The 143,035-nt window shown below is 38.3% G+C and overlaps 14 protein-coding genes and 2 pseudogenes across 19 annotated transcripts in view; 10 read left to right on the forward strand and 6 right to left on the reverse strand.

The window, feature by feature from the left end:
* Positions 1-3,378: 3,378 nt before the first annotated feature.
* LOC147858126 (calcium-dependent protein kinase 26-like) lies at positions 3,379-8,095 on the forward strand. The gene is made up of 7 exons (XM_087327318.1): positions 3,379-4,347; positions 5,182-5,325; positions 6,154-6,306; positions 6,481-6,596; positions 6,777-6,944; positions 7,317-7,541; positions 7,640-8,095. Exons 1-7 carry the CDS (start codon positions 3,591-3,593, stop codon positions 7,772-7,774), a joined length of 1,698 nt encoding a protein of 565 aa, XP_087183444.1. The 5' UTR covers positions 3,379-3,590; the 3' UTR covers positions 7,775-8,095.
* Positions 8,096-12,858: 4,763 nt separating this feature from the next.
* On the forward strand, positions 12,859-15,349 carry LOC147858127 (pentatricopeptide repeat-containing protein At3g53360, mitochondrial-like). 2 transcript variants are annotated; one of them, XM_087327906.1, is made up of 2 exons: positions 12,859-13,754; positions 13,899-15,349. In XM_087327906.1, exons 1-2 carry the CDS (start codon positions 13,106-13,108, stop codon positions 15,335-15,337), a joined length of 2,088 nt encoding a protein of 695 aa, XP_087184032.1. In that variant the 5' UTR covers positions 12,859-13,105; the 3' UTR covers positions 15,338-15,349. The 2 variants fall into 2 exon arrangements, with proteins under 2 accessions (XP_087184032.1, XP_087184033.1); XM_087327907.1 differs by having other exon boundaries at positions 13,995-15,349.
* Positions 15,350-17,465: 2,116 nt separating this feature from the next.
* On the reverse strand, positions 17,466-22,698 carry LOC147858128 (phytochrome 1-like). The gene is made up of 4 exons (XM_087326746.1): positions 20,588-22,698; positions 19,580-20,396; positions 18,979-19,272; positions 17,466-18,199 (listed from the first exon to the last, which is right to left on the reverse strand). Exons 1-4 carry the CDS (start codon positions 22,650-22,652, stop codon positions 17,986-17,988), a joined length of 3,390 nt encoding a protein of 1,129 aa, XP_087182872.1. The 5' UTR covers positions 22,653-22,698; the 3' UTR covers positions 17,466-17,985.
* A 14,087-nt stretch (positions 22,699-36,785) lies between these two features.
* On the forward strand, positions 36,786-38,363 carry LOC147858129 (uncharacterized). Its single transcript, XM_087327979.1, has 2 exons — positions 36,786-37,698; positions 38,176-38,363. The coding sequence occupies exons 1-2, from the start codon at positions 37,066-37,068 to the stop codon at positions 38,179-38,181; spliced, it is 639 nt and encodes a 212-aa protein (XP_087184105.1). The 5' UTR covers positions 36,786-37,065; the 3' UTR covers positions 38,182-38,363.
* Positions 38,364-51,106: 12,743 nt separating this feature from the next.
* On the forward strand, positions 51,107-51,882 carry LOC147858130 (Mitochondrial transcription termination factor family protein). The gene has a single exon (XM_087326941.1). It carries the CDS (start codon positions 51,127-51,129, stop codon positions 51,808-51,810), a length of 684 nt encoding a protein of 227 aa, XP_087183067.1. The 5' UTR covers positions 51,107-51,126; the 3' UTR covers positions 51,811-51,882.
* Positions 51,883-53,495: 1,613 nt separating this feature from the next.
* On the reverse strand, positions 53,496-56,821 carry LOC147858131 (pentatricopeptide repeat-containing protein At2g39620-like). The gene has a single exon (XM_087326940.1). The coding sequence runs from the start codon at positions 56,770-56,772 to the stop codon at positions 53,986-53,988; it is 2,787 nt and encodes a 928-aa protein (XP_087183066.1). The 5' UTR covers positions 56,773-56,821; the 3' UTR covers positions 53,496-53,985.
* Positions 56,822-59,587: 2,766 nt separating this feature from the next.
* LOC147858132 (fasciclin-like arabinogalactan protein 17 pseudogene) lies at positions 59,588-62,142 on the forward strand (annotated as a pseudogene). Its single transcript, XR_015530421.1, has 2 exons — positions 59,588-61,259; positions 61,733-62,142. The product of XR_015530421.1 is annotated as a fasciclin-like arabinogalactan protein 17 pseudogene (transcript).
* A 3,022-nt stretch (positions 62,143-65,164) lies between these two features.
* LOC147858133 (uncharacterized) lies at positions 65,165-70,387 on the reverse strand. Of its 2 annotated transcripts, none has more exons than XM_087326901.1 (9): positions 68,732-70,387; positions 68,237-68,303; positions 67,863-67,925; positions 67,603-67,766; positions 67,428-67,503; positions 67,284-67,340; positions 67,077-67,187; positions 66,129-66,417; positions 65,165-65,669 (listed from the first exon to the last, which is right to left on the reverse strand). In XM_087326901.1, exons 1-9 carry the CDS (start codon positions 69,913-69,915, stop codon positions 65,620-65,622), a joined length of 2,061 nt encoding a protein of 686 aa, XP_087183027.1. In that variant the 5' UTR covers positions 69,916-70,387; the 3' UTR covers positions 65,165-65,619. The 2 variants fall into 2 exon arrangements, with proteins under 2 accessions (XP_087183027.1, XP_087183028.1); XM_087326902.1 differs by having other exon boundaries at positions 67,603-67,763; positions 68,732-70,385.
* Positions 70,388-82,671: 12,284 nt separating this feature from the next.
* LOC147858134 (uncharacterized) lies at positions 82,672-91,578 on the reverse strand. The gene is made up of 13 exons (XM_087327379.1): positions 91,433-91,578; positions 89,630-89,692; positions 89,209-89,379; positions 88,871-89,005; positions 87,331-87,470; positions 87,149-87,235; positions 86,606-86,731; positions 86,379-86,531; positions 84,588-84,656; positions 84,394-84,495; positions 83,661-83,831; positions 83,377-83,456; positions 82,672-82,972 (listed from the first exon to the last, which is right to left on the reverse strand). Exons 1-13 carry the CDS (start codon positions 91,566-91,568, stop codon positions 82,915-82,917), a joined length of 1,491 nt encoding a protein of 496 aa, XP_087183505.1. The 5' UTR covers positions 91,569-91,578; the 3' UTR covers positions 82,672-82,914.
* LOC147858135 (small ribosomal subunit protein eS7 pseudogene) lies at positions 85,314-85,979 on the reverse strand (annotated as a pseudogene).
* Positions 91,579-95,029: 3,451 nt separating the features above from the next.
* Positions 95,030-98,434, forward strand: LOC147858136 (uncharacterized). Its single transcript, XM_087327989.1, has 8 exons — positions 95,030-95,258; positions 95,361-95,433; positions 95,657-95,915; positions 96,417-96,575; positions 96,781-96,975; positions 97,093-97,230; positions 97,424-97,656; positions 98,013-98,434. Exons 1-8 carry the CDS (start codon positions 95,054-95,056, stop codon positions 98,173-98,175), a joined length of 1,425 nt encoding a protein of 474 aa, XP_087184115.1. The 5' UTR covers positions 95,030-95,053; the 3' UTR covers positions 98,176-98,434.
* A 10,920-nt stretch (positions 98,435-109,354) lies between these two features.
* On the forward strand, positions 109,355-113,895 carry LOC147858137 (uncharacterized). The gene is made up of 8 exons (XM_087327905.1): positions 109,355-109,510; positions 111,686-111,770; positions 111,853-112,031; positions 112,110-112,177; positions 112,762-112,827; positions 112,964-113,048; positions 113,219-113,299; positions 113,474-113,895. The coding sequence occupies exons 1-8, from the start codon at positions 109,465-109,467 to the stop codon at positions 113,677-113,679; spliced, it is 816 nt and encodes a 271-aa protein (XP_087184031.1). The 5' UTR covers positions 109,355-109,464; the 3' UTR covers positions 113,680-113,895.
* Positions 113,896-121,775: 7,880 nt separating this feature from the next.
* LOC147858138 (eukaryotic translation initiation factor 5-like) lies at positions 121,776-123,679 on the forward strand. The gene has a single exon (XM_087326987.1). The coding sequence runs from the start codon at positions 122,045-122,047 to the stop codon at positions 123,371-123,373; it is 1,329 nt and encodes a 442-aa protein (XP_087183113.1). The 5' UTR covers positions 121,776-122,044; the 3' UTR covers positions 123,374-123,679.
* A 1,680-nt stretch (positions 123,680-125,359) lies between these two features.
* LOC147858139 (uncharacterized) lies at positions 125,360-128,001 on the forward strand. 2 transcript variants are annotated; one of them, XR_015530493.1, is made up of 8 exons: positions 125,360-125,479; positions 125,567-125,695; positions 125,864-125,903; positions 126,014-126,089; positions 126,725-126,931; positions 127,021-127,221; positions 127,384-127,821; positions 127,901-128,001. XR_015530493.1 is itself a non-coding variant. In XM_087327476.1 (7 exons), exons 1-7 carry the CDS (start codon positions 125,434-125,436, stop codon positions 127,729-127,731), a joined length of 1,047 nt encoding a protein of 348 aa, XP_087183602.1. In that variant the 5' UTR covers positions 125,360-125,433; the 3' UTR covers positions 127,732-128,001. The 2 variants fall into 2 exon arrangements, 1 of the variants encoding a protein (XP_087183602.1); XM_087327476.1 differs by having other exon boundaries at positions 127,384-128,001.
* Positions 128,002-132,898: 4,897 nt separating this feature from the next.
* Positions 132,899-139,120, forward strand: LOC147858140 (serine/arginine-rich splicing factor SR30-like). Of its 2 annotated transcripts, none has more exons than XM_087327977.1 (15): positions 132,899-133,024; positions 134,808-134,874; positions 135,042-135,553; positions 135,658-135,723; positions 135,802-135,876; positions 136,693-136,804; positions 136,903-136,949; positions 137,029-137,089; positions 137,206-137,255; positions 137,578-137,634; positions 137,712-137,875; positions 138,343-138,411; positions 138,503-138,560; positions 138,652-138,720; positions 138,812-139,120. In XM_087327977.1, the coding sequence occupies exons 3-15, from the start codon at positions 135,467-135,469 to the stop codon at positions 138,839-138,841; spliced, it is 945 nt and encodes a 314-aa protein (XP_087184103.1). In that variant the 5' UTR covers positions 132,899-133,024; positions 134,808-134,874; positions 135,042-135,466; the 3' UTR covers positions 138,842-139,120. The 2 variants fall into 2 exon arrangements, with proteins under 2 accessions (XP_087184103.1, XP_087184104.1); XM_087327978.1 differs by having other exon boundaries at positions 138,506-138,560.
* Positions 139,121-143,014: 3,894 nt separating this feature from the next.
* LOC147858141 (uncharacterized) overlaps positions 143,015-143,035 on the reverse strand; it is a 1,241-nt gene continuing 1,220 nt past the window's right edge. The window contains exon 2 of the mRNA XM_087327584.1: positions 143,015-143,035. This exon is cut by the window's right edge and continues 88 nt beyond it. The gene's annotated coding sequence lies outside the window, so the exon portion shown is untranslated.

A 143,035-nucleotide genomic window follows, 5' to 3' on the forward strand; every position in this document is an offset into this window, starting at 1 on the left:
AATCTAGTGAATGGATTGTGTTGCAATGAAAAAGGGCGTACAAATTTCTACCATAAAAAAGACATGTAAATGGTCTCTATGCAAAAGGTTGGCCAATTTTTATTTTCCAAAAACATGCCATCGAAACCGATATATAGTAGTCTTTTGGAAGATCATCATTCATGCCTTGCACATTATCATGACGAAATATGTAAATTGTAGATAGTGATGTGATGGATTTCATATATATTAGAGTCATCCTACATGTCTACCTAGAGAGGTATTAGACTTGAAAAGGGGAGCCCTTTGAGGTGTTCTAAAAATGAAAAACAACTATCCTCAACATGTGTTAAAACACGAGTTGCATAAAATATGGTGAGTCATGAATAGAGTTTTATGTAATGGATGATGAACTAGAAGGTCATGTTTCAAATGTGCTTCTTCTTGTAACAAGACATTATATACAAATGCACAATGTCAAAGAGTTGTTGTTTTTTTGCATATCTCCATGCAAAATGACTTGCAATGTTGGGACACAATTTCTGATGTTCATGGTGCTTCAATTCCTACATACCATAATAAATAGTATAAATTCTTTTACTACACACTCTTCCAAGTTAAATGCAATTGTCGTTTACATTAAATTAAGCAAATCAGTTGGGGTAGCATACTCTATTGAGCATTCATGATCCCCATCGAGTTTTAACATTTATTCTCATAGAGATTATTATGTCCTTTATAAAGGGAGTGAGTGAGTGATAAATTTGGTTCACATCAAAAGATGTGATCGATGTACATAAACCATGGTTGTTATGATTCGTAATAAGTCTATGAGATGTGATGTAAAACCAAAGTATTAGTTCTCCTAAGTGTGTATGGTCTTTATTTGTATTGTCTTTTTTTTAAAAGGTTAAGGGTTTAGTTCGCTATTTGTAAATGCATTTGTTTAACATTTTTCTAGTCCAAACCGCTAGCTATACATACGAAGAAAACATCAAACCCAAAACCTTGTGCTTGCAGTGGGCGCGATTTACCCTTTATGAAGATTTTGGGGTCTACTTGAAGTATTATGCAACTATGCTTTGCATGTTTGATGACTCTTTATTGGGATTGGATTGGCAATTCATGATGCTCATAAAATGAAAGAAAATATTTAATATAGAAGCAACGATGACTTTATAGAACCTTAATTGTATGTTGAAAATCCTTCAATACATGGGAATTCCTTTTGTTACCTCTAAACTAGACACGGTCGTATTGGCATGTTTAATAGGATTGTTTTTTTTTTCCAAAAATCTGATAGGATTGTTTGTGAAACCAAAATGCAAGATGCATTAATTATTTATATCACATTGTAGTACTCCATAAGAATAAGGGTTTTGCTCTAGGAATCGACTATGATTTACTATATTGTGACAATCATAAGTTATAAGAAGGTTGATCGTAATTTTTCTTGGTGACAACTGCAAAGACTTAGTGACTTAGTGACTTAGTTGTATGCTATGTATCTAAATTGTGTTTCACATACCCTACATTGTCTTCCTCAAACGCTGCTAAACAGAAGCATTTGGTATGATGTTGTGTTACTTAGAACTCATATTATGTAGATTTCAACGTAATATTAATAAGAGATCTTGAAAGAGGAATATACTATTCAACACGCTTAAGAAAATCGATATCATATCAATATTGATATCCTAAAAGTATTAACGAGTCAAGACGAGAACCTTTTGACTAGCAAGGCCAACAAATACCTTGTAGAATTATTTAGTTTTTTTAAGGGTGTGTGCTCATAGGAAACGGTTTGAGCACCCCTATTAGATATGAAAAAGGAAATTCATTAGTATGTATCCACTAGACCATGGCTTCTAGGTAGCATTTAGGCCACAAATTTCTTGATCCTTTAAGGAGTTCTCTTCTTTCCCACATGATGATTTCCTTTTGCAACTTGCATGCAAACTTTTTGCATTTTCCCTAAATTTCCCACCCTTTGTGCTAGCTACTATAGACAAAGAGAGACAAAAAATAAAACAATTGTTCAATTAGGTTTCATGTTTGTCTTGGAAAATCACACTAAACACATGTATTGCAGATAAATATGATAAGCTTTATAAGATCATTTAGATCAATGACAAAGTTTACTATTATACAAACTAGTTATATGTCCACATGATAGCTCTCCATATTATGGCTATCTACAATGTAATGTGTGCCTATATGTAGCCTAATTGGCTACATTAATACATACATTACTTGGATCATGACCCTATCTTGTGCAATTAACCCTATGTCAACGTCCATTCTATAACTATACATAGACAATCAATTAACTTGCTTCCTATCTATGGCCTTCAAATAAACTCAATCATGCTGATTAAGCCTATGCCTATGTCTTGAGCATAGCTATCTAGATTGTAGTACACCAATCAATGTGTACATGAGATAATGGCTCTATGTCTAAACAAATTGGCTTCTTTACGTAAATATTAATTAGCATGTAACCCCACGTTGTGTAATTTGGACATAAATCTATGTCCAAGACGAAGCTACCTAGGTAGTGCCAACCAACTTATCAGCCATGAACTAATGGGCCAATTTCCAAAGTAACCCACTCCATTAATTCAAATATTAACAATTCTACGTTTTGTACATGCCATAACCATCATGCTACCAATGGTGGACAATATTAACATCTACGAGCTAATGGGCCTATCCCATTGTCTTTGTAGACTCTATTAACATGTGGTGGGCACACACGTTACACTCATTACAAGCATTCGACATATGTGTACATACATGTACTGCACCCGCAAACAGACACAAACACAACTGACAATATATATATGGGCATGGTCAGGATTACAGTTGGAAGAGGCATCTAGCATATGGGTACATATACTAATAATTACACACTGGAGATCTATTGGCATGCATACCCGAGCAGACATGCAACATGCGATAAGATTTCCGAATGTTGCAAGCGCAACGAAGCTGAATGCATGAGAAACGTGGGGGGTAGAGGGTGGAGGTGTGGATTCTTCGAACCTACGAGATGCGCATACACACTGCTACTACTACGAAGCACTTGCAAAGTGACACTCGAGAGACATGAGGTGAGAGATCTTCGTGCGTGCATGGGTGCGTGTGCGTGTGCGACCTTCAAACACTTACACACAGTGTAATGAAAATGAGAGTTAGATAGCTAAGTCAAAAAAGCTCTCCCACACTTATTGAAGATAGCTGTTGGCAGCTCTTCCTCTCCTCTCCTCTTTTCCTTTTTCTCTTCTTCTTACACATACATACATACATACATACATACATACATATATAATAGCCTTCCAAATTAAGCTATGGAGAACAGAACCTAAAAACACAGTCTATTGTATATGTAAATAGAACCTAAAACCACAAGTCTCTGTATATATACATATACATATACATATTTATGAAGAAACCCCAATGCTACAGGAAAGAAAGATCTAGAATGCTCTGTTTCTAGTGTTGAGTAAATTTGTCTGCCTGCCTGTGTGTGTTTTTCTTTTCTTGTGTTCCCAGAATCTTGTATATCATGTTTTCCCACACATTTCCTTGATGGGTTTCCTTCACACAGAATGGGCAATACTTGCATACCCCCAAGATTGAATAGGAAAAGTTTCTTTTTCTTATTCACAGGAGACCCATACAACTACAACAAGTTCTGGAGATACTCTCCAACCGATCCAGACTTAAAATCTGAGCCAGAAATCCCACTCAAATATTCCACAATTGAATCAGAATCAGAAGTTTCAATGGCTGCATCTGATCCTCAAGCTATGAATAGAACACAAGAGGTGACATCTCAAGGTCATATACTTATAACATCCTCCGTGTTGGGCAGGAAAACAGAGAATCTCAAGGATCTATACATACTAGGGAGGAAATTGGGGCAAGGACAATTTGGTACAACTTTCCTATGTATAGAGAAAGGAACAGGGAAAGAATATGCATGTAAATCGATAGCGAAGAGGAAGTTAGTGTCGCAAGAGGATGTAGATGATGTCCGGCGAGAAATAAGGATAATGCATCATCTCTCAGGACACCCTAACGTAGTGGCCATTAAAGGTGCATATGAGGACTCATTGTCTGTCCATCTTGTGATGGAGCTTTGTGCCGGAGGTGAGCTTTTTGATCGAATCCTTCAAAAGGGTCATTACAGTGAGAGGAAGGCGGCTCACCTCATCAAGACCATTGTTGGTATTGTCGAAACTTGTCACTCTTTAGGAGTCATGCATCGCGACTTGAAGCCTGAGAATTTCCTTTTCTCAAGCAAAGGTGACAGTTCACCCCTCAAGGCCATCGATTTTGGGCTCTCAGTCTTCTTCAAGCCAGGTTTGATATGTTATTATTATTATCATTGTTGTCATGATTTTTATCATAGTCATCATAGTCATCATGATGATATAATGATAATTGGTTTCTACTTATTACCGCTAATAGATTTCATTATTAATACTAGATATCAGTCCATTTACATGTCAGTGGGCTCTGGATCATAATTGTTATCTTCGATCTCTTCTTGCCATGTGCACATGGATAATAACGTGAACTAAAAGTCATTATTAACTCTAGTGGAAGGCCCATTTGCATATGGATGGATTTTATAAACTTTACTGGGAATTATTATTAAGACTAAAGATGTTCCCATTCGCATGTCGATGGATTTGTGTAACTTCCATTCGGAGTTGTTACTAAGGTTAGAGGTAGGCTCATTTGCAGTAGATGTCTTTCTCAATGCCCTTTTATGGATAGAGATAGTGCCATTGGCATGTGCGATGATGACTTTTTTCTGTGTACCATCTAGAAGCTACGGCTGGGATACTACACCTTAGGGTTATGTAAAGGAGCTAGGTACCCTATTGTGCATGGAGTTAAAACAACACAATCCAAATGTGAATGCCACTATAGATCTTGTGTCGGTTCTATGGATATATAAGCGGTTAGATATTCGCTTGTGGCATAGACAAATATCCATGTTCAAATGCAGACAGAAGTCTATCTTTGAAGAACAGTTGAGCTGTTGAACAGTAACTAAGAAGGTCTTTGGAGAATCCACATAAAAATCATTAAAAATATGTGAGGAAGTAGAGTTATTTCTAAAGGTTACTGATATTCATTTTTATTTTTATTTTTATTTTATTTTAATATATGTTTCTCTCTTTTCAGGTGAAGTTTTTGCAGATGTTGTTGGGAGTCCATATTATGTTGCTCCTGAAGTGTTGTACAAACATTATGGACCCGCTGCAGACGTCTGGAGTGCTGGTGTGGTGCTTTACATTTTACTCAGTGGAGTCCCACCCTTTTGGGCAGGTTAGTCTAAAAAATAAATGGATATCATGAATGGCAAATAATATTCTTTTAGTCATTTAGGCACAATCAGAATCCTTCAACTGAAAATATCCGCATGCATTCTGCGAGATGATTTGTCTCTTTTTGGCCCATCTGTTAATTGAGGTTGTCACAGAAAAAGTTATATGGTATGAGTACACGTTCGTTGCACGTGACAGTACCATGTATTATTATGGTATTTTGAAAGACTTTCTATTTGATGATATGATCAAACATGGTGAGAAGAGATCCAATCACAAATTGTTTAAGCATAAAATGTACATCCCAAACTACATAATCATTCATTTCCAATGGAGTGATGAAAAAGAAAGGCAAGGAAAAAAGAAAAGAAAAGAAATTGGCACCTGTTTCGAATCATATTTATTTATGCGTTATACTGCCTTTAGATAAGATATGGGAGAAATGAAGCAAAATGATATCTCTTGTGAAGAACTCGATTTTTCTTTATTCATTTTAGAGGGTTATGCTTCCAACAACTAGAACATAAGATAGAAAATTGCTCTCAAATCTTGTAGATGCAGGCATTGCAAAAAAAAACTTCAATAATAATCTTATGTTTCTTGCTCTTCATAAACATGAAACCTGAAATGGCTATATAATAAGCCTCGGGCATTAAGATTTTTTGTAATGGTTCTATGGAACCCCATGGATCAATCAAAATGAATTTTTTTCTTAGCCAATGCATCAGTACAATCTCTTATGGCTACAATGTCAGAAGTGGAAGAATAAAAGATGCTCATTTTGGGTAAGACATTTTCTAATTTTTCCCAAGTTTGTATCTTTAACCAGAGACGGAACAACAAATCTTTGAAGAGGTTCTCAATGGAGACCTAGATTTTGAGTCAGACCCATGGCCTGACATCTCCGAGAGTGCGAAAGATTTGATCAGAAAGATGCTTGTTCGGATTCCAGAGAAACGATACACAGCATATCAAGTGTTATGTGAGAGCAAAGTCCCTATTCTATTTTACATCTTTAAAAGAAAAAGAAGAAAAAACATTGTAATAATATCTTTTACAAAAATTTGCTAGATTTTTTTGTTATTCTTTTGTGTGATTAATGACTATGTTCTATGTGGAGATTTGACACTGCTTTTCACAATGTGTCTTGGGAAAGGTCACCCTTGGATCAGAGAAGATGGTGTGGCACCAGACAAACCCATAGATTCTGCTGTCCTCTCTAGAATGAAACAATTCACAGCCATGAATAAGCTCAAAAAGATGGCTCTGAGGGTAATTCTTTTTTCATACAGTTTTCCTTTCTTCTTGCATTTACTCAACCATTTTCTGCATCACATATTTTCTCACCTTGAGTACAACCAGAACCATCTTCTGTGTTGTGTGGAAAAAACATGGACATGTGATTTGGATGAGTTGTTTTTCCCTGCTTTATAAAAACTTATATGTACACAGGTGATAGCCGAGAGATTATCGGAAGAAGAGATAGCAGGGCTGAAAGAAATGTTCAAAATGATTGACGTCGACAATAGCGGGTCGATCACGTTCGATGAGCTCAAAGATGGGCTTAGAAAACTTGGCTCTGCTCTTATGGATACTGAAATCAGAGCTCTAATGGAAGCTGTAAGACCTTATCTTCAAAATACTAGTTCATTGTTCCTTATTCTTTGATGACATTAAACACCTCTCAACTCTTTGAAACAATTATATAACTCTTAACACCTCATGGCATGATCATATATGTCAATATGCATGATCTCAAACTAGAATTATGAATAGTTGTATTAATGAATGAAACATTGAACATGATGTAAGGCAATGCTCTCGCATTGCACTTGAGCTTGGAATTGCCAGGATTTTAGGAAGACCTTAATCTTTGTCCATTGAAAGAGGCGGTTATATATTTATGATATAAAACACACAATTCCAGTTTTTTCCACTTATAAACCTTATGGTGTACTTAAAGTTTTGAATGAAATTGGTTGTGTTTTGTAGGCAGATGTAGATAACAACGGTACCTTAGATTATGGAGAGTTCATTGCAGCCACGCTTCACCTGAACAAGATTGAGCGAGAAGAGACATTATTTGCAGCTTTTTCTTATTTTGATAAGGACAGTAGTGGGTATATCACAGTCGACGAACTACAACAAGCTTGCTTGGATTACAATATGGGAGACGTGCCCATTGATGAGATCATACGGGAGGTGGATCAAGATAATGTAAACATAACTTGTTATTTTCATGTAAGAAAAATAGTTAAGAAGTGTTTATGACGGAAATCTAATGATTCTTAGCTTCCTTTTGCAAAATATTTCAGGATGGACGAATTGATTACAATGAGTTTGTCACGATGATGCGGAAAGGGAATGGTGGGGTGGGGAGGAGGACAATGCATGGTCTCAAGTCAAGTAAAAAGTGTGGTGGATTGAGGGAAGCTCTGATGATTGGTTAAAAAAAGCCAGAATGAAAATCTAAGCGATTGGGCAAGTGAGTCAGTACGGAACTGTAATGATGTGTTTAGGCTGTCTGTACCAATCAATCGGATAAAAAGTGTTCGATAGAAAGTTGGATTGAAGTATTTTTCTTTTCCATTCTCCATTTTGTATCCTTATGGGGGGAGGGGGGGGGACCTGAGTGCATCAATTTACAAAAATGATGGACTGATCATGTATGCCCTTGGAGAATGGGGATAAATGCTTTACGTCTTTGTTGTATTAAAACTTGAATATAAAAAGCTTTGTAAATATGGTGGTAAATGAATGATTTTTGACAACCCTCTGAATGGATTAATTTCTATGTAGTTTTTTTATCCAAGGTCAGATGTATATAACCAAATTTGAAGCAGAAAATTCTTAATGTGATTCAAGTAAAAATTTCTTGTATTGTTATGCCTTCGAAATCATTTCACTTGTTGAACTCACAAAGCTTCATGAATTCAAAGATCTTAAAGAATTGGGATGAATAGGATTGGTCAATCAATCGAAAGGGGTGCTAGATTAGAGTTATACTGAATCTAAGTTGATTTAGAATTGCTAATCCAAGTAATTTGTGTTTCATGAGTTTCTAAAATTTATATGGGAATGTAGTTGAAAATAAGATTATCATTTGTTAGAACTCAGACTTGCACTACATTTGTAAGGAACCAAGTTGTTATAGCGTTTATTTGATTTATAATTCAAAAGCAAAGGTTATCTATAGATCATGATCAACAAAGATATGGAGCCACAAGATATATGTCATGTTCCACATGAGCTGCTTAAAATTGAAGTAAAAAGAGACATACAAGCTAGGTGATGAAGGTAAGGAGCCTTCTTCATTTCCCTCGGCTCTAGGTAAATAACTTTGTAGTGACTTTCAAGGTAGAGATAAAACTAATTGCGTCCTTAGAGCCAAGTAATTTAACACAACCAAGCAAGAGAGAGAAATCCATGACTTAACACATGGGCAACCATGATGTACACTCATCTTATACAGTGATTGAATGAAATGAATATTATTTCGACATTTGTAAGGAACCAACTTGTTAACGTTTATTTGATTTATAATTCAAAAGCAAAGGTTATCTATAGATCATGATCAACAAAGATATGGAGCCACAAGATATATGTCATGTTCCACATGAGCTGCTTAAAATTGAAGTAAAAAGAGACATACAAGCTAGGTGATGAAGGTAAGGAGCCTTCGTCATTTCCCTCGGCTCTAGGTAAATAACTTTGTAGTGACTTTCAAGGTAGAGATAAAACTAATTGCGTCCTTAGAGCCAAGTAATTTAACACAACCAAGCAAGAGAGAGAAATCCATGACTTAACACATGGGCAACCATGATGTACACTCATCTTATATAGTGATTGAATGAAATGAATATCATTTCGACTACGATGGTGACTCCACTACGCCCATTGACAAGCGCTACCCTGCACGCTCCAACTCATCACACTTTTGTCCATAGCCTCGACAGATCCTTCAACTCCTACCTTCCCATCACACTTTTCTTTTAACTCAAGCTATTTTGCTTCAACCAAGACCTAGGTGCAATGACGAGAGCACAAACACTGAGTGACAACATGTCTGACGCACAACCACCACATCACCACACTACAATGGACGACTCCCCCGGTACCCACACACATTTCGTCATGGACCATCCAAACACAATATCCCTGCACTTCCACACCTCGAGGAGAAGAAGGCAAGTCATATCTCTCCTACCTCATGTATGTATGGAGACGAAGGTGTTGGCCTCCCCCAAGTGTGGTGCTCCATCTAATGATGAATTGTTTGTTATCCATGTAATAGCCATAAAGGAGCCATCCATGTGGACTAGTCTCTAGGTGGCTTGCCCTAGAACCCAATGTGTAGGAAGCCTTGCAAACTGTCTCATATATTACAAAGGTCGGCCATATCTGTTAGAGCTTAGTCTTAATGTAAGCATATGATAAGGAAATAATAGATAGAAAGATAAGAGAGGAGAGAGAAAGAAGGGCGTCGATCCAACTGACCACCCCCGAGTGAGGGATCGAGACGGACTCAAGCCTCGATCGGCGCTCCATACCACTGTCATGGCGTCGAGTCGTACCTAGTACTGCCGTGCTCGCGACAAAAGTTGATCATCACAAACGCATAGTCTCGACGTAGTCAATAATGTCCTACTGAGGGTAGCTCGCCCTCATATTTATAGCCTAACCTAAGGCCCTAGGCAAGTTCACACTTGGCCCTTATGGGTTGTCCCAATCCCTAGGATTAAAAGTAATCCTCCTTTCTTTACACTCTCGTTTAACCCTCACACTTTATCCACGTGTATAGAATACTACGATACAATCTTACCACGGGATATTATATGGTCATGCTCGTAACAATATCATTGACCAATGTCCCAACCAACCTATCCTTTATAGAGGGAGGGGATTGGCTAATGAGCTTTGTCGGACTTCCTAGGCCATTGCACTCCTTGTAACCAACCACTCGGCCACAAACCCCACAAAGAAAGAACTAGTTGGACCAAGGGCACATCCATCCATACATGTACGAACGTGTCTTGGACGCGAATATCAAGCATAAATGGATGACGTTGAAGCAATTGGCGTTCGCTAGTGTGACAATGCAACAAATTCATGGACTTAACCAAGGTGCCAATCGCGCATCCTCGACCACGACATGTTAAGTAGGCAATATCGTAGAAGACTTGATAGAGAACCTGGATGCAGTCTAGTTGGTCCTCCTAGAATGTCAAAGTATCCTTCCCATTGAGCCAACTCTTAAGATTAATGTCCCGGATCGACAATGCACTCAACCACATTTGTCATGGACCCACAAAGGCCATGCATCACAATCACCAATTAAACTACCATTGATTACCTTTGTTAACCCCATAGACAAACAATCCTTGGTCATTAATTTGCAAATTTTTTAGTATCAAACCGACATCTCATGTACACACATGTCCTTTAGTAATAGGGTAAACTAAAGAAAGGCTTAAGATATATAAAATATATAAATGTAAACGTATAAACATTTATACTCTTCTAAAAGGGACACAAATATAGTTACATTAATATAAAGAGAATAAAAAATTTTAATCCATTCTAGGCTTTTATACACTTTTTTATTTTAATCCATAGTGTAGTGATCCTAAGGCTTAATCTCTTGAAGCTTTTAAGTCTTAATCCCTTGGATGACTCACGGAAGTGGATTTAATTGAAGTTGATTTGATGGAGACATGGTTTGGTTAAACTTAACCCTAAGCAAAAGCAATGTTAGACACTTTCAAATTGGAAGGCAAATATCATTAATGCTCATGATTTATAAGTTGATTGCTAAAGCCTTATGAATATAATAGACACAAATTAACTAGAATGATGCACCAAATGCTTTCAACAATGTCTTCATTGTGGTATTCTACATCGCTAACATTGGGGTTTATCATCCAACAATGGTCGTCCTCTCCCTTTCTTGAGTCAGTGGGCATCCACATAAGATGGAACTATTGCGTCCCTATAGGGATTTGTATATAACACTCTCATCTCTAAAATATTTATAACTAATGGAAGGAGTTTTTTTGGGAAAACAAAAACACATTGGGATTTATCCATTAATTATGGGTTGACCCTAGTTGTTGACAACCTACATCAAAGACAAGTGGTATTTGCGCACATTTGGCTGCAATAAGACGAAGATCAATCTCTCTATGATGTCAAGGCCTCGTAGAGACAAAACCATGATTGTGTTGCATAATGAAAACTTAAATATGCTTGAGGCACTAGTTGACGATGGCCTTGACACTTACTTAGCTTGGCAAATCACCCAATGATGGTTCCCCTCTTCGAGATCTTCATTATCTGCATCACCACAACCCTAGTGACATTCTTGACCAATGATTATTTCATTGATGGGTATTAATTATGCCAATTCTTTCCAATGATCCCACATTTGCCACAAACTTGGGACCTAGAGTCACTTATGACAATGGTAATGTGAAGGAGAAAATATCAATGCATTTATGGATATGAGCTTGAAGAGGTTAATCCTAGAACGAACATCGCATTGTCATCGGTTAAAACTACGAAGTCCTTAGCGTCTTTGCTTCTATTAGTCCTACGAGGATATGTAGGGTTTGGATCCCAAATTTGATTTGTGCAAACTTCACTCGAAGGAAGACGAAATGCCAAATACAACAACATTAATATAAGATGGACACAAATTAAGTGACAACCATAAAAGAAGATTTAGATAAATTGGTCTGAGTTGGCTTCGTTGAATGTATAAAGCAGGTCATTTGGCTCAATCCATTAGTAGTGGTCCAGAAAAGAAATCATAACCTCAACGTGGCATGGATCAATACATTCTTTGCATGTAAGGCGAAAACATTTCCGGTCCGAGCCTTTGTGACCACATTGAGACTAAAAGACTTATTAAGAAACTTGGACAAAACCTAAAAGCTATTTTATTTAAAGGCATGGAATTAGGTAAGTGCTCTTTACAAAGGCCCTTGACGAAAATCTTTAGTATACCCTCCCGATTCTGTTCGTTGAGATGCAATCGTCTCCTATATATCGATAATCGAACCTTGACGATATAATTGGTCTAACAAAGGATTACATGTAATGATAATAATAAAATCTCAGAGATGTTACACTAATGTAGTAAAGTAACTCCATCATGAAACTTTTTGTTCTTAAATTCCAAGTGCCATTCCTTGAAGCCTAACCTCCACTAAACCCTAGTAAAACCCAGCCCCCTAACCTCAACTAAATCTCAGTAAAGCCAGAAACCACCACTAAATCCTAACGAAACAGATGACCTGGCCCCTAACCCTCCTTCTAAATCCTGAAATTGAAAGAACAATGACAGGCCAATGTACATAAGTGAGGTAAAATCAGACTAAAACCGTAACCCAAAAACATTAAATCCAAATCTCTAACCTAAAAAATCCAATTACATCCTAAACCCGATGACCCTAACCCTAACCCTAAATCTAGAACCCAAAATCCTGAAATCATAAGTCCTAACCTAATATCCTACCAAGCTATAAACAAACCCTAATCCTACCAAACTTTAATATCCAATCTAAAATCCTACTACACCCTCATCCCTAAGCCTAAGGCGTATGCTTTTAATTAAATAATGAGACCCAGGAAAGCAAAAATGAGTGAGGATCAATAAGCCATATTGCAGGTAAATGAAACAACCTTTAGTTTCATCACAAAATCGCAACTAGGAACGGATATCTGGCCGAAGAACTCTCCTAGATTGCAACAGTCAAGAAGGGTTTTTAAATGGATCATAAATGTCTCTCACAGCCAAGTTCAACAATGGGAGGATCTTTGAAGGTTCTCTCGATGACTCCAGATCTCTCTGTTCCCTTCTCCAATGGTGTTCTCACACATCAAACCTATCATCAGGAATGGAAATTCACCACTTGATTCTCCACAATGGGTTCATATCTGATGTATTTCTACCTAATTACCTCATTAGGTTATATACCAAATTTGGCTGTCTATATGAAGCGCATCATGTATTTAGTAAGATCTTGTATCCTAATGTATTCTCGTGGAGCGCTATTATCTCGGGCTATGCTAAACATGGCCATCATCAGAAGGCCATAAATCTTTATCATAGAATGAGAAAATCGAATGTTGAACCTGATGGGCATGCTTATGTGGCTGCCCTCACCGCTTGTACTAATGGGTTGCTCTTAGAACATGGCAAAATGATCCATTCTCATATTTTCTCTTCTACTTACAAGGTAGATTTGTATGTAAATAATACTGTTGTTGATATGTATGTGAAATGTGGGAGCATTGATGGTGCTCGTGATGCATTTATTGCGTTGCCAATGCGTGATTTGGTCACTTGGAACAGTTTGCTTGCTGGATTTGTTCAACATAAGATGTGGCAAGAAGCAATTTCACACTTTGAGGAGATGCAATCTCAAGGTATCATGCCAAACCACATGAGTCTTTCTTGTGTTTTGAAAGCATATTCACACATAGGAGATGTATTTGGAGGAATGATATGGCATGCTTATGCGATTGAACATGGGTTCCAAATTGACAATTATGTCGGGAATTCTCTTGTAGATATGTATGCCAAGTTTGAAAGCATACCTGATGCAGAAAGAGTGTTTGCCATGTTGCCAATGCGTGATATAATCACATGGAGTGCATTAATTGCAGGATATATTCATTGTGGACATTTAGAGGAGGCAATGCAACGATATGAAATGATGCAAGGAAATGGTGTAGAGCCAAACCATATCACATTTGTGAGCATCTTAAAAGCATGCACGAGAAGCATTGAAGCTTTGGACCTCGGAAGGCTTATCCATGGTGACATAATGCTCAAGGAGCATATGAGTGCTACAGTTATCGATAATGCACTTATTGAAATGTACATAAAATGTGGAAGCTTTGATGATGCATTAAGAATTTTTGAAGGTTCATTCAAGGAGGATGTGGCCATGTGGAATATGGCTATCAAAGGCTGTGTGCTTAATGGACAGAGGCATATGGCCTTTGATATGTTCAACCAACTGTTACAAGAGGGCGTGAATCCGTGTAACTTAACTTTTGTGAATATCATTACTGCATGCACAGCTGATCTAGATCTTTATCTTGTCTGGGGTAGAATTATTCATCTCCACATCATTGAGTGTGGTTTTCATCATACATCATGTGTGAGTAATAGCCTTATCAATATGTATATAAAATGTAAGAGAATCGAAGAGGCACGTAAGTTATTTGATGAAATGACAAAGCATGATTTGGTGACTTGGAACACAATGATAGGAGGTTACAATGAGTGTGGATCCGCTGATGAGGCTCTTGGACTTTTCTATCTAATGCAATACCGTGGAGTGCCTGCTAACCCAGTGACACTTGTATGCATATTAAAAGCATGCTCTGGCATCGTTGCGTTGGCAAATGGGCGAATGGTCCATGCTTACATTTCAGAGAGAAATCTCAACTTGGATTCGTATGTGGGCAGTGCCTTGATTAACTTCTATGCAAAGTGTGGGAGCTTAGAGGATGCTCAAAGAGTATTTGTTGCATTGAGTGACAGAAGTGTAGTTCTATGGAGTGCCATGATTGCAGCATTTGCACAAAGGAATAAGCATAAAGAAGCTGTGGGATGCTTTGACGAAATGAAGAAAGGTGGGGTAGAACCTGATGACATAGCGTACATCTCTCTACTATCTTCGTTCAGTCATTCAGGGATGCTATATGAGGGTGAAAATCAGTTCAAACAGATGGTAGATGAACACTTAGTTGAACCGAGTCTGAAACATTACAATTGTATGGTTGATCTCCTTGGTCGTGGAGGATATCTTGATCAAGCCGAGAAGATGCTTCGAAGCATGCCACATCCGCCAGATATGGCAAGCTGGACATCAATGTTTAGCCATTGTAGAACACATAGCAACATGGCATTAGCAGGATCTTGCTTTGCGAAGTCTTCAAATTTTGTACAACATTTAAAGAATTCTTCTATTCATCTAACTTTTCAAGGTAAAATATAGGTCCCAATAGTAGAGGATCCACATATCTCGTGCCTATTGATTGTGGGTTTGAGATTGGCCTCATATGCTATTTGGATTTGAGATTGTCCTTGTACATTGCCATTTTTTCTGGGGTTTTTTCACCTCATATTGAGGTTGTCCACTATTAAAGATCAGTTATTAAAAAGTAAACAATGAGAGAGAGAGAGTCTTCTTCATCAGCTGGAGAGATTTTAATACTATCACTCACAACAATGACCAATCAATGGAACCATCATAGTATGTTTAGACGGATTGCACTGTTGTAGGAGAGGGATTTAAGCATGGACAGTGCTTCTGAATCGTTCACCAACCCAGTAGTTCGTATTATGATGGTCAAAATAGGATGTGTTATGGAAGCAAAATAAGTAATGAAACTTTGTGATTGTGTAGCTAGTGTTTACAATCTGTGAATGATAGATGGGTTCTTGTTTCATAGCCTCTATAGAGTGCGCAAGCTTAAAGAAAATTTATTTTGCCATTTTAGCAACTAACATTTGGAGCCACCTTATCCTTGGAGATCGTGGAAAGTTTGTAAGTTTTAGGATAGTTTCAAACTCTTTCCGAGTAGATCTGATGATTCCACAGCCCCATATTTGGCATGCTCATGGAGATTGTTTCCTGCAATGTTTTGCATAATTGTGGCGTGTATGAAGGACCAACACAATTTGGAAGTTGTTAATCTCGTGCACAAAATTAATAAACTTTGTAGCTTGTGGGTTCACTTCACGCATTAAGTTAACTCCATCAACCTCCATAAGGGATTTCTTATAGACATAGCTTATCAAGCTATCAAGAGAGTTTGTTTTCATTTCATCAGCAAATTGATACAACTCAGCTTATGCCAACATTTTCACATGGCTTATGTCACAATTTGTCTCTTAACAACAATACACCTTTTAGAGAAAGACAGTTTTATTATCGTTCTCAAAGGTCAAATATGACCTATGATCAAAAGTTAAACATTTTCATGTAGTATATGTGGAGTTGAGCAGTAGTGATTCTCAATGTTAAAGAATTTTATTAATGAAGCTTGCAATTGAGAGTGCACATTTGTTGTGAGAGGAATTTGCCTTGGAAGTGGACTGGATTGACTATGTATGGAAAGAGAACTTGACTGTGGTCAAAGAAGTGTTATACTTAACTCATGATCTTGTCCAAGACAAAATATGCTATGGTCAGTGAGTCTTCTTACATGTGCCCAAACAACCCGCTTCACATTATAGAGAATATAATCTAATTGGTATGAATGCAATGATGTGAAAGCAAACAAAATGATGGGATCTATTTATTATGTATTGATGAGTGTGGTTTCCCGATTCAGAGCAGATGATTTTCAGTTTGCTGCAACATTTGTAATGTAATGTCTGAAATGTGAACCTTCACATCTTTCCCAAGTCATGATACATTGAAGTTGCTAAGTACTCCATTAATGGATAAATCTATTGACATGTCATAAAGTATAATGCATCCTAGCTTCCAAACCATTTCTTCATACCTTACATCCATCCAGGCCTCAACATTTTTCTTGTAGGCATACACTTAATAAACATTCTCGCATTACATTGACTCAATGTAATGCAAGATTGTTTATTAAGTGTATGCCTAATAAACATTCTCACTATGTTTATTAAGAATGTCATTGAGTTCAACATTCAGAGTTGATGCTTGCAATGTTATATTCCAATGTGCACTTTTGAGCATCTTAACATTTCATCCTTGGACTTTCTGATAGTCTTGAAGAAACCTTGAACCTTAACCTCTTGCTCCAATGACTCTAGCTCTCAACTAGATCACTTATACAAGCCAATATAACAAAAACTTCTTAACACCCAATAGGTCACCTTAATATGATAATACCACCAGCAGGCAAGAACATTGGTGGATGTCTTATCCTTGGGAAAGAAAATACATGTTATGTAGGAGAATGCACCGAAGTGCAACTGGAATCCATCATTCTCAATGTACACATAAAAGAAATGCTTTTAGAGCATCAACACATCTACCTAACCATCTCGGCTATTCTATATACCGTGAGACTTCAATGTCAAAATATTGTTTAATATGGTGTAATATAGGATTGAAGGATGATGCCCATTTCGATAAACAATGAATGTAAGAGGTATTTGCTTGAATAAAATATGGACAAGAAATTTATATTCTGCACCTTTCCTTTCCAATCCTAGCAATCATTGTAGTTTACCGTCCACTCCGATGAGATTTTAATAATCTGAAAGCTAGAATTACAATATATGTATTTTCCCACAAGAATAAAGCTGGCAAAGCTAGAATGATGTGGTTAAACTCGGAGTCTCTATGCAAACAATGATGTTTCTTTGTTCTGCACAAAGTCCACGAAATGACTTAACTTGAACCATCAAAAGCATGGCCCTCTTGATCATGCACATAGAAAGCCAACATATGCTTTACCATGAAACTCTATAAAGGGTACTTTTGAACCATCAATCTTGTCTTCTTCTGCAACCAACCCGAATAAGTACATCCAAACATACCGGAAACCAAGATATGTTTTAGCATGAAATTGAAGCATCAAAAAGCTTGTTCTCTTGACCGAGGACACCGAATACATCCATAACACACTTGAGAGAAATTTATGCCCCGATTATTTTTCATTCAATTTTCTCTGTTTCCACAAGAGGGAGCTCCACGGTAACAAGGAAATAGCATAGATCAGCGTCACGGATATACTTGACATCTCCATTCATCAACTTGGCAAGTTTCCTTGAAACACTTAGCCCCATTCCCTCTTGTGTTATCTCTTGGGACCCATCATACATCTGTTGGACAAGATCGTCTGGTATACCAAATCCTGGATGTGCTACCCTGCTCGCACAATACAAAATAAAAGGTTAGGCAAGTAGTTCGCAAAAGTATATACAACGGAAATAGTCACATACAATAAATTACATAATAGGGCCTTTACCAATTCCTCTCATACAATTTGATGAGCATCAATGGTCTACAAACTCTGGACCAAAAGTACAATTTCATACACAATGATATATCATTTTTTTGGTGCAATACTAATTATATTCATGATTTGTCAGTAAATGAGTCAAACTTAAGATCTAATGCATGTGAAGACATTGGACTCTGGAAGTTTCTAGATTGTTTTAGCAATGGTATCAAGACTAGACTCCTGAATATTAGAAATTCCTAGCCTACTATAAATTGAGAGTTGGGGCTACAAGCCCTCAGATTTGTGATAGCCTTCCTTGTTGTGGCTAGTATAAATTGAGAATTTGGGCTACAAGCCCTCAGTCTTGCATTAGATTTCCTTGTTGTGACTAGTATAAATAGAGATCTTGGGCCAGTCTCACTCGTGCATTGACATTGAGGTACCTAAGGTCTCTCCAGTTCTAATTCTTGTTTTGCTATCAAGTCATGTCATGTAAAAATCGTATCATTAATCGCATCTCCTATTCAATTGTTGTTATGCATGTTTCATTGGCAAGCAAATGAGTTGCGCATTCACGAATAATATAGCCTCAATTAGTTTAATACTCCAAGTGTTCTCCTCCAAGAATGTTCAGCCAACAATAAAACTTCATATGAGGTGCAGCAAGTATTCAGAAACTAACATATAAAAAGACTATATCTACCTGAACTCGAAATGAACCATGGGCGATTCGTCATCAATATTCGGCATGGTTTGTAAAACTCTGATTCCTACCCACCCATCCGATGATGATGTAAATCGTACCACAGTGGTCAGGAAGTCTGCCAAAACTTGTTGTAATCGGTACTGGTCTCCCAAAAGATGAGTGTGCTTGATCTTATCGGGCGTTTCACGAATAATTTGTAAGCCCTTTTCTCTCGACCTTATCATTCCTTGACTAATCACGGCATCCATTACTGCACCCATGGTAAACTCTTGGGCCTCTAACTCCGCATTCCTACATCAAAATCGAAGCATATCATTTTTAGGATTCTTATGAATGAATTGATAACAAATAGTTGACGTGAAAATTTTCTTCAGTGAATGCATATAAACAATCCTTCAAATTCTATACATTGAAATTACAAACATCGTGGAAAAGCAGATGATGGTATATCCTTGATCAAGTTTAATGAAATTGTCTGTGCATTCTTGTCACAAATCCTCCATAAACATCATTGAGGTCAATATGTATGCATATACATTAAAACCAAAAGTAACACTCATAATAAATTATAATAGAAAAAAATAGTGTAGATATATACCCTTGATCGAGCTTATCAAAATTATCATCATCCAAAATATTTTGCAACTGCCGCTCACATGAAGCACTTGTCTCCAATATTTGTTTCAGCTCTTCTGAAGGGTTCATACCTTCGATTAGTTTCCGAGTGAAAGTAATCCCATATAGAGGATTTCTAATTTCTTGTTTCATGTAAGCAACTTCTTTCAATCTATCCAATGCAACTTTTGCTGAATGCTTTTGCACTTGCAAAGCTTGTTGCAATTCTGGACTGGCAATATGAAGGAAGCAAAAAACACCAGTAACAGCCTCATCACTACCAGTTCTTTTATTTGCAATGAGAAGTGCTTCGACGCATTTTCCATTACGATTGAGAAAACCAAAGGGAAACCGATCTGAATCTTGACCACCCATTGCAGTATTAAGGACTATCATAAACTTGGTCATTGAATCTTGGCCTCTAAGTTTACAGCAAGCAGGACCTGATCCGAACACTTCACCAATAAGCATCCTACCAATAACATGCTCACGTTTCCAACCTGTTAGTTTCTCCATAGCTGGATTCCATTCAGAACAATATCCAAGTTCATCAGCACCAAAGATGGGAGGTATTATAGGATTTGGGCTTTGTACTATAGTCTTATAGTCGCCTTGAATGCGTGTGTACTTATCCATCACCACCTTCTGGTTTGTTACATCTTGGCCAACAAAACATACTCCTACCACATTATCTGTATAGTCCCTGCTCGAGCATGCATTTACGACCAAAATTACAGGTCCTTTTTGAGCTTGTTCACCATATGTTTTGAGCTTAATTTCAATGTTCTTCTCTTCCTCGCCTGAAAAGAGAGAGAAGGTATGAACAACCACCACAATGTAACAGAAATGAAACATATAGTTTATTATTATTAGATAGTTTAATTCCAGAGCCATTGGTGTGTGGTACAACCATGTCCTGATTGTGTTGAGTAAAATTTCTATTAGAAGGCAAGCTTGAAACAATACTGTATTATTAGATAGTTTAATTCACCTCGTAGAGCAAGATTCACCAAACTATCCACAGTTTCAACTGATTCATCAACCACCAAATCTCTCACTAGAGACTTATTCATCGCTTCTTCCACTGAAAGACCAGTCAATTCAGCTACCTTAGCATTCCACCCATTAACTGATCCAGTCGCATCAATAGCGAATATTGGCGCTGTCGCAGTCTCTATAAGCCTAACCATTTCATTTGCTACCGTGCTCAATTCATCCATTCCTTGAAGCTTAAGATCATTCAACCGTGCATGAATGGTCTTCTTTGTATCACTATCATCAATGTCCTGAAAAGATCCTCTAAGAATAAGCTGCAATGAATGGATGGCGTCCATCTCCATATCCTCCCATGGCAAGCTCTTCCTTTTGACAACCTCCAGAAAAGCCTTGAAAGAGGTTCTAGGGTGCATTTTCCTTCCATCATCTCTCTCATGAGGATCATGCCTTGCTCCACCCCATTTGATCTCCTTTGCAGTGTGAGATCTAAACCAGAACAAGAAATCCCGAGAAGTGATTTTGGCTGCCGCCATTCCACAGACAGCGTCACCAATAGCCGCTGCACCAGGATACCCTGCGTCTGCAAGGCTATCTGTACTGAGTCCAGTAGAGTCTTTGTGTACATCAAGCAACCATTCAGCAAGATCCTTGATTTGAGACTCCGTAGGTGTCACTCCCAGAAGCCATAGCTTATTTCCATAGTATAGAGCTGCACCATCACATTTCACGAGATCCATAATGCTCGGGGATTCTGAGACTATCCCAATGGGGGCATCTCGGAGCAACATATCACATAAGAGTGTTTGAGTTCTCAATATGTGTTTTTCTCTCATTTGGGCAGCAAGCTCAAGCTCCATGTTTAGTTGGAGACCGAATACTTGCATTAAGAATTCGCAAGCCGAACGAAGAGCAAAGGGAACTACTCTCGGAGTAGTATGGTGGCATACAACCAAACCCCAAAGCCTTCTCATCTTTGGGCTTGGGTTCGGCCTCTGAGTCCGACTACCACTTTCTTCATCATTATCATTCACCACAACTGCCATAACTAATGACGCAATTGTTCCCATATTAGCCATATACTGACCATGACAACTATGTGGAGCTCGCAAAGTAGAGCCTGCTAAACTTAGTGGCTGTCTTAACTCTTTATCTTGAATGATACGGACAGGTTGAGCTCGACAATCATATATCAGTCTAACCCTATTTTTCATGAAAAGAAAGCGAGAAGCTTGAGGTATATCGGTTGCAGGGTAATGCAAACCGAGATAAGGTTCTAAATCGGATCTTCTAATCTCAGCTAGAACTTCACCATGTTCATCTTCATGAAACTTATAGGCCATAACTCGATCATAACCAGTAAGAGCTCTTACCTCTTCAACCACGGAATCACAAAGAAGGTCAATATCTCCCGCAGGAAGAGCTTGTAATCGTGATATAGCTTTGGCAGCAAGGCGATGGGATTGCAAAGCTCCAGCAACTGTAGATATTGCCAAATCTGATGGTTGAAGTGGCTCCAAATCTAGAACTAACCCTACATCAATCCGATGAAGAATTGCATTAAAAGCTCGATTTGAGCTGGAGCTATGGACTATGATAGGGTTAAGCATAGACACATCTAGAGAAGAGAATGCCTTCTCTAATGCATTAACACTAGAAGGGGTGAAATGGGCTCTTAAGTCAGACCCAATCCCGAGAGGTGGAGTCTTGGCGGTGCTTCTGGATGTCACAAGTTCGAGCATTTCAGGGGCGTTCTCGCTATAAGCAATGATTCTGAAAGTTTCTTCTTCCACGGCTATGGTGGATCCAAAGGGTTGTATGAGTCCACCTCGTTGCATTCTCTGAAGGTACGCAGTGATGTCTTGTGAAGGGAGCCTCTCTTTGTCAGAGATCAGATCTTGGATGTTCTCGGTGTAGCGGAGGTAATCGAAGTCGGAGTTGCGGGTGGTTTGTTCGAAGACAGAGTGGAGCTTGGCATCGGCAGTGGTCTGGGCGGCGATGGCACGCCGGCTCTGGGTGGCTCTCAGGGGGAGGGCAGAGGAGGAGGAGGAGGAGGCTGCCATGGATTCTTCCAAGGTTCGTCCAGGGAAAGAAACAGGGGAGAAACAGGGGAGAAACAGAGCTAAAATCTGAGCAGAACCCACACACACATATACATATATGTTACATATTCTTCACTCTTTCTCTCTCTCTTTGGTTTCAAGTCAAAAAAAAACATCAGGAACAAATAAATGGATAACAATGTTTTTAGACTTTAGTAAAGGATTAATTAACAGAAGAAGAAGAAGAAGAACATATTCAAGTGTTTCTTCTTCCTATTGTTCATTTCCTATGGTTTGTTTCTTTTTTTTTTTAAAGCTCAATTTTTCCCATCGTGTGTAGTTTCCCTTCTTTTTTCTTTCCGATGATCGCTTCCCCATGTCATTCTCGTCCGTTTCTCCATTCGCCGCTGCCGATCCACCTTTGATTGTCCGAATTCTGGAACTGTAACATCCGGATGTTGTATTATTTATAACAAACGCCTTCTCGAAGACAACGATTAAGAAGGAGATGAAGGCGGAGACATAGGTGGGACTCGGAGGTGTAGGTAGGTGGAGACAAAGAAGGAGATGGAGAAACAAAGCTCCGATGCGAGGGAACCACTTCTTTGTTGGATCATTTTGTAATCCGATGAGTTGCATACTGCATATTTAATGTTTGAAAGAATCTCGTGTATAACATGTGTTCTTAGCATTATGCATTGTGGTTATCCGCATTAAGATGCCTTTCGTTCAATCTTGTTCCTAATGTTAAAGAGTTCCGTTTTTCAAAGGAGGCTTAGGGGGGAGATGAAAAAGATGTGAAGTAGGATGCTACAATTGGTCTACCACAGTAAATGTATTCACTCAGCTACTTTATGTATAACTCGTCCACATTTATTCCCATTAATTGTACTCTTTTTGTTGGATTACTTGTAATGAAAGGAACCAAAACAAATCACATACAAAACCAACACCCAAGTGCGTTTCTCACTATTTACATAATGCTTTCCTTGCGCGTGTTTGAATAATATCAAATCAAGTTGGGTCTCTCCTTTGGACACATTGTAATTGATTGTAAGGATCACCCGAGTGTTTGGGCTTTAGATGTGAACCCGCCGAATTTAGTTTTAACTTGTTTATCGCTCTACCATTCAATGTTGCTTTTTTGTACAAATGAGCTCAAAAATCACAAAGGATCAAATTCAAGCGCATGTATTCCTTAATGTCATGTTCACGTCACGATTCATAAGTATTAAGAAGTAAATGATATTTTCCTATTATGAATTCCATGTTGTAGATTATGATGTATCATCTTTGGGTGAGTCAGAGCACACTTACTTAATGGGAGTGGGTGGTAGGAGGCTCTCATGCTTGGAGCACCACATTGGACGTAGCTTAGTATATGATATTCACTTGCAAAGCTAACATTAGGCCATGAGGAACATTAGGTTATTTCCCATATATGGGAATTTTTCCAAAACTCCTTGGGTGCTTCATATAACTTTGTATCACATGTGAATCCATATCAAACTATTGTTTAGATTGTTCTCCATATTATGTGCTCAAATCTTCCTTTTACTCATTTGTGTTCAAAAGTTTGCATACATCATACTTGTTTTTCTTCATCACTTTCATGTTGTTGCTACTATAGTAGTTTATTCTTCATCCATTGCTTTATTTAACAATCAGCGACAATTTGGTTTGGTTTGGTTCGATTCGAGTGTCAAACCCGAACAGTTAATTTTTTTTGAAACTTGAACTAGAAAAGCCTCAACTTGAACTGAACCAAACCAAACCAAACCGTTTTAACCGTTAAGTTGCAGTATCACGGTTCGGTTCTAACCGAACCGTTTTCGAATATTAGCTTTATTTATTCCTTTGGATTGAGAGGACATATAATTTGACCTTGATGTTTTGAACTCCGCGCCCTTGTACTCGTGTGAATGAAACTTATATGAACAACCTTTCCTTAAATAGAATAAACACTTATTTGTTGTCACACCATCGAAGTAATGTTCAAGAATAGTGACATGGAATACAAAAGCGCAAAGTTTATTTTCATCGTATGGTATTGGGTTCTAATAGAGACCTTTTGGCAAAATTAGCAAAATCTCTCTCTCTCTCTCTCTCTCTCTCTCTCTTTGCGTGGTAAAAACACACATTAAATTAATTGTAAGCAAAACCCACTTGTTACGACTTAGTCTTCTCTACCTACCTAAGTAATGAGAGGGACATCCTATAAAGCCATTAGAAAGCCTTAATATGCACTTGAGGAAATGATCCCCACGTGCTCTAACATCCAAAAATCCCACAAAAGAACAATTTTCAACTTCTTCACATAGGCTTTCACCCCATGTCTATTATGAAACATGAAAGCATGATGTATATTCAAATTGTTTTCTAGTCCACGATATCATAAAAATCGGAACAATATCTCTAGGCCTTTTATTTGGACCATTTTAAACATACTAAACAAAAACCTATTGTCAAGGCCTCAAATAATGAGTTAAACCTTGTCAAATCTCTTATAAGTACTTCAAAGTGATATGCGCTATATGATTTAATGAACATATGTGTACTATCCTCCAATGGATTGGGGTCAAAGAAGCATGTACATGATCCTAGTCCTTGACTCTTTAAGGCTTATTATTAGAATTTTAATTAGCGCAATGTTAGAATCTTAATTAACATTAAGCAAATTTTAAGAGGAAAATAAGGAAGAAAGGACGTCAATCCACTTGACCACCCCTTAATGAAGGTGAGAGACGGGTCCAAGTCTCCCACTGGTGTCCCACACCACCATGTACAAACATGGATCGTACCTTGGGTTTGGAGGAGGAGGCACACGTGTATGAAGCTAGAGCTTTGCAACCCTATTAGAGTCTCTATCTCAAAACAATAAAGAAAAGAGATGCTCCTTCGTGAAGGTAGTTAGCCTTCTTATATAGACTCAAACCCTAGGCCCTTGTGTGTGTTTCCCAATTGGTTGTTTTTATTTATTAAAAGTAGCAAGGTGATGAAACACTCTAAAGTTATTTGACTCCCATCATAGAATTGAGATAACTCAATCATCACCCTTCATCCTTACAAATTAGCCCATGACTACTATTACGGTTATGCTCATAACACTTATCCTAATGGGTCAATAGGAGCTCACCAAACATGACTCTCCATATGAATGCCTTTGCATGAAATGTTAAATGAGAATGGCAACCACGTTGCAATATTTGTCATCACCTTGCATTTGACTTACATACATTCCACATCTTTTCTGTGTTAAGTGATAACCAAGATACCATTGCATGATGATATGTTATATTCGTAATGACATGTAACATGTAGTGTACCATCCTTTAACTGCCAATCCACCCAAGGCGCACCATTTGTTTTCATTGGTAAAGATCCATGTAGCAAGGATATATTTTGTAATTTCTCCCATAATTGAGCATCTTCAAATTACGGCAAACTTTGAGATTCATTATCAACCACATCCCCCAAGTTTACAACCCCAGTCGAAATTAATGATTGAATTGAGATCTCATCTTCACTTTTCCATACCAATGCAACGATTAAGAAGAATTCTTGAACATCAAGAGGTGCTACTCTTTCACATGTTACATGTAATGTAATATGTTTAGTCTCATTCGTCATATTTGACCTTCACAAGCAATAATAAAATTTATCTATCTATTTATCTCTCAATAAAAATACATACTTATATTAATAAACATGTTTTGAAAACATTAAAATGGTACCACAACATAGTGTTGTCATCGTTACATAGGTCGTGGGACAAATTGAATCACCAATAAGCAAAACCGAACACTCCATCAAGGACATAATTCTAACTTGCTCATAAACAAAATTTCCACATTAATACTCCCTTTAAATTTTGTAGATATGCACTAATTATGTGTCTACCATAAAATACAAAAGCATTGTGCATATCCCGATTATGACACAATCCCCAATATCTCAAAAAAAAGAAGGAAAACAATATACAATGTCTTTGATCTTAGGTCAGGTTGCATGAATTGTGCAAACACCCTCTATCTTGGTGTCAAATAACAATGTAACGCGAAATTTCACAAGCAACTGAACATTATATGAAATAATGAGCATTATCTTCCACTTGAACAATGCAAAAGAAATGTAACGTAAAATTTGACGAGCAATGGAACACGATGAAACAATGAGTATTATTTTCCCCTTGAAAAGTGCAAAACAAGCAACTGCATGTTGCTAATCCACACGTCTCTTTTTTTCTTTTCTTTTTTAAGGAAGATACACCTTAGTATATTACTTGAAAAGTCTACATAAGAAAAACAGAAGGAGACATTTCATCTCACTTCTTTTTGTAAGATACAAAAGCTAGTGCATCTGATGATACAGATGATGTCATATATGAACAAGTAGAACCATAGTATGAACCATACGTACCATACGTACATTCGCTTTCGCGAATGATTGAACCATTCGCGTAAGAAAAACACCTTCAAAGAATGATAAATACCAGACTTTTGGATTATCTATTTATTATGAGGTAAATAAGCCTAAAAAATGGAAAAAAACATTAAAAAAATGGGAAAAAAACACAAGAATGTTTGAATAACATTCGCATTCGTTTTCCAACGTAGGAAAACGAATGTTATGCTAGATGAACACGAATTTTACATATTATGAGTAGAACAATACTTACTATCCACTATCCAACATAAACGAAGGTATGGCATAAATCCACTTTGGACCAGCAGTTGTCTCTGAAAATAATTGGAGTCCTTGCCATCGTTTCTTAAAGGCCACTTGCCATTGCCACAAAACATCATCCGAACCCTACAAATCATCATATTGGCCATGAAGTGTGTGAACAAACAACATCCAAAATTCAATAAGCATAGTGTTGAGCTATATATGGGCATTGTTAAAAACAGAATCACATCTCGCTTTCCATATTATCCAAAGAGCCAATGACGTAATTGTACGCCAAATGACCAGATTTTTAATTATGAACCGTGAAATAGAAGAAGGAAACGAGGTGAGAGAGGTGTCCATAAGAAAAATGAAAAACATGAGAAGCATGCATACTTTCATACCTCATAACCTCTCCATGAAGGAAACCCCACAATACCTCTCTTTTTAATCCACACCTCTCTTTAGTGCTAGTCCCAAAGGTAAACCCCCAATCAATACTCTCAAAATGAAGACCTTTGATACAAGTTGTAATTTAGAATGCTGACTAAGTTTCAGTATTTGTAATCATCCATAATCAAAGTTACAACATTCCATTTTTGTTTAACCTTAGATTGTAGCCACTGAAGAGACTCAATCATTCTCTTTCTCTCTTGTAATCTGCTACCTAACAATAAGATAGTTGCAAGAGTCCCATGTGCATTATTAGACCGTGAGGTCGAAACAAGGAGTGCAGACGGTACACAATTTGCGGGTGTGAGTATGTAAGAGGGAGATTGAAAGTTAGAGAAAAGGTTTAGGGTTTAGGGTTAAGGATTTAAAGTTTGAGTTTAGGGTTTAGGATTTGTTGACTGCGAGGTCGAAACAAGGAGTGCAGACGGTTAGCAATAGGCGGTGGGAGTATGTATGAGGGAGAGTAAGAATTATAGAATATAAGATGAGAGAGAGAGAGAGATAGGCTAAAAATTACTTTTTTTCATTATAGCGCAATTGTCCCATGTGCACTCCAAAATAAGTAGGAAGTTGAACCAGTTGAGCAAATGTAAACTATCATTTGTTGGTAGGGTCCTTATCGCAAACCAAGTGATTCTTACCACCATGTGGCACTCAATCTCATGTTGGATTATGGACCCTGCATGTTTGCAACGCAATTAAGGCTGCCATCAAGGGCTTTTATATGGTCAGGTTAGGACAACCCAATGGTGGCCGCCTGAGTGTCATGTTGCTGGTTAACGCAACCGCATGACAAAGGGGACTTGGCCCCTTAACGCAAAGCCGAGCATTGCTAGCCAAAATAGTGGTTTGGTGCTAGGTCCTACCAGGTAAGGAGTGTTGGAAGGTACTCCTTTGTAACTGGTTGCATACATGGACTCCCAAGTTCGGTAGGCCTTGTCTTAACTCCTTGAACTAGTGTTGCACGAACAGAGTCCCACCCAAGATGATGTGTCATTCGGAGGATGGGGTAACAAACTCCATCTTGCGGGCGTGGGGTCACATGCAACAACATTTGGTCAAGCACACCCCGGAGACACTAATCAAATGGACTAGACAACCAAATATTTTTGGAATCCTCCTCAGGTGCAAACAAGTGACAACATAATGTTAGGGCAACTTAAGGGCCTAATGTGGGGAAAGCTAGCATAGATAGGGCTCCATTCTATAAGTGATTGGAGACACATGGTGGCTCCAGGGGAGCACAGGAGGACCCATTCCCTCCCCTCAAGGGAGCTATGAAAATGATAGTAGAGGTAGTTGACAGGGTTCAAGTGGGGGATGCGAGAGAAGATACATGGTTCGGTCTCTTTGATGAGGTTGAAACAATTAATTTATTGAAGGGCTTGAGTAGATCTGGAGGAGCTACATTATTTGGGGAGAGCTAGAACAAGGGCACTTGGCACCCAATTTGAGTGGTGGCACAAGTTGGTAACAACTAGAAGACGGACCCTGATGTTGCTACGGTGGAACCCCACTGGAAGTTGGGGGTCTATGGTTGTCGCCCCCTCACGGAACTAGAATGGGACCCAATGGGTTTTAGATGGAAACACGGTGGCAAACTACACCACTTCTTTGATTACAACACTAAATTGGGTCGAGCTATACAATTGCAATTGGACGGTCCCCTATGCAATGGTTGGCGGAAATTAGGCATCCTTGACGAGGTGCTCAGTACCTTTTGGAAAGGTCTCTGGCATCTCCAAGTGCCTGAGAAGTTCAAGCTATTTTGGTTGCAAATAAACCATAACGTGGTCTTTGTTGGCGAATGGCTTAGTAGGTAAATGTGATGGCCTGATAGCTTGCTCACTATTTTCTTCACCTATTGAGATTTGAGACACTGGTTGTGGGATTGCCCTCAAGCTCGCAAGGTATGGGACAGAGTGACTCGCCTCCTAGCCACATGAGAAGTGGAAGGAATAACATCGTGGAGCACAACGGCTTGGATCGATCTCTCGGTTGATTGTTGGATGGATGCCTTCAATGCAAATAATTGGTGCAACTATGAATGCACAAGAGGTAAACTCGTCAAGACCCAATTTGAGGGAGGCTTGAAGAGCGCCTCCCCTCGGTTCGTGGAGATTGGATGTTGATCGCAAGCTTCACCCTGTGGTCTGTATGGAAAGCACATTGCCTAAAGGTCTTCCAAGATTTGGTACGTCCCCAAAGGAATTGATCATGGATATATGGTTCACGATTATCAGTTGCCTACGAGGGTAGTTGGACGAGGTTTGCGGCCACTCCAATAACGTGGTCGCTGCTTGTTTGCGCTTCTAGCAAAAATGGTGGAACATACCGATGATGACGCAAGGAGGAAACAACCCGCGGTGGAACTACTAGCCCCCATGTTGGTTGTTTCCTACTCACCTCCCACCCTCCCTTTGTTGTAGGCCATAGGATTCGGCTTGTACTGGTAGGTGACGCATGGCACTAATTTATAGCTATAGGTACCTACTTACATTAAGTAATCAATTTGAAAGGATATGTACGTAGTCTCATATTCTTGAATTCGGTAGGAGGGTGATTCACCGATTTATGTATAAGCCCCACCTTGTATAGTCTTATGTAATAATCTCTCTTAACTAATGGGAAAGTAGCTTCTTTTTGAAAAAAAAGGATAGTTGCAAGATATAACAAAGTGTCTCTCTTTATCTCCTCTTAACTTTTTATGTCAAGGCACTACTTATTATTTATAGAAAAACAACACAACAATACAAAAACATCTTGGTGACTTTACTACAATAGTGAGGATCATTATAACAAGATAAACCCCCTCAAACATTGTGAGAAACTCTCTCTCTTTCTAAAATCTAACCACCATTGAAAAAGAAGATAATTGTTATACATGGTAATGCAAGATATTTTCACATCATTATGTAGGAATGGACAACATGTGCATAAACACATCCATTACCAACATACGATGGACATGTATATTTCATTATTATTTTGGCCATATCTTTTGATGATTGTATGCTATTGTTTTTTTTTTCCAAAAAAGAACTCCTTCCATTAGTTGGGTGAAAGCATGTGAATGGAAACACTATTATAGTTAACATGTAGCTAAATGACCATAACTAAGTAGTTTTTTAGGGAAAAGTACTAGGATACCCTTGGAAGTTCGTCTATTTACCAGAATGCCCCTGGAAGTTCCAAATTTACCAAACTACCCCTATGTCCAAAAAATTACACTTTATAAAGTAATTATACACTCAAATCTACAAGCCCTATTTACCAAAGATGGAAGAAATGGACCCGAACTAGCCCTATTTACCAAATATTTGAGTGTATAATTACTTTATAAAGTGTATTTTTTTGGACATAGGGGTTGTTTGGTAAATTTGGAACTTCCAGGGACATTCTGGTAAATAGACGAACTTCTAGGGGTATCCTAGTACTTTTCCCTTTTTTTATAGCTAATTTTTAGTGGGAAAATCTTAAAGATACATATAATTTATTATGAGGATAAGAATATTACCATTTATGGTCCACATTTTAGCTAGTCTTTATTTGAGATCACATTCTAATAATCCCTAAAATTTTACAGATGAGAGTATTATATACAAATCCCTGTAGGGACACAATAGTTTCATCTTATGTGGATGCCCACGGATTCAAGAAAGGGAGAGGATGACCATTGTTGGATAAAGGCTAGTCGTTGTCTTTCAACCCCATCGGAGTCGCCCTTAAGGCCATCATATTGACTCTTTAGAGTGGCTACAACTTCACTCCATATCTTTTGCATTAACATTATTGGATGCGCGGTTTGGTTGGAGAAGACCCGTCGACAATAATGGATTACAATATATGTTTTAGGATATTATCAACTACATGAATTTGATAGAAACACTTTATCACCATTGCATCCTTTTACCATATTACGTCACAATGTGAATGGCACAATTTTGCATGCAAACTAGTCTTTATTGTATACAAATTAAAGTGTCGGTTCGTATTTGGACACCTAGGGAGTTGATGTGGTCTCTTTTGAGCCTTGTTCTCGATCTAGGCATTTCCATTAGTCATTTTAAAGCTTCCTTAAAATATTTTCAATTGGGTTGAACACGGTGCTGATAATAAATTGAGAGATGAATTATGGCACCACAAAGAAATAGTGGACAATGGCACTATAGAATGGATAGTTTGTAAGTATGATGACCACTTAACCTTGCACTAGTAGTACTTGACGCAATTGTCATTAACTAATGTAAATAACAATGGACTACGTGGGCATCCTAGATAAACAAAATGTGTGTGAGCAACATCTAATGTAAAACCACCATTGATCATTACTTTAGAAATGATATTTTTCTCTAATAAATATTATAGTTTGTAAGTATGACGATCACTTAACTTTGCATTAATAGTAGTTGACACAATTGTCGTTAACTAATGTAAATAGCAATGGATTAATTCGGCATCCTAGATCAACAAAACGTGTGTGGGCAATGTCTGATGTAAAACCACCATTGATCATTGCTTTAGAAATGATATTTTTCTCTAATAAAAAATATAAGGTGGGCGTGGTCCAAGGCCCATTGTATGAATTAACCTTAGAATTAAGGACCAATTGGCATGATTATAAGCGTTGTCCATATCTAACTACACTATAATCAATTCATATATGTCAAGCATTATCCATAATTGTTTGAACATTAAGTACATTACGTAAAATACTTTTGTAATATTTTGGCCAAGACCTTTGTCAATTCTTTATACAAACCCCGTTAAAGAAACAACCCTCCATTGATGAAATGACTTGAATAATAGTAGGCCTAATTTGATAAGATCAACTTCCAAAGCTTGGGCATATGACAAGAATTCCAACAATATTTGAACATCAAAGTTAGGGTCCCCTTTAAAGTGTTCGAATACCACTACAAAACTTCATTTGTCAAGCCATTCCAATTAAGGTTCTTACAACTAGGAATTAAATGACTTAAAATTGTGACTAGCTCATCCTCTCTCAAATTAACATCCAACTCATGACTAAAGGGGTCCTACACAATACATTCAACCATATCATAAAACTCATGATGTGCTTTAATCTTCTCGTTAGTTATAAACAAATACAAACCAAGAAACCCTTGATGTAATTAATATGTTACGTAGTGCAATTATTGTACTCAAATTCACTAAAAAGCCATTCCCTTGCTTCACGTGTACCACATTAGATCGAGCATGTACATGATGTAGTGAATGAAAAACAAATTAGATCAATAAACCCCTGAGTTGTCACCTTTTAGCATAATGATAGCTTTGACATTGTGATTGAGAAATAATGACTTGCAATTAATATGTACACCTAGAGAGACTTGTGAGAATTGTTGATAAAAAACCTTGTCAATTAAGCATTAGCTAATTAATACATTCTGTGATGAACAACTTAGTACACTTCCTTGCTATCTGCTTCTTGTGAAATGTTCAACAAATGTTTCTCCATGATAGAATAGAAATAAGGTTGAAGCAAGAGGGAAGAGTTGCATGGTAATATGGGTTATCCAAGCAAGGGTTCATGCCAATTGAATGATTGCAAACTTCTAAACAAATAGGGAAGAGGTATGACCTGAATCATTTGAATACAACAAAGTTTTCTCTCACTCTATCTTCGTAACCCTAAACCCTTTTACATGTATTTTGTGAAATTGTTATATTTTTGTCTCATCGGTCATATCTAACCTCCGAAGCCAATAATAAAATCTCTCATGCAGTGTCTTACCTCACCTCTTATGCATTACATAAATATTTATTTTATTATTTGTTGTATATGAAATACACTACCTTGTTCTTTAGTTGATTACATTGTCGTTATAGACCATACCCTCCTTGATATCCACCCTTATGTTCCCAAATTGATCTCCTCACCACGCCAAGCCGCCCCCCCCCCATACCGTGCTAGCCAACCAAGGAATTGTCCCTCTAATTATAGGATGTACGTCTAGAAGAGTTCTTTTGGTGCTAGAAATAGATGCAATCATCACAAGGGGCCAAACAACTCATACCTTGGTGTGTTGCACTTCCAAACAGAGAGAATACACCAAAACAATGAAGACAAGTGCTTAGAATTATGGATGAAACCTTCAACATCACCAAAACCATGGAGAAATATCACCAATGGGTTCGATTAGTAGATGCTAATCTGTAAGAATACAAGGAGTGGGTAGTTCAACGACTTCTTGTTAACATGTGTGTCAAACAATGCATTGAAGATCAATTGAGCTCACAAAGGAACAACTCCAAACAATGAGTTCCACCTTTGAGAAATGAAGGGTTGCCTTGTCATAGAAAACTAATAAGTGGCTAATGCCTATACGCATGCTACCAATTTAGAAGCAAAATGCAATGTGATAGTCAACTTATGACTACACTTCAAAGTCCAATTGACTCTTGGAGCCAAGAACATTCTGGGCCTCAAGAAGTGGCAATACGTTCTAGTTTGGGCAATGGACGTGGTCCAAGGTCATGGTTTTTAAACATTATCCACCAAACAATACTATACTTGAAATAGAATCATGCAATCATCAATGACGCCATACAATAATGTAATACCACATCTTTCTACATGAAACTCACCCAAACAAGGGTGTGGCCATCACCTCGAAAAGGTGTGCCATGGAAGCTATGGATCCAAACCTTCTCTATGTCAACCACGAGAATTTTCATGTGGACGGTAAAGTTGTCTACTTCCTAAGAATAGACAAGACATCTAAAATTCATTCTAAGCTTGATATAGTCACATTGAGCTTTTAGTGGCCACCTTGTTTGAAACTATTGCTCTGAAACATATTGGATAATTTAGACCTATATTAAAATGGAGCCACTATATTCTAGGCATATGTGTTCTACAATTGTCAATACGATGTGTGCTTTTGCCATCTCTATGCCAACCCTTTGTTGATTAGCAACCAAAAATGCTTCAAGGACCATTTCTCTCTTCTCCACAAGATGTACCATTCCCCATGTCTAAGCCAATGCGATTGATTGTGTTATCATACCTAGATGATCCACAATAAAAGACGCATATCGATGACATCGTTGTACGACCACCACCAACATTTGACATCAAAACACGAATATTGTATTACTTACATGATTTTTTTTTCCAATATGCACAAAACAAAAATGGTTCGAGTGAAACGAAATAGTGGAAACAAACTATTGTCTTGACTCTTCTATATAATAGCTTCACGATTCCCTATTGAATTCTTAATCATGCTCTATTGTGCATAAAAAAATGATATTCTCGGTCCTCACATATTTTAAGTTTGAAAAACATCTCAAATTCAGCTCATGTGGGATGCTTTCTTCAACCTTCAAATAATGTGAGTGAATCATACGCCTAACTTTGGGCAACAAAACTTACATTATGAGATATTATTAGAAAAAGTTGTGAATAACACCTTCACATGACCATGCTCAACTTGTGAAAATGACACAAACCACATAGGGAGAAGACAATATTAACCTACCTCTATTATAAGTCTTGAGCGTAACCTTGGACCATAGCGTCAATAGTGACATGTCTTGTGAATACTTAAAACTCCACCACTTATGTTACATCTGACATGATCATAAGATAAACATTGGCACACCTTCACTTAGTGTGGCCAAGTAGTAGGTGACATGACACAATATGGTTGTACACCATCACCACCTTTGTATACGAGCCAAAGAAGAATGTAAAGAGATAGAGTGAACCTAGAATATAACTCTTCGTCTTTTCCATTGTTAGCAGTATATCACGATTCCTAATTAGATCAAGAAAAGTCAAGTTTTTAAGCTCAACTTTCTTGTACTTTTGCTTCATTATTAATCTACATTGGTTCTCTAAGTTGTCTTGTTTCTTCCTTATTACTCATTCAAAGTATGTAGGAAGCAAGTACAAATTATTGTGTTATGTTATGCAAGTTTGCAAGTGTGTTGTTGCCACCTTTGTGCCAACTCTTTGTCAACTAGCAACCACCTATGTCCCAAGGATCGATTCCCTCTTTTACATGGGATGTACCATTCGTCATGTTTGAGCCAATGTGATCAATTGTGATATCCAATAGGACATCAAAATGTTCCTCGGTGAAAGAAGTGTGTCAACGACATCATAGTACAACTACCACCAACACGCGACGTTAAAACTTGAGTCTTGTATCACGTTTATGATGTTCGTTTCCTATGTGTGTGAAATAATAATGGTTTCGAGTGAAGTAAAATATGTGAAACCAACAATTGTCTTGACTCTTCTATTTTATAGTATCATTCCATATTGAATTCTTAGTAATGCTCTATTGCAAATAAAAAAATGATACTCTCTCTCCTCATGTATTTAAATTTGAAAAACATCTAGACTTCCCCTTATGTGTATTGCTTTCTTCCACCTTCAAATAGTGTGCGTGAATCATACGCCTAGCGTTGGGTAACAAAGCTTTCCTTATAGGATACTATAAAAAAGGAAGTTGTAAATAACATCTTTACATGATCATGCTTGACTTTTGAAAAAGACAGAATGCGCAATCCATCAAGACTCAAGTCTTTACACAAATAAAAAGGCGAATTACATGTTCTTTTAATCAAACATATGTCCCACCGCTGAATAATGTCCATGACGCGACATGTCTTAGACGTAAATGTCACTCCCATCTCCCTCTCCTTGTTTGTCTGTTCTATATAAACACAACCTTTAGTCTGTTATACAACCACCCACTATTGAATAATATATAGTTGCTAGGAGGTCAGTAACGACCATTATATCCATCCCCTACTCCTAGGTTACTCTTTCCATCACACTTATTATTATCCTTACATGTCGTGTCATTGATATTTGGTCTCGAGACCGAGAGGGCGCATGTGTATATATATATATTATATATACATATATTCGTAGCAGGTGATAGAGAAGAGAAAGGTCTTGGAATGAAAGCACTAGGTTAGGTTATTTTATGGGAACACATTAAAAGAAGAAGTGGTGGTGGTGGGGGGGGGGGGGGGGACATATCCATAAATAAAAGAAAAGGAAGAAGAAAAGGAAGAAGAAGAAGAAGGGAAGGAGGAGGGGCATTTTGGGGAATAATGAGAACTGAGGGGCATTTCAGATAAATATGTAAACGAAGAAGAAGCAGCAGCAGAAGAAGCCGCCGCCGCCGCCGACGAAGGAATCAGAGAAATCAGAGGAAGGATCAGAGGAAGAAGGCAGACGAAGGATCAGAGGAAGGTACCTTAAGCTGTATCAGAAGAAGGCAGGAAGAAATTTGCATCATCAAGAAGAAGAAGAAGAAGAGCAGCGATGGCGATGGCGATGGTGGCAACTGAGATATCTGGCCGGAATCCACGAAGGCTTTGTGCACTCCAAGGATGCGAGAGAGCCATTGCCGAATCTGTCTCGTCCTCAGGTTCATCTCACCTTGCCTGTGGTCAATTCCATCATTTCCTTCTCATGGCTTCTCGCTTTGATCCTTCATCGCCTCCTCCACACGCGCCTCTCTTAGATCGGAACAGTCATGGCTTATGTGGTCTCTCTTCCTGTTCTAACCCTCTAGATCCTCTCCCCAGATATGGAGGAGGAGGAGGCCACTTCTGTTGTAGAAGCCATCACCTCGCTTGGCTCTCCGATTTCTGCAGACACAGAATCTCTGCACGACAGATGTGTAAGCTTCAAGGTTGCGCTCGGCATGTCTTTGTTGAAGAAGTGAGCGAAGAAGGAGGAGAAAATCTAATCTCTGATAAAGGAGGAGATGAAAAAAATAGTGGAGATGCACCGGCATGGTCACGACCTAAACCCCGTGGCCGCGTTCATGAGTTCTGTGGATGGAGACATCGCCAGGATTATACCATGCTTCAAGCTTATTCATTACGGGAACAACAATCCCCACCCCTTCATAAGGATGGAGACCATCCTTCTTCTTCTTCTTTGATCAAGGTATTTCCTTTTCTCTGCAGTACGCAGGCCCTTTCTTCCCTGGCTCAAGGTGTCTTGACTCTTATGTGGTCAGTTATCTGATCGGAATTGGATTGGTAGTTTTTCTTGCAAGGTTCGTGGTGGTTTTTCTACCATTTCGTTTTCAGTGAAGCTTCCTGTGCACTGGCCTGTTGGTATTGATTGATCCACCGTTTCTTTAGTGATCATGTAGTATATTTTACCCTCTTTTTTAAAAATCCCTAGTGTAGTGAGCTTTCGTCATGTATGGATGAATGTTTTAGGGTTTTTTGGCATTGTGGTATTCATCAATTCATAATGAATTCTGAGGTTTTAGGGTTCTGCTGGCATTGTGGTATTCATCAATTCATAATGAATTCTGAGGTTTTAGGGTTCTGCTGGCTGTGTAATATGTTAGAGTCTATTATAAAGTTTTTGAGGATTACGCTGACTAAAAATTTGATCTGTTATGGCTTCTAGGGTTGACAGTCCATGGAAGCTTGTGTATGAGGGCATGAAGCTCAGTGATCTGCAGATGCTTTTTTAACAATTTGGCACAATATTGAGCTGAGAACTTCAGGCTGGAAAATGCAACATTCTGGCCTGAAGATTTATAGATCATTTGTATGCATACATGCATTATTACATAATAATTTACATACACATACATTCCCTGTTAAAAGCAAATTTGGACCCTAAAAGCTCCCAAGGATATGTAGAATGCTTTGCTTCCCATATTCATCAGGGTTTAGGGTTCAGCACCATGACTAGTTTGAAACCTGGATAGTACATGCCAGGATAATACACAGAGAAACCAAGGAGGGGGGGGGTGTGTTCCTAGGCTCTAGGCTAAGGCATGATGGATTGGCCAAAATAACTCAAATAGGGATGCCGCCCCCCCGATGGTTCATGCCTCAAATTTGATGCGTTCTGTATGAATAAAATGTTTTTTTCGCCGAAACCTGGTCAGGGTGAAATGTTTGTCGAATGCCTCTAGAGCCTCTAATCATTTTGAGGCCACCATTATCCTTTGGTTCTATCCTTAAAAATGTCTGCCAAAAATTATACAAATGAATGAACACAACTGCCACCTCTTTCATCACAGTACAATTACCTAATGAATGAAATGCGAATGCCAGAATAGCAGAAATGAAAGTTTTATTTTCATTTTTCGGACATGCTGTAAAAGCGGGCATTGCGCGGTGGGTTTACTCGCTCGTGTGTTTTGGAAAACGGTGGGTTTATTCGCCCGTGTGTTTTGGAAAACGGTTATTGCTATTTCACCTCTCTGCCATACACAATTTCTAAACATATACCTTTGCAAAATACAAACACAATGTGCATTGATAGCAACGATAAAAAGATTTTTTTTTACCTGCTAGTAAACGGACTTTCTTGGCCAATTTACTTTTGAGTTTGCGAATGCTTGAGAAAATCAAATGACTAAAAAGTGATGCACATTGTAATGCACATGATTGGTCAAATGTTTGTAGGTTTGATATGAGAACATTTTGTTCACGAGCTTAGTTTATATGTTCATTCATGTTATGTCTTCATATTTGTGAATGCAACATTTCTTTATGTGTAGGAAACCATCTTGCATTAATTCTTGGTTTGAATGATTGATTTACGATTCTGCAAAGGAAGAATAATGTAAAATCAATTTTATTTGTGAATCCACTTGCACCACCTTTTTTTCTTGAAGACCCATCATGGAAGGTTCGGCCAAATATTTAATGGTCCAATTCTTTTAGAGCAATGCTCAAGCATTTTGTGGTTAACCCCACATATGACTATAGTTATTGTGCTATTGATTTGAAATGCTTTAGGTTGATGACAAGGGCAAAGTTGTTTAGTACAAGCATACATGGATAAAGTAATAGAGGCCACATTAGCTCATGGACAATTGACGACCATTCAATTGGTCGTCCCAAACACGATAGAATTAGCATCAAGACTACCCTAGGTTCTACACTCATATTTGTCCTTAGTGTTATTTGTGTCAAGAGCTCCCCATTCACATATAGAATATGTATGACTATATTCGTAATGGTGTGGTGCCAAACCTCAATGTATGTTATGATGCATTTCTTTCACAGTATGAAACACGGGGAAGTCGTCATGCCAACTAACATGGGTAATTAGTGTATTTCTTTTCTTTGGACTTGCCTTCATGAACTATTTAAAGTGTATCATCAAAGCAAAAGCAAGATTCACTTTGTCGATGATTCAATTTCAACCGGCTAATCTTGTTCATCTCTCATGGCATTCCGTCCCATTTAACACAATGCTAGGATCCATTGCCCCCATGAATTGATGTATTTTATTTATACTGCTAGAATCTAGATTGATGTCTGCAATGATATCAAGTGGTATTCATTTCTTATCATGAGGTCACAAGTGTATTGTCTAGTGAAAGAATGAATTAGTTCTAGACAACCATAGATTACGATTGCAGTTATCTACAACACCTACGAAGTGCGCCAATTAGAGTGGTTGCTAAAACTGGAAAGAAATGGATGTGCGATCCTTATCCTTCAATTGCTCATATGTGTGATATGTTGTGGTTATACGCAAAAGACCTTGTTGCAAAATTAACATGGGATTCGGGGGGTTGATTTTGGTCACATTCCTTGGTGGAACAGACCATAAAGGTTCCCTTCTTTTAGTACTCAGTGAAACTTGAAAGATCATTACTGCTCTCTCGGAATGCAACGATACAAGCAACTCAGAAACATTGGACCACCTAGGAGGTCTCAACTTTGCATTTGAAAACCTATTGGAGATGGATTTGGTCATTTAAGGGGCCAACTAAATTTATTCTCTTCAGATGGCTCTTAGTGCATACAACATTACCAATTGGTCATTCATTGAAATGGAATGTAATACCCAATCTTCGACAATGTGGCTTTTGCCATGAAGCTCAGGAGACTGCCAAGCATGTCCTTTGGTATTGTCCCTTGGCTCAACAAGTATGGAATAAAGCCCTTTCGTTATTCTTAACAATCAATGTCGACTGGCTATTTTCATGGGGATCAGTGATGTGGGGAATGTTACATTCTAACTTGATGTTGTATGAGGCAGATGATGTTCAAGAGGCAATGATGGTACATAATAGAAGATTGATATTAGTTAGCCCCTTTCAACACCCTCGAAAGCAGGCGTGATCTATCAGGGTTTGGAAAACAATGACTACGATAACATTATGGGAATTATGGAAATGTTGACGCAACCAACTTTATGATGCGACAGATCAATGTCTCTCAAGTGTCTTGCTTGAGATGTGGGAAAACTTGTTGATAGTAATCCGTGGGCCAATATGACAATATGCATGGTTCCCTAGAGACTGTGAATAAGAGAAGGAAAAAGATTCCTCACTTATGGAAAAAGTTGCCCCTGTTTATAGAGTCAACTCAAGGGCCTCGATGCCACTACCGTTGTCGTGAAGAAAACCGTCCCTTAGCGCAATCGGTGTATAGCGCGCGTGAACCGGCTCTTCACGCGTGCGCGCCCTTTAATGTATATAATAGGGAATTAAGTACATAGGCATATCCGGGGGTAGTTAGATTCGGTAGGTAGGAAGTAAATGAGGGAGACGGCTCCCTTCCTGAAGCTATAAAGGAGAGGGAGACACGGGGAGAAAGGGATCGCGCATTAAGGAGGACGAAGTGCTGTCGGACCGTAACCGAACGCTTCTCCTCTGTTCGTTCTCCATCGCTCTTCTCTGCAGGGTTTCGGGAGGCTCGCACTGCTTCGAGGAACGCCCGTGTGCTTCCGGCAACACCTCCACCCTTTTCTCCTTTCGTGCGTAGACGAACAAGCATCGGCATCTGTTCGCCGGCCTGTTTGGTTGTAACCGCTTGCGTGCTTTGTTGTGTATTTGATATTCGTTAATATACAAACACTTGTGTCTCCCTGTCTCTATGTCCATTCGCGTCTTCTGTGTTGACGGGCCGTGCCACCTGTGTTTCTTTGCTCATACGTGACCGGGCGTCTCTCTCTTTCCCTTTCCCCTTCTATCACCTGCTCTTCGGTTCAAGACCCCGGTGGTACCACCTCGTTTCTCCACGCACGCGCGTAGCAACGTGACATATTTGGTGAACCCGACGTGAACAAGGCGGCAGAGGAGCAGAAGATGAGGGGGTCGGATCTTGCAAAGGCCATGGCTTCGGCCGTGGACCGGATAGTGATCGCGCGCGAGGGCACCGGTGCCCTTGACAGGGCTATTGAGGCGATCGTCGGTATGATCGACCGGTTCAGTGGAAAGGATGCCACGAGTTATTTGGCGTCCTACCGGGCGGAGATGTTGATGAGGGATATTCCGGAAGAGAGGCATCTTGCCGGATTCCCTCGAGTGGCGATGCCGGGCATCCATGCGGAGGTGCTCGAGATCCGGGCGGAGAGCCGAACCTGGGAGGAGTTCGAAGGACGGCTCCTGGAGAAATACGGGCTGGATGACGCGCTTCGACTTTCGAAGTGGGGCTTCATGGAGTGGGTGGAGTCCCCCAACAAAGGAAGAAATGCGTCGGTACTCCTCCGGGAGTTTGAGGAACGCTTTGCGCGCCTTTCGGCGCTCGATCGGACCGTCCTGGACACAAGTCGTGTCCTACTGTTTGTCAAATCGGTTGACGCACGGGATCGGGGGCAAGTTGGCTCCTTACTGGAAACCGAAGACGGGCTGACGGCCGACTGGGCCGCGGTAAAAAGAGTCTGCGGCCGTTTTGACAAACGGTGGGAGTGGGCTGATACAGGGGCGACCAAGGCGGGACCTGTCGCAGCAAGGAAGCTCGAACCGAGACCCAGGAGTGGCTCGAAACTGGTTCGTCTTCGACCGGCGTGATTAGAGGCTCGTCCGGGGGAACAGCTCTGGAGGAGTTGACACGAGCGGTAAAGGATCTCCAGATCGCCCAGGCTCGGAGGGAAGGCGGCGATCAGGCTCGTGACCAACGGCCTCCAGCAGGGAGTAGGTGCATGTGGTGCGACGAGGTCGGCCACATTCGGAAAGACTGCGGGGACTTTATGGAGGCTTTGAGAAGCCGGGTAGTGTACCTGTGGGAAGGTCGGGTGCACGCCAACGATACCCGGAGGGCCCTGAACCGAAACGATGGGCGAGGAGGAATGAAAAGGCTGATGGAAGAGGCGGCAGCCCGGCACGCGGAGACCGTCCACTACTCAGCGTCAGCCGGTATTCGGGTCGGAGGCAGTGAGGCTCGGAAGGCGAGCAAAGCCGAGTTCTGGCCGACGGTGCTGGAAGGCCTCGCCGGTGCCCGACTAAAGAGAGACGAGGTGGACCGCACGGAGAAGCGGGTCCAAGAGGTAACCGGGTGGAGTGACCCGGTCGAAGAAAAGACGGGTTTCGTCAAAGCAGCTTGCCAGAACTACGAGGCTTTGGTTGAAGACAAACGGGTAGGTAAAACCGGAGGGGCCGGACCCTCACAGAGATACGAAACCCGATTCGGGTCGAAACGGAACGAGGCCGGTGAGTCCAGTGCCCGGGATAACCACAAGAAGGGCGGATACCGTTTGGGCACGGAGATCGAAAGGACCACGGACCTACGAAAGGTCCTGGAAGAACGAATCCTCGACAGCAAAGTAGAACTGTCGTTGCGGGAGGTGCTCGGAATCGCCAAGAAGGAGTTCCACGACTCCATCGTAGACTTGGTGAAGAGGAAGAGGCTGTCGACGGAGGCAGAACCGGAAAGGCCGGCGGAGGTGCGGACGACGCACATAGAGGACATGGCGTTGGAAGACGAGTGGGCGGAGAGCCACTATTCGAGGCCACACTGGGCCCGAGCGACCACGGAAACCCCAATGAAGATCGGAGATGTTCAGGAACCGGTGGTGGCGTTGGTGGACCACGGTTCGGAAATAAACCTGATGTCCATGGACTTCTACAAGAAGGGGAAATGGCCGATCAACACCAAGCACGGGTGGAAGATACGGGCAACGACGTGCGCCACCGAGGAACTACACGGGGCCTGCCCAAACGTGCGAGTCAAGATCGGCGAAGTCGAGATAGACCAGCACTTCTTTGTGCAGGAGACGTCCTCGCACCCGGTCATACTGGGAGAACCGTACATTACGGCAACGCGAATGGAGACCAAGGTGCTGGACAAGGGGCGGCTTACGCGAGGGTCAAGAGTCAGGACGAGCATCATTCGGTCCAGTTCGTGATGATGCGACCGAACCACGAGCGAAACCGCGAGTCCCTCGGTGGCGAGAACCGAGAGGATTTTTAGAGAGGACTGTCAAGGCGTGGGGTCGCGACAGTCCGGACACTCCGGGAAAACCCCACAAATGTACGATAGAGGCGAAACCGAAGAAACCTTATACCATAAGTAGGAAGTTTTGTCTCTCTGACAACAGAGGGTGTACGATAGTCGGCGTCGTAGGCCGAGAAAAGACAAGGGCGGAAGAGCGACTTCGGGCGTGCGGAGTTCTCGGGCCCAGCGAGGAAATCAACGGAGCCGTGGAGGCGGTCTCCTTCGACGATACCTTGGGAATACTGCGAGAGGTGGTCGGAGAGGGCCTTAAAGAGGACTGGACGATACCGGTTTGTTCAGAAGAGATGTACGAAGTCATCGCGGACTTCAGTCGAGGGCTCGAGTCGGATCGGACGGCACGGGTTAACACGAAGTACAAGATTGTGGACCGGAAGGTAAGGCCAGTCGCGGCACCCTTACCGGAGGGCAGTGAGTTGCGAATCAAGGGGGTCGCATCGGACCCCAGTTTACAAGATCCGGCCTGCATAGGGCACGCCTTCACCGACAGAACGCTACGGGAGCTCAAAATCGGTGGGGGCGGGTTCCTACTGCCGGCGGAAGAAGACCGGTTTCGGAGAATGCTCGGAAGGCACGAGAAAGCCTTCGCATTCTCACCGGAGGAGATCGGGTGCGTAGACCCGACAATCGTGAAGCCGATGGTGATATTCACGGTAGCGCATGTGCCGTGGAATCTCAAGCCAATTTCCGTACCGAGAGTTCACATCCCGGAGCTGATGGAGCTATTGAGGCAGAAAGTCGATATGGGCATCCTCGAACCGTTGAGTGCCCCGTACTCGAACCGGTGGTTTACCGTACCGAAGAAGAACGGGACGTTGCGCTTCATTCAAGACCTGCAACCGGTCAACAGAGTGACCATTCGGAATGCAGGAATTGGACCAACGATAGACGAGTTCGCGGAGGCCTTCGCCGGAAGGTCGATCTACTCGGTCGGTGATCTGTACTCGGGGTACGACCAGTTCCAACTAGCTGTAGAGAGTAGAGACATTACAACGATGCGGACTCCTCTCGGCCTAGTGCGGATGTGTACCCTGCCACAAGGAGGGACGAACTCGGTGGCCCACATGGTGAATGCGATGAACAAGGTGCTGAGGGATTGTATCCCGGACATCACCATGCCATTCTTGGACGACATCCCGATCAAGGGATGTCCGGTAGAGAAAAAGGACGAAACAATCGGACCGGACGGATGCCGGAAATTCGTGGCGACACACATTGACGACTGCGAGAGGGTGCTGTAGAGGCTAGACGGCGCGAGGCTCACCTTCTTCGAGGAGAAATCGGCCTTCGGGCAATCGGAGATCATGGTCGTCAGACATCTATGCGGACCGTATGGCCGGAAACCGTCTCTGGCTAAGGTGGAAGCCATCTCCGCTATGAAGCCCGACTATAACTCGGTCACAGAAGTACGGAGGTTCTTGGGAGCATGCGCGTTCTACCACATATGGATCCCGCATTACGCCCACGTTGCCGAACCGCTATACGGGTTGCTGAAAAAGGGGCGAAGATTCGAGTGGCGAGACGAGCATACGGAGTCGGTCTGGAAGATGAAGGAGGCTCTTGTTGCACCTTCGGCACTCCGGAAGGCTGTCTACGAGAAAGCCACTCCCATCTACATAACGGTAGATACAAGTCCGACCGGGATCGGATGGGTGGTCAACCAAGAAGATGAGGACGACATTCGGTTCCCAATCTGGTTCGGTGCGAAGGTCCTCAGCGAGCGGCAGCGAGGATACGCCCAGGTTAAACGCGAACTCTAGGGTATCATTTCGGCAGTGAAGGCCGATAAAGACTATCTGATCGGGACAGAGGTGATTATTGAGACGGACTACCTGCCGATTCTCGGCATGGTTTCCGGATGCGCAACCCCGGACCTGGTAATGCTCAGGTGGATAGCGTACATCAAGTCCTTGGATCCGGAAATACGACACATTTCCGGGAAAGACAACGCCATGGCCGACATGCTTTCGAGGGCGCGATTCGACGACGAGGGCGACATGGTTTCGGAGGACGAGGAAGTCGGCGTGGACTTCTTCAAGGCGGCTTACGTAACAACCGAGGGGGGGAGCACTCCGGCGCTTAACGGTTTAAAGGAGAGCAAGTACGACGGGGAGTGGCTGCAGATTGGGGGATTCTTGAGGACGATGACGCCGGACGCGTCATGGACAAAGGAAGAGGCCAACCGGATCCGGAAGAAAGCGTACCGATTCTTTCTCCGGGACAGATACTTGTGGAAGCACCCGAAGAAGAGAAACGACATCCCGCTCCGAGTAGTGGCGATGAAGGAGGAACAGGAGGAGTTACTGAAGGCCTACCACGACAGCCCCTGGGTTGGACACCGTGGAACGTGGGCCACGTTCGAGAAACTAAAGGGGAAGTACTGGTGGCCGGGACTGTACCGGGACGTGCATCGGATCGTGACGACTTGTGAGAGCTGTCAGATACACTCCATAGTCCGACATCGGGACGAGCTTCACCCTACATACCCTCCGGCCAACCACTTCAAATGGATGGTAGATTTGGTGACGATGCCGATGGGCGTAGGGCAGATGCGATATTTGGTGCTGGCCCGGGAGGACCTAACGAACCAGGTGGAAGGTCGAGCCCTGTAGAACAAAACAACCGCGGCCGTGTGTCGGTTCCTGATCGAGGACGTGATATGCCGGTACGGGTGCGTCGGAAAGATCGTGGCTGACCGCGGGGAGTTGGACGCCAAAGAGGCCGAGGAGCTGTTCGACCGGTTAGGGGTCAAGCTCTCGCTCACCACAACGTACAATCCGGAGGCGAACGGGAAGGTGGAGCACGGGCACGGACCGATCGTCAAAGCGCTAGTCCGGGCGTGCGAAGGACAGGTCGGGAACTGGCCACGACTATTACCCTATGCCTTGTGGGCGAACCGGACAACGCACAGTTCGGTAACCGGGTTCATGCCGTCAGAGCTCATGTTCGGACAGAAGCCGATCATGTCGATGGAACGAACGATCTCCTCTTGGGCGACAGTAGACTGGAGAGACGAGATGAGTCGGGATGAACTACTAGCGGCACGTATCCGGCAGCTCGAGCGGAGGCCAGAGGATGTGGAACAAGCGACGGAGAGACTTCGGACGGCGAGGATGAGGAACAAAGCCCGGTTCGACCGAACGCACCGGCTCCGACCAAAGAAAATCGAGGAAGGCGACTGGGTGGTAGTCTACGACAACAGCCTTGATAACCAGCACCGGACAACGCGGAAGTTTGCAAAGCGGTGGTTCGGGCCTTACGTGGTAATGAGCGCCAACGACAATGGGACGTATCACCTGGCGGAACTCGACGGTACGAGGATGGCGATACCGGTGGCGGGGAAGCGGATCAAAGCGTTCAAGAAGCGCCACAACGGCGAACCGGACCTAAGAGGCCTGGACAGCGACGACGAACAGTCTGAAACGGTTGACGAACCGATGGACGAAGAACCGGAACTCGGGCCGGTTTTCTCCAACCAGAACACAATTTTGGCGCATACCGGTGGATGCGCGGTGAGGTGGGGGCAGATGTCGTGGAGAAAACCGTCCCTTAGCGCAATCGGTGTATAGCGCGCGTGAACCGCCTCTTCACGCGTGCGCGCCCTTTAATGTATATAATAGGGAATTAAGTACATAGGCATATCCGGGGGTAGTTAGATTCGGTAGGTAGGAAGTAAATGAGGGAGACGGCTCCCTTCCTGAAGCTATAAAGGAGAGGGAGACGCGGGGAGAAAGGGATCGCGCATTAAGGAGGACGAAGTGCTGTCAGACCGTAACCGAACGCTTCTCCTCTGTTCGTTCTCCATCGCTCTTCTCTGCAGGGTTTCGAGAGGCTCGCGCAGCTTCGAGGAACGCCCGTGTGCTTCCGGCAACACCTCCACCCTTTTCTCCTTTCGTGCGTAGACGAACAAGCATCGGCATCTGTTCGCCGGCCTGTTTGGTTGTAACCGCTTGCGTGCTTTGTTGTGTATTTGATATTCGTTAATATACAAACACTTGTGTCTCCCTGTCTCTATGTCCATTCGCGTCTTCTGTGTTGACGGGCCGTGCCACCTGTGTTTCTTTGCTCATACGTGACCGGGCGTCTCTCTCTTTCCCTTTCCCCTTCTATCACCTGCTCTTCGGTTCAAGACCCCGGTGGTCCCGCCTCATTTCTCCACGCACGCGCGTAGCAACGCGACACCGTTTTCCATGAACCCTTTCTTGAATATCGGTAAATCATGGCAATGTGCAACAAAAAATTCTAACACCTTCTACAAAGTCCTATCTTTGGTCTTAGGATTACTGTACATCATTGTACATAAAAAATTGTAAGCTAATCGAAAAAAAAGGAGAATTCAACGAGTCTAGTCATGTATTCCTATCATGTTGGATGTAGGTGGTGATGTTAAGAGGACGTCAGCTAAGAACATGAGTTAAGATGGACGAGGCGGTTGCGGCATATAGGAATGGAGACGATTTTGGCGGTAATCTCTGAGATGGTTGATGCAGACAATGAAGCACATTTTTTAGTTTAGATAAGGATGAGTGATGATGTTGGCGTGGGTTGAAGCAAATTTTCATGAGGAGAGGTAGAGAGTACACTCATGTTGTTTTTGTAGGTACAAGATTTTGGTGATAATCAGCGATAGCGAGATGGTTGATGTGGACTTGAGGAAGTTGATTTTCTGTTTTTTTATCAGGATGAGTGATGATGTGTGTGTGTGGGGGAGTTGAAGCACATTATCATGAGGAGGTGAGGAAAAGTTTTTTTAACTCATTTGTTGTTGACAGTATAGGATTTTGGTGGTAATCGGCAAGATGGCGAGACTATTGATGTAAGACGATTTTTGTTGTAATCTCCGAGATGGTTGATGTGGACAATGAAACATATTTTTTAGTTTAGATAAGGATGAGTGATGATGTTGGTGGGGGTTGAAGCATATTTTCATGAGGAGAGGTAGAGCGTACACTCATGTTGTTTTTGTAGGTACAAGATTTTGGTGATAAATGGTGACAGCGAGATGGTTGATGTGGAGTTGAGGAATGATTTTCGGTTTTTTGATCAGGATAAGTGATGGTGGTTTGGGGTGAAGCATATTATCATGAGGAGGTGAGGAAAAGTTTTTTAGAGTCATTTGTTGTTGTTAGTACAGGATTTTGGTGGCACACTATCATAAGGAGGTGAGGAAAAGTTTTTTTAACTCATTTGTTGTTGACAATATAGGATTTTGGTGGTAATCGGCAAGATGGCGAGACTATTGATGTAAGACGATTTTTGTTGTAATCTCCGAGATGGTTGATGTGGACAATGAAACATATTTTTTAGTTTAGATAAGGATGAGTGATGATGTTGGTGGGGGTTGAAGCATATTTTCATGAGGAGAGGTAGAGCGTACACTCATGTTGTTTTTGTAGGTACAAGATTTTGGTGATAAATGGTGACAGCGAGATGGTTGATGTGGAGTTGAGGAATGATTTTCGGTTTTTTGATCAGGATAAGTGATGGTGGTTTGGGGTGAAGCATATTATCATGAGGAGGTGAGGAAAAGTTTTTTAGAGTCATTTGTTGTTGTTAGTACAGGATTTTGGTGGTAATCGGCGAGATGGCGAGATGATCGGTGAGATGGTTGATTTGGACTGAATGAAGCAGATTTTATGTTTCTCATAAGGATGAGTGATGATGGTGTTGGGGATTGACGCATATTTCCACGAGAAGAGGTAATTGTTTTTGGTGATAATCAGCGAGAGTATTTTCTCGATGGTCATGGAGATGAAGATGGTGAGTTTCAACATGGGAGACGATAGTTATGGACTAAGCAAGGCGGCCCACCGCGTTTTATTCCAAGGTGGATAATATGTTGAAGGAAAACAAAGGAAAATTGTTCTCATTAGGGAACTAGAGGACATGCTCACATCCGAACGGAGGATAAACTACTATGTTCATTACATGAATTTGAAGGTAATGGCAAGATGGTTGATGTGGAAAGATGAAGCATACTTCTTTAGTTTTTGATAAGGGTGAGTGTTGCATGCTCAAAGATGGGTAATTGGGACAAAGGTCAAGGAGATTGCTAAAGATGGGTACAAAAGAGATCGATCTCTTGGTAATGCTTTGACAGACATGTACACAAAATGTGCCTCACTTATGCTATCACGACTTGTATTGAGGATCTACAAAGTCGAGATGGGATATTTATGTAGGTGTCCTTCAAAAGTGAGATGTAGTGGCATGCAATATACTTATAATAGGGTATGTAGAGCATGGACCTACTTTGTGGATATCTTGAGTATGGTATGTTGGTATGGTTATGTTGAAGATCTTCAGTACATACATGCCAAACCAAATGCAAACAAAGGGTTGGAATTGTTTTGTATGTTGTACCTAATATGCCTTTTTAAAAACTAATGGAAGTATATTTTGTTTAAAAAAAAAAACAAAAACAAAAATTGTAAGCTTGTAGCCTTCTAGGTAGACAAGCTCAAGTTGTAGCCTTCGGGTGTTTTTCCTTAATACTAAAGAAAATCTTTGAAGGAAAAAAAAAAAGAATGACTTAGTTTTTTCTATCCTTAACAACACCATCCATAGCCAAATGGGTCTTCAAATGGGCTTCTCATGTGGTCTAGTTAAGTACATTCAATATGCTCAACACTTTTGAGTGATAACAACAAAATGGCATAACCCAATTTCGTTTGGGCCGATATATGCAAACCAATATCATGCACGCAATTGATGGATGACTTTTCTTGGATGGCGACTCTAGTATATTGTTAGGGAGCACATCCGATCTACTCTATGTGTCGAGTGATGGCTGGGCAGGATGACATATTCGACGCAAAAGTATAGTAACTGGACGATACATTGTCCAGAGGATGAGATGGACGGAGGGTCGATGGACAAACGGACAGACGTGACGGATGGTCAGTCGGATGGGAGTATGTGGAGTCTGGACAGGTGTCCGTGGGACGGGTGTATTTGGACAGATGGACGATGATCGGGTGGTCGAACAGATAGACACTCAGGTTGTCGGACATATGGCCGGATGGGCGGGCGGCCGAACAGATGGACAAAGTGGCTTCCATTTTCCTCATTCAATTCATTTAATTCAAATTTTACTCAAGCCTCTCAATTTTGTGAACCTCAGAAGAGAGAGAGAGAGAGAGAGAAGCACATGGCCACCATAGCTTCTTCTTCTCTTTCTCTTTCTCCTTCTCCTTCTTCTTCTCCTTCTCATCGCCATGCCTCCTTTCATCCCACAGAACGGAGGATTTCCTCTTCTTCTTCTTCTTCTTTTCAGTCACTCCTCCCCCTTCTTCATTCATCAACGCTCAGATCAAGTAAGCCTCCTAATTGCAACCACACCCATTTCATCGCCAGAGCTTCCGCCAAGAAGCAAGAACTTCCTTCCCTGACTGAACAGCTCTCCTCTAATCCCCACGACGAGATGAAATGGAAAGAAGCTCGGATCCCTCTGCTAAACCTAGGTCTGAGCGAATCCGACGCGGATCTGGCTATGGCGAAATCCTTTGGATGGGCTTCTTCTCCTTACTGGGGAGAAGAGAAGACGAAATCTATGCCTGATTCACATATAATTCAGAAAACTGTCTCTTTTCTGCAGAGTTTAGGTCTCTCTGATGAGGACTTGGTCGTGTTCCTGAAGAAGTTTCCTGAAGCTCTTGGCTGTAAAGTGGAGGATGAGATGGAGAAGAATGTAAAGATACTAGAGAAAGAATGGGGTATCTCTGGAAACACTCTGAAGAACCTGCTTCGAAGAAACCCTAAATCTTTGGGCTATAATGTGGATTGTAAAGGAGACTGTATAGCTCAGTGTACTCGATGTTGGGTCAGATTCTGAGGCATTCTTGATAACTGACAGTAATTCTTGTATTTTTTATGTCTTTTACAAAAGATTGTTTGGATATGGCAATCTGTATAGTAAAGGTAAAAGCTTGTAAGGTAATAGGTTGTGATATTTGGATATGGCAATCTGTATGTTAAAGACAAACTTGTAAGATAATAGGTTGTGATATTTTGATATGGGATTCTGTATAATAAGTATAGAAACTTGCAAGATAAGAGATTGTGATATTTGGACATGGCGATCTGTATGATACATTACATGAGATAACAGAGTGTTTTATTTGGATATGGCAATCTACATGATGGAAATCCATACGGTAAAGACAACAGTTTATAATGTAAGAGATCGTGATATCTGGATATGGCAATCAGTATTGTCAAGGGAGACTGTATAAGTCAGCCTAATCATGTTGGGGGAAGATTCTGAGGTTGGTCTTATAGATTTTTTCAATTTCTGTTGTCTTTTACAAAATATTTATTTGGAATATATTTATGGTATTCTGTGCATATAATGTATACATGGTGTTCGTTTACCAATTTATTCTTGTCTCTTTGGAAATTGAGAGAGGTTTTATCCATCAGACAGCCCATGTGGGTATATGGAAGAATCTATATAGTTAAGAGAAACAGCCAAATCTCGTGCATGAAAATTCTCTCCAATTTGGTAACTGTCACATGTTATCATATTGGATAAACTCTCTTTATGAGTCTCATCTTCATCTTCTTTTTTGAATTATCTTCTTTTCTAAGTCTGGCACAGCAGTGATATTTGCTCTTTGCAATTACATGGAGGGGTTTTCATCAACCCAGATGTAAATTTCTTGGGAATTACCATTAAAGAAGGTTAGACATTTTGAAGATTTGTTAGATGACTTTAGATCTTTAAGAGGAGAAGGTTCAGATTTTATGTCTCTGTAAATTTTGGAACTGTGGATACATCTCTACCTAGACATAGCAATAATCTTTGCAGGTTATTTCCACTTCAGCAATAAAATCCATTGAAAAATCTGATAAGATTCCACAAAGGGTGCAAGATTGGAGGATCAATCCACATGGAAAACATTATTAATTACTGGATGTGTTAAATTGATTTTGGAAACCCTTGGACATGGCAATAACACATAGTACAGAATTAAGCCAAGTTGCTGAAAGGAACTCTACAATTTCAGTACATGTTGTACTTTTAAATATATCAGAGGTAAATTATTACTATGTAGCTAGAGTCTAGGAATGTACTGTATAATATTAACAGCAAAAGAACCTGTATTGGCATAAACCAAATACTTTTTCTTTGACTAAACTGGAAGTGGTTAAATCTATCGCATACTATCTAAGCGCAAATCAATGGGTAATGATAAAAGAGAGTAAATTATTAAAGTAAGATATCTAGCAGCTGTTGCTTTAATGTTCGGATAGCGTCGTTCAAAGGCACCCCTATACCCTCATGTGAGATGCATTTAGTTTGGTCAGATCAAGAAGCCATATATAGTCGATGTCAAACGACGAGTTTGCGAAAATAAATGTTCATCAGCAAGCATTGGATTGGTTTCCCTCAAAACCCGATCTGTTGCATGTGGTTATCTAATTAATGAATGCTGTCCCTGGTCAATAATCTACAACTGCAACATTGGATATCCCACTTGATGTAACTAAATATTGACAAGGGAGACTTGCAGGATACGGGCAAACAGCACAGTGAATATTTTGTGGAAGATCAGATTTAGAGCATTCAATACTCTACAACTGATCCAAATCAATCTCATAGAATAATGAAACCAAAGGCATCGGCCAGATCATTCTACTTCATTTTGATTATCAATGACAATCACCCAATTTCACTCCTAACAATAAGGAGGCATTAACATTTCACTGGAAGTGTATCAAACTCTCCGGGCTAATTTCCATGCCGACAAGTGAATGTTGTATCTGTTTACCTCATGAAGAGAATACTCAAGATGCATTAGTCATTAATCAAATTTGACAAGTTGATTTTCTTCATCACGTTCTGGCTTTGTTAAAGTATTTGTTCCAAGATTTCTATTGCCATATATTTTACAACTTGTGAGAATCCTTTTGGAGAGATTGCTCAAGATGCATGCCTCATCAGTCAAATTCTACAAGTCGGGGAGACCAGTTGACTTTACTACACGTGAGAGCATATCAATCATCATCATGTTCCGGCTTCATTAAAGCATTGTGTTCCAAGATATGTATTGCCATATATCTTACAACTTGTGAGCAGGGACGTCCATATGATAAAGTCTGGAAATGAAGGCATTGTTTGTATAAGATCGTCAGCCTCCTTGAGGCAACCAGTGCGACCAAGAAGATCAATCATACAACTATATAACTCGAGAGTTAATGGTGAAGGTACATCATTTCCTGTTACACCTTCAAAGAAATTCAAGGCATCCTCGAGAATACCAGCATGTGTGCAAGCTGAGAGCATGTTGATAAAACTTGCACCCTCTGGCTTCTTATTATGGCCAGAGTTGTGCATATCTTTAAAGCATTGTTGAGCTAATTTAGAAGAGTTCCCATCACGAGATAATCCAGAAACTATAGAAGCCCACGAGATCACATCAACACCAGGAAGATTATCAAATACTTTTCGAGCATCAAGAAAGTTGCCACACTTTCCATAAACGTTAACAAGCGTGTTACCAATGGCCCTATCGGGTTTGAGCTCATTTCTCACTATCTGGTCATGTATAAATCTAATCAACCAAACCATTCCAGTACTGCCACATGCTTTTAGGATACTAATGTACAACACATTATTTGGTTTTGGACCGTCCTTTTGCATCATTTCGAAAAGCTTCAATGCATGCATACTCTCACCATTCGCAACATATCCTTCGATCATTGCACCCCATGACACCAAATCTTTTTTATGAAACAAATCAAAACTTTTCCTTGCATCAGTTAAAGAACCACACTTGGCATACATGTCTATTATAGAATTTCCGAGAACTACATCCATGTTGATTCCGGCTTGAATAATTGTATCACAGATCAATCTTCCCTGCCAGATATTCCTTCTGGTTCCACATGCTTGGAGTATATTCGAGCATACAACCTTATCTACCATAACACCTTCTTCTTGCATTTGTTTGAAGCACTGAAAGGCCTTGAAAGTATCACCGTGTGTCACATAACCTGCAATCATTGCACCCCATGATGTGGAATCTCGGTTAGATAGATTCATAAACACGACATTGGCATCTCTGAGGTGTCCATACTTGGCATACATATCAATAATACAAGAATCCACAACAACATTGAGTTCGTATCCACTTCTAATAGCATGATCATGAATCCACCTCCCTTGTTCTAAGGCATTTAGACTAGCACATGCTTTGAGGGTGCACGATAAAACATAGTCAGTTGGTTGAATTCCCCTCCTTTGCATCTCTTCAAAAAGCTTAAGAGCTGACAAACCATCTCCTTGATATACATATCCTGCCATCATTGCTCCCCACGAAACAACATCTAGTGAATTTTGAAATGTTTCAAACACATACTTGGCTGACTTAATGCTTCCACATTTTGCATAAAGGATGAGAAGAGAGCTTCCTGCTGCTTCATCTAGTTCAAACCCATGTTTAATGATATGATAGTGAATCAGCATGGCCTTATCCAAACACTCCACTCCCAAACCTTGGCATGCTTTCAAAAGATGCATAAATGTAGTTGATTTGCTTGGTAAGATGCCCTCTTCTTGCATTTCGTCATAGAGGTCCAAAGCCGAGATAAAATGCCCATGTTGAACATACAGATCAATAAGATAATCCCATGATGGAAAATCATGAGATGACCACATATGGAACACTCTATGTGCCTCATTTAAGGATCCCGCTTTGCAATAAATGTAAACCAGTGTATTGTACATACAAGGATTCAACTGAAGTTCAAGGGCATTTATTTGACATTCTAAGATCCTACCATGTTCTATATCTTCTAAAACATTGCACGCCTCTAGAAGGCACTCAAATATGATTGTATTTGGGATCAAACCACATATTTTCATGTTCTCAAAGAGCTGAAAAGCATTGAGACATTGTTGATGTATAATGTACCCATGCATCATCGTCCCCCAAGTCACAATATCTCGCATTTCCAAACGATCAAACGTTGCTCGTGCTTCATGGATGCTTTCACACTTTACATACATGTCCACAAGGGTGCTTCCAATGACAAAATCAGATTGAAGACCACTTCTTTCAATTTTATCATGTACAACTTTGCCATGGTTAAGATCTTTTATGCTACCACATGCTTTAAGAACAGATGAAAAGACAACTATGTTAGGTTTTAAGAAGTTGTGGCCTTGCATTTTATTAAAAAGCTCAAGAGCGATAATGCCATCTTCCTCTGCATATGCTGCAACCATGGTGCCCCATGTCACTACGTCTTGTTTTTCCATGTTATTAAAGACATTATTTGCTTCTCTCACGCTACCACATTTAGCATACATATCAACAAGGGTGCTTTCCATGACCATACTTTCCTTCAATCCACTTCTAATGATTAAATCATGCATGAATCTCCCTTGTTTCAACGCACGCACATTCACACATACTTTCAAAATGCAAGAGAATGTGACATTATCTGATTTAGCTCCTCTACTCTGCATCTCAATGAACAAATCCATAGCTTTCTCGTCTCCTCCGAGCCTCACGTGAGCTGAGATGATGATATTCCATGTGAACACAGATGGATATGGAACCATCCTGAAGGATTGGAGTGATTCAGACAAGCTTTTGCACAGCGCAAAGAGGTGGATGAGATGATCTGCTAAGATGCTATGTGTGTAGAGTCCATAACTCAACATGAGGAGATGAAGCCTCCTCCCTGCTTGGATGTCCTTCCTCTTCAATGCAACCTTCAACAGAGACAGACCAAAATCTTTTGAGAGAGAAACTCCATTAAACCTGGCATGTTTGGTGATTGACATAACTCTGCAGTGAGGATTGACATGACTAGAAAGCTTAGGATGCTCAAATGAGACTCTAATTGAAATTTCCATTGGCTAATAATAATAATAATTATGGGGAAGTCCCTTCATTCTTAGTGTCAAGTAAAGAGACCGAATGCCGGACTCTCGAGAGGTCTTGTCCGAGATTTGCCCGCCTTCTTGTAATTCAATTCTAATAACATGTCTCGAACCCTCCAACACTTGGACGAGGTAATGTGCTAGGTCACATAAGGCATTTTCCTAAAACTTGTGTATTAAGAAGGCCACATCGTAAGAATCCACCTCCAATGAAGGCCTTGTAGAAATCTCATTAGAGTCCAAGAGTTCCATCGACTTGATCGGTCTGAATCATCCCAAGGCATCTTCGATGCTTAGGATGGGTCTAACAAACCATACATCAGTTGATCCATTCACTCAAGGCGTGTTCTCAACATGTAACTAAGTGGCTAAGGCATGTGCGAAGAAATAATAAGAGACCTAACATGTGGTATTATGGTTACGCATTGAATCGTTCACCCCTAGATAACTCTTCTTCTCTCGTTTGTATGACTCACACCAACACCTTACCTTGTAAGGTCAATTGTTGCCTAATCTTTCAGCATTTCAAGGAAGTTGCAACGAAACCTATCAATTTGACGAACTTTCACCATTGCTCTTGAAAATCCAAAGTTTTTGACACCACTCCTGTAAAAGTGGCTAGTCACATAGCCAATATTGGTCATCAATTATAGCACATGAATGTGAGATGGAGCTACACACTAACATTTTCTTGCACTTTTTAAGCCTTTTATACTTCTTCTAGAAGAATCTTTAACCATGACATAGCCATTGTTTGTCGTTGAAAGATGTTTAATGACTCATATTCAATTAACACCAATTAATCTAATTGCAAATGCTTTCCTCTGTCACTTTTGAAGGTACGTCACAATAATTGTTCCATTCTCTTGCACTTCACGTTTCTTCTAGTCAAACCCAATTTTTGCAACACCTCCTCATGGACATCTCTTTGAAGACTCATCTTTTACATGTGAGATGATGGATGAGTTTCACCTCCATTATCACTGCCAACAAAGACACAAAATTAAAAAGTTAATGTTCAAATAATATATTAAACGACATGTTATAATTAAATGATGCTCAAGGATTAATATACAATAAGAAGAGGCACGCCTAAGGCAACTTCAAAAACCAAATGAGAACATGACTTAGGTTTATGTATAATAGGAGAGAACGAAGAGGGTTCCAAGGAATGGTTAGATTGTTGTCTCATAAATAATGTTTAACGCAAATTAATTATTTCAACTCTATCCATTTCATGTATAAATACACAATTGGCGATAATTTAACTTCCTCAAATTGTTATCTTCTTCAAAGGTAACAACCTATAAGTAGGCATTCTAATCCCCTCATAGTGCACATGTGGACTCTATCCATTTCATGTATAAATACACAATTGGTGATAATTTAACTTCCTAAAATCGTTATCTTCTTCAAAGGTCACTACCTATAAGTTGGCGTCCTAATCCTCTCATACTGCACATGTGGATAGCCTCTAAAAAGGGTCGATTGTTATTGAAATTTAGGCATGGGATCACAGGTGATGGTAATTGTTTGTATGCACCATACCTTTTTGTGTAAATACTAATCATTGAGCAAAATGAAACTTAATTTTAAAGAGCACGAGCATATAATCATCCTCTTTGAAGCAAGAATTGGACACAAATGACACTAATGCATGACCTTGAAGGAACCAAACTGAGTGGTGAGTGGCAAAAAAAGTTGCTACTGTGTGGAATGTGTAGTTTTGTACAAGCTTAAGTGGGACCAAATAATCTAGCTCAAACAAGTCTAGCATATACTGAGAAATGGGATTCACAGTTTTTGTACACTTTCATAATTCAATGCAACAAAGGTAGATTAGTATTCTGAATGGAAGTTTCTCGGGCCAATATGTATGTAGAGGTGTTTGTCACCGAAAGTCAATAAGAGCCCAAAGGTTTTCCGCAAGGCCTGAGCCCAATCAACATGTCCTTCAATGACGAAATAGTAAGAAAATGATGCTACAGGGTGTCCAAGAGAGCTTGGTGAAGTAGGGAATGCTTACCAAATAATGAGTTGACCAACTTGTAAGTTGTAACCCCCCCCCCCCCTCTCTATTTTCTCGTAACCAATGAGTTGTTGTGCAACAACCTTGTAACTCTCTAGGTGGGTCCGGCATTCCATCCCGCAAAAAATACCTCAGCAACAACTCTCGGCCAGGCCAGTAAATGGTCACCATTAGAGAGGTCCACCTTGGACAAACTTTGGGTACAAATGTTGTTATTACAAAGGATCCCTCCCCCTAAAGTTCTGAGCTATACATAAAACCCATCCATACCTACACTTTTCTGGCAGTTTAAAAATCCAAAGGGTCTCAAGGCCAAAATCAATTGGTTTTTTTTTCCGGGGGGGGGGGCGGATGCCGGAAATCTATGGACATTATTTCTGACAAATTTTCCTATGGACATTATGTATTCTTGACAAACTTTTTCCGGTTGATTTGAGAGTAAGTACTGTAGTGACAAAAAGTGATCATTTCATCATCACCTCCGTCGGATCTGTCTATCTAAAATCAGATTAATATTATTTTGAACGTGCACAGACATTCTTTGATCTTTATCTCTCTCTCCCTGCATTCCGGCTATGGCGTTGGTGAAGGAATCAAAGCAGCACATCTCTCCCACTCTCCCTCGCCTTCTTCTTATTCTCCATTCTCTCTCTCATCCTTCTAGTCTAGTACACACAAGAAGAAGAAGCAGCCATGGCAGCAGCAACCTCTCTTCTACCAGGCTCCTACTTCTTCTTCATCGCCACCATTACTCTTCTTTCTTTTCCTGTCGCCATAGCTTCTTCTTCGTCGCCGCCGGCCCCTCCTTCTCCAATTCACTCTGACTCAATCCTCTTAGCTTTCCTCGAATCTCCCTTCTCAGAGCTCGCCGAGCTCTCAGAAGAAGCTTCCTTCTTGCAAACCCTTGAGCAGATATTAGTCGCAGCCTCATCATCATCATCATCATCATCCGATTCATCTTATTCCGCTGCTTCCTCTAGTAACTCCATTACTATCTTTGCCCCCCACAATTCTTTCTTTGACCACCCCGGGATTGATCCAGACTTCCGCCAATTCCTGCTGGAGCCACGAAACCTCGGATCGCTAAAGAATCTCCTCAGCTTTCATGTCCTTCCCCATGACAGGATCACGTCTTCGCGATGGGCCTGCCAGTCCTTCCAAACGCTCTCAGAAGACGACGCGCGGCTCCATCTCTCCTTCGCAGACAGAAGGAGGTGCCACAGCAACGACAACAACTACAACATAATGGAGCAGCAAGAAAATGTGAAGCAGCATTCAGATTGGGGGAGGAGGATGATGGCTGGGTGGAGCTCTGTGATCTCTCCTGATGCAGAGATTCGCAGGGACGGTGTGATCCACGGGATCGATCGCCTCCTAATCCCCACGTCTGTGCAGGGGGCGTTCAATGAATGGAAAGGAAGGAGGCCCAGGCCAAGGATCCCTGCAGCGATCCTACCTGAAGGATCCCCAACCCTGCCACAAATCCAGAAGAGGAGCAGCAGCCTGAATCAACCCAGCAAGAAGAACAGAAAAGAGACTCGGCTCTTATACAAATCTACCCTCTCCAATTCAGCAGGGAAAATAGGATCATATGCAGCACCATCAGGATCCGGATTGGAACCTTCCGGTTATTACGCGCCGCAATCCGGTCCCGCGCCGCCATTCGGTTCCCCGGCGCCATCCGGTCCCGAGCCGCCATTCGGCTCCCCGACTCCATCCAGCCCCGAGCCGCCATTCGGTTCCCCGTCGCCATACGCTCATTTCATATCGTCCTCCCCGGCCCCGTCCCCCGGCCCCGCCTCGGCCTCCCCCTTGGACGGCCAATCCTCCATCTCCGACTTCATCTCCACCCTCACCTCCTTCGGCGGGTACCGCGAGATCGCGGACCTCCTCGTGAACCTCACCTCCCTCGCCCCCGACCTCGCGACCCTCGTCGACGAGGGCTACCGCATCACCGTCCTCGCCCCGCACGACGACGCCATGGCCCAACTCACCCCCCATGACCTCTCCGCCCCTAACGCCCCCGACCTCCTCCTGTTCTATCACATCATCCCCGAGTACCAGACGGAGGAGTCCTTGTACAATGCCGTGCAGCGCTTCGGCCGCGTCTCGTACCCGACACTTCGGAATCCTCATCGACTCATCGCTCACGAGGAAGACGGCACCGTCGTGTTCGGGGACGGAAACCACAAGGCCCATCTCATTGACAACGACATCTTCGCCGATGGTCGCATATCCGTCCAAGGAGTGGACAAAGTGCTCTCGCCTCCTGGTGTTGGTCACAGGAGTCTCATTGCATACGACGATGATGACGACAACAACACCACCTGACAATCCCCTCTCACTAATAACAATCAAGGTTGGTAAATGCTCTAACAAGTCTTAGACTCTTTTCTTTTGGGGCACTTTTGTTTCACATATATAACTCATTAGGACTCTTGGCATTAGAATGAGCTTCTCTAGGCAAGCCACCCAAGTTGAGTCGCTTACATAATTTTATAATGTTGAAATAGTGCATGGCAACATGAGGATAGGAAATATATAAATAATCACATGTGTCCCTTACATCATTTTATTTGAGAGAAAATAAAAATACCCCAATACCTGTAACGTTTTGTATGTACACCAAAGTACCTCTAAATTTACAAAAAATATCAAAATACATTTGTATAGTTTGCATAGTTCTAGCCTCTAGGAGTAATTTTGTCGTTTTTGTAAACATAAGGGTATTTTGGTAGTTATGCAACATGTTTAAGCTATTTTCCTTTGAAGTCATCTCTGTTTGTAATGTATCTCTTGCCATTTTACACAATCGTGGACTTGGTTTTGCAGGTTGGATTCATTATATTCTTTCTTCACCTCCTCTGGTATTGCTCAATCTCTACATGCGAGTAATTATATTTAGATAAACATTTGGTTATTTGTATTGTAAGAAAATAATATGTTAGTACACAATCATTTTGGCACATATTGGAGTGTTTTTGTGCATGTGCAAGTTTTTTTCCATTACTTGCAAACGTTCTATAGCCATTGGGAAGATGGGCCATCAAGAATTCTAGCATTTGTCCTATTGTGAGTCCCCCCCCCCTCCACCGGTTTTTTCATTTTTCTTCTCTTGGAAGAATTGTAGGTAAAAAAGAGTTCATCCTTCTTTACTTCTATTGATTTTGTGGAAAGGACATCTAAAACTTTAAATAGAAAAGTATAAATGAACAAGGACACGTGTTCCATTTACGACTTCCCGTCCTTGTGCAATGTTGTCATCATTGAGACGCAATCTTCCAATGTAGGATTCGCGGCCATCCACGCACCCAAGGCCTCTAAATATGTCAAATGACATGTAATTATTGAAAAACTTTTACTCGTCAACATGGACATAAGAAAAATACGCTCCTTTTTTGTACGGAAGTAACTTTGTAAAATGTCCCTCAAAAGCATAACAATACACGCTAAAACTTTTTAAGGGTAATGATACATGCATAGTTATGTAATGAGTTATCAATGACAACATAGACTAAAATGAAGGTTGTAACTAGTTGACATCATGATTTTGACATAATTTGTAGCATATAAAAAACATACATGATATTAGAGAAGAGCATATGTCTTGAGCACTTTATTCTTTCGTTAGACTTGAGTAGTAACTTCTATGTTTTAAGTTCTAAATCAATGGGAAAAGGTGGAAGGACCAATATATGAACAAGCAAAAGTTTGAGAGCGACCGATTCCGATTTATGAAACGAGGCCTAGGCCATGGCAAGGATCAAACTTGGGGTTTGTCAACTTTCCATGGAGATAGAGAGATGGAGGAAGATATCAAATCAATTCCAAAACATAAATGAAAATGGGAAAACAAGAACAAGCACAGGAAACATGGTAATGAATAAGGAAACATAGAAGGATCAAGAAATACATCAAAAAACAAATATATATATATATATATATAGAGAGAGAGAGAGAGAGAGAGAAGACCAAATTGATTAGAATGGGCATGAAATGATGCTTTTCATCTTCAATCTAATTGAATGCCCTGATTATGATTGATTATAGTCTAAGATGCATGTTTGTTCATCACACCAAAACACTTAATGACATTTAGGTTTTCTAAAAGGGCATAGACATATTAGGGATAAGTTATAGCTTTCCTCAATATGATGTTCAACACAAATTCGGATGACGGATCACAAGAGCTTGATTAGACATTGGTTGACAATAGTTTTGCCAAAATATCTACAAATGATGATACCCATTAGATTATTACTAGGAGACATGTCGATGGAAAAAATAGTTATAAAAGTGTGAGGATTCCGAGAGCCTATATTGTTGGCATTGCGTGATTGAGGTAGATTGGTAATCTCAATTAATATTGAGACAAGGTATCCATTTGGAGGATTATGGTTGGGGTCTTGGCTTTGGGCGATGCCTTACGCCAAAGAGAATTTGTTAATGGAATGTGTTTCTTTTGCTCCGTGAAAGTCGAGAAAGTAGGCATCGTGTTGTTTCCTGTCCGACATCAAGAATGATTTAGAAGGTAATCAATGTAGTGAGTGGAGATAGTAGGCATCATGTTGATTTAGAAGGTAATCAATGCAGTGTGGATGTCTCTAACTGGAGAAGTAAGATATCAACGCAATTGGTTTTTGCACTAGGAGTATAAGAAACGTGTTTACTTTTGATTCACATGTTGGAGAGAACAAATATGTTGTAACGTTAAAAGGATTCGTTTTGTGATAATCTTCATAGTTGGAAAAGTTGAGGAAACTATGACATGTCGGTGACCAATTTTGTAGAGATAATGTGGACCAAATGCTATGAAAGCCTGTAAAGATATGAAGAGTATAAGAAATTGGATCATTATCAACAATATAATGTTGCTCAATGATTATATGTTGTGGCATACGCATACAAATATCACCTTTCTATAATATAAGGTAATTTGTGTAGTTAACATCACTATTTTTTCGCGATGGATTACGTGTGGAGCTTATGGCTAATGTTTACATTTGTTTTTTAATTATACAAGCTATGAGAAACATATACATGACACTTTTTTGTATAACACTATGTGGATTTAGGAAAATGTCCTATATTTCGTGCTTATAAGTTATGTACAATTAATTGAATTTTTAAAATTCCAATGGAGGGGCCAATTAGAAATTTCCCATTCTAATGAGACAAAAATGCTTTCAAGATACACGTCCCCATGAAACTGTAGATTGCACGTCAAATTCTAAGATTGTTTGGCATACTTCTTCATGAGGAAATTGCTTTTGCATTCTAAACCGATGACCATGCAAGTCAAAGACTGGAACTTTTGAATTTTGAATTTTGAATTTGATAGACCTCCTTGAATAAGTCATCATCTCAATACAATGATTAGACCACTTTAATGGGAATCATAAGTTTTCTGGCTTATTATAAGATAGAGAAATTTAAAGTTAACTGAGAAGTAAGGATTTGTAACTAAATCAGATCATTTTCTATACCATAAACTTCATCACTACATGAAATTTTACTTTGTTGAGTTGCGCGGTGAGAATCCCACATATCTGCTCATTGAGCCCCAATGATTACAATGACATTCTATCTCCATCACTATATGGTTGTACCTCGTCGATGAAGCTCATTTCTCTGTTAATAGCAATGTCCTTTCTCAAACACTATGAGGAACTCGTGTTTATAATTTCCACAACCACAATTTTATATTGTGCATTGTGTATCTTTTCCATTATGCATCCAATACTACTTTGTGACATTTCTTGCTCTAGACATTCACTTCTCTTACGTGAGAGCACAACAATGTTACAGGAGATTACAATTTCCACAACCACAATTTTACATGTTCATAATCTCCTATAATAGTGTGCAATGTTTTTGTAAATATGACTTTGTCTCATTACATTGAATGTGTATGTGTTTCATGTGCATAAGCTCATATGTATGTGTATCTTCTCAACTTCCTTACATGTACTTGCATAGGTGTGGATATATGTACATATGCATACTCATTCCTTTGGGACTCGTAACATAATTTTTGTATTCAACCATTATCCAACGGCTCAGAAACACTCCAACGGAGCTTCCATGGAATTCCATCGTACGAATAACTCTTAACTGATTTCTACTGCTACATTGCTTGGGAATAAATGTTAATTGAAATAACAATTCATTGGAATTCACTGCTTATTCCCACTTATATTGTGTCATACATCTAATATCTGGAAATATTCCTGTATGTTAATAGGTCAATTACATTAATACCTCTGGTGAAACATGGTTCCTGATATGAACATTTATTTGAGAACATTGAACTAGGATAGTTCATAATAACCTGGCTAATTATGTTCAATGATGAATATCATGTTATTTAAATTCATACAATTTCTCATCATTTGGTTCATTACTACCCTCTACAGAACCCGGAGTAGCACCATAACCCGGCTTTTGGTTCACATAACTAGCCGAAAGCTCATGTGCCAACAGCAATCAAATTTTCAATGCCCCCAAAGCCTATGATTCCAAAGAATAGGACACCTCAAGTATGTTAGGGTGAATAATATACACTCAGACTTGTTACCCATGTTTCTCATATTGTTACTGCCACCAGAAATTTGGAAATGTCATGTAAGCAGTGACACAGGGCTGAGCAGAATGGCAAACGTGTGCTGAAATGAGTGGACCCCAGTTTTCCATGACAAATATGCTTTACCGGAGGTTTCTCAAAAGCTTATGGGCAAAACATTGCCTAAATTTAGCATCATCTTTGTATCTACAAAGAAAAAAAGAAATGGTGATCAATATGTAAGATTATGTGAATTGACACTAGTCAAAAGAAGTTGTATTGTCGTGCACATAATGATGGGGGCATAGGCCTGTTGAAATACTAAATTTAACACGGCATTTAAATAGCTGCAAGGATAAGAATTGGTGCAGCCAAGCGTACGCGTTATAGATTTGAGAAAAAATCGCAAAGTCAAAATATTCACAGTTAATCATCAATGCTCAGAGAAAGAAACGTTTGCCCCCTTTCATTGCATGTGCTTTTATGACACTCGGTGAATCATGTTATTATACTTCCAAAAAGACATGGCATATAATTACACAGCAGCCCTTCTTCGAAAGTAACCATGTGTTGGTCGCCATACAAGTGAAGTAAATAGACGGGTAGTTACTTCCACCTCAAGGTATATATGTATATATTTTTATGTGTACAGAGAGAGAGATATACCACCATCAAAGCCATTTCCATTGAAGTGATGGGAAGGTGAAGAATCTCCACATGCCCTAAAAGAATTCGGCGATTGTGCTCGTTCATGAGGGGAAAGTGGCGATTGCGGGATGCTCATGTCAGAAGCAAATGCATTTGCGACAAATGGATGTTGTAATAGCTCAGCGGCAGTTGGCCGATCTCGAGGATCCAATTTCAAACAACTGCAAATGAAATCCTTTCCTTCGGGACTAAGATGTTCAGGCATCGGAGGTACTTCACCATTTTTTACCTTGAAGACAAACCCCATCTGTGGAAGGCATTAAAAAAAACCAGTTTTTAGATATAACTAATTCTCAGCAAATGTGAAGCAGACAAGAAATAATATCAGCAACTAACATCATTACGGAAAAAAAGAAGCAAGAGAAAGCTAATAAGTGATAAGAAAACGTGAAATGAAAAACCAAGAGGAATGATAGCATCAGAGATTATGTTCGTTCCATATAGCAAGCAGTCAGAGATAGGTTCGTGAAAAAAAGCCAGAAATCAAAAGGCACTAAAGACAAAAAGCAACAAGCAAAATCTCTAAGAAAATGAAATATTTTCCCTCAGGCATCATCGGTCGTTCGCCATTTTTCACCTTGAAGATAAAGCCCACTGTGAGAGGCACCAAGGAAAATGCTACTTTTTTAGCTATACACAATTTCCGGAAAATATGATGCAAAAAAACAGCACAAAAAGTGTGAAACAAATTAGAGGAGAAAAAACTCAAAACTTAACATCTTTGCGGAAAAAAAGAAGCAAGAGAAAGTTAAATGTCATAAGAATGTGAAATCAAAAAGTGAAGAGAAAAAATCTGGATATTGAAAGGACTGCGGTGGAAAAGAAACAAGAAAAATCTCATAAGAAAATAGCATGGCATGAAGCTGAAAAAAACATCATTATATCATTCAGTTTATCAACCCATACCCCTTCCAAATTACTCCAAGGAGGTTTTCCATCAGCCATCTCAAATACAGTACAGCCCAGACTCCATATATCAGCAGGAAAGCTGTATGCATTTCGATTTGCTGTCATTACCTGCAATTTATCAGGAAACGATTTTTAGCACTATGCATGCTGAAATAAACATAAACACGAAGAGGCTATGTTGCCATTCCAAAAACTCTCACACACCTCTGGTGCCATATACAACGGTGACCCTTTAACTGAGGAGGTTAAAGTATCGCCTATCTGAGACCCAAATAAAAAGAAAGTTTAGCAAGAGATTGATCTTCATCTTTTTTCCCACCAAAAAGAACAAGCAAGTATATAAATTACCTGCTTTGCTATACCAAAATCAGAGAGCTTAACCCGACCATTTACATCAACCAGGATATTTGAACACTTGATATCCCTGTTTTAAAACAGAAAAAAAAACGCTCCGTTAAGGAGAAATAAACTAAATCATAAATACATTATCTCAAATATCATGATAACGAAAACTTCATCTCACCTGTGGATAGTAGCCTTTGCATGTAAGTAGTCAAGTCCACATAATATTTGCCATGTGTATCTCCTTATCGTCTTATCTTCGAATCGGTTGTACTTTTTCAAATTAGTATCCAATGATCCCATCCTGACCAGTTCTAGAAAAATACATAAATGCCCATCTTCCTGCTTGAGAACCACATAGGAACACACAAAAGTACTTTTACTCGTGCTAAGCAGGTGATATTTACATAGAAAAGGATCAAGAAAATTGATGGTACTCACAATAGAACTACCATAATAGCGAACGATGTTCGGATGCTCAAGCTTGCTAAGAACATCCACTTCCTGTCAACAGAGAGGTGCAACAATTAAAGATAACATTGAAACTGTGTACGAAATCCATAATTCGAATAGAAATGAACTACACGTTATGAACATAGCACAGGAAATGATCGTGTGGGGAGGAAACTCAAGCTTTCCATGTGTGTTCTATTAAGTAGTGATATTTACTAGGTTAATTATCTGACTCTAATCCTATCAAAAGTAATGATTACCTGGGTGGTGAGAAAGACCCTAGCCTTGTAAATACTTACCACTAGTTAATAATTTTTATTAGGTTAAATTTGAAGCAAACGAAATTCCAATCATAACACTACCTGCTGGATTTCGGGTGATGTATCCTCATTTCTGCTCACCTTGACAGCAAAAAAACTCCCATCATCCCTGTTCAATAGAATCGTCATTGTTTTAAACATATAAAAATATCATCACATAATATATATATATATATGAATTATTAATACAAAGGTGACAATAAGGAATATATAGATATTTAATTGTCATCATTTCGGTATATTTAAATTCATCACCGCATTATATAAGGCTACTTGCAGATCTAAACAAGATTGTAGTCATTTTTTATTTATGCATATATACGGTGGTTGGAATACTTAAACATATTATGACATGATTTGAAATACTTAAATATATTAAATATAGCTGAAAACAAAACCAGGCAAAAGACTAATACAGATTTGATACTTCCATAGAAAATGATACACACGCAATGTACATAAACACATGTATATGTAATATGTGTACGTTGGTACAGGCACACATAATAGTAAAGACAAGGATAAGAGGTTACTTACAGATTCAATCCTTCATAAACTGTGCCGAAGCTTCCATGCCCTAGTATTTTCCCCATCTTCCATTGCTCAGGAACAAGGGATTTAGGGCCCATCCATGACTGAAAAGAAGGATCTTTTCTTGGCGAATAAAATAAAGAGGAAGAAGAAAGGTTGAACCTTGGTATTATTGGAGGGGCAGAATGTGTTCGGCTGTTGATATGCATCGGTGCCCATTGTGAAAGACATGCAGAATTCTTCTCTTTATGGTTTATCTTCACGCTATTGTTACTACAATGATGCATAGATTTTAATGGTGACATAATGGGAGGTTGTGGCAGAGGATGAGCCATGGCTGGAGCAATTTTCGCATCCTCTCGCGACAAGACTCGTTTTGGATAACTCTGAGCAATTGTCATATCATCTTTCAATGTGATTCTTTGTTTCGAGTCACTCTTTTGAACAAGTGCCATATCATCTCCTGATATTATTGTGTTCCCATCACTCTTGCGTGCCGGACGGTAGTACCGGGGTAGGGGCAACGGGAACATATTTGCATGATTGGAACTAGCAGCTTTTTCTTTACTAAGATAATGATCAATATCTCCATTATAGTTTATGCCGCTATGATTATCATGTTGTTGAGGTTTTCCACCAACTAGCTTTTTATTCTGGTCTATTTCGTGCTTACCACTTTCTTCAAGATATGAATATGCCAATTGCTGCTGATCCGTATTGCATTGATGCATAGAATGAGATGGTGAAGATGACCACCTACTAGATTTTTCTTGCTCTAGTGATGGTCTAGGGTTAGGATTTTGGGTTGGAAAACGAGTAAGTTGATAAATTGGAGACAATGGAGGATGAAAAGGGGATACCTGTGGTGAATTTCCTTCTTCACTTTCTTCTCCTTCTTCTTCTTCTTCTTCTTCTTCTTCTTCTTGGATGGATCTCTCTTCTGCATATCCATCGATATCATCGAAATCATCACCATGGTTGTTGAATGGTCTGTCTAGCAATTCATTGATCTGTAGATAATCTTGTTGACTCACGGGTCCTAGGCGTTCCATGACCTTAGCTCGGCTATGGAAGTAAGATGGACCTTGATATATTCCATCAGAAGCAGGATGCACACAGTGCTGCTGGGATGGATTCTTCTTCTTATGTTTCAGATTGTTCTTACTGTCAAAAAGTCTGAAGAAGAGCATGATCGAGGAGAAGCCCTAGTTAACAAAAGCACTGGTGGAGTCGGGTATAGAGCTAGGGCTTGATTTTTCTAATTGGTGACACAGGATGAGAGTTTAGGGTTAGGGTTAGTATTAAACTTTCTCCCTGGTGTACACGAAGAGGTTTCAGGGATTATTAATGATGATACATACATACAAGGAGAAATTTTTTTTAGTGGCTGAGCAAAAGTTTTCGTCACTGATGATACAGGAAGAGACTTTAGGGTTAGGGCTAGAGAGAGAGAGAGAGAGAGAGAGAGAGAGATGGTTAAGCGGAAACTTGAAAAAAGGAGTAGAGTTTCTTGAAAGAATGACAGAAGACGGAAGGGGTTTCAAGGTTAGGGCTAGTGGATTTCTTTCCAAAGAATACACACGAAAAAGGGGGGATAATATTAGGGTTAGGGTCTTTGCTTTGAGATACAGAGGATTTCTTCCCTTTGTGGTGACAGGCAGGGCGAGATTGAAGTTGGGGAAGGGGAAGGGGAAGGGGAAGGGGTTAGGGTTAGGGTTAGGGCTCTGGTTAGGGTTAGGGTTAGGGTTAGGGTTAGGGCTCTGGTTAGGGTTAGGGTTAGGGGATTCTTCCTTTTAGGAGAGAGGGGGGGGATTTAGGGTTAGGGAGAGGCATGGGGATATGTAGGGAGGGGGCGGGGCGTAAGACACAGGGAGAGAGAGAGAGAGAGTGAGTGAGTGATCTCTATGCGTGTGTCTCTTCGTGAAAAGCAGAGAGTGAGTTGAGTATGTATGTATGTATGTATGTATGTATGTATGTATGTATGGTTATGGTATGGTTATGGTATGGTATGGTATGGCATGGTAATGGTATGTAGCAGAGAAACCGTGTTTTTGTTGTCTCTGTACCAACTACACATACATAACAACATAAGACGACTGAACCAAAAGAAAAGAAAAGAAAAGAAAAGAAAAGAAAAGGGGCTTCTCTTCCTCCGCCGCCGCCGGCAAAACAGAGTACAAAAAAGGGCGGAGGCCGATCCCATCCTGTGCCACCCGACCGACCGCGAATCCCCCTGCCTGCCTCTTTCCGGGCGGGTGGCCGGCCATCCCCGCCTCGCCCGGCCATATAAGCAAACAATACACACACACACACACACAAAACTCGCTCGCTCGCTCGCCCCCCCCCCCCCCCCTTCCCGATCAACCTCTCGCGTATTTGTGATCTACTGCCAGGTCGAATCTTTCGCTATCGGCGCCCAAAAACAAAACAAAAACACACAAAAGGTTATTGTCCCCACCCGCTATTCTCGTCTATCTATCACCGATGGTCCCTGATTATGGAGTGTAAACAAACGGGGGGATATGTAGATGCATATTGATTTATGATCACCAAGAATGTGATCGTAATATTTACGATGTATGCGAATCCTAGTTCTCACCGTCCCGGATGACCAAACAATATATGTATGTCTAGGTGACACTAGAGTCTTTTATTTTAGCATAGAATTTTGTACAATTGCCAATGCCAATGCTTCACTATTACATTTCAATTCAAACTTCATACGTATGGAATGCATAGCTCTTATTACGTATGCATCTAATGAGAGTCCCTGCTACCATACATTCTAGCCAGCTTGATATTCATTTGATGTATATGTTGATAGAGTGACATATGAATGTTGCAATTCACACATCTCTACGATTGTTCATATCCCTCTCTACTCTCTATTTCACTTTCGACTCGCATGCTTCACCCTCCCTCTATGCCATTCGCTAAAATAATGATTCACATGCTTGATTTTAGAAAAAAATTGTGACGAGGAATGTGAGTTGAAGGTGAACTACAAAGAGCATTTTAACAATCACCATGGATTGTCACTAAATTAAATTAATGAGACTACCAATTTTAACAAGGGTAAATTTGATGAAATCAATAGTAACATGCATAATATTGATATTACCCTCGTAGGGAGATATATTTAATATAATGTGGAAAGTTGGTGATGCATCAATGTTATAAAGAAAACATTATTCACCAAGGATCTAGTGTATTGTATCCCATCTTCCAGAATCCAAACCATATCTTCGTGCTTTGCATCAGTTTGAAACACAATAGTCCTTATGTGTCATTTGAACTCATTTACTTAATTTTTGTGCAAGTTTAGGAAGTCGATATCGACATGCTCACAAGCTCGTCGGGAAGTGATACTGTCTCAAGAAGTAGGATCATGTTTGCAAATTGTAGAATGAATTGGAAAAACTTTGTAAGTACACATTTCGGACACAGAGATGCCATCACAACATAGATACACATTAATGACATTCATTAGGAAAAACCAATATTTGATTTCTCCTCAATTGCACATATTGTCAAATATATTATTAGCCCTCTTTACCGCTTCCTAAGAATGGTGGTTACCACTTACTATCCATAGATATAAGAACAAAAATTTACAACGTCAAAAAATTGTAATGGAATAACATATGTACATGTGAGTGAGTGAATGTGTGCGTAAGCTTACGTATGTATATAAGTGAGTGAATCAAACAAGCTTCAAGAGCCACCCAACTAATTTATCATAGAAATATGAGATGACAATTAACAATCGACAACGGTTCGGTTCGGTTTCAATGGTTTGAAACCGTGGTTTAAACAATTTTATTTTTATTTTAAAATTTTAAAAAAATTGTTTCTAAACAATCTTTTCATTTTTAGACCTTATTCTCACATTTTTAGAATATCTTTAAAATTTTAAAATAATGAACCCTAAATTTTGACCTAAGTTGAAAACCAAAACTGAACCACGAAACTGCAATTTTAACAGTTTCGTGGTTCGGGTTTCAAAATTTTTTAACGGTTTGGTTTTGACCCTCTCAAACCAAACCAACCCGTTGCCGATTGTTAACGACAATCGTGGATAGTTGTTGACCAATACATTCTAGATCATCTTGTTCCTCTATATATAGGGTCATCGAATGACTGCGGGGGATTCAAAATTCACACTACTGCCTAAGTGGAAATGCCACCATCTTTTCTTTAGGCTTGTACAACTTAGTTTGAAAAGTTGACTATCTACATAAAAAGTTATTGTCTTTATTTAGCTACTACACCAAACATAGTTTGAAAAGTTGTCTAGCTATTGAGGTCACATTGTTGATCGGTTATGAGGAAAACAACTTTATAATGTGAATAAATCTCTTATAAAGACCATGTACCAAGTTCCAACCTTAAGAATTCATGAATCATGATTTCATGTATTCACATATCCTTTTTCAACTCCATCATTAATCACCCCTCAATCCCCTTATTCCCTTCTATAATCTCATATTTAATCACTATGAATGCAATACTATTCCAAGCATATCTCTCTCCCTCCCCCCCCCCCCTCTCTCACACACACACACACACACACACACACACATTGGAATATTACATTACAAATATTAACCCTCCAATGTTGGCCCCAATACAAGTGAAAATGCTAGAACATACCCAATCACATCTCCCTTAACACTTCTTTGAACTCACTCACACAAGCTAGGTGTCGAGGTAGCATCATGGCATCATCACCCACTTTATATGAAGGTAAGTAAGGTATACAATGAAAACCTAGTGAAGGATGAATATCACTTACATATCATATGCTCATGTATAAGGTAATTTGTGAGAAATATGGTGATTTGTTAGATGGGCATGATAATGTATGTAAGTGTCATACTCAAATGACCACCAAGAAGGGTGAGCATGTATGTGCATGCATTATTTTCACATAGAGATTTTTTTACTATAGAGTGGTAACCACCATTCTTAGGAAATAGTTACATACAACAAGATGTGTTAATTTGGTTCCATAGGTCAAAATCGGTCTCATCACATATGATAAAGCATCCATTACATTATATTCTCTCTCTCTCTCTCTCTCTCTCTCTCTCTCTCTCTCTCTCTCTCTCTCTCTCTCTCTCTCTCTCTCTCTCTCTCTCTCTCTCTCTCTCTCTCTCTCACACACACACACACACACACTCCCTCTTAGGTCATACATAAAACACACTCGAAATCAATGAAAGAATCTCTATAAACTAGATGAAACTAGTCTATCATAGTTCACAGGTGAAGGAGTAATGTAGTCCCAACATGATATGTTTAGAAAGGCTTTTAGATTAACATATAACATATAGTCCTCCTGTGTGAAACCTATGCAAAAATATGCCTACATGGGAGAAGATGGATATATATCGGAGAATTGTGTGCAACCTAATCATGTTTTGACAATCTCACCAATAACTATATGTATTTTAGTTCTTTTCACAATAAATTTTTATCTTTTTACAACAAAAATGAAGTCACCTTCTTACTTGGTTCAACAACCCTCTCACCATCATCACGATAACATCGTCCTCAAGGTTTATCGTGTGTTATGATTATCTCTAAGAGCTTGTATTCCAGAACCCTCACATGATGGGATGTGGGGAGTTATATGATAGGAAACTGTCACAAGCAGTTCTAAATTGGCAGTCAGGCAAGGAACTCCTAAATACCGAAAAAGTCATCGACAATACTCTTTTGCAATATTGTCATCATGCACCGTAGTCTTATGTTCTTGCAAACACCATATGGGTTTGTAGCCATGACCCAATAGTTGTTGTGATTTGGTGTTGTGAGCCAATTGGTGGTGGTTTACCATTGAGCCTATGCGTGGACACAATGAACTTATTGGCTATAACTATTTGGTTTTCTTACCTTTATGCACATAGGTAGCCCTTACGTTGCTAATATAGTATTGGTTTCACAACACAATGGTCACACATGGATTGGTCGATAATGAAGTATCCATACTAATCTATACAAAATACCAATGTTATAATCCATTGCAAATTGTTTCCAACTACAAAATCAACTTAGTATGACATCATGGGGAAATAGTAACACTTTCCCAAGTAGTTTCCCCGAGTCTTTTATGTATCTCATCCTTGTTTTTTGAAAATATTCACTTGCCTCGATATTCTTGATTTTTAATAGTTCTAACTTGATCTATCAAAGCTTACCAATGCTCTTACGAAGCTTAATTACATGTAAATCTAGATCTTGTGGTGAATTATGAGATTCCTTGAGCTTGAATCTTTATCCTCTTCTAATTAATTGATTTCCACCTCGATTTTGGGCCCACGTCCATGCGCACTAATTTAGTTACTTGATTGAGTCTTTGATATAATTTCATCCGTGTTTTTCAAAAACATTCACTCACCCCAATAAATTGGACTTTTTACAGTTCAACTTGATCTATCAAAACATTGGCATCCTCAAATATTTTTATGAAGTTTAATTACGCGTCATATTGGATTCTCGTCGTGAAATGTAAGACTCATTGAGCTTGCAACGTTTATCATGTTTATCCTCTGCTAAGTAATCTATGTCCACCTCGTTTCTAGGTTTGTAACCATTTAGATTTTTTATGTTTTGAGCAATTTTATAATGTTGATTTTGTAGCGATTTTGTTCATTTAATAACATCTTTGGCTATTTATTTGCAAAAATAAGTGAGAATAAGATAAAAAGAAGATTTTAGGTTTGATAGTTTTCTTGGTCGCCGCCGCCAATATCCATGCAATGTCTTCACTTGTTTTATGACTTCAAGGTCTCGCGATTCTCCCTCCCTTTCTCTCTTTCTAACTCAGTAAAAGGATTTCTTATTTTTCTTATTTGAATATCCTTATCCATGGAAATGGTCTATGTGACTCACTTGTTCTCTTTCTCACCTCTCTTACTAATCCTTGGGACAATCATGCGAAACTTTGCTAATGTTGCTTTAAGAGGCATATTATTTTCAGCTATCAAATTAAGATGGTTTGTAAAGCCACATATTTAGATCAAATAAAATATTGGGCATGGTCTCAAGCGCAAAATGTTAGAAGTTGTTATAATGAATGCAACAATAATTGAGGTTTGAACAACCATCTCAAAACAATGTCATCTTTATAGCCACACCATCATGGTAGCTTCCAAATCTGTAAGCAACAACAATGGGTCAATCCATGTTGAATGTCCACTTATATTCTGCATAAACATACAAAAGTTAAATGATCATTGTGCTTTACGATGTAATGGTTCGATTGGGCTTGTTTAAGTAGATATTGAAATAAGAGCAAGAGCCATAAAGCATGTCTATCTATTCCTTTGCATTTTTAGGGGAATGGTTATATCGGATGGTTGCATAAGAAGTCACGACATATAGATAATACCAAAGGTAAATAATAATTTGAGTAGCAAAGTTCATTTGGATGGGTGGATGTGTTTTGGTTGTGGCCAATGAGGAGATCTTGGTATCCTCCCTTGTTAAATGCTACATTTGTCCATGAAAGTGGATATCGTTTTACACCTTCAGTCTATTGGTCATTGTTGCATTCAATCATTTAGGTTCAAGAGTGAAGTTGTAAAGTAGTTTTCAAGAGTATGTCCATGTCTCAAACTAAAAATATGAAGTTTTTCTTTTAGCTTAACCCCTCGATATGTCATGTAAGCTAGAAAAAAAAAATCCTATAATGTTGTATGACAATTAAGAGGTCAATGACACGGACACAAGTCATTAAACTAGTGGGGCTTAATCCATAATCAATGCTGGAATAAGATGGTTTGCAACGCGAGCATTAGTGATAGAAAAATCAAAACAACAACTTAAAACCATATATCATGCCTTGCTATGTATATACTCTCTCTAGAATAACATATTCCCGAAGATTATTTTATAAAATCCATCCTAGTTTCAAGGCGTTCGTCAAGTAACACCTTCGAATGAAGAACGGTATCATAATTTGACTTTTAGTCAAGTTGTATCTTGACAATCACACACACACACACCCATGACAGTTTTTAACTTTAAATGCCCTTCATTTTTTCACTTCTTAGATTAGAAACAACATTCATTTAGGAACAATAATAGATATATAGCTATGCTAAAAATGAAACATCATCCCAAAATATATACATATGTTAAAATGAGTATGAATAATGACCTAATGGGAAGACAATTCAATACTGTTGATTTGACAATCCTTCATACTTAGCCATGTATTTAAGCCCTATCAATGAAGACTACAATGTGTTATGGAGCTTCTTTGATTTGCATTTATGGCATTTTGTTATGAAATCCAACTTTCACATCTAAGTGTACTTGAGAAATCACTGAAGGCACTTGTTGAGTCTTGTTTTGCACGGGAAACATAGTTGCCCATAATTTCTTCTACCAAACACTCTCCATGCCTTGTTTATAGTACATCCATAATAATGGAGCAATTGCATTTTACATGCAAAGGGGCCAAGATGACTCGTACCTTGGAGTATTTCCCTTCCTACACTCAATATTGAGTCCTAATGGGTCCCCTTCCTCACAATGGGCTAGCCAAGGGACCGGGGGTGCCATTAAGCAATGGCAAAGACCACATCATACTTCAACACATAAAAGCATTTACCACTGGACTCCATGAAATCGTGGAAGCCTTGAAGTCTTCGTTAAGTTAAACTAAAATTAACACATACATAATCACTACACCAATTAAGATAATTTGCTTGTCTTAATCGATAAGAAACACAAGGCATGGCAATTAAATTGACAATTGTTAAAATAGAAGTATGTATATCTCAATTAATCACGTGGCAAGACCACACGGAGGAAAGTAGTTATTCATAGATACAAGGGAGAGAGAATGGGAACCAAAATGTAACCCCATAAATGGGACACTCAAAACCCTTTTGACATGCAAGCTCTTGCACTTTCAAACAAGTTGGAAACCCTAAAAGGGTCTCTTTCACATTCCAATCTCAACCTATAAAACGTGGTTTCAGACAAATATAATATGTCTATATTTCTTCTATATATTTGACCTATGACCAATATTCTAGATTGGAAATATTAAGCCTTACAAAGTTGGTAAACAAAAGACTATGACATTATTTCCCTTAACAAAGCCTAAATTAGGCACTTTTACTCACTCTTTAGCATAATGTCACCATGAACTAAATATTTTCATTGCATTAAAAAGAGGTAAGTCATTGAAGCAAGCATTTTAGTGCAGAGAATCAAGCCCTTCCTAGGAGATATCATCCAGTCCAATCAAACCGGTTTCATGGAGCATCGTTCTATTATGGACAACGTGATTTTGTTTTGGGAGGCTGTTGCAACGGCGAAGGAGACCAATCAAAACTTAGCCTGTCTGATGCTCGACTTCAAGAAAGCCTATGATTGAGTGCAATGGTCTTTCTTGGAAGAAGTGATGAAGGTCATTGAGGTACCTTTGGAGTGGAGATGTGCTGCCCAAGCCTTATATAGGAATGGCTCGAGTAAGGTGTTGATTGCAGGGAGGAAAGGAGCTCGAATCTTTCTAACTCGATCCATCAAGTAGGGTTGTCCTCTTGCCCCCTTTCTTTTCCTTTTTATTACTGAAGCAATGTCTGCCCTTTTTAACAATCAAGGGGCAAATCTTCATGGTCTTTCGATCCCTAATTCAAGGAAGTCCCTGTTGGACTCGGAGTTCGTGGATGATATGATGTTATACCTCCAAGGAAATGAAGCGAATCTTGAGAGGGCACCGAGTGCTATTGAGCTCTTTTGCAAGGCATCGGGAGCATCCATCAATTGGAAGAAGTCCAAGGGTTTTTGGATCAGCTTGGAGTCCAAGCCTGTTTGGAAGCTAAATGCTGAATTCAAATGGATTGCAAACGGGGAAGCCACTAGGTATATGGGAACGTGGATTGGGGTAGATATCGACAAAGGAATTTAGTTGCAACAAATTCAAAGCAAAATCTGTGACAAAATTCGCAACTGGTCAGGGATGAACTTATCATTGGCTGGCAAGATCATAGTAGCTAACCATGTGCTCTTGTCTACGTTATGGCATGTAGTTTCAGTGTGGATGTTTGACAAGCAAGCTATTCGTAATGTTAAAGCGTGTATTAGGGGATTCCTTTGGGCTGGGATGAGGAAAGACAACGCGGCAACCAAAGTATCATGGTCTACATTGGTTCTTCCCAAGAGTAAGGGGGGTTTAGCATTGATTGACCTTGGATTGCAGAGTCAGGCATTGTTATGTAAGGTATTGGTAAGGAGCTTGCTACCTGGTAACGAGTTATGGAAAACATTGATACATAATAAGAGCATTGTCTGGAGTCCAAGACTGGGTGGGCATTGGGCTCGGTTTGGGGTTGAGGTTCATGTATCGAGCGCAACAATCACTTGGTTGGCCATTGAATCGGCCTCGTGGTTTCAAGGGTGGAATGGAAACAGTCCTTCTTTAAAGGTGATGCAAGGATCTGTGCAACCAGTGCAAGGAGGTTTATTCTTCTTACAGGAACGCTGCGTGGACATATGGGTATTAGTGGTCGGCCTTACGGTCTGGCAAGTGTGGGTATCTAGGTGTAGGGAGACCTTCGCAGGTAAACGAACCCCACCGGCTGAGAATCTAATGATGATCTGGTTCAATCCTATTTCTACGTTGCGAGGTGAGTTTGAAAGTCTTCAAGGGCCATCTAACGCAAGTGAAGAAGCGAGAGCTCGTTTCTTGTTGAAATGGAGCGGTTCGTCAATGCTACATATAATGGATGGTAAAGTGAAGTGGAATTATCAACCACCACGGTGGTTGTTCCCTCCAAGTGTACCTAACATCTAGATGGGTGCTGCCATGAGGAGCGAATGGAGGACATCTATGCTGAATTCTGCTGGTATGAGGCTCACATGGAGAATATGCGTCGAGTAACGCTATACACATCGAATGATGTGGTGCTTTGGAGTTGTTTTTTTGTTGTTTCATCTACACATATTGTTTTCCTTTGACATGCAAGATGTCTTATAAGATATGAGTTGTAAATTATCCTTTGTACATTGCTTAACTAATGGAAGTAGTTTTTTTTTGGGAAAAAAAAAATGTGCCCACATAAAATCCTTAGTTTAATGCATTCCTCAAATTGAACAAAGCATGAAATATTGGGGGGATTCATGTACTATTTGTATATGTATCAAGACTACTTTGTTCCATTTTTGAACTGATATGGCCTTAAAAATGCATGAATAAATTTGAGGAAGTTAAGCTCAATAGTGCAAACAATACAAATCAAGTTCAATACTTTCTTCTTTTTTTCCAAAAAAAGATACGACATTAGTATTAGAAAACATGTAAGGCTATACGTACAAGATATACCACAAATCCCCCTTTTTTAAAATCCTAACCATCGGCTTAAATAAATACTTTCGTGCAGAGTAAAACCACTCCACCTTATCAAAAAGCCATCTATAAAATATACCTATGTCCCAAATGGCATGAAACTCCAATCGCTTAAGCTCCATTTGTTGCGTATTACCGTTTATACTATCCAACAAACCTTTGAGATTATGCACAATCTTTGTCCAAATCCCATAAATTATTTGGACATGTCTTTTTTTTTTCCAAAAAAAAGAACTCCTTCCATTAGTTATAAAATTTTACAAATGTGATTATTATGTACAAATCCCTGTAGGGACGTGATAGTTCCATCTCATGTGGATGCCCACTGACTCAAGAAAGGGAGAGGACGACCATTGTTGGATGAAGGCTATTCGTTGTCTTTCAACTCCATCGGAGCCGCCCTTGAGGCCATCATATTGGCTCTTTAGAGTGGCTACAATTTCACTCCATATCTCTTGCAATAGTAACATTGTTAGATGCGCGGTTTGGTTGGAGAAGACCTGTCTACACCGTTGTTTCCATCGAATCCGAAATTAGGCTGGTCTTTCAGTCACATTTTGAAATACCTTCAGACATCGAGTCTTCGAAATATACCAATTTGTAAATTGTAATACCGCTTACCACTTCCCAAATTTGAGGTTTATCAATCTCTTTTTGTGGATTCAAAGGTATCAAAAATTTCCCCATCAAACCATGTCTGATCACAATAGCATCTGCAACCTCCTCTTGTTCATATACCATAGGTTTATCTTGTACCACCGCCCATGATACCGCTCCCCATGTATACACTACTCGAGGATATACCGATATTAATAATGCTATGATGCGTTTCCATAATGTCCATATCAAAACCACAACTCCACAAACAATGCTCAAGTCCAATACTTTGCAACTGCATATTCAAACTATTCATCTTGGATCATACATTTGCTTGCTTACAAAATGAAATCAATCACTATGTATCCTAAGTTCTATTGTGCTAATCAATAAGTTTTTTTATTTTCTTACTATCAAGAATTGGAATTGAAGGCATTATTAGACGAATATGGACCATAATATCACCACGAGATAACCATGTAACCCCATTAAACCGGAGAGGTAGATTAGCCTCTAGATCCATGACTTTTTAAAAGTTCATAAATGCATTGTAGCATTTTGTGGAACTTTTCAACTAAGAGTGGACTTTTTTTATTAGCCAACCTTTTCCACCAATAATAGCTCCTCCTATGTTTTACATAAACCTTTAACAACCAAAGCTTCACTAAAAGCTAGAAAATGAATTCTAAGAACATTTGGACTCTGTTATTGCATGTGTCCCACTACACCACATTTGCATTAGCACCATCTATTGTCATTGTCATGCTATTTCTTTCACACAAACCTTTTTCATTAAGAACTTTCTCAATGCATCAAATATTATGGTTCCTTTCAAATATGGTAATTGTAATGAACCCATGAAAAAATATAATTCTTGGAACCAAGTCCATTGCATTTTAAATATATCCTATAGATTGTAATTTCCATTTCTAATGTCTTGTATCAATATTGTCATACACTGAGTGAAAAGGTGACTTCCTCATGCATCTTTATTGTGTTTCCCTATTTGATAGACATTGTCCACAAAGCCATATGCCATATGGTGATTAATGTGGTGCATACTCTTTAGGATTTGACATTAGTGCCTATCCAAACAAATAATTTTGCCATGTATATGTCCCAAATATGTTTAATTGTTTCTCCATCTAACATGCCATTTACAAAATCAAATCAAGTTGAATTGTAACATATTGATGGCCATTACCCAATGCATCAAACATTGAAGTACTTCTTTACCACAAAAAATATGCAAGAATTTTTTATTTTCCATTCTGTCTAAATCCTTACATAATTTACTATCATTAACTTCCCATTTAATCGTAGCATTTTTGGATTGCAAAAGTTACATGTTTGCAAGGTTTTGAGGGATCATTACATTCTCAATTAAGTCCCATGCTACATCCTACTGGATCAATGTCATCTTGAAAATCATTACCTTATTGCAATATCTACAAACAAGGCACCTTCATTTGATAAGTGGATAGCAGTGATTGTCTTTTGCTTCTTGGGAACCATATACCAAATTTGTTTTACTCCAAACAAACATGAACATAAATCTTAGAGATGTGTTTAAAATTAAGCAACAACAATTGCAAAAAGATTTTCTACCACAAATCACTAATGATGACCAAAAACGAAAGATTTTAATGCTCAGTATAGCAAAGACAAATATATATCATGGTTTTTACATTTGTTTTTATGCCAGCATCAGCAAGACGAGATACAAATTAATTCATCAGTCTTTGGTATAAAGGTTGTGCAGGAGTGATAAATTTGCCAGGAAATTAGCCATCATATACTAATGTCTGCATGCTCACAACTAAGGTTCCTTTGAACCCAGCTATGATGGAAAGGCTGTCCTAGCCATTGAACAGTGACACAAGTTCGACCAATATCAGATCATCAATGAGGTCCTAGTCCTTGATTTATGAATGTAAAAGACCTTTCAATATCAGACTATCAATGATGTCCAAGTCATATGAAATGTAAAAGATTCTCTTCAGGATAATGAGCTCATTGTTAAATGTTGGTTTCATAATGTAGAAACATAGAACATTATGATTTAAAAACGGTAGAATTGACATTCACCATTTACACGAGGGTATTTTCAAAATTACCCCTTTTTTCTATCCCAAATTTTGAATATCTTGAAAATAAGATTAATAAAAAAAGATGTGTGGGTTTAACTTCTTTCTGTTGCATGGAAAGCATGCTTCGTAGTCAGTTAGCACTTGTCTTCAGATTTATCAGCATAAAACCTTTTCCCTGCCTCAACTGCCTCCCTGCAAACAAGAAAACAATGTCTGGACTCGATGTCCTTTGTAGTGATTTATATCTCAATAGATAACACTCTCCATCCACCTCTATCTCTCCCCAGAAAAAGTGAGACATTTGTATATGCCTGTTTTGTCACATAACACAATCTAGCTTTAAATAAATTCTAATATATATCACGGAGAGATGGGACACTGTAGTACCTTATTCTGTCCTGTACTAAAATGAACTCATGTAGCACTTCAAGATGCATAATATTGTTCTCATACCCCCAAAAATCAATCATTATGAACCCAAAGAACCACGGGAATTCAAATAAGGCTGGGACAACCTTTTAAAATTGTGATATATACAATCATTTCAGAGGATTTCAGATATACATATATAAACTCGTTCATATGAGTAATCAAACCTGAAAGCATCAACAAGTTCCTTATTATTTGGGTCAAGCTTTACACCCTCATAGAATGCATTTGCTGCTTCCTCATATTTCTGCATCAGACAACATACCAAGGGGACAATAATAAGGAAACTCCTGAACGTCCTAAAAATTTAAATGGTTGGGGAAAGTTTAGGTTAGCTATCAAGATTTCATAATATTTAGCGAAATGCTCCCAAAAAACCTTCAAAGGTACCCATGTGCATATTATGATTATCTCATACAGCACCACTGAATTAAGAGAAAAAAATGCAAACCTGCAAAAGACGAAGGGCAGACCCTTCTCTATAGCATCCTTTTGCCCAGTCGGGACGAATCTGCCTTACCAACTTGGCATCAGTAAGTGCAAATTCAAGTTGCCCAGTTCTCATCCAGCATAGGCTCCGATTAGATAAAATAATTGCATTGTGTGGATCCAAATCTAGCGCCTGTCAAAAAATAATCGCATTATTCAATTGTGTTATGTATGCATTATGTGATTATGCACACATGCAATGCTCTGATGACAGGCATCTGGTCATCGAAAGAAACTTGGGTGATATTTCATAGTTTTCCCCCAAAGAAAACGAAAAGATTTGAACATTTATACTCCATGGCATGGACATATATGCTGGCACTGAACTGCCATTCTTGAAATCAAGTCATGTAGCTCAAGCTACAAAAATGCATTGTTCTCAAAATAAGGAAGAGTGCATTTAGTACTCAGTGTCACAATGGTACATTTCACACAATGTTTGAATACCCGTTCTGCATGTTATCAACACACATGCTAGCACAGAAGCAATATTCTTTGATATTAGCAACATATTCAAGCTAGAATAACAGTGTTCTGGAAAGTGTGAAACATGCATTTGAAATATCAAAAACCATATAATTAGGAAAAAGCACCCTTCCCTAAAAGTTGACATCAGCAATCCTTTCATTCCTTTGCCTCCCAGTAATCATTGCAATATAGGCCTGGAAATTTAAAGCTACATATTGTGTGCTCACCTGTGTATATGCATCCACAGCAGCCATATAATTCTTGTTTTTAAACGCTTCATCACCACGGGTTTTGGCTTGCAAAGACTTCTCCTTTAATTCTGCAGATACCTTGCAGGAAAAAACAGAAGGCTTCGTTTGTCTCCCAGGACCTCTTTCACATTGATCAAAATAATTTCCATTAAGAAGGAAAGACAACTTACCTCAATTGGAACAAACTTGTCATCAGTCTTAACTCCTTTATCCTCTTCTTTTGCATGGCTGAGGTTTGCCTAGTACCAAAGTATGTACATGTGAGTTTCACTCAATTATACCAGTTTTGGTATTCACAATTCAACAAACTCAGAGAATTATATACCAGTTTTGATTTCCACTCTACCCCCCCTTTTCACTTCTTACCCCTCTCATACCCCCCATCACTTTTTCAAAGATCCCTATAAAATCTTTTCCTACCCACCACTATACATCACCCTCCCTAACTCCCACATCACACATTTTCAAATAACCCCATAAAATCTTTTACACCCCCACCAAATCCATCACTCCCCCTGAACTCCCACACCATAAAATTTGAAACCTCTCTCTCTCTCTCTCTCTCTCTCTCTCTATTATCCCTTTTATTCCCTATATAAACCTCTCAAATTCTAAATGGTCATGTGCACTGATGAGCTCCTTAGGAGCGAAACTAGTTTGCCACATCGACCATTTCTTTGTATTACCTTTTAAGTTTCTTAATATAAATTAGTTTTTAGTATAACCTCTTTGTATAACCTCTCTCTCTCACTCTCTCTAAACTTTGTACATGTAACATATGTATCTCCTCTCTCTCTCTCTCTCTCTCTCTCTCTCTCTCTCTCTCTCTCTCTCTCTCTCTCTCTCTCTCTTGAAGCAATAAGATCCCTAATGAATATATTTGCATGCTGCTCATATTTGCCTCACTTCTAGAAATAGATTGCAGAAAAAAGGATGTCTCTAATGTATCCTTACAGAGGACAAACGTACACACGATGACTCCATCGATACCTTCAACTCCTACAAAATGAATTTTACACCATAAAGTGCAAAAAAAACTGAAAGCTCAAAAACTATGATAAAATGTCTTTAAGCAGCATCTTGTACAGGGTACTCAAACACTACTTCTTTTCCAGTTAGCTTCTTATAGGCAACACCAAAAGTCTCTAACTTATACTCAGTATTGTTCCTCTCCTTCGGGTCCAAATATACTCGCATTATGCATGAACCATCCAGACGGAAACGAACTCTTTTTCCCACAATCTCTGCTGGATAGACTAAATCTTCAAGAATAGCCTCATGAACAGATGTTAATGTACGGCTTCTGGGACGAGCAGTAGCAGTTCCCTTCTTGGGAGGCCTCATAATGCACCTTGTCGCGATGAAAATTTCTTCTCAAGTTCGCAGACAAGACGGTTGTGAATTTTTTTGAATGATTTCCTTAGTCTGTATGGCACATGGATTATGACAGCCTTCCTGCTTCCAGAGATATCTATTTGCTTTGCAGAATTGATGAATAGATCCTTTAGGTCACTTCTTAGCTCCTGGTTAGTGTTCTCAAGATCAAAGAGAGCCTGTGCAAAAGAGCAGTTACATTACCCCCTGGCATGATGCCCTAAACCCTGGCATCAGAGCAGTTACATTACCCCCTGATGTTGAGGATGGGTTATTTGTTCCATCCTACTCAGCATGCCTTAGCCTAACTCACAGCCAACAATATGTTCTTACACAATAAGACCCATTTCAGTGTTTAAACTGGTATCCTGCCAATACGCCATGTTAATCTTAGCAATTCCTCACACAGGAGTCCTTAAAACATTAATACTTTGATTACTGTAGGTTACATCTAAGCTAACTCTTAGAAACCTTCAGGATCCTTTTATGCTAACGCAAGATACAAGTTAGAAAACAACACTGAAGGAATGGCATGAAAATGTAGATGGTGCAAAGTCACAAGAAACTGAAGCAATAAGTTAACCAACCTGCTCATGTGCTATTAGTTTCTGTGCATATGACAAGATTCCCTTACAAGACCAATCAGCAACTCGTGGATCCACTGTTGTCACTGGCAGCAAAGCATTCACACAATCATGGCTACCTTTCATGGCAGCCACCATCACAGGTTTCTCACCATCCTGTAGGATTGCAATACGGTTATTCTTCATTGCACGAAGCATGTCATTAGATATAATTGCATTGCATGTGTTACCTCATCAACAGCATTCGGGTCGGCGCCTGCATTTAAGAGGCTTATGACAATCTTTTCATTTCCACTGTCTGCAGCAATATGAAGTGGAGTTACACCACCTACAGTCACATTCACATTTCCTCCTTTCTGCATATGACCATTCAGGAGATAACAACAATGAAAGTTATGGTGATTGGAAGTAATGTATAAAAGGTGAGTCAATGCACATTCAAGGAGTAGTAGGTAAGATGTACAAGTATATATGATAAAGTACACTAATAAAATTGTCTCCTAATGATATAAAAATAAGATAGGCAATCTAATTAATGAAATTGGATTCCTGTGCATGAATTATTGCATGCCTGTTCTTCCTCCTATGTGAATTTGATACTGACTTTCAATCATTTGATTACTAGGCAATTCCATAGTTTCCTCAATACTTTGTATATTATATGCTCATGTGCACGGCTTTATTGAAAATAAGAATGTCAAAATTTTATCAAATCACCAGCTAGAAAAAGTTCCATCAAGGCATTTCTTCTACAAAGGACAAAACAAAAGCACCTCAATAAGCAGATCCAGAATCTTAGATGCTCCCGCTGCTGCTGCACTGACAAGGGCAGTCACATCATCATCTGATGATGCATTTGGCTGCAGGAACATAGTACCTTTTTTATCATAAAATAACAAAACAAACAAAAAAACCGTGCCCTAAATAAAAAAGGATTGTTTTATGTTGCACTTACATCAGCTCCGTGTTCTAACAAATGTTTCACAACTTCATATTTTTCATTACCAGCTGCCCATATTAATGGAGATCCTGCATGGCTTGAGATGTCCACATTGACTCCCTTCTCCAACAGTGATCTTACAATGTCAACAGAGCCTATTAAATTTTAAACACAGAATATATAGGACAAGATTGAATCCATTTCCTTATCAACCCTCTTTTTTATATTGAAAACAGGGATTGTATCAATGTAACAATCAGCGTTCCTAGACACTTCAAACAATAATTGAATTGCAACCAGTAATTGCACTATATGAAGAAATGATGTGGCAATTCCACAAACTGCAGAGACAGCCATTTGCAAACTTCAACAGTTTAACCACAGAGTTTAGTGCCATTCATGAATCCTCTGTAAAGAGCGCCATCTTTTCCTTGGCTAAAAACCATAACAGTTCTCAACTATGAATAAAAACTCAGTCCAAAATAAAGAAATGTTTTCACATAGTCAAAACGCTCTCAGTGACGTTTTCACAGGCACTTTCAGGACAAAGGTGAAGCTAGTTAAACACATTCATATTATTTTCTCAGTTCCCAGGAATATCTGTGGTAATTGCTTTCCAAAGCCACAGACAGAAAAACTAAACACAACCTCATGTAGCATGCACACTTTACTCTACGAAGTGCAGTTCTTTTCTTTTGTGTGCACTATCACCAACCATTGAGCTAATCATGCGTAAATGCAATAAGATAACTCATCAATGCGGTTGCGAGCACATTAAATAAAACAAAATATATAAATAGAAATTGTCAACCTGAATGAAACAAAATGCAATCATACAAGCATGGGTTGAACTTACTAACTAAAATCAGATTTAGTGAATATTTTAAAAATGGTTAACCACCTATTGAGTGAATAAACATACTATACAAGCACCGCATATCAAGATAAACGAGTTAGCTAAATGCTACAAAGAAGGTAGATCATGTTGTGCTTTTGGAAAGGAGGAAAAATATTTGGCCTTCTCATATAAAACTTTTCGATCAATCACAATAGAAAGAGTAGGATTTAGATATTCAATTCATACCATCATAAAGTTCTTGTGAAAGTAACACATGGGTACCAGAAAGAAATAGACATTCAATAACCATAATACACCTGAAAAATCTATGAATCAACCAAATCAATGGTTTATGTAACCGTATATCTGCGTTAGAATCGGATAGACGTATCAAATCTGCAATTATTGATCCTGGCTATTTTCGCAAGGTAATTTCTATGTTAATTAACCAGTGTACCCTCATTACATTAGCATACTCTTACTTTACTTGTATCATAAGACATAAGCTGCACAGTAATATACTGAAATTCAATGGGCAACTTGTGCATGTAAGTGAAGTATGCCCCTCACAATCCAATGCCAAAACAACTCCAACAAAAAATACCATAATTGAACTCCAACAGTCAGTAAAATACCATAATTGAAAATTCTAGAATGTGAAACAATGATATAAATCATTCGTACAAAATGTGGATGTCAATGAGGACAGAACCATACCAGCTGCTGCTGCATGATGCAAAGCTGTCGCATCTAGTTCATTCCCCCTTATCTCTGGATTTGCCCCATGATCAAGGAGGCATAATGATGCTTGAAGATGTCCATGTCTTGCAGCATGGATGAGAGGAGTTTCCCCTATGCAAATTAGATAGTTTTAGCAAATTACTGATTGAATTGTGGAGCAATGGACATGATTTGGTTACTAGAAAAAGAAATGTGGGTTCAAATAAGGAGAAATTTTGATATTAAGTTTTTATTTATGGCAAACCTTACATACAATGCACCTTTTATAATTCAAATTTCATCACAAAAAATCCGAATAAATCAAGCTTGCTCACCATCATTGTCACATACATCCACAGGATATTTCAAAACTTTCAAGAGATAGCTACACAATGTGTCTTTCCCATTTTGAGCAGCAAAATGCAAACAGCCACGTCCATTGGCATCCTTTACATCTATAACAACCTTGGCAATGCCTTGTTCCTCATTAAATGATTGTGCAGCTTCTGCAAAAAGCAAGTAGTCCACCCTCCTTCAAATAAATGGATGATTTATCACATTTTCTTTAAGGATAAAATAGAGTCAAACAAATCCTATGATATAGAATCTTGAAGGCAATATATTCTCTGTCCAATCATCCTGACATTTTCTCGTCTAGAAATATATAGAACAATTGTACGTTGTATAAGAATTGCATACACAGTATCCACATCTTCTTGCAATAACAATCTTGTAAAATCATGGGTTTATGCATACCTTGCAAAGCAGTAATATCTCCTTCACGAGCTGCAATTAAAAGCTTATTAACCTTCTCCCTGGCTGTACAAAAAAAGTACGAGGGAAAGATAATGAAGACAAGAATATAATGTCTAGTCATAAAATACAAGTAAAAAGAACAAGTCCTGGTTAGGTTTCCCCAATGCTTCTTTGTTATTGATACAAACGGATGTTATAGTATTATGACGTCAATTTTCAGAAAAAACTAGTATGCAGTTAATTTGGGACACTTAGTTGAATGCACTCAAAGCACTTAGTTAATTTGAAAACGAACAAAGCACTCAACTTCAATCAAAATCTTACCAGAGCTTATAAACAAGAACCCAACAATTTCTAATACCTGGCTAACTCTTGGATATGAATTAACAAACCACCATAGAATTAGCTAATATAGTCAAATGTTTATACATGGTCAGTTCCTTAGCCCTGTCAGAGAATGAAGTGTAGAACCCATTTGTAATGGCTTCCATGAAAACTTCCTTGCTTTTACAAAGACGAGAGATAAATTTTTGCTTCATGTCAGCATGAGAAAAATTATCTCAACATTCATAAATATCAGTTAGGATCTGAATTTTCCTTCCTTTCTCTCACTTGAGAATGTACGCTAGAAACTGGATATTGAGTTTTAATATACTGCTTTATCACATTGTGTACGACATTTTAGACATCCCCACTGATATAGTCCATTGCATATAGCTTTCGAGCTTGCCTTACTAGAATTCTTAAACTTAAAATGTGTAAACATGATGGTCTAGTGTAATATTTGCACCTATGTAACCTTTGCAGTGGGTCTGATATTTAGTTAATTTAAAAGAGTCCTTCATATGTTTCGTTTGAGATCAAGCATACCGGTAGTTTCATTTTTGCTTCTCAAAATATGGCTTTACAAACCACTCAATTCTTCATCTATTTTGTTTAAGATCCTGGGGGATCCAAGGTATGAAGTAGAAAATTTCCAGAAATTAGCTCAAAGATTAAACTGTGATCTCTATCATCAAAAAATGTTCTGGTTTCTATGTATTTAGGAATCACTGTCCGTGACCCAAGGGTTGTTGAAAAGAAATGCCATTTCCCTTAAGCCAAGACTAACAAACATGAAAAATTAAGAATATCTAGAAAACAGCTAGAAGATTAAACCAGGATCTCAATCATCCATAGAATGTCGTGGTTTTTTTATGTCTTTACATATAACTTTGCATGATAAAAGGTTTGTTGAAAAGCAATATCATTTCCCTTAACCATATCTACAAAAGTTGCGAATAGAAAATCTCTACGAAATAGTTAAAAGATAAACCATGATGTTAACAATCTAAAAAATGTTGTGGTTATGGCGGTTTTGCCTTTGTGAATTGCTTTTCACTACGATTTTTGTTGAGAAACGATAGCACTTACCTTAACCAAGTTACCAAAGCTATAAAGTAGAAAATATCTAGGAAATGATGATAAAAACATGAAGAACCATCAGTTTTACGATGTTAGATCATACACTAAACTGATCAGAAACAACGTTTTCAAGAATCCCATTCCAGCATGAGAAGAAGCGAAATTTTCGTTTCCTCCGAACTGTATAAAACACGTACTTCTGAGTCTGTTAATTTGACAAGCAGGACTTGTAGAAATACAATGAACGGAGAAACATCGCAAGCGTAAGTTACATTCTTTTGACTCCCTTTACTCGACAAAAAAGAAATGTCGAGCTACACCTCAGAGGATAACTAACTCACACTGCGTGGAGGAAGAGAAAGAAGAAGAAGAAGAAGAAGAAGAAGACGAGAGGATTACCTGCAAATGCGGAAGCTGCATCAGCTTGCTTCTTCATGAAGGCAATTAAACTGTATCCGGGGGGTTTCTTAATGCTGCTGAGGTTTAATGGGGACCTTCTTTTACCGACAGGAGAACGAAGGAGAAATACATACATACATACATACATACATTATACTGTTACATACATACATACATACATACGTATACTGTATACATATGTATGTATACGTATTACAGTACATACACACGAGGGTTTGTGTTTCATTGATACGCTCATCTCTTCTTCTTCTTCTTCTTCTTGGATGGACCCTAGAGAGCGTTGTCGGCCGCTACTTTCTCGCTATCGTTATCTCGCCACATGATTCCATCCCGACATACCCAACGAGCTCACAATTTGTTTCTTATAGCAATCAGTCTGTAACATGGCTGTGAGTATATATCCCCGAAAAAACGTCTTCCATATTGGGATGTCGTGGCGATCAACTATCAGGCTCTTCGTTCGGCCTGTCCATGTTGTACCAAAGTAAAGAGCGGAACCGATTGACACTCCATAAATGCCTTGGATTTATGTTTGATGCGTCTTGCGTAACTATTATCCTAGGGTATAAGTATACATCCAAATATGGCACACCCTAGTGGATCCTCCTTGTTGTTGTATCATTAGTTCTAAGAAAAACGAATGAACTTACTTCTTCATCAGCCTATTATTTAAGTTGAAATAGCATATGTAAGTATGCCATTTACGACCAAACCAAGAGCATTTTCAACTAGCAAATGGTTAGCTCACAACTTGTGGACAGTTGACCAACATGACCTTATAGCAAACAATGTAATTTGCACTCACTCAAATGCTTCTAAAACTAGCATGACGTTTTTTGGTTGAATTAGATATTCAACCAAGCAAAACACTATTAGAAATCCATATCATCCCCGACCATGAGTAAAGTAGGTGGACTCTCGGCAAGAAAATCACTTCGCAATAGTTTGAAGTGGATTTGAATGTGGTTTGGCTTCTTGACAAGCATAACATTGAGCTTGTTTGACACATCACAATTTGGCATGACTATTAGTGTGGCTATATTCTTGACTACAATGGTCTACTCAATCCTACTTGCTCAAATAAAGAAAGTTGGTCAAAATACTCAAGTACGATAAAAATAAGCATGGCTTTGATGGGGGGCACAATATGCACATCAACAAGTCCACAAGCTCACATTTGTCCCTATAAGAGGATTTTCATGTTGTGATCGATTGATGAAATACAAATAGTTTGTTCTATATAAATCAAGCCCATCTCTTATATATAGGTCATCTTTGATTGATAGTTGATTTAGTCTTAGTATTATTTGTAGCTTTATTATTATATAATCATCCCTTGCTTTACTAATATATTACAATCATAATTAATGTTGTGCATATTCTCTTTGTCCCTCTCAATGAAAAAACACAAATATATTGATGAATGCATGTGAAAAACACTACAATGATACCACAAGTGAGCAATATTACCGCTACATGGGTAGTGGGACATGTAAAGTCATCAATAGGCAAGACAAACACCCCACCAAGGAAATATCTTTGTATCTCTATCTCTATCTCACGAATATCACAAAAGTCAAGAATATGCCTTCTCATTGACTGCCCAAACAAGCTTGGAACATATGATGCAAGGCACAACAAATTTATGAAATGGTTTAAGAGATGGGGAATGAAAGATCTATTGGAGCTCTCATGTGATGCTATGAAGTATCGAGTGATCATCAAGGATAGATTACTAGAAGCACGAAGGAGTAAGTTGCAAGATGCTAAAATGTCAAATTTGGAATATTGCACTGCAAATATTAACTCCCAATGTTATCACTAACTACGTGGGTGTCTCTTGGTGAAAATAAACAATTATATTAATAAATGCTAAAGTGTCTCCATCTCTTATATTTGTGAACCCGTGTAAATCGTGCAAACACCCATTGTTTATGTGTCAATAACACCGTGATAAATCTTGCTGAATTTGAGAAATGTGACTCCAAATTTGACAAGCAATCAAAGATTGAGTACTATCTTCTATTTGAACAATGCAAAAGAAGCCATTGCCCGTTGCTAGTCCACATCACTTTAGAGCTAATCCTAAAGGTTAATCAAAACCCTCCAAATTAAGACCTTTGCAACAAGTGGCAATTTAGAATGCCAACTACATTTTAAGATTTGCCACCATCCATTATCAGAGTTATGTATTTTCACTCCATACATATCTTCTTAATTTACTCTCACTCTCTCCCTCTCTCAAATAATGATTTTCATTACGAAAGAAAAAAGCGGCACCATGACTAACTTACAACAATGTATGGAACTCTTATAGGGATCTAAACACTATTGCTACAACTACAACTACAACTACTACTACCACCACCACCACCACTACTAAGTGAATTCCACCGTATACACCACATATGATGACATGTCACTTTGCAAAGTTAGTTCTCTTCATGGACATATATAATTTACCTCTCTCACCACACACACACACACACATAAACAAACAAACAAACAAACAAACACATAATGCACAAGCATAGCATACTTATCTCCATTGCGTAAAAATGCTTTGATCGTTGATCGAGCGACACATTTACAAAGTGTACATACATACATACATAATGCCGCAAGTATGTATGTATGTATGTATAAATTTCAAGGAGAAGACCAAGGAACGAATGAATACTTTTGCACACACACACACACACCACACACACGTACTGTAGATGTCTCTTCCAAAAAACGACAACTTCACATTTTTCTTCGCAATATCTGCCAAAAAAAAAAAATCCCATCATCGCTGACACAATTTTCTGTTTTGTTTTTAATTTTTGTTTTATTTTTTTATACCCCGAATCCGGGGAAAAGTAAAGAAAATAAAACAAACAATACATTATGTATACAACCCTCCATTATCCGAATAGAGCTCGTATTTGTTTTTACATATTTGTTTCTTTCTGTTAAATCATCGCTACAAATGCTCTGGTTTCGCTTAATTACTCTGAAAAGCGCACCATAAAAACCCTCCGGGGGGGGGGGGGGGGGGGGAATGAGTTAACCATCGCCCACAATCTCTATTTCCATTGATTGATCCCAATGGTCATTGTCCATTAATCCTTGATAATGACCTCGATTTAAGTCGTCGCCCCCCAAATCCTCTGTTTCTGCTTGATTACTCCAAACGCATCATTAACCTTCTCTCATAGCCCAGTTAATCATTTCCCACTGTCTCTGGTTGTGCTTAATTACTCTAAAATAATATTGTCATTTGAATCGATCGCCCATATATCTCTATTTCCGATTAATCTACACTGCAAAAAACATCATAGAAACCTTCAATAAAAGGGCTCCACTAATCATCACCTAAAGATCTCTCCTTGCGCTTCAGTAACCCTAAAAACATCCTTTGCCACCGATTTAGGGGTCCAAAAATATCCTTTTTAAATTCTTATTTTTTTTGTATCGCGATTTCAATCCAGTTTAATAAAAGATCAGGAGGTCTGTTTATATATCTCTCGCTAGATTGGGCAGAAAGACGATAAATAAAATAAAAACCAAAACTAGAAACATTTTGCTGGGTGAAGCAAATCATCGACCAAAAAACTGATGGCATCAACGTCAAATTATTATCAGTGTACTCCAGAGTACATGATTAAAAAGAGCAATGGAATGAAGGTAGGGTACAGTGTGGATGATGGATTGATAGATGGCCTCCGATCCGATCTTGACCCTCGCCTGCCCCTCCTCCAAGACGTCCATCTCCGCGACAAAGTCGTGCTTATCCGTGTGGATCATAACGTGGTTAAACAAGGTTTTAATTCTTAATCCCTCCCCTCTTTACCTCCATTGTTTCTGTAATTCCTTTGGCTCAAATGGCATGCCCTCTGATTCATCCAATTCGTCGGAAATGCAGGAAAAATTCTGGACCAATATCGGATCGATGTCACATTGGCAACATTGTATAACATCGTCGAACGTGGTGGCAGGTGAAATAATAATAATATTCCTGATCAATTGGCTCCGATTGAAGCTATCCATTGATCAACCTTAAAATTCCGGCAATGGATTAACTGCTAATCCAACCTGAAATTTTTGCATCTCAAATGAGGCTATTAAAAAAAATTCAAACTAATCACAAGCTAATTGTATAATAATAACCCAAACTAACATGCATGTACTGACCATGATGTGGTTGATCTCCATGACTAGGCCTATCATCATGACCCACATTGGGAGGCCTTATGACAAGAAGACCGGGAGGATCACGATAAAAGACGATGATTCGGTGGACGCAGTTGTAGCGTATTTGCAACATAAGCTGAGGATCAAGTTCGTGGTGCCACAATTCCATGTGGGTGGGCCTGGCCAAGGTATCCATGACATTGACACCTCCATCAACTGGCTTATTCAAGACCTCCGGAGCCGCAAGATCGGCGGCATCTACCTCCCCAACACTCGATGGTTCGAGGTATATACATACATATTGACCCACTATTTACCATGAATACCCATTACTCTAGAATTACAATTTTTTTTGTTTTCTGCTAATATTGTCCTACAAATCATCAAACCTGCAACATTTTTATGTATGGTTTCTTTGCATTCCTGAGGCTGGGATTGTCCATTGCTGCATTTTTTTGTTTCGTCGTGAATTTAAACAGAAAGCGATTTGTTTTGTCCTAACGTTCACTAGGATTGTCGAATGCCACATTTTGTTTCGAATCGGACGGAATAATGCCGCTTGTTCAAAAACTTCGCTAGGATCATCGGCCAATGTCTTGTTTGTATTGATGGAACAATATATCTTACAAGAGAATGGCGTAAAGTTCATTAATCGGATCATCGATACTACACCTGATTTCTTGCATGAACACAAAGCATTGGATGTAATATTGAGCATAATAATACTATAGGCACTATCATTATAATAATGTCTTCAAAGTTAAAATGGTTTTTTTTTCTATACTAGGGGGAGGAAGACAAAGGACAAAAAATGCAAAGGCTCGTGGTTCAGCTAGCTGGTTTGGCCGATGTGTATGTGAATGATGCATTTGGGTCATGGCAGTCACATGCTTCCACATACCATATTGCAAAGTTGTTGCCATCCTATGCAGGATTGTGCATGCAAGTATGTTAGTAGGGACTCATATTGTGACTTATGTAAATTTTGGGTAAAGCTTGATATTTTGACATGGTGACAAAATAATGGGGTACCTATCCCATGTATTCTCTTCATGGGGAGTCCCTTGTCCAAATCAAACTGCCATGTTATTGGTCTTTACTCTTGAAGCAACTTCAAGGTGTTGTATAATAAAACTTCATTTTTTTTCCAGGATGAGCTTTGCCATGTTAAGTTAGTGTTGAACCCAACTAGACCTTTCGTTGCCGTGGTTGCTGGCTCAAAATATGACACAAAGATTGGGCCTTTGACTGAAATTTACAAGAAAGTTGATAAACTTATATTGGGCGGTGTGATCTATAACACTTATCTTTGTGCTAAGTATGGAATAAAGATCAAAGGGGTCGAGGTATTGTATATATATTGATGTGTAGTTTTAATATTAAAGTTTCTTGAAATTTTCATCAAATTCTCTGAGTTCACTTCAATATTTGCACGTTACTAATTTTGGTTGAATGTGTTTTAGCAATCCGAAATAGACCTTGCAAGAGGATTAGTGGAACAAGATGCAATTGACAAGAAGATAATAGAACCACCATTTCTCGTAGAATCTGACACTTTGGTTGGGCGTAAGGAGGGCCAATTTAGGGTGATTGTCGCAAAGGTACATTTAAGATCATTTTCATTCTTATATGAAATAAATGCTTGTTTTTTTTATATCATTGTCCACTCACTAAGTTAATTATGTTTTGAATACCCAAACTCTATTAGCTTATAGGATAAGAACCCAAGGCACTAACTATAGAGTATTAATTAATGATATGATATGGAAATTGTAAATTTTCCCTTGACTTTAGGACTTTGCCCAAGGAAAGGAATATAACTACGTGGTCGATGTGGATCCCAAATCTTTTGAAGTTGATCCTTGTAAGGAGGCATTAGCTTCAGCCAAGACCATATTTGTAAATGCTGTTATGGGTCTCATGCCCCATTTTTGGCATGGAACAAGTAAGATGGATGAAGTTATCGATCAAAATGTATTAGCTCAAAAGTTTTTTGGAGGTGGAGACACTCTTCAAGAATTTAAGAGGTATACCATAATCTCTCTCTCTCTCTCAAGACGTTAGTATATCTTTCTTTCTTTCTCTCTGATGTGGTATTTACAAGTCTTGTATGTACGTATACGTTATTCATCAAACAATATTGTTTCCTTATTATTCATTGAACTTAACTCCTAACGCTTTGTTATAGTTGTTTTTGTTGTTAGCTTTAGCACATTTTTTCAATAAACTTTCTATGTATGAAATTGCAATGCAATAGTCTCTGGATGATTTAGATGCAAGCATAAGTTCTTGTTTGCATGCATACATAATCTTGATTTCTATGATTGCGATTTTAAATTTGAGTTAGACTTTAATGTAATTTGATTTGGATGTTTGCACACAGTTTACATCCAAAGCTCTATCATGAAGCCTTGCATAGCTCCAAGTACTATTTATTCACTGGTGGCGGCACTGTGTTGAAAGTGATTGAGGAAGGTGATCCATACGGCTTGGAGACAGTGAATGCTCTCATCCAAAACAATTTATCCTTTGAACAATCCCATTAGAAGATTGAAGTTCCAATGTATGCAGGTTCCATGGATTAGGAAATAAGATAAGTGTGTAAAAAGAATGTATCTTCCCATTCTTGCCAAATATATGATAAATGGGATTTCACCATGCCAAATAAGTGTATTCATGTCTTGATTCATGACTTGAATGGAATATGTTGTTACTACACATCCACCTTGTAACCAAGCTAGTGTAGTTATGCATTTGATGCATCACTCAATGGCATATGTTGTTACTATACGTATCCACCATTTTACAAAGAGAGTCCATATAATAAATATCATCTCCATATATTCATTGGTAACTAGCATATGACCTTAAATTATTTCATGTTGTTTTGGAACGTTACCGAGGTATGAAATGTGCTTTGTGTGCAATGAGCAGCATGATTGGTTGTTTGTGCATTTTTGGAACTAGACAAAATGAAGAAGCAAAAACATACATTTATAGAGGAAAGAAAAGGCAAAAAAACAAACATGAACGAACTAATTTATCTAGGAGTATTTAAGTACTCTCTCTCTCTCTCTCCCTCTCTCCCTCTCTCCCTCTCTCTCTACTTACTCTCTCTCTCTCTCTCTCACACACACACGTGTGTGTGCATGTGTGATGCACATGAACTAAATATAGTAGCTAAGTGCACTTCGTTGCATGAGAGAAATGTTGAAATGTAGTACCTATATTTGCTACCTCTTATCCATACTATATTACCATTTAGCAAATTATAGGACGGAACACTATTACTCTTCAAGTATTTTTTAGAAACTCCTTCACGTAAATTATATTACTGCTTTCTCAAGAATTTTCTAGCTCCTTTACTAGATAATCAACTTGTATTGTAATGCTCTAGGAATATTGGCGAAGATGAACATTATTAGGGGTATAGTCTAGTATCCCAAGCACAGACTTGTTATGATAAGATGCATAAGAACTTGAGCTACAACATTTGCAAAACTATCAGGACAAGGGTGACGCGTTCTAAAATGTTAGTTTCCTAATGTTTTGATGGTCATATTCGTAAATTCTCATGCATGAAAAATTTCTTCAACAATAAACACAAACGCTTAATATGATCCCGTCTATCTATTTCATTGATGTCTAATTAGTTGAGTGAATAAATCAAAACCAATGTTTTCCATTTGAATCCCAATAGGCATGCCTAGAAAGATGTCCCCCTGAAGTGTTCGTCTTGTTCATCAAACTCATGAGAAAGGACTAGTACTAAAATTTGAGAGTTGTTGAAGTTTTTTTTTCTAAACAACATATCCTTCCATTAGTTTTAAAATGGCCTATCAGCTACAAAATACAAAAAAGATGGAAAGGACGTGACTATCCTTCCGAAGCCCGTCTTATGTATGACAATTCTCAAGGTTCCAAAAATCCAATGTGTTGGAGTAGGGAGCATGTACGTACAACGGGTTCAAGAAGTTAAATAATTCTCTCGCCAAGGCATCTCTTACAAGTATGTTGGGCTCAAATTCAACTCTTGGCTTTATATAGCTCGTGTCCCCCTAATAATTGGTCGGTTTGTCACTATCCAATAATATTACATTAGTTTGGAAACATATGTTTGACCTTGTTTTGTCACTATGTTATTGTTTAAGTTAAATAAAATTGTCTTCTTGTGATAATATCGAATGAATCTTGACTATGGCTAATGACAACTTATTTATGTGGTAATGATAGTTTGACTTAGCATTTCCTCCTCATCCAGCAACTAAATATCCCGATTCCCAACTTAAGTGGTGAATGTTTCTTCTCCAATTTATTTTTCTTAAGTACACATGTAGGTTATGGTATCATTGATTGTAGTGTTTGCCGTTTCATGATGTTATGTCCTCATTTCTCATGTATTCCTAATCACATGATCCAACAAGTTGAAGATGTGTGCATTCGAGTATGATTACCACGTGGAAGATAAGCATTAGCTACAAACAAAAAGCACTTTCATGGGTTGCAATTTCCCCCTGTTCATATCTAGCCAATACGATTCCATGTAACCCTACATCAAAAATTTGATAAACTTGGAAAGGATGAGGAATCGTGTCCCATTATGCATGTTATTACATATGAAAAGAAACTATGTTGATATTGATGGCATCATGACTCACATTATGTAACACAATTTTTGTTTGATATCAAGCAATGATCAAGACAAACATTGGACTTGCCCCCTAACTAAATATTGGTCTCACTATTGAGTTAATAGCCAACATTATATGTTTTAACAACTCTTTGGACAATGGTCGTGCCCCATACTACCATGTAGTAAGAACACCCCACATGTACATACATAGAGTGCTTCTATTAGTCGTCTGACAAACTTCTACCATGAACCTACTGCCTATAATTATAAAGGGATCAAGGATCAAACTACCATGTAATTTAATCAGTGTTGAGAAATATAAGGACAATCAAAGTTGAGAACGCAATTGTGTGTAAACAAGTAGATAAAGCATAACATAGGACTCAGTACAACATGAGAGAATGATGCAGAAACAATATCGTCATCTACCCTTTATCTCCTTTACATAAGAGGACTCGAAGAAGACAAAGAAAATGGATCAAATAATTTATGATTAATCAATTTAGCATTGGGTCATTCTTCACTTTTAATTGGAGTAGAGCACTTAGATATTCCCTTGCAATTACGAGAGTTATGCTCCTAAGTATATGTTGTTAGCCTTGACTAGTCTTCTCATGCCATGTTGTACTTATCTATTAATCGAAGAGGTTTCATTCTAATCATTGTTGTCATTGAATCATGATTCTTTATGTGGACAATGACATCATTGACTATGACAAGAACAACAACCAATGGTTGACAAAGAAGAAAAGGTGGTCACTCAACAACTTATACGGGGGACGAGCCTTATTACTATGGCACCTTATCATCATACCTCCAACTACGTGTGTTTCACATAGAATCTTGATCTACAATTATGAGGTTTTCACATTAAGTAAGGTGCTACTATATGTGTCAACCCACATTGCCACAGATATAGCTCACATGCAATGTGAACTTTGTGTCTATATTCATGAGCTTCGAGTGTTGAATTCATCTTGCCCATGCGTGTAGATCTTTATTTGATGACATATATTGTCTTTACTATTAGTTAGTTGCACGATAAGTTGTTTGTTCCAACCCATTAATTTTTGCCTCTATTAATCCAACAATACAATACTATCTAACCTCATATTGTGCCATGTCCACATGTGGGCAATAATATATTTTCTCTTTTTATTGTATTTTGGTGCCAATAACACCATATTATGTGGTGGACATAGAATAATGATATGTCATTGTTGATGATGTTAAATAAATATTTGAGAGAGAAGGGGAAGAGAAACACAGAGGGAGGGAGGAGATCGAGTATCCTTATTTGTTTGGAGGTTATTCCATTGAATACATCAATGCCATGTATCACAATGCATTATTATTTTTGGGCTACTCCTTTAGGCTTTACATATCACACAACTTATTCTCTACATACTACATAGGTTATGCAAATGGGAGGACACCACAAGTACTGTTAAAACGTTTCAATTTTTTTTTTCTCCATAAAACATATGCTCCCTTGGTATTAATAAAAGGCCAGAGGCAATATACAAATAGTATATAATATTGTTTCATCTCCACAAGTATATATTATGAAAGACAAGACCAAATATAACCTTTGCTACAGCAAGATAGGAGACCACATATAAAGGTGAAAACGTTTCAATTTTTCATAGATAGTCATCAACACAATATCATTAACTAGTCAATACGAATAAAATATGCAACAATGAATGGAGATGGCGGCCTGTTGGAAATGTTTGAAGTCAATTGTGTGTTAAGATTCAAATCTCAAAGCAGTGCATACACAGATCCATTGAAGGATTATGAGCTCAAAAGCATATGCTAGAATCTATAACTTAAGATGTGTTGTGACCACAAACTTCACCACACATAAATCTTCCCTAAATGCTTTATAATCCGATGAAAATATAAAGTCATTCTTTCTTATTTTTGTAATAAATGGGAACAAGAAGTGTTGAAACCCTCTAATATCTTTACGAATAAAGAGTCTCTCAAGTCTCAACCTCAACTCTTTATTGTCTTCTCTTCTTTCGTTGATATATGTCAAATTCTATATTGTTGTCTTTTTCTTCTTGTAGATGTAAATGGTCGTTAATCGAGATGATGTTTTTCTAGTTCTAGACTATTCTTATTTATTTTCCGTTTTCTCAACGATGTGCTAGGTATAGGTAGCATGAGTATCGCATTGGGATGCCCCACCTTTAAGCTATTTAACATGGCAATGGCCATATCATTGAATGATGACATGTACCAAATTTGTTAGGCTATACGCTCATGTGAAAAACATCTATTAAATTTCCACATAATCTGCAATCTAGAACTCACGAGAAACAATGGACCAATCTTGTTTCCAGGCAGAAACCTTACATATACTATGCACAAACAATGAAAACATTGGTATATTGATGACATCAAAGCTAACAAGTCATTAGGCATTGCGACGTGCTCACAAATCTCATCAAAACTACCCCGCGATTTTGATCAATCAACATTTGTGTATTAGACTCATTGACCAGAAAAACACTCGTGATTTGGGTGTCTTGACTAAAAAAAAGGTTTGCGCCTTTTCAATGTATGTTGGACATCGCCTTGATGCATGATCGTAATGGAATTGAGCGCACAAATAGACACATATTATAGGCTATATACGTGCACACATGGACGGACGACAATGTTGCTCATGAGTTTCGCGTACACGATAGGAGAGTAAAAGAAGCATTAATGAAGTAAAAAAGTATAGCAATGGTAAAGTATTGAATCTTGATACAACTAAAATATGATACAACTACTACTCTGTTTGTTTTAACTCAGGCAATAGTTATGGGTTAGAGAGAGGATGCTTATGAAGGGGTTAGAGAGAGGATGCTTCTGAAGGGGGGCTAGAGAGAGGATACTTATGAGGGGGTTAGAGAGAGGATGCCACCATCGAATTTTATGGAAACATGAGGGTTTCGAAGCTGAAGAAGCCATCGATCGAGTTTTATGAGAACATGAGGGTTTCAAAGCAGAAGATGCCATCAAATTGAGGAGCCAGAATCACCGTTGGTTTGGGACGCCCTTGATTCTTGGTGCTATCTGGAAGTCTAGAGCTCGGCAAGGCCTTGTGTTTAGGGTTATCGCTGCGAGCAGAAGTTGGAGGAGGAGGAGATGATGATGATGGAGAAACAGAAGCAGAAGCAGAAGATGGTGATGATGATGATGATGAAAAAAGTGTCTTGCCTTGTATGATCTCCATGGTGGATGTGGCGAAGGCCCCAAAGCTTGCCATCACTGTGTGGGTAAAGAAGTGTTATGTATGTGAATGTTTATGCTGGATGTAATCTTGATTTGTGTTTAGAAGCTGGAATTTGTCGATGCAACAACTGAAGGTTCTTTTTCTCGATGTTTGTTGTGGTTTGTCCTGAGAGCCGAGAGACAACAACAACAACAACAACAACAGGGGGATGATGAATTCTGAGGAAGCTTGAAGGTGAAGATGAAGAAGAAGATGAAGAAGAAGATGCAGAAGATGATGATGATGATGATGGAGAAAGAGGTCAAGGGTGCCTGTGCTATTTATATGGATGCCTTCTTGCGTTTTTCGTGGGGGTCAGACTCTGGCTTGATCTGTTGCTTTTTTGCGTTTTTGCTCTTTTTTTTTGCGTTTTGGGCCACCGCCACATCCTACAGCGTTTTCTTCTTCTTCTTCTTCTTTTCCGAGTCTCTTTGACCTATTCACCCCCCCAAATCCTTATCCATTCCCTTTTGACGTGTCTTTTTTACTCACTTTCTCCCTCCCCACTTCCTTGGCCCTTTGACCCACCCATTTGACCTATTCCCATCCATCCCTTTATTGACCTTGACCTTTAGTTTTTCTCTTGCTTCGTCATTCTTGAATCGTTGCTTGCCACAAGACATCCTCAGTTTGACCCAGGTTTCTTGCGTCCATATTCTTCAAGCCATTTGTTGTTTCTCTCTGTGCAATTAGTTTGGATTTGACATGCCCGTGCACCATAGCCAAAATGGATTCTATGTTCATCACCCAAGTTTCGTTTCCATGGGTTAATTGATTGCTGAGATTCGTAATTATCAACTCTAGTGATGTATGAAGGAAATAATCACCACTAACTCATGGGGTTTGACAAAATTGAATTTCATACGTCGATGACTCTAGAATGTTATATGTTGTTTTACATCACATCGTCTTATAATGTAGTAATTCTTAATATATAATCACACTTATTCAACATAAATTATAGGGGAAATGCATAGCTTGTAATTCATACACCATTTCTCTATGAGTCAAAAATTTACTTTAAAAATGAAAAATTAAACTCAAGACTTTGTGGGAAAGATGTAAAATACATATTGTGATTTCTCAATTATGTTTTATGAGGATGCAAAATCATTCCAAACAATAGTACTGTGAGGACCTAGGTAGTGAGGCTCTATGTCAAATATGATGCGATCATGCTCATGTGCGTGTGGACAGGTGTCAATGTACAATCCATGGAAGCCTACATGTGTTTGGTGTGTTGCCATCTAATGAGTTGCCATCTTTAGGCACCCAACATGGGGATATGTTATGTATTAGGTTGTTGGGAGATTGAAACTCGACATATCCTTCTTGTTTTTTTCGCTTTCCTCTTCATCTTCAAAGTCTAATATTGTGAATGGGAATATACATTAGATTGTTATTGTGATTATAATTTGTGAACATGAATGATTAGGATGTGGCATTTTTGGATTTCTTACAAAGTATCGTTCACATTCATTTGATGTGGTACGCTACTATGAATCTAAGACATTATTAACTTCTTTACACTTGTCTAATTGGTTATTAATCTGAGTATGTGTGATTATAAGGGATGTGCAAAAACTTATCTCGTGAATTACAAGGAATCATGGTCGAACAATAAAGAAAACTATACTAGTGCTCCAAAATTAAATGGTCATTGTTCTCTATGAGCTTCAATGGAATTATTAATAAAAATTCAATAACTATTTATGAATGATATTGTAACAATGAAATAGTCGTTATGTTAATCACTTCCTCTTGAAAGATGTTAAATAGACACGAGGGACAAAATCAATGTCACACAACACAAAATCACTAGTAAGAGAGGGCAACATTAAATTATAAAATGTTAAAGGTAACCATTATATTGTTCATATATATATATATACAATTGACACTAAAAACTCGAGCAATTGGTGGAGGATGTAATAACTGGGATAGAGTATCCAATCAAACCACAACGTGTAGTGAGTTGTGTGTCTATGCCATCTGGCACTCCCACATACTCTTGTGCCATTTGGATCCATTCACATATCCGTTCTCGTTCCACCTCTGATAAGTTGTCTGCAAGCAATTGAATGAATTCTAAAATGTTATTGCAACAAACCTGTGATGGTTGTGAGTTGAGGTCGAGAATGTAGCGCCAACATGTTAAGACACTCTCTAATAAAATGGTGCAATTCGCCCTATTGCCTTCCACCATTGGCCACATCATTGTTATATTCCATGTTAATAATAGCATCATTGACCATGTTATGATGTTTGGACGGACAAAATTGTTGCATTTATTGTCCAACTTCATTATGTTCCTGTATTACTACTCATTTTAAGCCTAAAGTTTCTCAAAGGTTGCAAAACCAAACTTATCATAAACACACTTAATTGAAATCTATTTAAGGGATTCTAATGAATCATCATGTAACTCTTTAAGGACGCAAAATGAAACTCATATTGCAATAGATGAAATACAAGGTTCAACTCCATATAATCGAAACTATTTTTGGATTCAAGGTTTATAGAAATGCCAAAGTTGTCAATAACTATATGTATATAGAACCTTAGTTTTGTAGATCATTTCAACAACTAATTAGGAGACACTCAAGGGATATATTTAAGAAGAAAACATTATGGTTTTGAATGGTGCAAATCTTCATGCAAAAACTTGATTGATGCAAAGCTCCATGAAAATGTAAACTTTATGGTCGTTATTTTCATGTGAATGCTTACCTTTGGTGCCAAATAGTGGTTGGTTATTACTCCTTGAGAATCACCGGAGCATGGAATCTAAACCTTTCCAATGAGAATATGTTCCATTCCCAGTTATGCAATATGTTTGTATATATACACTTGTGAGTGTGTATGTATCCTTGATCTATCTTTGTCCACGTTGCCCATTTTTTGTGGCATAATATATCATGTAAATTGATAAATCTCGATATCACTATATTTGTTGCACTTAACTACCATCTATCATGTTGTCAACCTAGATGTAAATTCCAAACTCCAAACAACACATTGCAAGTTCATCAAATATTGTAATAAAATTTTGTGTGTATTTCATATTACATACAAATCACTTCTCTATTTGAAATATCGGGCCTTACTACATTTCTCTTATATGTAACCACTCTTGTTGCGAACTTTCGGGCATTTATATATTTGAACTACATACAATAATTTTTATGTACCCTATATTTCTCATATATTGTTTTTTTAAAGATGTTTGGGGTCATTATATTTTTAGTTACTCATCATCATAGTTATTAACTTTGGAATTGTGAATATGTCACCTTGGATACATGAAATCTCCCTTTTTAGTTGCTCGCGCCATTATCCAAGGTATGATTTGTGTGTATTATTCAAGAGATCATCAAGATGCCTCGTCAACACTTTGCATTCAATCTTTAAAGTTTGCTTGCTCTCTAAGTGTTGTGAATAGGAGTGAAGCATGATGGTAAAAAACCGTCACTATTTGATTCCAAGTCATATGGTGTCCGTTTGCACAACCATGGATATTACTCCATTGATTAAATGCTTAGGGTTTACATATATCCACAAGATTGATTGGGACAACAAATCATATTGTGTTCAATGTAGAACAACTATTATCTTAATGCCAATTGACACTAAAAACAATCACGTTGTGTTAATTTACATTCTCCCTAGATACTACCTATTAGGCCCAAGTATTGTTCCCCAAATTGAAGCTCAAAAGCTTGGCTACAAGTCATATACATCCCATACTACAATTAGTGGAGTGTAGTGCAAATTTGTTATGACTCTACAATTGCATGTTGAATTTATGGCACATCCTTACAAAACCATACTCCTCAGATGATCTACCCAATTCTAATAGGGTGGGGGAAAATACATTAAAAATGTACAATACAACCTTATAAACCCACATTCATTGGTTACCATGACATCATCTCCTCCTTGAGCATTGACTTTAGCAACAATGAATTTGTTGGTTTCCAAGTGACTTTAAAGTTTATACTAATGTCAACCTTCTCGTGATATTAGATTCCAATTTTGGCATATTGAACTCTTTGAATCCAATACCTATTGGACTTCATACTTGTTGCTTCAAGTAGTTTACTTTTCAATGGCAATTTGTGATGCAAAAAGGGGGGTTACTACTGAGAGCATGGGGAATTATGGTTGGCATGAACCCACATGTGCTATGGTTCTCTTTCTTTGTGGCTATGCTTGTTTGTTCATAGTGTACGGTGTGCAATTAACTTATTGTATATTTGCTCAAGCTTGCATACACATTTCTTTCAAGGGTACTCGAGCTTTGGTGAGACATATGGTGGGTGTTCATTTAACATGTGAGTATGAGTTACCAGAGACCATGTTTATGCTCACAACTACAAGGTATTCTAAAGGCAAATTTGATACGTTGCCTTTCTATAGTGTACTAGGGTTGTTTTGCGAATGTTTCCTTCAATAGAACCTTGAATATTACATTATGGCATACAATTTTGGAAGACTAAATAGTTTCAAAGACTTGGTGACAATACAATCTACATACAAAGACCTTAATAATTATGTGTCAAACCCCAATGAGGTGACAAAAACCACTAGAAGCATAGTTTTATAAATTTCCCATACATACATACATACATACATACGTACATACATACATACATACATACATACATACATACGTACATACATACATACATACATACATACGTACATACATACATACATACATACATACATACATACATACATACATACATACATACATACATACACACATACATACACACATACACACCGTGGTGTCTAACTACTACCAAATATTAAAGAGGCCAAGTGAGGGAATCGCGGAGAGGGACGGTGCAGGTCGCACCGCTGATGGCGCGTTCGATCTCCACCGTCAAAGATGGATGTGGAATAGGCGCGAAAAAGCGCGCCACGTAAAAAGGGAGCCCGGCTCATACAAAATGGAGCCCGACTCATTAAAGAAGGGCTCCACTTTGTGAAAGGGAGCCCTTCTCATTCATGTTCAGGGAAGTATAAAAACCCATTCAGGCAAAATGGAGCCCGACTCATTAAAGAATGGCTCCATTTTGTCAAAAGGGAGCCCTTCTCATTCATGTTCAAGGAAGTATAAAAACCCATTTTCTGTCATTTTCTGTCATTTTCTGTCATTCGTGGGTTTGAGGGTTTAGGGTTTTTGAGCGAGGCGCACCACCTGTCTGCGAGCACTCGTTGCAAACATCTCCGGTGAGGCACTGCGAGCACCTGCAGTCCAGAGGTAGGCATCATATTCCTTCTATTAGGTTTTGGTTTTTATTAGGTATCATATTCTTTCTATTAGGTTTAGGGTTGCTTCTAATAGGTACCATAAATGTGTGTATGATTAAATACATGCATGTGTGTATGAGGGCTCCCTTTCGCAGAGTCGGGCTCCTTTTGACAGAGTCGGGCTCCTTCTTACTGATGTGGTCTAACAGCGGGGCTCCTTCTGACAGAGTTGGGCTCCCTCTTGTAGAGGCTGTCTGACAACGGGGCTCCTTTTGACAGAGTCGGGCTCCCTTTCGTAGAGTCGGGCTCCTTTTCACAGAGTCGGGCTCCTTGTGACAGACGTTGTCAGCTTTTTATCCATCTTGGACGGTGGAGATCGAACGCGCCAACAACGGTGCGACCTGCACCGTCCCTCTCCGCGATTCCCTCACTCGCCCTCTTTAATATTTGGTAGCAGTTAGTCACGAGCCATACACACACACATACATACATACATACATACATACATACATACATACACAGTTACACTACCACAGTCTACTACTATCACATTTTTAGAGGGGTGAGAGAGAGTCTGTGACTGCGTGACAGAGCAGACAGAGTGAGAGCGAGAAAGAAATGGCCAGTTTGCGATCGTAAGAGCTGCTCACAGAGAAGACAAGAGGAAACATGATCGGCTCTACCCTTCTACGTCGGCTTCAGATTCATCCTTTGCGTAAGTACAGAGCGAACCCCTAACGTCTGTGTGCTTCTTCGAATGGTTTTCGAAATGTCCTATCCTCGATAATAGAGATTGCATCCAGCATGTAATGGAATGTTCGTCACCAAGATGTTGATCACAACATGGAATTGTTATTTGCATTGATCTACGTGTATTTAGGGCTTTTCAATTTGATCTATGTGAAACGAATGTTTTTAAAATCAATATCTGTAGATCTAAAGTATGATTTTTAAATTCATCCATGTAAAACGACAGTTTTTAAATGTTTGAGTAGACTCAAAATTCAACAATGAACATGAAGTTAAATACTGATCAGTGTGACCGTCTGATGTTATATGAATTGATTAATGTAAAAATAAGAGTTTTTTAATTTCATAAACCTTCAATATTCAACAATAAAGAAGAAGTTAAGCATGAATGTGGCGTTTCTAAACCTATGCTCTTAATATAATAGGACCTACATTTTATATTTTGATTGATTGTGTAAGACAGTGTAACTTGGGTGTTTTAACTGTCAGATATCATCAATGTTCAACATCAGAGATGGAATTAAGAACGAAAATTTCTCTACCCAATGTTCACGTATGATTTTTTATAGTTATATGCACTGATATCTTTTTTATTTCAAATTACCTGAGCAAGCACGATGCATTGATGTGGCAAATGCAAGGTCATTCATGCTTCAGGAGAGACAAAATAGAAAGTTTTTTTAAGACTGATTGATTTAATGAGATAAATCTGCAATGCAAGGTGATTCATGCTTCAGGAATATCTCCATAAGATTTCATAAACAACTTAGATATGCAGATAATAATTGTTGTATCAGTATGAAATCACAAGGACACGAAAAAGTGTTTCAGTCTCCATTCATATTGGAAAAGAATGCACCATTTCATTATTACAAAAGATGAACCTCAAAAGGACAGTGGCGTTACCTGGTACATCGTTGGATCTGACACCCCCATATTTCCTAGAAACTTAAGTTTATTAATTCTTTACATATACACTAGAGGGATGTTTATTTCATTTATCAAGAATAAGAGGACAGATCTCAAGAATCAAAAGCATGACTGCATCATCTCAGCATATTATTTGATCTCAAATCTACGTAGTTCATGAAAAAAGTATTAGTTAAATGCAACATTTGTTGATAGACATTTATCTCAAAGGGGAGACTCCATTAGCATGTAATTTGATCTCACACCCCCATAGTTTTTAGAAACTTAAGCTTGGATATTTTTGGTTTAATTACAAGGTCAACATAACTTCACTGTTCAGCAGATAGATAGATCTGTATAATGTCGTTGAAGGCCAAATATGGCCACTTAGACCCAAAAGAGCTTGCAACAACATGCCTCGATGTGGGTACAAGAGGTTTCTCCTCTTCTGTGAGGATGAGTTGGTAGGAAAATTAGAAGATGTGTCATGACCCAGAGTAGTGGTAGTGTCTAGAGGGGTGGCTGACATTGGTTTTCTGAAAAACCCATAAATGATTGATCCACAGACGGCCTATTGGTGCACACTATTCTCATCTTCCAGGGTACATATAATTTTGTGATGGAATAAGCTCTTTTGTGATCCAAACCTTTGTGAAATATTGTGCTATTTTCTCTTAACTTTACAGATGATGTGACCACTAAGAATATGCTTTTCTGATTGAGTGTGGATTGATGCACCTCGTTTTGTTGTATTAAGTTCTGTGTGAAATAGCTTTATTGAGGAAGACAAGGGCTTCATAGAAGTTGTCAATCTGCACAGTTGAGGCCTTGATGCCATGACTTTTTTGAGATTCCATTAGACTTACACCAAGCTGGTCTTGCGAAGTCAGGACTGTGAATCGTGATATTCTTTTATAGGGCTCCTACTTCTTCTTCTTCATGCTCTCTCTGTCCTTGCTATTACTGATGCCTTTGGAGATTACTTGCACAAAGATGTGAGAGCATTGCCTAGTAATACTTCATTTAATGATAACTATTACTTTAGTTTGGGTTATTTCATTCTGGTTGGAATGAAAATGGGGACAAAACTCTGGAATGGATAACTTATTTTCAAGTTCATGCATACATCGATCCAATTTTGCGTACATGTCAAAATGTGTTCAAGAAGACCAGCACTAAAGTTTAATCTTAATCTTGACCAGTGGAATAAAGGCTATTCGTTCATTTCCAGGGAATAAACACATGCAAGCATTTCAACACCTGAAGGGGTCAGATAGAGGTGTTCTTAGAAATAATCTAATTGATGGGAACATAAGGTTTCATCAGTGAATATACTTCTTTATTTTCTGAATTGATTTATATACCTGCCATAGTAAATTAATGTTCATTTTGTGACAGTGAACGGCATTTCCATTCTGGGAAATCTGGAATGATTGGCACAACAGTATTGTGTGTTCGTAAAGGACCAACAGTGATCATTATAGCAGATGGACAAGTAACTCTTGGATCGGAAATTGTAAAGCCAAATGTGAGGAAAGTAAGGAGAATTGGGGAGGATGTTATCGGTGGATTTGCAGGTTAAACAGACTCCTTTTTGTAATCGAATTTTTCTATAAACATTATCTTCATCTTGGTATTTGTTGGAACCACTGTAGGAGCCACGGCAGATGCGTTTACGCTGTTTGAGAGGCTGGAAAGCCAACTTGAGGAGCATTCAGGTTTAGCATGCATGCAACAGAGTATTTAATATGGGCTCAATGTGATTGAACAACTTCTTTCCTTTGGGCATTCATGTTTCATGTGGGGATAACACCGATGGAAATATATGTATATGGGCAAATTCCAATTTTAATTTACCTTACTTTCCTAAAACTGGCCCAACTTTCCCCTCACACCACAAAAGAGAGAAGAAAGGGATGCATTGACCATGTAATTGAGAAAAAGGGATTGGATGATAAATATGATTGCTCAACAGGGCTTGCTGAAGGCATATTTGAGCAAGTAATGAAACTTAGGAGCATTTGAGGAAATAAAGAAAGGCATATTTGGGAGTTTTTCATTTTATATATAAACACAAACCCAGACACACATATATTGTATTGATGTAAGTAAAAATAAAAAATTAGATAGTATGCTCATAACAAATTTTTTCGTTTTCTTGCATAATAACAGGGCAGGTATTTCTGTCAGAGAGCTTCCAAGATCTGCATGGTCTTTCCTGTTGACTGTTGTTTATTTGTACATTCCACCACACTTATTTTCTTATGATCATGTGCATGAGAGAAATCTGTTCTTTTTCATCTCTAGCTTACTCGTGCGGCTGTGGAGCTAGCTAAACAATGGAGAACGGACAAGTTTCTACGGCGGCTAGATGTAAGCACTGTCACTAGAGTTTTCTTCAAGGTTTGGGTTGTGGAAAGTGGTTCGTAAAGGTCATGTTATAGGAGAAACTGTTTGATCATGATCTCAAATTTTGTACTTTGTCTGACCTTCTTTGTACCTTCAATAGGCTGTAATGGTTGTCGCAGACGCAGAGATTTCACTCACTATAACAGGAAATGGTGATGTTTTAGAACCACACGACGGTCTTGTTGGTGAGGAACTTTTATATATAAAAGTCATAAGGAAGCACCAATCTGAGAATTATGTGGCCAATATGAATGCACTATAATCTTGTATCTTATGTAGCAAAGTAGATATACTTCTCTCTCAAAACTAAAAGTTTCCTTTCAAGTGCTATCTAAAACTTAGTTTTGGGCTTCAGCAATTGGGTCAGGTGGACCTTATGCCATTGCCGCGGCAAGAGCATTGATAGACATCCCGAACATGGATGCAGAAACAATTGGTGAGCTAAAGATTGTGCTGTGAGGAATAGCGTTTCTTGTACAATTAATATAAACTTGTATTTTTATTTTTTAAGGAAGTCTGTATTGTACAGTTTGAGTATTTCAAAAAAGAAAAAGCTTATTGTTAGTATTGTACATAATATATCTTAAACCAAAATTTGGGACTTGGGCAGCTCTAAAAGCCATGAAGATTGCAGCTGATAGCTGCATCTATACCAACCATAACTTCACAATGGAGAAAATTGAAGCCTCAACCTGTCCAATCTCACAGGCGGATGATCAGTCTCACAAAACAGATAGTCATTCACAAAATTCACAGGATGACTCTGTTTCAAGTAGTAGCTCAACTGACAATAGGAGTGAAAAGAATAAGTCTTAAGATTTTGCGCTAAATTTTCCATTGTAGCTTCTGGCTTCATTGTCATGTAGAATTAATGAGAATGCAATTACAGTGGTACACATCCTCAGCAACTAATTTGCATTTCATCAATCCAAGGTTGTAGATTGGTATATTATACTATCAAGCAATGTCGTTTCAATTCTATCTAATGAAGCTCTAGGGAGACATCCTTTTAATGAGAAGAATTTGGGCTCACTTTTTTGTAGGTTTTCGGTTTTAATTATTAGGTATGTGAAAACTGAAATGTGCTACCCCAGATTTAGGGAGTAGAAATGGTAGTAACTAAAGCAATTGAATCATGTTAACAATTTCTGATGTTGTAGTACTACACTCTCTTCTCTAAGCTTATTCCTGTATATATGGGAGATGTTATGCAAGGTGATTTTGTCCAGTTAACTGTCAGAAGTCTAATTTAAAAAATGACAAACTTTTTAAACCTTAAAGCTGTCATTGTCATTGTAGTTCTTTTGTATATCTTTCTTTATATAAAAATATACTCCATCTTGCACTTTAATGGTAATTTGCAATATGATACATTAATAAGTGGCTTATTTATTGTAACTTGTTTCTTTTAAAAGTAGTTGGAATTGCGAATTAGTTACTTCATCCATGTAAGCAAGTGAAACTTGATCAATTATATATATGATGTTTTGCAGAATTGCCCAATGTGTTGATTAATTACTTGTTTGCATCAACTTCACATCACCCCTATGAAAGCCCAATGATAAAGCTATGTGCAATCACATCTTATATATTGATCTAAGGTAACTTAGCATCCTAAGGTCTTTGCCATTATATATGATATGGTCCAATGTCTGTTCAACAAACAATGAATATATCATTTGTAAAAAAAATTCTACATTGGAATTTTAAAGAGTGAGAGTAATCTTAATAATGTCATCACAATACTCATGTTGAGTCTTATATATTGATGTAAGGTAACTTAGCATCCTAAGTTCTTTTCCATTAGATGGGATATGATCCAATGTTTGCTATGCAAACAAATGAATGTGATCATTTGTAAAAATATTCTAAATTAGATGTTGTAAAATGATTTGGTGCTAGACCAATGGCTTTGTTTTTGTCTTCCTCTGTTCATTTAGTTCTTCTTTTATAACATTTTTCTTTTTTTCTTTAAAAAAAAAATGTTGCCCATTAGTTAGGAAGAAATATAGGATGTACCATATGTACAAGAGCCAAGCCTCATATAGAGCACCGTGGCTTCGATTAACTCTAAAAAAACATGAAGCCTAGAGTGATCCTTCTTAGGGGAGAAAACCGAGGGTCTTCTATTATAAGATTTTGTTGTATTGTCTACACTTCTTTAGTTGTAAAACCTATCATAAAGCTCAACATTTGGAGGAATCACTCTCTTCTTCTTCTTCCAAAATGAAGCTACTTTCCCATTAGTTAGGAAGGATTATTACAAAGAGACTGTACAAGGAGGCTTTTACATAGATTGGGGAATCTCCCTCCGATCAAGTTCAAGAAAATGAGACTAGTTACATCGCCTTTCGGACTGACTACTTAATGTAAGTACTTGTACATTTGGAGGGATCACTCTAATTTCCCACCTTCAACACATTTGCCAATTTAATTTCATATATTGTTCTACCAATTTGTAGGGTGCCCACCTACTCCTCCTCAATTGAGAAGGATCCATATGCATTCCTTGGTTAAATGTCTAAGTCTATATGGTGCCCACACGCACGCGCGCGTGTGTGTATCCATGCATGCTGCAACTATTGGATTGATAACTATTGATCATGGTTATGATAGTTTCATATTTTCTAGTGCCATCCTAACAAGAAAAGGAGGTATTATGGTCATATGCATCAAAATACTTCATTTTAATTTCAACGAAAGCTAGAAAAATATAATGATTGCAAAATGAGATTAAATGTATGAATGAAATCTCCCTCTTACGATAGTGTCATTGTATTCCGAAAATAAAAGAGTTTGCATGGATTCATATTAGGGTCTACTCAATCTTCATAATTAGAAGATGATGTTTTAGTGACATCCACTAAATGGTTTAAAGGAAGCTTATACGTGGAATGAATTTAGTGATACATCCATGTATGTTGGAGAGAAATTGCCAATGCCTAATGTAGCAATCAAATGTTTTAATCATTATAGAAGCGATGAACCTACACGAAAGGAAATCAATCCAAGTACTCCACAAATGCAAACTCGAAATGAATATGAAGATATGAAGAGAGAACATAAAAGAGGTAGAGGAAGGTTAATAACAAGGCCCAATCAAACAACCTTTAATGTTGCATACACGAGTCATTAAAATGTTTTAATTATTTGAATCATGTAGCACTCTATGAGAGGTGAGAGAATTGTGATATGGTATGTGATAGTGGTTGTTGCAGTAATGTCTTTAAAATTAAATATTATTTCAATGATTTACATGTGCCAAAAATGTGAGAACATGTTGCTACAAGTTGAATACACAACACACCAACAATATAACAATGAACTTAATATTGTGCCACAGATACTTGAACAATGTGACAAGGTAACATTTACTTCAAAAGGTTGGTATTGAGGAAGCTTGAATCTCAAGCTATGTTTACTACTCTTGAAAATAAAACCATTGCCTAAATCCAATTCGATATTTAGCTTAAGAGAATTGCACAAATCAATGGTCAAAAGTTTAAGTGAGTTAGAAGTAAGAATCTAGTGTGCGGGCCACTAGAATTTAAGAGCGGTTAACTTACTCATTTGTTTGAAGTGTGTCAATTTGAAAACAAATTAAAAATATATATGAGAATATCGTACATGTAGATGTATATGGGGGTCTCCATGAGACAACTCTCCCTCTAATGGATATTATGTAACATTTATAGGTAGTTTTTTAAGAAATATATGGTATATTCTATGTATTTTGCTAGTTTTCAGAACCTCGAAAACAAGGTTCAAATGAGAGTAATCGATGAGAGCAAATAAAGGAGGAGGATATTTGTTTCATGTCGATATAACCTACAACAAAGTGGGGTTGCAAAAAGAAAGAGCAATCATATAGCATACGTAGCTTGAGCTATGCTATATGAAATGAATGTACCATTATAGTCTTGGGTTGATGCAATAGAGACTTTCATGTATATTATGAACAATGAAGTATCATAGATTAAGCGTACAATCAATAGCGCCAGTAGAAACGTGGAGTGAGTGAACACCAAATATGTCACATGTAAAGATATTTGGACAATTAGGACCAATGTCCTGAAAATGTATCTTTGTCACTATGTTGAACAAAAAGATTATAGGTGTTATAATCTAGTATAAAAGGAGATGTGATATTTGACGAGTTGATTCAATGGTATGGAAAGTCTAGCTTCTCTCGGATTGAAAGGATTGAAGAAAATGAGTAACACAAGGATAATAAAGATAGGGATAAGCCCCCAATATCTATTATTACACCCGATGAATAAGTAAATATGTTCCCAAAGAGACACTGAAGCATGATAACAAAAAGCTAAAGTAAACCAAAAACCAAAAAGAGGTTCAACTATTTAGAAGTTTCATAGCCTCTTTATTATAGGGAACCATCACAAGATCTTACATATTTTATGTTGTGAATGTTTTAGCATAACCTATACAATCATCTACATATATGCACCTCGATGCAATAAGAAAAAGTATTGCGATATCTCAAGGGGACAAAAAAGCAAAGTTAATTTTATGAGTATTAGAAAGATTTAATACTTAAAGGTTACGACAATGCAAGATTTTCAGCTTCAAGAAGTGATTGAAGAACCACATCATGATATATGTTTCCACTAAACACGAAAGTTATTTCTCATAGTTTAGAACACAACCAATAAGGACACTTTCCTCTATAGAAGCATGTAGGGCTCTAGTTAAAACAACTTGTGAACCAATATGACTTTAAAAAGCTACTAAAATATGTACATATAGACCATTCACTTATAAGTTTATATGGTGACAATAAGTCAAGCATTTACCTAGCCAACAATTTAGTATTTCATACTAAGACAAAACACATAGAAATCCACTATTATAACGTCAAAGAGAATGTTTTGAAGAGTGAAATTGATATAAACCATGACAAGACATATTTACAAATTGATAGGATGTTCACAAAGCTCCTTGTCGAAAAAAAGGTTTGGTAAGTTCGAAGATTTACTCAACACGAGAGAAATCATATAAGGACATGGATGCAGAGAGTTGGAAATATAAGGTCATTGATATACTAAACTCCAATATGTTAAGTTTCATGCTCTCTATTTGGAATAACTTTTGAATGAAGCTTTAGAGGGGTATATTTATAAGCAATTATGTAATGTTAAAACCTAGATTTAACTTAATCTATAGGTGAGGAAAAAGAAGAGGTAGGTAGTCACACAATGGTGATGATGCATAGCCACCTCTAGTGGTGGCTTAATAGTATGAAAGGTTCAAAGTCTAAAGATTTCAAAATATGTTTTTGTGGTGTTCATTGTTGAAATTTTGTAATGCGGACACAAACTAGTAGGAATGAAATATTAGTTATAAGCAATAACTATTAACATATAGAAAATAATGGATAAGGTGCTTAACCACACCAACACCTTTGAGCACATGACAAGAAACGAATATATAATACCATTACTATCCTATACCACACGAATAGTATCTTGTGTTATACCATGGAAGTTGAGATAAACATATCCAAAAAAGAGAATTTTGAATTACCAATCAGGTCTCAAAAGTGTCTCAAAATGCTAGTCCCCTTTATATAAAGGGTGCTAGTCACCATGTACAAGAGGGTGGCTAGTCCCCTTTATATAATAATCCAAATCATTAGGCTCCCATATTGCCACATGTCGCATATCCAGATAGGTATGTACCAAGTCATCAGACTTAACCTTTAGAATTGGTCCTTGAAGTTATGCTTATATCATTAGGTCACTAACGTCATCTCTTTGCTTCAATTGGGCACACAATAACCTACAAGATGATGCAAACATGATAAAAAAAAGGATGGTTGTGTAAAAGATGGGGATCAAATGGTGCATGATGAAAGCTAAATTGGAATTTTATGTAATTCGCAATTAATTATAACTGAATTCCAAGAAAAATAGTGTTTTGTTTTAATCTCCCAATATATCCTCGGACTCGATCTTTGGTTACTTACACAACATGTGTCAATCATTAGCTTGTTTTTCAACAAGTAGCCATTCATTCCATCTATAATCAAAGGAAACTTCATGGCCCGAAGAGAGAGAGAGAGAGAGAGAGAGAGAGAGAGAGAGAGAGAGAGATTAACGTCTTCTAAGACCAAATTTGGCCCATGAGACAATTGGTTTACAACAAAAATGGGGTATTTACCCATTTATCGAAAGTTTAGAAAAAAGAAAAAAGAACTTAAGCTAAAGAGTTATAGTAAAAAAAACATGTTCTATAAGAAAATGGCTTTATACTAGGTCTAGTTTCATTTCCATCTAAGTCTCTTGAAAAGACGCGGGAGGTCAAAGGGTTTCGATGTGGATGTGGCCCGTTGGTCCCAATGTAAGAGGTACCCCAACCATAGCTTCTAAGCGGCGTAGCTCACGTTTCCTTATCTTCTTAATTGTTTCTACTTCCACGTCGAGTTGCTTCGAAGCCCGACATCCGAGGGCGTTTGGTTGTTCTTTGCATTTCTACTTCATCAAGAGAGAGGCCCAAGTGGTGTAGGTGTAATTGTTCCCGAAAAATTACATTAGTTACATGTACATGTTGGGTGAGAGAGAGAGAGAGAGAGTGTGTGGTGTGTGTCGGGTGCGGGGTCTAGGTCTAGCCGAGATCGAGTCGCCCTCTCTTCCACACTGCTATCGGTGTCATTCCGAGGGAAGGTTCCGAGAGATAGATAGATAGATCGAGAGATAGAGCCTGTGTCCTGTCCTGCCCTGTCCTGTCTTCCCGTGTGAAACCGAAAGTCGGTTTTAAAAGAAGAAAGTAAGATGGCAGGCTGCAGCCCAATCTGTTTCCACCTCCGTGTACATTCTTTCTGTCTTGTTTCCTGTGTTTAAATTAGGGTTTGAACCAGTCCCTTCCATATACATACATACATATATATATTCTGCTTCTCATCAATCGTCTCTCCTCGCCTGCCCGCCCGCCCGCCAGACACCAGGTACACTTCCTTAACCCTTTGTTCTAATGATTCTAAATTCATTCGGTTTCCCTGCTTCCCTTCCCTTCTTTGTTTCGTTTTGTTTACTTCTCGTGATCCATGGGTTTGCTTTTCAGCGATATATAGCTTGCTTCACGTGTTTGTTTTTTTCTTGCTCCTCTCTGTATTGTATATGCATATGATCTAGGTCTATCATGCGCTTGCTTCTATCCGGATGTCTATATGATCCAGAGCTTGCTTCTGATGATTCTGGACCATTATCTCCTTTCTTGGTGTGGATCTCTTGATTTTTGACGGACTTGATGTTTCTTCTAAAAAACTTGCTTCTTTTTTCTCCGTTTTTTGGATGGCCTGTAATGCTTCTTTGCTTTTCTTTTCAGAATTGTTTTCTTTCACAAAAGCCTTTTCTTCTTTATTTTTGCTGTAAAACTCCGTTTTGATGGAAGCAGTCATGTATGCTGTCCTGTTCTACATCTTTTTGCTTATAATTCTTTAGAGATTCAACGACTGTTACTAGAAGCAATCCTGTATTGTACCTGTTCAACTAGTATTGCTTATAATTCAATGCATTCACATTAGTGGGAATTAGAGTCTTTGAAACATTTGTAAGCAACCTTATGCACCTAAGCATTTAAAGATTTTAAAATATAACTCATGCTTTTCAGTGCTGCAAATCACTAAGAAATTTGAAAGTTTTTAGAATTTATCTGATGATTAGTCTCGTGACCATTTAAAAGATTCAGTCAGTCTCACGTTTAAACATGAGGTTGAAGTTTTCATATCCTGAAGGAATTCTATCATTGTTTTGAATCTTCAGTACGATGATAGTGGCACACCTCAAAGAAAGTGTTATCTCCAATTTTATATCAAGAAAAATACTGGGGTAATTTCAGTGTCAGAGATTTTGATAATTGTTCAAAGTGGAATTGATCTTAGATAAAGAAGGAAATTAGGAGCTTTTCACATCACAGATGTTTTGAGAAGTGGCTTGTTAGCATACGAGGCTATAACTAATAAAAAATTCTAAAACGCACCACTAAGTATAGTATTCATATTGCTTGTTGTGATGGTATGATCTGAATCCTCTTTGGCTATGTTGTAAAGATTAGCTTACTAGACATAACCTATTTCCGTGAAAAAGATGTTGCGAACATTATTGAACATTCAATAATGCGAGCAGGATTTGATATGCCAGGAAAATATCTCTTTGGGGTTTTTAAATGGACACTAGTATTTGATACAAAGTGAATTTTCCGAGGCGGATTGGAAACTTGAATCATATATCTTGCTATGGAATAGAGGGGAGTTCTTGACTCCTACCTCTAGTGATAGGATATGTCGTGGAGAAGTGAGCATCTTGTTCTTGTAGAAAGATAGTTACTATAAATAGAAGATTTGTTTTATGGAAAGGAAATATTCTTGTATCTTTTAAAACATGGGAATGAGCCAGATGATGTGTTGAAGTAAACTCATTTGTTAAATCCTGATCTTCTAAGAGACGAGGTTTTCAGGATTCTATGGTTGCTTATATTCCTGACTGCAGTTATCTAGATAAAGAGGGATGGTTAGGATGTCCTAGTGATGTACGGTATAATAAATTGATTCATTCAATCCAGTAGATAACTTTATAACTGACGCTTGACAATGGCTTAATAAGTGTTAGCCTACATTCCAGAGGTGTACCTCTAATTAACTCTTAACAATGTCTTTCACTTACTTTAGGGTCTGTTTGATTATCACTTTGTACTTTATAACAATGCTTGGACTTTGCCACAATGCATTTGGCTTCCTGACAATGTATCTAGATATGCATTCATGACACAAGTGGTTTTATCTGACTGCAAGTTAAGATCAATGATTTAGTCCATACATTGCAAATTAATTCCCATGTTTGCCAAATCTTTCTGTCATTGTATAAATAGTTGCACTGGTTATCTATGACGTGTGTGCTAATTCTTTCTATATTGGCAGCGCTTCTGTCAAATCCTTGGAGGTATTCATTGTCATGTGCAAAGATCCATATAAGTTCTGTATGCAGCCATTGAGTCTAAGTCTGAAGGGTGAAGTGTCTCCTTCGACATATCCAGTTTCGTACCATTACAGCTGGAGCACATTTCATCGTTGGTCTGGAGGACAAGGTCTTCTTCTTCTTCTAGATAAAGGACCTTTTTGACTATATTTTGAAAGATTATCTGACTATTAGTGAGGTATTTCAAGATGGCTCTTCTGAACATTGGGGCTAGCAATCGTGATGATGCCTTCTATAGATATAAAATGCCCAGAATGATTACAAAGGTTGAAGGCCGTGGCAATGGTATTAAGACCAATATTGTAAACATGGTTGATATTGCCAAAGCCTTGGCTCGGCCTCCTGCTTACATAACAAAATTTTTTGGGTGTGAGCTTGGTGCACAATCCAGATTTGAGGAGAAAACTGGCACTGCTATTGTTAATGGATCACATGAGACTGTGAAACTTTCTGGTCTCCTTGAAATATTTATCAAAAAATATGTGCAATGTTATGGATGTGGAAATCCAGAGACGGAGATATTGATCTCGAAAAGCCAGATGATATCTCTCAAATGTGCTGCGTGTGGATTTGTATCTGATGTTGACATGAGAGATAAACTGACGACATTTATTCTGAAGAATCCTCCAGAGCAGAAGAAAAAGGATAAGAAAGGTATGAGGAGAGCTGAAAAGGAGCGATTAAAAGAAGGAGAAGCAATGGACGAAGAGATTAAGAAAGGGAAGAAAGAGGCAAAACCCAAAAAGAATTCTGATGGGAATAATGGTCATGTATCTAAGAAAGTTTCTGATCGTGATGTGGAAGAAAATTCCCCTGCCTCTAGCCAGAAGGATGATAGTGAAGAAGAGGCTGAAGCTGGTGAAGATGTTCAATGGCAAACTGATACTTCAGCCTCTGCTGCTCAGCAACGAATGAAAGAGCAACTTACTGCTGCTACTAGTGAGCTAGTTATGCTAGACAATGCAATTGTCAATGGTAACGATGAAAAGAAACCTAAAGCAACAATGAAGAAAATCACGGGTGGTGATGTAGCTAATCCTCCCCTACCAACAAAGGTTCCTGATGTGTATAAAGGGCTTGTAGAAGAATTTAAGAAGTGTTTAGATGATGGTGTGATTGTGAAACAACTTGTTGAGCGTGTCCATTCTATTCAATCCCAGGATTCTGATAACGAAACCATGAAGGCCTATTTTGAAGCTTTGTTTCAAGGGACTTCCCGTGGTTTAGCCAAAGAAATCCATAGGAAGAAACTGTTCTTATCTCAAGCTGTGACAACTGATCATGCTCAAGGACTTTTACTTGGAGCTGTTGAGGCATTCTGCTCTTCTGGATCTGTGGAGCTTCAGAAGGAAATTCCTTTAGTTTTGAAAATGCTTTATGATCTTGATATCATAGAAGAGGATGCAATAGTTGCTTGGTATGATGATAATACTATTTCGAGTGGCTTTTCAGTGAAGAAGTTTGCAAAACCATTTGTCGAGTGGCTTCAAAGCGCTGAATCTGAGGAAGATGAGTAAAAATTGGAGGTGTTCTACTTTGTTTCATGAAGGTATTATGTGTGAAGTATATGTCTATAGCTTTTCAAGGGTTGCATTCTCTTTATGGGTGGTTGACAAGGACATGATATTCCACTATTTCCATGCTCTTGTTTCCTGTACTTAATGTCCCAACTTATTTGAGTGTATTTTTCCTTTCAAAATATAGAACTTATAAGATTTTATATGGAGTTAATTTAAGACTCTTTCCAATTTGTGAAGCTAAATCAGAATTGCTCCTCTGATTTGTAGTTTCATATAATATACTGCCTTTTTTCTAATGATTAACTTGCAGTTCTCTACTTGTAGCTCTGTTTGATGTATGTCTTTGAGGCCATTGTTGGAGGGTTATATACATATTTGTGGCTCCACCTGATGAGAGATCAGTATCTTTGCTGTTTGTCATGGTAGAACGTTTGTAAAGATTTCGGCTGAATGTTTTTGACAGTTTTCATCAGTTTGACATGTTAGAAAGCTGAGAAATTCAATGCCATATCTTACAACTAAATGAGGTGCTCTAGAGATTATATAGAGTTTGGTTGATTTAAAAAATATCTAGAAATGAAATATATATTTTGCTATATGTACAACAAAAGTTTGAAAAAGTTTGAAATGGGTCTTCCAAAATGAGGTGAATCATGTGATAGGAATGTGCTCTTATTGAGTTTTATTTATTTATTTATATTTTAACATTAAAGTAATAGGATGTTTTGATGCTGTGAACAAATAGATTGTGGTTAATATACTATTAAGATTCGGAGCTTGTACTAGAATCGCTGAAGTGATGCTTTCTTTTATTCAGCCAATCAAAATTCACATTCTTCATTCAGTAGTAATGAAATTTGTTCATAATAATAGTTCATAAATTCTTATAATAAATTTCCAATCCTCGATACCCTCTTTATTCAATGGTAATGCAATCAAGACATCATATGTAGTATATGAAAAGACTTGGACTTATCCCAGGCCATTTGAATTCATTGCAAATAGATTGTCATTCGAAATTTTTACGTTTGACAAAGTTTGATACACCATTTGACAACTTCTAAATTTTTTTTATGTTTTGGTTTGTCATCATGTGTAAGTTTTGTGGCAATTGTAGCTTTTGTGTTTGCATTCGAACCACATAATCGTAACACAATATGCAATTAAGTGCATACTAATGTGATAGCCAATGCCATACTTGATTTCCTCTAACTGCATTTCCAACAATGCTATTGCTAGTCTCCTCTCAATGATGAAGAATAGACAACTCATAGCAACCAAACCCATATATGGGGATGTTGTTTGCTCACTATGAAGTCCAATACTCCTCTAAAATCATTGTGATACTCTATGTTCACATGATTGGCAATCAATGTTTTTGTGCACCATGATGATGAAGCCCCACAATTCGGGGAAGCTAACAACTATCTCAAGGTTTGGAGTGTGGCAACACACCTGTTGAATAGCTCGATTATTACTAATGTCCATATTTTTGTCTTACAATGGGCAAGGTCACGCATCGAGCAAACTCGTTGAGATACGAGTGGGTCAGCATTGAGACGGAGCGTTTCTTTCCCAACGTGATTGCACACGTATGAGAGGAAGGCAGATAAAACAGAGGGCATGTCCCCTACCCGACAAGGGAAACGCTAACAAACACATGTTCGGGTGATGACAACAACAGAAGGCGAGGATAGTTTCCGGAACCCTAGAGACCCGGGCTCAAGTTCCGACAACAGAAGCTTTATGGTCTCATAGGTCATATTTGATCTCGACAATGAATAGAATCTATCTATATATATATATATCACTCCTTCCTTTGTGAGACCATAATCGTTCTGATTCGTTGATCGGAAGAGTTGAAAGAGTGTGGGATTTCATTCGTTTATCATTTGGAAAACGAAGGCTTGTTGTTTATTTATTATGCTCAGTTCTTTTGTTTGTTATTTATAAACAAAAGGTTTAGTTGTTTTATATACCAGTTCCATTGTTTGTTATCATTTCCATTTGAAGCTTCATCATCTTCTTCAAGCTTTCGATCTTCTCAGCGGACAGCGATGGTGGATGCGCAGAGAGCTCTCCTCGATGAATTGATGGGAACAGGTACTCTCTCTCTCTCTCTCTCTCTCTCTCTCTCTCTCTGTCTTGCTTATCATTCCATTTTCGTTCTCTCTCCTGCCTCTCTGGCAGCCAGAAACCTCACAAATGAAGAGAAGAAAGGATACAGGGAGATTAAATGGGATGATAGAGATGTCTGTGGATGTTTTCTTGCTCGATTTTGTCCTCACGATCTGTTTGTCAACACCAAGAGCAATTTAGGTAAGCGATGCTCTTGCGAAAAGTGATAGTTTTGAATCTCGTCGGTCAAATCTGATTTTTTGTACGCTTTATGTTTATGCTGTTTGTATATATGTATGTATGTATGCGTATATGAGAGAAGACATTTCATTTTACCTTACACTGTTTTTAAATTTTTTGTTTGTTCAGGTCCTTGTCCAAAGATTCATGATACTAAACTTAAAGAAAGGTAAATACTTTTATATGCATCGAATTTGATTGTTATCAATACTGCAGGACTATTTTCCCTTTGTATTTCTTTGCTTTTTGATTTAATAAGAATTAATTGAGTTTTTGTAGTTTTGAGAAGTCAAGCAGACATGATTCATATATGCCTCGATTTGAAGCGGAGCTTGCGCAATTTTGTGATAAATTGGTATGTGTTTGTGTATATTTTGCATATATTAAAGGAAGTGGATTAAAAATTCTTCAGCAGATTCTGTGAGCATGGTTTTCAATTGAATTAATTGTGAACTATTTTCTTATTTTTAACGTTTTCAGTCAATGTTATCTCGTAAACGTTTTCACAGATGTCAAAAAATTATTATTTCAACCTGAACTTAATTAATTGAAATTTCTGAAGTTATTATTTGTCAAATGAAGTGATTTCTATGAATGACAGTTATGTGCTGAGTAAAATGGTCTAAATTGTCTCGTTACCAATTTCAAAGCTTACCTTTGGAAGTGCAGTCATCAATGCAGTTAATTTAGAACAAATGGGATCTTTATATCCATGTTAAAATTCTAGAATACTCCTTTATGATAATACTACACAGAAACAACAATCTAACTGAGTCAAAACTCAATTACAAGAGTCTTGTTTTAGAAAGCTGTCTGCTTACTTCAATTCTTCTCGTTTCTCGTTCAGATGAGTTAATTCTGATATGGTTTACCTAATTTTACTCAAAATTAATTTGCAATTGTGTACTTTAGGATAATACATTGTAATAATTTTGCAGTGTCTCAATGTTACTTGAAATGAAGCCATTATATTATAATTGTGAATTCTAGGTGCAAGATCTTGACAGAAAACTCAGAAGAGGGCGGGAAAGGATTACTCATACTCACGATCAGGAGGCTCCTCCAATGATGCCAATGTCTACAGAGAAGTCTGAACAGCTTTCTATCATAGAAGAGAAGATGACAAAACTTCTTCAACAAATTGAAAGCCTTGGAGAAGAAGGCAAAGTGGATGAGGCGCAAGCCCTAATGAAGAAGGTTAGAAACCTTGGTTAAGTAGATCTGGGTTTGTAGTTTGTTTTCACTTCTCTTTATTAATACTCATTGGCTCCGTTCTTGGAATCAAGGTTGAATTATTAACTGCTGAGAAGAATGCTCTGCTTCAGCAATTGACATTTGCACCAGTACAAGAGAAAAAGATGGCCCTTTGTGAGGTTTGTGGTTCTTTTCTGGTGGCAAATGATGCTGCAGAGAGGACACAGTCGCATGTTACTGGAAAGCAACATCTGGGATACACCAAGGTTCGGGAATATGTTGCTGAATATAAGGTATTGCAGTTGCCTTTTATACAGATGAGTTAGTGAAGAAAAGATAAGTAATTGTTTGCTTACATGATTGTACTTCTTACATGTGGATCTATTACAGAAATGAATTATCTTTCGATAGTGGTGGAATGAAGGTTTCTTGCTGACATATGAAATTTTTTGTAGGAAAAGAAAGAAAAGATTAGGGAAGAGGAAAGGCTTGCCAAAGCAAAGGATGATGAAGAAAAAAAGCGAAAACAGAGAGAGATGGAGAATTCCAAGGACAATGAAAGGGGCATGTCAAGAGAGTGTCAATCAAGGGATAAGGATTCATATGGTCAGAGATCCAGAGAAAGAGATTATAATCGTTATGGAAGGGATAAGTATAGAGATAGGAATGGAGCAAGAGATAGGGACCATCAGCAGGATAATAGAAGGGAGAGAGATTATGGAAGGAATCGATCTCGTACTCCGCCAAGGTCTAGTTCAGAGCATAAGACTGTCACAGTCACTGGAGCATCTGGTCTAAGATAATTGAAATAAAGATCAGCCTTTCTTCACTTTGTCATGGAGAGGCCATGTAGCTTTGTTTCCTTAATTAGCCCTCCATCGGTTCAAGAGAAGGTACTTGAATTCCCAAGATCTATAGGCTAGTCAAATGTCAAACAGTTTTCTTTCTTTGAAGGTATTTTGCTATCTTCAGGTTGGACCCTGCCCTTCACCCAGAACTCACATTTTTTGGGCGGTTTGGTAACATCATTCTATTGTGGATTATGTGAATGTTATATGATCTTTTCATTGGCATTGGAAATGATAGCTATCTTGATACACAGGACCAAATGACAATGTCGTATTTGGGTATAAGCTCTATTGACCAAGAACTATTGTGACATTGGGTAGAACTAAGTGTAGAGGATCGTTGCGGTAAGGACATTTATCAGGTTAGTATGTATGTAATCTTATATATTATATATTATGCTACCCATGTGCTCATGAATAGTTAGTTCCATGTATGTGCATTTCATGCAACTAGATTCAAGAAAAGGTTAGTGATATATTTAATATTTAATTAGATTTGAAGATTGAGGATTTTTATTGAACATGAAAGTCAGATTCTAGGAACCTACTTCGATTTTTCTGTCTTTCAAATGGAGCACAAGAAAATTGAAGTAATGTATTTTTTTTCTTAACAAAAGTTTTTATTGGATGTGTGTATAAGCATGCTGCACCTAGAGCTGAGTTCATAATGGGTTGAATTCATCTGACAATGTATATGTAACTATTACAACGTTCTCGAGCACAGTAATGTCAAGCTCATAAACACAAAAATGCATTGCAATTAGTTTGTTAACTAATGAAATCATTAACATGGCATTTTGGCATATCTCGCTCATTACAAGTCCATAAGTGTAACCCCCCCCCCCCCCCCCCCCCCGCCCCCCCTTCGTCCTATAGCTTGTCTTCCAATAAAATGTATTAAGGAATTTCTTTCACAAAGTTAGTGCCTTACCAACATGTTCCAGGACATAGAATTTTTACTGTTTGCTATTTGATTTTGGTAAATGACTTTATATTCTCTTTTATGATGACATTGAACATGTTCTCATTATACCAGAAATGTTTGGGTTCTCCTACGTGCTTACATTGACATTTTGACAGTCGAAACTGTGCAGTTTTATCGTGAACATAGGCTATCTATTGAGCACAAATTAGGTGTAAGTGGTATTTTCATAGTATACAAAGATTTAGGTATGGAACTAATTTGCATTACTTCCACGGGAATATTTAAGAAGGTCAATGTCAAGTGGTTGGCACTTGAGGAATGCATCTTGTATGTTGTGCTACATGGAATCTGGTATATAAATATCTATGCATGGAACTAATCTCTATTGTTTATGTGTGAGTGTAACAAAGGCCATGTCAAATTGTTGGGCACTTCAGGAATCTGTATGTCTTGCATGTGCTCTCCTACATGGAATCCAAATATAGAATGATCGATGAATAATGTCTTGTATGGGGAACTTAAGGGTGATCAATGTATTAATACTTGTGCAGAGATAGTTTTGGGGCATATTGAGACGGTTCATCACTGACTTCTTCAATGCAGAGATAGTTTTGCTCAAGTAGGTAGGATTTAAGGTAAATGTAACAATGTTGATGTTGTGAAGTCATTTCTTATGAACAAAATTACATGTACATGATCCCAAACTTCAAATTTAATACGTTTTTATGATGAGCTATGTCTAATTCAGGCAACACCAAATTGTTGATGTTGTAATGCTGTTTCTTATGATGAATTTGTTGATGTACATGATCTCAAACTTGAAATCTGAAAAGGTTTTACAATGAGCGTTCATTACTTTGCTGTATAAGCATAGGAATACAGAGAAATGCTCGTTTTCTTCAGGTATTATTCCACCTATTTGGTTGTGCACTATACAATTGAGAGCCTGTATGCGAACTCAATTGTATTGTTGCTATATGCCACATAGAAGTGGTCGATACCAATGATATTGTCCAAGCCCATTTGCAAATGATGCTTAACTATCTATCCTTCCATAAAGATCTTGTTTGGTTTAGTCTAACCAGATTGTTTTTAATAGTAAAAGTCTTATATTGAAATTACAAAATGGTTGTTTTATCATGGATCAAACCTTTACATAGGAGTTCCAATTGTATTTAGATGTATCACATATTACGTGTAGGGATAGGTCTACTTAAGGCTACCAAGAGCATGAATGAGATTCACATTGTGAATAATTGGTTAGCCAACTAAGGTTATAGGTATTTGCAAATCATGCATTCCAAATTATCCCATTTTATAAAGGGAAATTCAAAAACTACTTTTAAACCAAGTAGCTATCCAGTGTTTGAAGTTAACTAATTATAGCTGAGCTCTTGGGACCAAGAGACATGCTTCAAGTACAACTAAACCAAGGCAAAGTGCAAGACATGTATTGCTGGTTTTTGCAATGCGTGTAGTTAATGGCCTGAGTAGATCAATTTGATTGAGGATATGCAATTTTGGTCTTGCTTGAATGACAATTCCATTGTACATGTTGCAAGAATGTCTTAACAAACTATACTTATTTGAGGTGCTCATGATCTTCTTGATAAATGGGGTAATATACCAAGGCACTCTCAAAAGCTAACTTTAACTTTACTCACACTAACTAGAGATCAAACCAAGATGAGCAATTTGTGTTCTTTGGGGTTGCCTAAATGGTTAACCAACATTAATATTAGTAAAAGTGTGCAAAACTTTTGCCATGAATGTATACACCTAGCATCCCTCTAATACATGGTGATTGATGCATCAAACTTTCGCTACGAATGTAAAAACCTACGACCCCTCTAAAACATGGTGATTGACACATCAAACTTTTAGCATGAATCTATTGCCTAACATCCCTCTAAAACATGGTGATTGATGTGTCAAACTTTTGTCATGAATTGGTTGAAGTATAAAAATGTAGGTATAGAGGTGGTCAAACATCACTCATGTCTTCCTTAGGCCCATAAGCTCACCAATAATGTGTGAAGGTGTCATTCATAAACGAGCAAACAAATGTTGAGAAAATGGGAGAATAAGAGAATATGATTGCATGGATCCCATAGATATGGGCCATATCACCACCAAATCATGGCCATAATCACTCACTACCTTTTAAGCCACTCAAGGAATCCTAAGTAGTCAACATACTTTGATAATTGCCTTGTTCAACAAACCAAATAAAACCACATCATGTCCCTTCAACACTTATCTCCAAGTACTTCTAAGTGTGTTACACGGGCAAGCTTTTGGGAATGCATTCAAAACTTATGAAGGAAACTTTCATGCATGGCTTGGAAAGGGGGGAGGGGGTGGTAAGGGGCCTATCTATGTCAACCAAGAGCATGTTGATATTAATGAAAAGTAGCACTTGGTCATGTTCATTGCTAATTGAATTTTCATATACTAGTGGGTACCAACTTCCAAGATAGATTGCTATGGTCATTGTTGCAAAAGAAAAGCGCATTGAAGAGACGTGATAATGCATTTGAATAGTTGTATAACATCCTATCGAAATGCTCACTTGCACAATAAAAGCCGATGATTGTAAACCATGACCTTCATCATGACATAATATTTATCCACTTCATGTTTGTTAACTTGTCTCATTATCATTATCAACTGCAAAGACACTTTAGTAGTAAAATCATTTTCATGGATCCTTAAGAACCTAGAGTTTTTCCTTTTTACATATTTATAATATAGACTATTTCAACCACTAGTACACGTTATCCTTCTAGTGTGATGAACCAAGAATCAATCATCGTTGTTCCACCCATGGTGGAGGTTAATATACATTTTCTCTCTCTTTGGGCTGGACCATCAAATCACGCACTCTCTCTCTCTCTCTCTCTCTCTAAGATTGAGCATTGCACCAATATCAATGCCTAGTAAGGGAGAATGAGATACAATTTTAACATCTGAAAGAAAGGAAGAAATAAAAGCATGAATGTTTAAACTCCAAGCAAAGACAATGTGGACACAAATTAACAAAGAAAACAAAATTGAGAAAAAAATTCATAGACAAAGTGATGTAACAATATGGGTTTAGGGATATACATACATTATGGGATAACATATGCAATATCAAGGTTTGAAACACAAAACAATAAATGTGAGAAAATGTTAACAAAGGAGAAAAGTAGATGTCCAATGGCAATGTGGTACATTCAATTGTAATGATCAATGAACTCTTGAAATCGGCAAGTCGCATACCACCAATAGATGAAACGCACCATGGATCAAGCATTTAATAAGGTTTTCCAATAGATTGGCTCATGAATTGGATTCAACCAATCCACAAGGAGATACACATAAGTTTAAGTAAACCTTTGATCCACAAGGGTGACATGCTCCATTCGAGAGGGCATTGTTCAACATGTCGTAGAAGTGAAGTGTAAATTCTATGGAAAGTCATCCTAGCGGGCACTAGACATGTTGCCATTGTCCACACATGTCAAACACCACATAATGTGTGCATACCGTTACTAGGAATTTCAAACTTCTTCTTTGAATGGAAGTAATCTGTGGATTGCGTGTGTCGGGGGTGTGTCTAATTATCGATCGAGGCAATGCAGACAAAACACATGCGCGCGCGCGCGCACACACACACACACACACACACACACACACAGACTTATGATGCGAGGTTATCATGAACGTCGGAGGTGACCGCAAAATGTCTTCATTTCGTTTATATGAGGATATCGAGAACATTCAAAAAAGCTTTTCATTTACACACACACACACACACACACACACACAGACTTATGATGCGAGGTTATCATGAACGTCGGAGGTGACCGCAAAATGTCTTCATTTCGTTTATATGAGGATATCGAGAACATTCAAAAAAGCTTTTCATTTACACACACACACACACACACACACACACACACACACACACACACACAGACTTATGATGCGAGGTTATCATGAACGTCCGAGGTGACTGCAAAATGTCTTCATTTCGTTTATATGAGGATATCGAGAACATTCAAAAAAGCTTTTCATTTTACCGCAATGTGTCTTCGTTTCGTTTACGAGGGTATGAAATGAAGAACATTCAAAAAAGCTTTACATTTTACCAGACCACACACACACAATTGGGCACTGTATTTTGAACAGCTCATAACTTTGCGAGACGGAGAAACCCTAATGTGCCCGATGTTCTTGAACACGCAGAGAGTGTAAGCAGAAGGACGAGGACGTGGTGGTAGGGCAGGCAACGCTTGCGTGCGATAAGATCGATCGACCGATCCAAGCTATACACAGGTTCTCTCCTTGATAAAAATCCATCTCATTTGTCTGTTTGACAAGCCTTCGCTTGCTCCGGAGAAAATCGCGTCTTGTCATCGAGTATTCTTTTTTTTTTTTCCCTGTTTTGTTTGAGCGGCTCTTATGGAATGTGTTGTCAATTCAGTGTTTTGCTTCCTTCCTTCACGTAGATCTGTGCAACTACACATGGATCTTAACCTCGTAGTTGGCCTTTCGCTTCTGTGGTTTCACGAGAGAGACTTCTTGATTTCCGTACTCTTCATTTCGAAAGGACGCTGATGCAATAATGCAGTGTCTGTAAGAAAAACCCGAGCTTAGTGCAATTTTACATTGTTAAAATTTGCGGTCACTCCTAAAACCTAGGCTTGAGGGTTTGAATAAGGATCCTGCAACCTAAATAAGGTTCTACGAAAGTTTTAAAAGAAATTGCCTCTCAACAACTGTTGAAAATTATGTTGTGGTCACATCTTAATTTTACTGTTCTGTTTTGGATTCTGAACTCATGGATCTGAGAAAAAGCTACGACCTTACTGAAATCCTCTAAGAGAAAACCTCCACAATCTTGAATTTTTTCCCTTCCACAATGATCATAAATGACGTTTTTTGACTCTTTGCTAAAATTATTTTCTTTCTCTTTGTGATAATTCTTTTCTATACGATTTTGCTCCATTTATGAGTCATTTTAACCATTGACTAAACAGGAGCATCTATTTTTGTGAACACTGACTCATGGTATTCTACATAGTAAGTGAGATGAACATAATATTATTGTTGATGGATAGCTGATTGAAGCTTTCACAGATGAACACTTTATGTACAATTCAACATGGTCCCTTTTTCCTCTTTAATTTGGAAATATTATCTAATCGTATCTATAAATTTACACCATGATTGTTAGTGACATGACCGTCACTTCATTGATGATGTATAGGTCAGTAGAGCACTTACTTTTCCCTCCCTCTTGAACTTTTTCCAAGAATGTATTTGATAGCTATTTCTCTTGCATCATAACCGGAAGTAATGTGTCAATGACATTGTTGACAATGAGTAAATTTAAACAGGAGCTCTTGTGATGTCTCCTCCTTCTTCCTCTTTATTGATCTCACAAGTTAGGTATGAAGTTGTGTCACAGTATCAAATTGTAACGAATTTAAGCGCATGTAAAGTATGCAATGAAGGCATGGTAGAGGATGAATGTCACTTGCTCTTCACATGCTCGGCATATAGTGCAATTCGTTCAAGATATGATGACATATTAAGAGGGAGTGATAACTTAAGTGCCATACTTAAGACACCACCTAGAAGTTTGAGCTCATATGTGTATGCCTTATTCACGCATAGAGACGTTGTGCTTCAATGTATGAATACCCCTTTTTAGGAAGGAGACGCATATCAGGAACACATGTATACTCTGGTCCCATAGGTCAAAATTGGCCTTTTTATGGATGATAAAAAATCCTAATTCTAATTCCAGGTGGTTTTAAAGAGACATTTTTCCGATCAAACTAATATGCATTTATGGTATTATTGCATTTTGATATGTAGAGGGATGACACCATGATTGTAAGTGACATGACTGGCCGTAACATTATTGATGATGGGTATATATATGAATGGAACCCGGATGGAGGAGCTCCTCTGATGTCAGTTGCCTATTTTTTCTCCGATTTAGTTGGATTTATAAAGTCATTTTGATATTGAAGCTTCTTTATGCTTGTTGTTAGTTTAGCTTGGACCATGATTGTAAGTGAATTATCATAACATTATTGTTGATGGATAGATTAATGGAGCTTGGACAGAGGAGCTCTTCACATGCAATAGTATGGTCATATCTAGGAGCAAAACTGGTCAATTTTGTACCTTGTCCCCTTTTTTCCATCATAAGTTGGATTTAAAGAAACATTTATCAGAATGAAGTTAATATGAACTCATGATATTAATGCATTTTGATAGCTAGTTTGGCTTGCATCATAATTGTAAATGGCATGACCATAAGATTATTGTTTATGGATAGATGAATGGAGCTTGGACAGAGGAGCTCTTCACATGCAGTAGTATGGTAGTTGGGAATGAGGGGAGAAAGCGTGTTCGTGTGCAATTTATGAGTATTATGTGTGGACTTTGGAACCATGTTTAGGAGATGGATGGAGGGAGATAAATGGGTTAAGTTTGATAAGTTGCATCTAATGGCAGAGAAGAAAGCATGGAAGCTCCACTCAATTCAAATAAAATCCTCTTGGTTTGACTCATAGCATCCAATCTCTAGCCCAAATATGAATTCAAGACCACCTCTGTACTCTTTTATCTGTGGTTGATTGACTGGCTATTGTTAGTCTTGGAAGAGGGTATGATAATGAATCTATACTATTGTAATGATAGTTCAATTTTACAAGTGCAGTGTGGTGACTAAGGTCGAAATTCAGCACGTGAAGTGCAGCTATGAGCCATCGGTCAAGTCGGACAATTTATGTGGGAAATCTTCCTGGGGATATCCGTGAAGAAGAGGTTGAGGACCTCTTTCACAAGGTTAGTGTAGATATTATGCAGCAATGATTTCACATCCTCCACTGATTGTCTTCTGAAGGCTAAAAGTTGGGCTAATTCTTTTGCTTCCTAATGTGGCTTTGCAGTATGGACCTATTGTTGATATTGATATGAAGCAGCCACCTCGTCCTCCGGGCTATTGCTTTGTTGAGGTGAAGTATCAAAACTTGATTTTTGGTGAGTTATAACACATGTCTGAGAGTTGACTCATGATCGTTGAATTTCTGTAGTTTGAAGATGAGCAAGATGCAGAAGATGCAATAAGAGGTCGTGATGGATATAGCTTTGACGGACATCACATAAGGGTATGTTGTAGAAATGGGAAGCTTGATGCTATCGGTATTTTGAAGGAATTGTGAATTTATGCTGGTAAAGGTGTATCTCCAATTTGAGGATCTTTGTAGTTACTTTCATGAGTGTCTGTCTTTACATCTGTTGCTCAAATATTTGGTATATAATGATGTGATGAACATTTTTGCATCGTATTTATAAGCTTCATAGTTATAATTAATGTCTAATAATAACTTTTCAGAAAAGTGATTAAACCAAAGTTATCTTTTTATCCACTTCTTTTTGTGCAGAAAAGGGTGTCTTTGCCATTTGAGGGTCTTCATATAGTTTTTATCTTGTATATTCCATAGGACCCCAATGTTTTTAATGGGTCACTCATTATATCATGTATGGTAAAATTAGGGAATCTGAATGTGACTGTTGGACAATGTAGCTGTAAGGCAGGCTAATTCCATGAACACATTATAATTGTTTTGTTGCATTTAGTTCTTGGTTCTCTCTCTCTCTCTCTCTCTCTCTTTCTGTCTTTCAAGAATCGTTATGAGTTGTAATTTCACCTAATGCATTAATATCATTATTATGTATCTTCAGGAAAGCTAAAGCTTTTATTTTTCCAGTTTGGATAATGTGAAGATACTTATATTCGTAATCATTATTTGTCTGTCTCTTAGGCAAACGTTTGCCTCTTGTAGATGTTTATCTATCTTTATTTCTCTCTAAATTCATAAGCCCAGTATTCTGCTTTTGCAAAATTTTATTTTTGTCTGCACATTGTAGTGTATTGTTGTGAATCACAGTGACTCGCATGATTTAATTTTCTTTACATGTAGGTTGAATTGGCGCATGGAGGTCGAGGCCCATCTTCTTCTTCTGATCGGAACAGTAACCATAGTTATACAGGTGGAAGAGTGGGTGGCGTGTCAAGACGGTCAGATTTTCGGGGTAAGCAATTCATGCGCAAGCTTATTGTTATGTTATTGTATTGCACTTTATTTCCCTTTGATCTAAAACTTATCTGACGTATGATTATTTAAATGTAGTTGTTGTAACTGGGTTGCCACCATCAGCTTCTTGGCAGGATCTCAAGGTTTAATGGATATTTTTTTGTTTTGTCTGTACTTCTTGTCACTTCCTTGCTTTATTGCATTGTTATTGTGGCTGTGTAGGATCATATGCGCCGGGCTGGTGGCGAGGTTTGTTTTGCTCAGGTTTTTCGGGATGGACGAGGTGAGCATTTGTATCTGACTTTATTTGTATTATGGTCTTTAAAACTTTCTGTTTGGTTTTTTACAAATCTGCAATTGATTTATTCTGTGCATGGCTAACATTGTGTCTTATTTTAGGACTTGTGGGCATAGTAGATTATACGAATTATGATGATATGAAACATGCGGTATGGATAACTCAAACTTGAGAAGTACATTGTTATATTTATATAGTTCTGTGTTTGTCAAAATCTGAGGGCAACAAAGCGTGAACTCCTTGATTTTGGTTCGTCATGTTATGGCGGTCCTGATGTTCTAAGTGGCTGAACATATTAATGCTATGCATATCTTGCCTATGCTTAAAGAGAGAAGGAAATTCGTTTGTTTCTAAATACTGAGCATATTAATGATCTGCATAGAGATTATGGCTTATACTCTTAACTATGGTTGTATGGGTCTGTTCAATTTGAGTCCATGAGCAGTAAATCGATTGGATATATGTCTATGCAGATACGGAAATTGGATGACTCAGAGTTTAGGAATCCTTTTGCCAAAGGATATATAAGGGTAAGTCTGAGGAATCCACCAAACTTTATTTTATTTGATTATCTTGAAGAAACCAGTCTTAACAACCTTGGCTGCAGGTAAAAGAAGATAGAAGTAAGGGAAAGAGAAGTCGAAGCCGTAGTCGTAGCCGTAGCCGTGGTCATAGGAGTCGAAGCCCCACAAGGAGCCGTAGCCGGAGCTTGAGCCGCAGTGCTAGCCGCAGCCGCAGCCGCAGTGCTAGCTATGATAGAAGTCCCCGCAGGTGAGAATGTTCATTTTTATTTTTATTTTCCTTTTGTTATAAATGATTTGGAAAAACTATGGAATACCCTAAGTTTTCTTCATTTCCTGGGTATTCCAGAGTTTTTTTTCAAATCTTCTCAATTGTTGTGTATGATTGCTAGTCTTTGAGAACCTTTAAGACACTACATGCATGTAAGCTTTGGGTAAGTTCAGATGATGTATTAGAATTATGTTTATGGAGAACAGTGAACACAACATACCCAACTGTTTTTATATTTACCAGAAGATCCTTAAGTTTCCAAAAATGACTAGAATACACTTTGTAGAAATAATTTGAAGGACATTTTGGTAATTCTGGGAATACCTGGGTAGTCTGGTAAATACCAAACAAGTTATGGTACTCCAGTGTATTTCACCTGATATTATGATTGAGTACTTTACACACTGTTGTGCTGAACCTCTTGTTTTCTTGTTTTCTTTGTAAAGCCGTAAGGCTCCCAGAAGTAGATCAAGATCCAGGTCAAGGTCACGTTCAAAATCCAGAACTCCTTCACGGTTTGTTTTGCTAGCATACCGATTATTCCGATTCAGGGTTTGGCAAACTTTGTCTGTATATGTTATGACTGTGGAATGCTATTTGCTGCAGTAGACAAAGCCAGAGTCCTAGTCCTACCCGGGTTAAATCAAGGTCCCCTTCTAGTTCGGTAAGTATGATCTAGTTCGGTAAGTATGATGTAAACTTTAAATTCATATGACCTTGACAACCTAATGTACTCCGTCATCTTATTCAAGCAGCCTCGAAAACCAGACCGGAGCATAAGTAAAAGCCCAATACGAAATAAGAGAAGTCGATCAGTCTCTGCGGTATATTATTATTTCTGTTTGTTAATATGTTGAATTGCCGATTGCCATTCTATTTTGCTAAGTGTAAGAATATCCTTTTCAGGAAGGTTAGACACAATTGCAAAAACCGTCAACAGCATAAAACCTCATGTTTCTGTCTATTGTCAGCATCTCCAGATGCTTCACTTTAATGGCCACATTTATGTGGTCCGGCTGGCATCTATTTAGGTTTCTCTCCGTATTGGCAGTCTAGTAGTTTTTTGGGAATTCTAACTGTTTTGACACTTATGATTGCACATTTCTTGTGGACAAGCTTGCCTCTTGAGGCATCTATCTGTAACTGTTCTTTTGCTATTTGCAAATTGTATGCTGAGAACAATGTAACTTGCTTTAGTTTTAATATTTTTGTTATGTCTGAAAACCCATGGTATAGCAGACTTTGCTTGCTTTCATGAATTTATGTAAATTGCATGTGTTACATTCTATCCAATATATTAGTTTGGAACATTTTGAAGCTTTTTAACATTTGAGTTTATGTGAATGGTATATAATCATGTGATTAGAAACATAGATGAGTCATGAGTTTAAACTTTCTTGATGCGAGATTGTTTTTCCCCATTGCTAATTAAATTTGTGACCAAGTCCCTTAAGAGTTAAGTACAAGCACATATGTAGATGGGTGGTATTTCCTAATTTGACCAGAACATCTAATGTTGGAATTTAAAAGGTGTTTTCTATTGGACTTCTCTCTGTTTCGGGTATATTTCTTTTGAAGAAATTTAATTATGTATATTCTTTTATGCAATCACCCATTATATTTCCATTGCATTTCAATTCTTGGAAAAAGGTTGGATGGTATAAATATGAAAATGAATTGGAGATGGTGTTGCTTATAAGAAGATTTTGAATACCATAAGAACATACCATCGTGTGTTTCCAAGGAGAGCCATTGCTGTTCGGGGACTTTATATGGCCTTACACCCCCCTAATCCCAAGCATCGAAATAGGAAAATGCATCATCTAAGTGATGCTAGGATACTATCTATACATGTCAGTCACAAAAGTCTAAGGGCCAAGAGGTAACTTTTAGCTTTATAGAGTATTGAATGGTCTTTGCCAACGATAGAGAATATCACCCATCATGAAGAGGTATATCTATGCATATGCATGTTAAGAGCAGACATGTGTGTAGATATTTCAGGATTGATTCACTTCTTGTTTCGATACACTTGATTCACTTCTTGTTTCTCCGAGTCATACTTTAATTTTAAAGACAATATTTTGAAAGAGGAGAAAGACTACAAATTTTCAGCTCTATTGAGCCATCCATGCTCAATGCAAAACATCGACAGTCTATGTTATCTTTCTTTAATTTGTTACACCAATGGATTTTCCGTGCCCTGCACACCAAATTGACATTTGCTATTATAACTATGAGGTAAATGTGCAGTTCTTCTTGGTTTTCAATTAAATCTTTTTACCGCATTTCTTGGTATTCTTCATACAACAAAATCTTGTTCCTGTCCTTATCTATGATTAATTTTGTAGGATTAGAGAATCTTTTGCACCTCTCAATAATCTTTCATGCCACACCTCTCAACCATGAGGATATTCACAATATGGTACTTCTACAAATGTGCAATAATGTTTTTGCGCAAATGGTGTAAAACACCAATGATTTAACATAGAGAATAATAACAAAAATAGTGTGAGTTATTTGTTATATTTTAAGTGGGTATCTTTGGGTTGCGTACATCAAATTTTACTTCGATAATAATATTGCATAATTGGTTCACGACTTTGTACAGTGACCAAAAATATGTGGAAGGATTTGAGTAATTGAATAACCATCGTGTAAGACTTATATTTATGCAAAGATGGCGATGTATACATTACAAAAGATAAAGTTTGAAATTGAATCAATACTAATGGGATACAAATGGGAAGCTTTCAAGAAAATCATTTTCTCATGAACACAACATTGCTTTTCGGTTAGCACTTATGCCTTGTAATAATACTAATAAATGTAAGTCAAGGAAAAAAATGGTTTGGTGATAAGGAATGCCATGATGATCAAAAGTACTTTAAAACTTCAGTCACAATTGAAGATAATGAAAACAATTGATAGTATCTATATGGATAAAAAGCCTTCTTAAAATAAAGGGAAGATGTGGTAAGTTAATTTACAATTTCTTGGCTCCAGCCTCCCAATAGAAGTAAATGTATGTGGTGATTTTTTCAAAAATCTAAACTCGGAACATATTGACATTTGATATAAATAAAATCTTGTGAACTTGTATATCCATTGTAAAAACTTATTTGAGCACTCAAATGTGGGAAATATGACATGCATGTTCTCTTCTACAAATGCCTTCAACTTTATTGATCCATAGAAATAGACATATATGAAAAGTGTAGATCTATCAAATTTTCAATGGAAATCTTTTACTAGATTTGTTGCGAGTCTTAAGAGTGTTGTGGGTGATATGCCTCGTCTAGACAAATAATGACACGATTCAAACTAATGTTTCTCCATATCAATCCATGTGGGGATTTGTACATAATTGTCTCATTTGTAAAATTTTATAACTAATGGAAGGAGTTTTGTTTTTGGAAAAAAATAAAAAATCCATATGGGGATGTAAGAAATGGCCATAATAATTTACTATATCGAGTGTTTACTAACATAAATGCATAAGTGCCACATATTCAATAGATGAGCTTGTTCAATATTTTCCCTTTTGTTTCTTATGAATTTGTACGTGAGAGATTTGATATTTGAGTTCATATAAGCCTTTCCAGCGTCTCTTGATAATGTCAATGTGAGATTTATTAAATGAAACTCAGTATTTTCCAAGTGCCCACTACCTCTTACAAATTTGAATGTGAAAATATGCTTAACCTAAGATATTAATCTATGTCTAAACTCTAAAATGCAAGAACTTTCATAGCACACATGAATGATTGATGATCTTACACATTCTCAATCATTGGGCTTCATGAATAAGGGTACTTTAAAGGGTGGACCCTGGTCTGATATATAGGATTAAAAATGACTTAATTGAAGACAATTTTCCATAGTTTTCCTTGACCAAGTACCCACTAGAGTAGATTAATTTATATAAAACATCATGTGTACTTCATATAGTAGTTTGAGCCAATATTATGATGGAGAGTGAATGAAATATCCGAAATATCCACTTCATTCAATGTAGGGTATCTTTCATTCATTCATGTATATGGTTATCTTTAGCACACATGCATGTCATAAACAATAAGCATTCACACTGACGGACCAAGTGCGTTGTTAAGTGATATCTAAACTAATGTTACAAACTTACAACAAAACTGGAGTACGCGGATGTGAATTTACGAAGGCAAGAGCTTCACCATGTATTGTATTAGCTAGAACTTGAAGAAACATATACATGACTAAGAAAGAAAATCCGTAGGTCCATAACTTCGAAGTTGAAGAGAAAACATTGTACTCTTGCTGCTTCTTTAAACATTCAAATTATGGATTTTTTTGAACATTTCAGCTTTGAAATTGCAGCACAATCTTGCATATGCAAAAGGTTGGTTATCCGTTATTATTCCAAATTCGATCGTTTACCAAAATATTGAAGCCTTAACTTTTAGCTTTCAAAAATTTAAGAAGATGTTGCCAACATGCTTAGTTATAGCACTAATACTTGCAATTTAGTTTGGATTTAGCTAAAATTCTTATATTTCTAGTTCCTTGCTACCTTTGTTTTTTTTTTGTTTGAATTTCTTTTAAAATTAACTACAGATCTACTCACACTCATCTAGTTGGAATTTTTTCAAATTAATGTCAATGGGGTGGGATTCCACATTGGTGGAGACAATGGAATTGGAATTTATGTTCCAATGATAACATTAAACAAAGTTGTATTTATGTGTTGGTTAGCTCTAGGATGTATCTGTCAAATCGCTAGTGTCAATACTTTCAATGATTTCCCCAAAGCTTTATAATTCTTTTAAGGATTTATTAGGGTATTTGCCAAGAATAAGTAAACAGTCTTTACATATTTGAGAAACTATCCTAGCATTTGCATACATTTCGTGATTCATAGCATAATTTCTCCAAATAACTTGAACTTTGAACGTTGCAAGTTCTCCTTAGATCTAGATTGACTACATAAGTTCTTCGTTGAGTTTTGACGGAAATGCTACCTTTAGTTTGATTCTTCGCCCATATTGATCGTGCAATCTCTTTGGACGCGAAACCCTCAAGATAAAAAAAATCCCATGCATTATGAGTCATATGAATTTGGAAGACAAACAAAAAAAAATCCCTAGATCCTAATCTTTATAG

The sequence above is a fragment of the Azolla caroliniana genome, unplaced genomic scaffold (assembly GCF_043228905.1).
Source record: "Azolla caroliniana isolate FFs.n. ecotype wild unplaced genomic scaffold, voAzoCaro1.0.p SCAF_11, whole genome shotgun sequence".
Classification (NCBI taxonomy): Eukaryota; Viridiplantae; Streptophyta; class Polypodiopsida; order Salviniales; family Salviniaceae; genus Azolla; species Azolla caroliniana.

Bases quoted from the DNA above. Each gene is read 5' to 3' on its own strand.
- LOC147858127 (XM_087327906.1), top strand. From the start codon at position 13,106: ATGTCTCTCACAGCCAAGTTCAACAATGGGAGGATCTTTGAAGGTTCT. The intron at 13,755-13,898 runs GTATCATGCCAA...ATTCTCTTGTAG, and splicing joins TGAGGAGATGCAATCTCAAG to ATATGTATGCCAAGTTTGAA.
- LOC147858140 (XM_087327977.1), top strand. From the start codon at position 135,467: ATGAGCCATCGGTCAAGTCGGACAATTTATGTGGGAAATCTTCCTGGG. The intron at 137,256-137,577 runs GTATGGATAACT...ATGTCTATGCAG, and splicing joins ATGATGATATGAAACATGCG to ATACGGAAATTGGATGACTC. The intron at 137,635-137,711 runs GTAAGTCTGAGG...CCTTGGCTGCAG, and splicing joins TTGCCAAAGGATATATAAGG to GTAAAAGAAGATAGAAGTAA.
- LOC147858130 (XM_087326941.1), top strand. From the start codon at position 51,127: ATGGCCACCATAGCTTCTTCTTCTCTTTCTCTTTCTCCTTCTCCTTCT.
- LOC147858128 (XM_087326746.1), bottom strand. From the start codon at position 22,652: ATGGCAGCCTCCTCCTCCTCCTCCTCTGCCCTCCCCCTGAGAGCCACC. The intron at 20,397-20,587 runs GTGAATTAAACT...CTCTCTTTTCAG, and splicing joins GGTGAATCTTGCTCTACGAG to GCGAGGAAGAGAAGAACATT. The intron at 18,200-18,978 runs GTAGATATAGTC...TTGTGCGAGCAG, and splicing joins ATGGTTCATTTCGAGTTCAG to GGTAGCACATCCAGGATTTG.
- LOC147858129 (XM_087327979.1), top strand. From the start codon at position 37,066: ATGGCGATGGCGATGGTGGCAACTGAGATATCTGGCCGGAATCCACGA.
- LOC147858126 (XM_087327318.1), top strand. From the start codon at position 3,591: ATGGGCAATACTTGCATACCCCCAAGATTGAATAGGAAAAGTTTCTTT. The intron at 5,326-6,153 runs GTTAGTCTAAAA...ATCTTTAACCAG, and splicing joins AGTCCCACCCTTTTGGGCAG to AGACGGAACAACAAATCTTT. The intron at 7,542-7,639 runs GTAAACATAACT...AAAATATTTCAG, and splicing joins GGGAGGTGGATCAAGATAAT to GATGGACGAATTGATTACAA.
- LOC147858137 (XM_087327905.1), top strand. From the start codon at position 109,465: ATGATCGGCTCTACCCTTCTACGTCGGCTTCAGATTCATCCTTTGC. The intron at 109,511-111,685 runs GTAAGTACAGAG...GTTCATTTCCAG, and splicing joins GCTTCAGATTCATCCTTTGC to GGAATAAACACATGCAAGCA. The intron at 113,300-113,473 runs GTGAGCTAAAGA...GGACTTGGGCAG, and splicing joins CATGGATGCAGAAACAATTG to CTCTAAAAGCCATGAAGATT.
- LOC147858138 (XM_087326987.1), top strand. From the start codon at position 122,045: ATGGCTCTTCTGAACATTGGGGCTAGCAATCGTGATGATGCCTTCTAT.
- LOC147858136 (XM_087327989.1), top strand. From the start codon at position 95,054: ATGGCATCAACGTCAAATTATTATCAGTGTACTCCAGAGTACATGATT. The intron at 95,916-96,416 runs GTATATACATAC...TTTCTATACTAG, and splicing joins CCAACACTCGATGGTTCGAG to GGGGAGGAAGACAAAGGACA. The intron at 97,231-97,423 runs GTACATTTAAGA...CCTTGACTTTAG, and splicing joins TTAGGGTGATTGTCGCAAAG to GACTTTGCCCAAGGAAAGGA.
- LOC147858139 (XM_087327476.1), top strand. From the start codon at position 125,434: ATGGTGGATGCGCAGAGAGCTCTCCTCGATGAATTGATGGGAACAG. The intron at 125,480-125,566 runs GTACTCTCTCTC...CCTCTCTGGCAG, and splicing joins CGATGAATTGATGGGAACAG to CCAGAAACCTCACAAATGAA. The intron at 125,696-125,863 runs GTAAGCGATGCT...TTGTTTGTTCAG, and splicing joins CAACACCAAGAGCAATTTAG to GTCCTTGTCCAAAGATTCAT.
- LOC147858134 (XM_087327379.1), bottom strand. From the start codon at position 91,568: ATGTATGTATTTCTCCTTCGTTCTCCTGTCGGTAAAAGAAGGTCCCCA. The intron at 84,496-84,587 runs GTAAGTTGTCTT...TTTTCCTGCAAG, and splicing joins ACAAGTTTGTTCCAATTGAG to GTATCTGCAGAATTAAAGGA. The intron at 83,457-83,660 runs GTTTGCATTTTT...TGTCTGATGCAG, and splicing joins CTGCCCTTCGTCTTTTGCAG to AAATATGAGGAAGCAGCAAA.
- LOC147858133 (XM_087326901.1), bottom strand. From the start codon at position 69,915: ATGCTCTTCTTCAGACTTTTTGACAGTAAGAACAATCTGAAACATAAG. The intron at 67,926-68,236 runs GTAGTGTTATGA...CTCTGTTGACAG, and splicing joins CATCACCCGAAATCCAGCAG to GAAGTGGATGTTCTTAGCAA. The intron at 67,767-67,862 runs GTGAGTACCATC...GTGGTTCTCAAG, and splicing joins GCTATTATGGTAGTTCTATT to CAGGAAGATGGGCATTTATG.
- LOC147858131 (XM_087326940.1), bottom strand. From the start codon at position 56,772: ATGTCAATCACCAAACATGCCAGGTTTAATGGAGTTTCTCTCTCAAAA.